At 42.2% G+C, this 115,254-nt stretch overlaps 7 protein-coding genes across 14 annotated transcripts; 3 read left to right on the top strand and 4 right to left on the bottom strand.

Annotated features, from left to right (window-relative positions):
- The first annotated feature begins 2,340 nt into the window (after positions 1 to 2,340).
- rbp4l (retinol binding protein 4, like) lies at positions 2,341 to 4,212 on the top strand. The gene is made up of 5 exons (XM_076757331.1): positions 2,341 to 2,457; positions 2,594 to 2,716; positions 2,801 to 2,937; positions 3,462 to 3,574; positions 3,660 to 4,212. Exons 2-5 carry the CDS (start codon positions 2,600 to 2,602, stop codon positions 3,881 to 3,883), a joined length of 591 nt encoding a protein of 196 aa, XP_076613446.1. The 5' UTR covers positions 2,341 to 2,457; positions 2,594 to 2,599; the 3' UTR covers positions 3,884 to 4,212.
- A 5,076-nt stretch (positions 4,213 to 9,288) lies between these two features.
- On the bottom strand, positions 9,289 to 18,197 carry LOC143338153 (keratin, type I cytoskeletal 18). The gene is made up of 10 exons (XM_076758357.1): positions 18,133 to 18,197; positions 16,432 to 16,704; positions 16,140 to 16,265; positions 15,564 to 15,646; positions 15,224 to 15,380; positions 14,019 to 14,186; positions 13,684 to 13,809; positions 12,336 to 12,553; positions 10,885 to 10,913; positions 9,289 to 9,823 (listed from the first exon to the last, which is right to left on the bottom strand). The coding sequence occupies exons 2-10, from the start codon at positions 16,693 to 16,695 to the stop codon at positions 9,708 to 9,710; spliced, it is 1,287 nt and encodes a 428-aa protein (XP_076614472.1). The 5' UTR covers positions 16,696 to 16,704; positions 18,133 to 18,197; the 3' UTR covers positions 9,289 to 9,707.
- Positions 18,198 to 47,640: 29,443 nt separating this feature from the next.
- ndufa8 (NADH:ubiquinone oxidoreductase subunit A8) lies at positions 47,641 to 52,767 on the bottom strand. Its single transcript, XM_076757275.1, has 4 exons — positions 52,560 to 52,767; positions 51,223 to 51,386; positions 49,222 to 49,387; positions 47,641 to 48,145 (listed from the first exon to the last, which is right to left on the bottom strand). Exons 1-4 carry the CDS (start codon positions 52,608 to 52,610, stop codon positions 48,008 to 48,010), a joined length of 519 nt encoding a protein of 172 aa, XP_076613390.1. The 5' UTR covers positions 52,611 to 52,767; the 3' UTR covers positions 47,641 to 48,007.
- A 3-nt stretch (positions 52,768 to 52,770) lies between these two features.
- Positions 52,771 to 64,550, top strand: morn5 (MORN repeat containing 5). The gene is made up of 5 exons (XM_076757274.1): positions 52,771 to 53,140; positions 53,284 to 53,431; positions 55,264 to 55,375; positions 55,621 to 55,752; positions 64,113 to 64,550. Exons 1-5 carry the CDS (start codon positions 53,094 to 53,096, stop codon positions 64,214 to 64,216), a joined length of 543 nt encoding a protein of 180 aa, XP_076613389.1. The 5' UTR covers positions 52,771 to 53,093; the 3' UTR covers positions 64,217 to 64,550.
- A 974-nt stretch (positions 64,551 to 65,524) lies between these two features.
- lhx6a (LIM homeobox 6a) lies at positions 65,525 to 80,937 on the bottom strand. 3 transcript variants are annotated; one of them, XR_013079187.1, is made up of 10 exons: positions 80,545 to 80,937; positions 79,598 to 79,669; positions 79,162 to 79,344; positions 76,787 to 76,908; positions 68,726 to 68,946; positions 68,187 to 68,287; positions 67,920 to 68,015; positions 67,526 to 67,700; positions 65,912 to 67,379; positions 65,525 to 65,865 (listed from the first exon to the last, which is right to left on the bottom strand). XR_013079187.1 is itself a non-coding variant. In XM_076757299.1 (9 exons), the coding sequence occupies exons 1-9, from the start codon at positions 80,620 to 80,622 to the stop codon at positions 67,300 to 67,302; spliced, it is 1,128 nt and encodes a 375-aa protein (XP_076613414.1). In that variant the 5' UTR covers positions 80,623 to 80,937; the 3' UTR covers positions 65,525 to 67,299. The 3 variants fall into 3 exon arrangements, 2 of the variants coding, with proteins under 2 accessions (XP_076613414.1, XP_076613415.1); XM_076757299.1 differs by having other exon boundaries at positions 65,525 to 67,379; XM_076757300.1 differs by having other exon boundaries at positions 65,525 to 67,379; positions 68,726 to 68,943.
- Positions 80,938 to 81,266: 329 nt separating this feature from the next.
- Positions 81,267 to 95,710, bottom strand: rbm18 (RNA binding motif protein 18). Of its 4 annotated transcripts, none has more exons than XM_076758430.1 (6): positions 95,470 to 95,710; positions 94,418 to 94,531; positions 89,453 to 89,579; positions 88,598 to 88,684; positions 85,254 to 85,354; positions 81,267 to 84,056 (listed from the first exon to the last, which is right to left on the bottom strand). In XM_076758430.1, exons 2-6 carry the CDS (start codon positions 94,522 to 94,524, stop codon positions 83,873 to 83,875), a joined length of 606 nt encoding a protein of 201 aa, XP_076614545.1. In that variant the 5' UTR covers positions 94,525 to 94,531; positions 95,470 to 95,710; the 3' UTR covers positions 81,267 to 83,872. The 4 variants fall into 4 exon arrangements, 2 of the variants coding, with proteins under 2 accessions (XP_076614545.1, XP_076614546.1); XM_076758431.1 differs by having other exon boundaries at positions 88,604 to 88,684; positions 95,470 to 95,687; XR_013079227.1 differs by having other exon boundaries at positions 84,010 to 84,056; positions 85,254 to 86,168; positions 95,470 to 95,687.
- A 152-nt stretch (positions 95,711 to 95,862) lies between these two features.
- Positions 95,863 to 110,776, top strand: mrrf (mitochondrial ribosome recycling factor). 3 transcript variants are annotated; one of them, XM_076758690.1, is made up of 7 exons: positions 95,863 to 95,948; positions 99,068 to 99,241; positions 99,364 to 99,516; positions 103,121 to 103,239; positions 107,711 to 107,802; positions 109,452 to 109,611; positions 110,044 to 110,776. In XM_076758690.1, exons 2-7 carry the CDS (start codon positions 99,070 to 99,072, stop codon positions 110,119 to 110,121), a joined length of 774 nt encoding a protein of 257 aa, XP_076614805.1. In that variant the 5' UTR covers positions 95,863 to 95,948; positions 99,068 to 99,069; the 3' UTR covers positions 110,122 to 110,776. The 3 variants fall into 3 exon arrangements, with proteins under 3 accessions (XP_076614805.1, XP_076614806.1, XP_076614807.1); XM_076758691.1 differs by lacking the exon at positions 95,863 to 95,948 and adding an exon at positions 96,034 to 96,154; XM_076758692.1 differs by lacking the exon at positions 95,863 to 95,948 and adding an exon at positions 96,846 to 97,114.
- The last annotated feature ends 4,478 nt before the right edge of the window (positions 110,777 to 115,254 follow it).

Below are 115,254 nucleotides of genomic sequence, written 5' to 3'. Positions count from 1 at the left end.
ACCCATCCAAAACTGTGGAGACATTCAAATCAGACTCATGATGGCGCTGTAGGAAAGTCACCATGATTCATCCTCTCAGAACCATGAAAGTCTGTTCAGAAATTTGTGGTTATCTGTCCAGTACATGTAGTGAAAACTGTTTTCAATTACAACCATTCAACTCAGTGCTCACTGGCATTCATCACTTGCTGTCTGTTACTCTCCTGCATGCAGTTAATGACATATGGGCATTGAAAGGATCTCGTCAGGGCTAGTATGGACAAATGGAACATATACAATGACAAATACATTAATGACAACATACACTGAGGCCAGCTAACTTGGATTTATTGCTCCCCATCACTATTATACTGAATGCTTACTGGTTACAATGCTGGCATTAACCATAAGATGGCAGCAGACATCTAGTGGTTAATGTCTTAGCACCTGTGCTCATAGTCCACCCATCAGTGTGGATATTATTAAATATAGCAGACATAGTTATGAAAATGTGCGAAGAATCAATGCAGAAGGAGGCCGCGTTTGTGGCTGAGGGTCAACAAGAAGTGCAAATGCACATTTTTTTTGTTGTCAGATCTTCCCAAACCTTTCTATCCTAAAAAAGTCTATATTTTTCACATCACAATATACCAAACATAGGGCCACAACCCAAAATACCTGGAAATGTCTCCATGTTTTGTGAATGGGACATTCAGTACAAGCTTAAGGGTTTAGCTGACGGATGTTTGCACAGTCCCTGAACGTGACACTACTTAAATAGATGTAAATACAGCAGTTGTGATGGTCAGCAGAGGATGTAACAGTGGTGTCAGCCCTGCCCTACGCCCATCCGGGTTATCAGCCAATCAAAAGCAGCTGATGATCATGACCTGAGGGTTGGAGCATGCTCTGTGAATGAAGCCACCACATTTAGAAATCTAGATATAAAAAAGCGTATAGTCAGTCTATTTTTGTCGATGATCCATTTTAGACCATGCAAGTAGGATTATAGTACTGAGACGCACAGTTGGTGGAAAAAATAGATCCGATTGGCTTGTCTGTCTGTATCCTCACTGAAGGGAGACAGTTTACTATCAGTGTGGGACGAGTCTGCAGGCAATAACTTACTCTTTTATTCAGTGGGTAAAAGCTAAAGATCTTTAGGTAAGCAAAGAAAAATGCATGGCAGAAGAATAAAGCCGCACATGAAGAAGACTTTGGATGTTATTACATGATACATTATGCCAGCAGTAATCTCAGGTGACCGAGGTTAATCCATGAAATGAGAGTTCACTAGTTCACGGCAGTGTGTGACAGAGTATTTGTGTGTCTGTGTGTATGCGCATGTCTGCATTCATGCATGCAAAGTTATCGTGACTCTCTCAAATTTGATTTATTTTATTAGGCCCTTATCTAACTTCATTATCAGTGTTGATGTTATTATAAGCATTCCATTATTTAGAAATTTTGGACACGCTTACAGGCTACCTCTTAAAGATCACACACTGATTGCTCAATCAAAAGACGACACAATAACTAGGCAGTCCAATTCTATTTACTCTTATCAAGTGGTTATCTCATCCAGTATTAACTTCAGCAGTAACTGTGTATGTTTTTTTTTTTTTTTTTATGTGTGCAAACATGTAAGAACAAAATTGCAGTATTAGTGATGATAGTGATAAAACAAAGTTTGAACCAGTCCTGGAGGGTTTTAGCTTGTCTGAGCATTTCTGGAGTATTTATTTCTCATTAAGTGAATGTTTTTCTTCATACGCTGGACATCAGGGAACAAAGGTCAAAAGAGTCTGTTTTCTGCCCCATAGGCCATTAATAGGACATGCATCCGATGGCATGACAGAGTTTGGTTGGGTTCTAATTATTCTTTTTTGTCCTAATAGGTGTTAAAATAATACAAACCCTCAATTTTCAGAAAATCTCTTAAGAAATGTTTTGCTTTCTTTCACAGATTCTTTGTCTAAGATGAGGAATGAGACTGCTCCAAATTCAGAGAAAACATAAATTACCATGCATTCATGTACAGTATATTACAATTATTAGCACCTTTTGGCCAGTTGAGTAAACTCAAACACTTTGTGTTTGTATGGTCTATATATTCAAATTGTATTTATGTGTGTGCACCTGCATCTGTTTAGATATGCATGTGCCTGTTTAATTGCACTTCCAGTCAGTTACATAAAGGACTAATTGTTTTTATAGTAACTCTTGGGCAGGTTTGAAAACAGAAGACAGATTACGGTAACTTCAACCCAACAGGATTACGATTAAGTTACGGATTTCAAGCCAACAGGATTACCTCTAGATTTAAGCACCTTATTTAGTTCCAAGCAATGAAAATCAGCCATAAGCTTGTCTGTGGAGTGTGTATATAAAGGCTGCCTCGAACACAAAACACAGTCTGGTGGATAACCACATACAGAACTAGAATCTTATTCACTGTCGCTCCTTGACCCAAAACAGGTAAGATGCCGAAATCTGGCCAATTTTGAGACAGTTCACCTTTTAGTTACTTGTTGAGAGACCTAATAATCACTGCACTGTTTAATTTGAGGGGTTGTTTTTTTTTCGGTCCTAATGTTCTGTTTCATATGTTCAGTCCAGAATGGGATCCTCTAAGCTGGCCCTGCTGCTGGTCTTGCTGTCCTGCGTAGAGCGCTGTCTGTCAGCCTCCTGCGTTGTCGACAGCTTCACAGTCAAAGAGGACTTTGACCCCAAGAGGGTGAGTGAAGAGAAACGCACAAACAGCATGCGTGTTGGAAAAAGTAAGTAAAACAACTTCTGACTGTCTTCCTCCTCGTTGCAGTATGCAGGGAAGTGGTATGCACTGCAGAAGAAAGATCCGGAGGGCCTGTTCCTGCAGGACAACATCTCAGCTGAGTACACCATTGATGATGACGGCTCCATGACCGCCTCCTCCAAGGGACGCGTCACTCTGTTCGGGTAAGCCAGAGGACCAGCCAGGGAGTTTTTGCACTCACAGGGATGATAGACTTTTTTCCATTACCTAAAGTTATATAATTAATTTAAACAAAAGCAAAACCAGCTGGCTTCACGTCTCTTTAAGCCCCCTCTGATTATGCCAAAGGGTCAGTTTGGTCACAAAGACCCTCTTGGTTCTCTAAGACCTGGGTAGACGAGCTCAAATATTCAGTTTCCAGGGTCAGCAGTTAAGAGAGGTGCTCCGGTTCTGCTTGGGTCCACTGAAAGATTTAAGACGGGTGTAATTTTCCCAAAGCACATTCTGAACAGCATTAGCTACAAGCCGGGTTTTCTCTGGATCATGGGGGGATTAGGACGAAATGCAGGTTGGAGACGTGGGTTTTTACACAGACAGCAAATTTAACGATTTAAAAGTTACTTAAAAGTTTCTGTAATTGCAAGAAGAGGATAATTAGGCAAAGACTGGTGATTTTGACATTTTTCATTTTGATGCTGACATATGCGTTCATATCATCACGTTGCAGATTCTGGGTTGTGTGTGCCGACATGGCTGCCCAGTACTCCGTCCCCGACCCCAACACCCCCGGCAAGATGTTCATGAACTACCAGGGACTGGCCAGCTACCTGTCCAGTGGAGGTCAGCCAGGCACACATATCACCCTCACAGCCCTCTTTTATCACCTGATGCCGCTTCGCTAACCTCTCCCTGTCTGTCCCACCAGGTGACAACTACTGGGTGATCGACACCGACTACGACAACTACGCCATCACCTACGCCTGCCGTACCGTCAAGGACGACGGCAGCTGCGAGGACGGCTACGCCCTCGTCTTCTCCAGAAACCCCCGGGGCCTGCCTCCCGCCATCCAGCGCGTCGTCCGTCAGAAGCAGGATGACATCTGCATGGCCGGACAGTTTCAACCTGTCCTGCAGTCTGGAGCCTGCTAAAGAGAAAGAGGGAAGAGAGCAGGGGAGCTGAGAGAGCCAGCTGGTTGCAGTCTGGGAGAGCAAGAAGAGGGAGAATAGGAGGGCACATGTGACAGAAGGCATGTGTGTCGTGTATGAGAGAGATAATGTGCAGTTCATGGACAGATGCAAAAAGCATGAAAAAGAATGAGAGGAGGAAAAATATTAGAAAAAACGACAGTGGAAAACCTTTTCACTTTCTCCTCTATCACTCAGTGTTCATCCATTGTTTGTTCAAGGAAAATGTTACTGTTGCTGTGGTGCGTGGAGTGAATGTGAATGCGAAATTAAAAAAATATTTTTCTAAACAACTATGGAGTTTTGTCCCCTTTGTGCTCGGAAAAAACATGTGTCTGTGTATGTTTGCAAAGTATTTTTTTTTTTTTTTTGCAGCTAAGAAATAAAGCAGAAAGCTTTTTGAAGCATAAAAACACAAAAACAGCTCGAGCAGTTCAGGCTTGGAAACATGTTGCACTTTGGCCGCGTAATGGGCCGTGATCCCTCCTGAGCTCAACAGAATGCCGCCAAACCCAACACAATGCGCACTGAGCAGTAATGGGCTTATTGGTGGTCTGATGCTCAGAGACTTTAGTCCTATTATACTAACTCGACTGTTAGGCCACTCAGCGTGCTGCAGGGGCCAAGGATCATATGAGGAGCTTTCTGAAGCCACGTTTTTTTTGGATTTCAGAGATGACTGGCTGGCTATGCTCACAGGTCAGAAAAAGCAGCACTTTGATGCACAAGAGGTTTACTTCCTCCTTTTTTTGTGACATTTTATCACCAATATTACAACTACAGTCACAATTTTTGTTGGTTTTAGTGTGTTCCGCGTCTCCTTGTCTGTGTTTATATAGTTTTCTTTATGCAGATTGGAGTGTGTCATTGCTGAGAGGTGATTGGTCAATTGTTTTCGATCCTAGCTGGCGGATTGACTGTTTCTGGAGGTACCTGCTAACTGCTACAAAAGGGTCCAAGATGGCGGTCGGCGGCTGGACAGCAAGCAAAACGTTGGCAATTTAGAGAAAGGAAATGAAAAGCAAGATGGCCGGAGACTGAGAGAGAGGCAGAGGGGGTAGATTGAAGCTGTTTGTTTCTATAGCTGGTGTGTAATCCTGTTCATGTTATGCAACAAGCTGCAAAGCAACAACAGTGGAGCGTGACTGTAGATCAATACACCTGATGACCCGTAATTGTATTATGTTGGTCTTGGCCTCCCATCTTGGCGACCCCGCCCACACTACATTATTGAATACACGTACCACACTAACTTCTGTGTCACTGCTGGTTTTCCAGGTTGGGGTTTAGTCAGTCCTGATCTGAGTCTTGGCATGAGTCAGTTTTGAAAAGAGCGGCTCATGGTAGCAGGTTGCTGCTTTGCAGCTAAATGATTTCACGCTCTTGGTTGTCAGACACATCAGCTGATTCCACATTAAACGTAGCAAATATGTTCATTTTTTTTTTATTTTAATTTTTTTTTTAGCTCGTTTGTAGCTGTAATGACTCTTGAGATTAACCTTTTTCAGCACTGTGAGTTCATGCACTCAAAGTAACTTAGACACACTGATTTACCTTTAATTTTAACAACAACAACAACAGAAAATTGCTGGGCCATTCCTCTTGGAAAGCGGACACTTGTATCTACTTACGTTTTGTTGACAGCCACCACGATGCGTTGACATTGCGTTGCATTCAGTGACAACTCGGAAAAACGAAGCACTCTACTATTTTATGTTAATTCTTTATTACTGAAAAAATAAAATAATAAAAATAATAATATTCATGAATTGCTTCGTGGGTTGGATCAAACGGCCATACACAGCCTGCAAGATCCCTGGTGTTGTAACACGGAAGCACTGATTTTGCTTTTTGTGTACATCTTTTCCTCAGCAGTGCGCCATCAAAATGATGAAAACACCTGATGGGCAGCAGCGTCAGAGCCTAACCCTTCCTCTTCTATGTACTGCACTGTGATAAAAGTTCTTCTAGCTTACTGGGTTTTGCTCATTTTATGTGGAGAGGCATCACAGTAGTAAAATGGGAACGTGTGACAGGGGATCATGGGTAATGACACTAGTTGGCGGGACAGTGTGTAAGTGGCATCAGGCCAAAGCTTTAGTTATTCTGCCTGTAAACTAGCTTAACTCTGATGGGATCAACTGTTCGCTCTTACTGGAAATGAGACCATCACTAAGATGCAATTAAAAACAGCTAAAACCGAGCAATGTTTTATATTTCTGTCATGATTGAGACACTGTAGCAGGTTTTTTTCCGCCCGAGGGGGTGATAGGATTTAGGACAAGATGAACAGTAAAGGAAACTAATATCACATAGGCATAACTTAAGGTTTTGGCACCAAGTTGGCCTTTATGCTATATTTGTCTTTTGATTCTGACTCTTTCTGTCACAATACACAATGATCCACCATGATTTTTTTTATACATGCAGTCCGAAAGTTATCCTGTGTCTAAACCCCTGCTTACTATTTCTAATGGATCTCCAAACTGTTGGCTACTGAAATTGTAAAAAACGTCCATTAGTTTTGACTTTTTTATTTTATCTAATATATCTCTTGAGCTTCATGCTGAGATCTTACAAATAAAGGCAAGTTTTGTTCTATTATTGCACTAAATTGAGGACAGAAATTGTGTTTTTAAAAGTTTCACAAGAGGACACTATAGCAGTGTAACAGAGGGTTTACTTTGCTTCATCAAGCAGCCAGTCAGTCAAACAGAAACAGAAGTTCTGCTTCTGTGTCACTCAAAGATAAGTGCTGCTATTGTGTTTGTGATTGTGGGTTCAGGGCGGGGATGAGACTTGATCTGACTGAGGGGATTTCTGTAGAACCTTTAAAATGTCAGCCTGTTGTTGTGCACATAACCCATGAAGGAACAAAACAAGAAAGCAGTTAAGGGAAAACATGACTCTGACTCAGCATAGTTTATATTAAGAGGACAAGTAGCTCTTTTGGGCAGATAACTGAAGGCAAAGAACTCCAGATATACTCAGGTATTGTGATTAAAAAAAAGGTGCCTGAACGCAGCGTCTGGAGTCTGGAGGCGTGCTTGTTTTTGAAACATGGCCAGACCGCTTAATCCAATGATCTGTCTGGCTCCATTAATGTGCTCTACACGGGAAAAACCACAAAACAAGACTGAACACAAACACAGCTTATTACATACTGCAGCCTCACACACACTGAAAATTTACAATGCACTACACTGATGTCTTAGTTTGCTTACTATTTTCTGTAAAGACTCTAACCCTACACAATGGAGAAAGCACCTCAGCTAAGGTCTAGCTAACCTAAAAAGGGTTTTACTCGGTGGTCAGGTCTGCTGAGCCTGCAAATATGTCTTCCTGTGTGGTTGTCAATAACACATAAGTGAGCAATTCAACAAATATTGAGGGATTTCTTTTCTACTCTAAATAAACATTTACTTGCATTAGCAGAAAGATGTCTGTGACTGTTTCCAGTCATTACTGTAAGACTTGCAGCTCTTTCTAGGGATTCCTGCCCTAAACCTGTTGTTTAGGAAACAAAGTCCCAAAAATGCTGGAACAAACTGTTGTTGCTCGGTATTGCCGGAAACACGTCTTATTGCTGTCTCAATATGTTCCAAGGTCTCTAAAGCTGAATCTCTAAAGTGATTATGTGTACAAATCTTGTTTTCAGTCTCAGCCTTCGAGACTTGTGTTTCTTACGAATAAGAAAAGGTAATTGGATGCTCAGTGAAGGAATGATTGAGTCTGTTCCCAGTGCAGCTGTCGTCGTGTCAAGAACATTAATGAGGCCGGCCTCAGTAATGTTTCAGGGTTCACATTTAGTCCCTCCATTCAGACTCAGGCACCATTTTCAGTACAACTCTGTAAATTTAATCAGTTTTAAAAAGCCGCTCTCACTTTGTTTTGTTGGGTTTTAAACACTTTTTGAAAACACTCATGTGCTGTGTTGTATATTTGTCATGTGATCTCAGGTAAGGTCTCATTGTTGTGTGTTTCAATGTGGACGATGAACTGTCGGCAGCAACCTGAAAATGTTTGCACAGTTGAAAGATTTAACACGTAAAAGCCATTATTAATAGTATTAATTAAGTGGTGTTGGTCTCAGATACAGTGGAGTTGTGTATTTGAGGCCATTGCAGATAAAATCTAACTTAAAATTCTTCCTTTTGGCTTTTTTGCATGAGGATTTCTGGAGCACGGTGAGCCCGGTTTAAAAGGTCATGACCTGAAATCATAGGGTTGATGGAGGGGGCTGTTATCAGTGTTCAGGTAGGATGAACTCGTTAAGTCACATAAGAGTCACATCTTTTATCTGAAGTGAAGCTGAGAGGGAAAAATCATAAAGGAGTTGGAGCTCTCACCTATTTTACAACTGTGTCTCATTATAGTCATTTTCTCTGTATTTACGTCATTATTACAGGAGTTGCCTCTGAAGAGTCTTTGATGAAAGACCTGCAGTCCGTTCTCTGGCCAATGATGAGATTACTCCACACCTGACCTCAATGACAACAGATGTGTCCACCCCTGTAATAACTGTGGGGAATTACTAACGATACTAATTATAAAGCAAATGTTTCTCTCCTTTCCATCTGTTTTCTTTTGATATCATTTTTTTTTTTTAATCTCTTTAGGTACATTGATCTTAAAACTTTCTGCAGTCCCTTTAAAAGGGAAAACTTTAACCATTGAAAGTTTCCATCAGTCGTTACAGGAAATCTTAATGATATATGTGATAAACAAGCAACAAAGCGTTTCTTTTTTAATTTATAATTTTATCTCACTCTGAGACAGCTAAACATCCCAAACCTTAAGAAGATGTAAAGAAATAATGTGTGATTTTACTTGTGTATAACTTATGTCGATTACTGCAGCATTGCAAAATAAAAAAAAAGAAATATTGTAAATAGTTGTAAACAAAGTGAAGTTGGTTGTGAAAAACTAACTCATCCACAACTTTTACATTTAATGTGAGTTTATTTATTAATTTAATTTCCCGGGCGTGGGATTAATAAAGTTTTATCTGAAAATTCTCATCTTAGTGCGACCTCACATTCAGTGTTCATGTTTTCTATGTGTGACATTAAGAATAAAATCATGAGACTGTCGTTGAAAAACACACCAAAATCAACAATATAGCAAAATCAAGTGGAATAATTTTTAATGTTATGTTTTATTTTTCAGTGCCAATACAGTTTTTGTTTTCTAATACAGGTTCTAACACCATATAGGAGTGACATAAGAATATTAACACATCCAATGGATTAAACTTTATTTACGCAGAGTACAAACACAAAACCAGCAAATAAAGTTAAATGATATTTTTGTAAAAGGAGTAAAAGTATGTATTGCATTTACTAAAGTAAACATAGCCACACTAGCAAATAAATATCTTGTTTAACTACAAAATGTTTTATTAGTAAAACAGTATGACGATGGTTAGTCTGTTGGTCTCACACATGCACACACACACACGCACTCACACACATCTCTTTTCAGAATAAGCATGCACAGCTGAAGCAGCACTGGACGTATGTTTGCTGCATGTTCTCCAGAAACAAACGGCTGATCACAGCAGGACTGATGGGTCAGCTGTGGGGAAACGTTTCTCTAAAAACACAAAACATTCATAGTTGAGCAGCGACCCCCCCAAAAAACGCCCAATTCAAAACAATATCTCCTTTGTTTTAAGAATAAATGATACCCAAAATGAAATGAAAACATCCTGACACTCTTTTAATTTCTTCTCTCTCTCTGCAAATCCTTGTGTCACTTTCTGCCACTTTCTGTTTTCTTATTTTTTTTATTTCTTGGTCTCCTCGATCTGCTCCACCTCACTGGACTCGTCCACCACTTTGCCGTTGACCATCGTCTGAGTCACCACCTTCACAATCTTCCTGGTGCGAATGTCAGGCTCCTCTGCACAGAAAGAGATGGGGATAAATGAAATGGGATGAGAAGGGATGGGGTGGAGGAGGAGGAGGAGAGATGAGTAAAGAGGAGATGAATTTGAATGGGATCACATGAGATTTACACTGGTGAGAAAGTAAGCTGCGATGAAAAGAGATGAGACAGGATGAGATGGAAGAGAAGAGTGAGAGGGTCAGGTGAGATATCATATTGATTAAAATGTGAATGGAAGAGATGAGATGACATGAGGTGGAAGAAATGAGAGGAGGAGGAGAGAAAACATTAGAAACCGTGAGATTAAAAAAAGGGAAACAAGATTATCTGAGTCATTTTAATGCTGTCTCTGCACTTTCTGTGCTATTTCCCCTGATGCAGTTTGAAATGCTTGAACACTGAGCGTCTGTGGTGAGCTGCACTCATGTCTCAACAGCTTCTCGATGATGGACTTTGTGCAATTCTCTCTAAAATGGCTTGTTTTGTAAAAGCTGGATTCAAAGGACCTCACCGTCTGGGATTCTGTGTTGTCTTCAGGCTTTTGACGCCGTGAGAACAAGATGAACATTTTTACAAACCGCTTGCAGCTCGTTGATCCGGCAGCGTGACTCAGCGTGTTGCATTAAGACACGGTTACAACATTGAGGATAAATGTTTTCACACCCACATTTGTTGCTGTAGGAGCTGAGTTGTTAGCGGTGCTTGCATTGTTTTGAGGCTCGTAAAACAGTGATTAGTCCTGGGCCTCTTGGGTGTGTGTGAAAGCATATGTGTCTGTCTGTCTGCCTGCCTCACTACGATGCTGTCTCAGCTTCACATCCAAACCCATTTAAGGTTAAATAAACATTTGTGAACAGTTTGCTCAACTTATCTCCCTCATGGTTACAGCTTTAGTCACTCCTTACCTCCCTGGTGCGTACCTCAGGTTGGGATAAGAGGTATTCAAAATGAATGAATCACTCTTTGCTAATGAGCTATTAGATAATTATGTGCTTGGATGCCGTTCTGTTATCCTGACATTTAAGTCGTGACTTCACATCTTCTTATCAGCTACAAATCAAAAGCCAAGCACTCACTTTTTGGTGGAGGAGGCACTTCCTTGACTCTGAGGGGCAGAAAGGAAACATGTTACACTTCATTCCAACACATTTAAAGGAACAGTTCAGCATTTTGGTAAATATGCCTATTTGTTGTCTTATTCATTCATTTATTCACTCATTCATGCATGAGGCTGGGGTCAGCAGCAGGTTAGCTTAGCATAGCTTAGCATAAGCAGGGGGAAACAGCAAGGTTGGCTAAGTCCAAAGGTAGCAAAATTCACCTCCCAGCACCTTTAGAGCTCATGACTTAACAAGTTCTGTCTAATTTGTTTAATCTGTACACAAAGCAAGGCGAAACATGACAAGTTGCGGTTTTACGTAAGTTTTGATTGATCCAAGTTGCTGTTTCTCCCTGCTTCTAGTCTGCATGCCAAGCTAAACGAATAGGCTATGAGAGGAGTACTGATTCCGTCATCTGAATCTCATCTAAGTTTAAATAATGAAAGGGGATAAAAACAAAGCTGAAACCTGAAGTAAAAGTATGGTTCAAGGCCATCTGGGTCTTATTTTTATAGTGTTACCCATCATTTCTCTCAGCTATGGCAATAACACAATGCTATTCCAACAGCGAATCACGTTGGGGGAATAGTGTACTTAATTTGCATAAATAAACTCATAGCTGGATTTATCTGCCCTTTTGTGTTTTCATTTATATGATGCAGCATTTCACCTTCAACCAGGCATCTGACTCTGACCACCCAACTGCTTTCATTTACTTAATGTAGGAACTACATTTTAAGGCAGGTGGTTGCCTATTGGTGATTTTAGGTTGCACTATGTGTAGCCTTGTCTAAATGTAAGGGGTGTGTGAACGGTGGTAAGGGTGGTGTGAAAGCCCAGGGCAGGACGCTGGAAAATTTCCCTTATTTTCAAATCCCAGAGTTGACAGGTATAGTTTTGGCCCACCCCTGCTGTGGTGGATGCACTGCTGACAGCCATGCAGAGCTGTTGCAACACACATCACAGTTCCGGAGGAGGCATGCACCAAAGCTGTTTTTCCATGAAAACGCCAACACACCTTAAGAAACATACCAGCAGTTTAACCAGAGCGTCTAAACCGGAGGTGTGTGCTCATGCCTCACTGCCAAAGAGAACTGATAAGCATCTAACCAGAAAGTTGGTCTGTAAACTGTGATGGATGTTTACAATATACTGTTTAGTTAATAATTTAACATTCTGCCTGTTTTCCCTTACAAATGAGTTTGAAAAACATGGGGTTTGTTTAAAACCTGTATGATTGTCTGTCATGGTTCTTGCTCAGTCAAACTTCTTTTTGGTGGCGTTGCAGTATTCCCAGATATCTTAACTTAGTGAGTATGTTATTATTACCAATAGGAAATATGGTCAAAATAAGGACCATATTGTAATAAGCCATAATTTTCCTTCCACTTTTGCATTAATTCTCCCATTTCTTCATGAAAACTCACGTTTCCTCTCCCTCCAGCAGACGCCTGTAGGTGGCGATCTCCATTTCCAGGTTCTGCTTGATTCGGAGGAGCTGCTCGTAGTCGGTCTTGGTGCGCTGCATGTCCAGCCTGAGCTGGGACAGGTCGTCCTCGAGCTGACTCAGGATGGCCTGCAGCCGCTCCATCTCAGCAGAGTATTTCTGACCCGTCTCGCCCAGGTTACCTTCCAGCGCCGCTATCTGAGGAGATGAAAGGAAAATAATAAGAGAGCTAACGTTCTTCATTGGCATACCTGGGTTTAAAGTTACCGCGGTGTGCTTTGAATGTTGCCCATGATCATGTCAGTTTGTCATTTTAAAGACTGCTGAGCTGGAACATGTGAATACTTGTTCCCCAATTGAAGAAAAGGCCCAAAATTATTCCTAATTCTTTGATTCCAAACAATCACCCATCATCACAGCGTCTGTGCTGACTGTAACCTGCACGCAGTAATACGATGCTTCAGGTCGGCTGGTTTTAGAAGTTCTGGCTTTTCAACCTCCTCATGTTTCCTCAGAATTTGTTGGCCAGCAGAAATCAAACCTCATTGTCTCCTGATTCTGAAATTACTTCCCAAACCATTATTACCAAATACCTGAGAACTGATGACAAGGCCCTGGCATCCAAAGCAAACATTCAGTGCTCAGACAGGATTACACATCTAACCCCCACGCAATTTAGCAACTGAATCCTGTAAGATCTTGCATGACTTATCAGCATGGGAAAACGTATTTACTGTCAACACAGGATGAGACAAAGAGAGAAAAACAAAATGATTTTTCCCCAGCTCTTTATCAGATGTATGATACAATACCACGGGCGTGCACAAATCAATAAAGTGAGACTGAATCTGAAGCTCTGTGAGGATTTTCTATGTGGTCATTCGATAAGTCCCCGATAAAACCAGCCTGTCGTAAACACAATACCATAACTCACTGTGGCTTTGTGAAAAGGTAATACTCATAACATATTTTAAAATCATGGCTGTGGTGTTTGCACTGCTTTAGGTGCATTAAGTTTTGTTTGCACAGCTCCAAATGCAGAAATAGGACTTGCATATTTATTTTTAAACCAAAACACAATCATGTCAGGCTTAGTTAGTAGTGAAGTAAGTCCCTCCTGGAACCACAAGTACATTTGTCTACTTTCATTCTTATGTAGCCAAAAGGTATGAAACCTCACGATGTGGACGTGGAAACACCTCTGATGATCTCTTTCACCAAATGTAATCTCACCGCATGTAGAATAAAGTCTCTCTCTTACGTCTCTTTCTGTGTTCATGTGATCGTTTCGCTCCGCGTCACCTCGCTCCTCAGGTGTAGCAGCTCACCTGCTTGTGCAGACTCTCCAGCTCCACCTCCAGGGTCTGCAGGAAGCGCTGCCTCTCAGTCAGCTCGCCCTGAGCTCCTCTCAGAGCCTCATTGCTCTCCTTCACCTCAGTCTGCACCGTCTCCAGCTGGAGGAAAATCACAAGAGTGCACACGATGAAATTAATTCCATAATTGTTAGTTTCCCCTCAATTACTCTGTTATTTCTCTGCTCAATGTAGCATTTCTTTCTAACTTTGTATGGGCTATTGGACGACTTTGATACAGTAGGATCAGCCTGACGGGAGTAACTGGCACCATATTTTAATGTAGACACGATTGTATTAAATCCCTGCACCTTCTTGCGGTACCACTGCTCTGCTTGGTCCTTGTTCTTCTTGACGATGCCCTCATACTGTGAACGCAGGTCAGACAGAATGCTGCCCAGCTCCGGCCCGCTGGCACCAGAGTCCACCTCCACATTCACCTCATCTCGGGCAATACGAGACTTCATCTGCTCCAGTTCCTGCAGGGGCAGAAGTACTAAATAATTATGGTGGCGCTGTGTTGTCTCTAAATGAACTTGACTTAAACTTGCATGTTTGCGTGACTAGACTTGTGTGTACGTGCGACAATAAGACACTGCAGGCCGGCAGAGAAGATGCGAGGCCATCTTCATTATTTAGATGTTCTCCATCAATAATTGATGGCACAGCTCACCTTACCTGAGGCTTTTCAGTGACATCCCCCCCCCCCCCACACACACACACACACCCACACCATGCACCTGCTCTCCACTCATGCGTGCTCAATGAATCTCTTTCACTCTCGTTTCTTCATATATATTCATACACAATTTCTCAGCCTTTGTAGCACAATAAAGTTTAAATATATTCTTGATTTTATGCACAGGAGTTGTATCCTTGGAAATGGACACATGAGAGAAAAAGTGTTTCCCAGCAAACCCTGAGAGACGCTGCAAACAGGCAAATGTAAGATAGGTCATGCAGGTCATGATTACAGTGTAAAATTGTGGGCCTGAAACCTTGTTGTTTTCTGTGAGTGGCCTCAAACATCTTAAATGAATTGGATCCATGGATCCTTATTCACATCTTGTTTCAGTAAGTAGGAGATCAATCCTTCCTTTGATGAGAGACCATTAGTTTATCTCAGTTTCTCATCCCCCCAGAGGACAGTAGTCCGGATGCCTCAGATCAGCTGATTGGGCAGAAAGAGCAGGTTTGGGAAACCAGATCTACCTGCTCCTTTTGTCTCTTGTAACCAGAGGACCACCTCTGTCTCCCTTCCCTCCTCCCTACCTGGACCTCTTGAGTCCACCAAATTGGGTCAGTCCGATATCAAACAACTTGTTGTTTGTGAGGGCAGGTTGGAGAAGAGGAGAGAGGGCCAAAATGAAAACGAGACGAAGCAAATGTCAAGTAATGGAGAAGGCAAAGTGAATGTGATAAAACGGTGTTAAAAGACTCGCATACCAACACGAATGTGGGCGAAGAAGAGAAGGGATGAAGAAGGAGTGCAAACAGAGTTAACAAACAGGCTTACCTCCTCATGGTTTTTCTTCAGGAAGTAAAGTTCCTCTTTCAGGCTGTCCAGATCTCCCCTCAGAGAGGCGATGATCTGCTCGTGGTCGGTCTTGGCCTTTTTCAGAGCAACACAGTCCCGCTCCACAGACTGACACATCACCAGCTCAGTCTCCCACCTGGTAAAGTCCAGTAAAAAAGTGGAAATGTGAAGTGGCTGTTATTGCAGGAAGCTGATGTAATAAAACCTTTGTCAAAGACCTGGATTAAACTCTGAAGGGCTCAATAAATCATATCAAGAAAGAGAGACAACAACACTAGTTTCGGTTTTTTATCTCATACTGTAATCATTAATCACTCACTTGATTCTGAAGTCGTCAGCAGCCAGTTTGGCGTTATCGATCTCCAACATGAGACGAGCATTTTCCAAGGTCTTCTTCCTCACCTGACAAATATTAACATTCTTCCTTACAGCCAGTCTTCACAGTGCAGTCTACTACATGAACACATTCTTCAACATTTGGTGCTTTATGTGTCATGTTCACTCGTTTACAGAGTATTTGTACTTTAGAGTGGCATAATTAATGGTTACAAAAGACAAAATTTGAATCCCTAATGAGATAACACATTCCAGCTTCATTAAACTGTAACTTTTTCTCTTTGGTAAAAACAGCCAAAATAATCATTAACTTCACTCGGGGCTCCGTTTGCTACAAGTTAACTCAAAGATCAAGTGTGAGTCAAATTCTGGCCCTGATGAATCTACTGATGTAGACGTGACACGTCGACGTTTGCATGAATGTTTTGTCTATGTAAAATGACTAAAGCCCTCATAGCCTTGAGCTTTGTTGATTGACATATGCAGTGCAAAACTCCAAATGTTTGAGTGTGCCTGTGTGTATAACATATGTGTGGTGTGGCTGTCCCGTCGTGTCTACCTCTTGCTCAACAGCATGAGCTTGGGCCATCATGGAGTCAAGGTCATGACCTTTGGGAATGCGGTCGAGCATCAGCTGCTTGATCTTCATCTCCAGGTCTGCGTTGGAGCGCTCCAGTGATCGCACCTGGAGGAGGAAAAAAGAAAAGAAGCAGTTTCATGATACAAGTGTTTCAGTTTGCTGCTAATACAACCATGTCTTTGTCTGCATGGCGCCAAACGGAGTAACGCTCATCACCCATTTGGCTGCCGACCAGCAGCTTAAGAGAGTGGCATTATTTTATCTATCAGACCTTGTCCAGGTAGTTGGCCAGACGGTTGTTGAGATTCTGCATAGCTTCCTTATCGTTGGTGCTGTTGCCGTGCAGTCCATTAAGCTGCAGGCTCATTGGCCCGTTGAGATCCTGGCTGATAGAGGCTGAGCGGCTCAGCGGGCTGGTGGCGGCGAAAGACACCGAAGCACGGGAGCGAGCGCGGCTGGTGTCCATCAAGGAATGACTGGAAAAGGACGGCTGACGGCTCATGGAGTAACTCCTCACTGACATGCTGGAGGCCATGATGGGTGGCTGTTAGAGGACACAAAGAACAACGAGACTAGGAATTAGACGATGGCTGCATTGGTGAACTTAAAGACAAAATGGAGGCCGGACATGAAGAGAGAAACAGAACAGTCACGTGCGTAACATCTATCACAGCTCCTCAGGGTTCATCTCTCTGAAGACAGAGTGGATGGATGCTCAAACTACAGATGTCATACAGAAAATACATCACTTCAAATGCTCCTGTTTGACCTGTTGCAGCCATTTAAAGCCAGTGTTACTTGAGATCTGGCTGTAGAAAAGCTCTTTGTGACGCTTAAGCAAATGTGTTTTATTCTAGCATTTGGTCAGACTTAAATACAAGTAGGGCCTTATATTGAAGACCACTGGACGCCCACTGAAAATGATAAAAGGAGTATTTAAATGAGTGTACGTACAGCTGGCTAGTGGCTTTTCAAACTATCTGTCTGCGTCGAAGAGACGAGTGACTTTATGGTCAGAGCCACTTCAGTCTGTCCATCTCGGCTCCATTCAAATACAACCACCTCAAGTCAGCGTAAAATCAAAATGTAAATGAGCAGAGCTCAAGCTCAACCCTGGGAGGAAGAAGAGCCTCTCACTGGGATGGAGAACACTCTCCTGTAGTCTATTACTATGGTAATAAGATGCATTTTGAATTCAAGGAGAAAGAAGACAAAAAAAACTCAGCTGGCTCCAAAAAACAGAAGCCTTCCCAAAGGTTTAGATGACTGAAAATGTGGTTAAATGTTATTAAATTATTTTGCAAACATTTTTCAGTGAAGCTACTTCTCTTCTTTATTAACCTCATTTAATACTAAGTTTAACAGGTGTGCTCACATCACATCCTGGACTTCAAGCTTGACTAGTTGGTGTATGGATGTCAAACATACAGGACAGTGTGTCTTTGTCTATGTGTGTGTGTGTGTGTGTGCGTGTGTGTGTGTGTGAGAGAGAGAGGTCTTGCTTTTGTGGATTAGCAGCCAAGGGAACCTCTCTGTCCCCCTGTCACTTGATCCTTGCAACACCGTTCCCACAACACTACAAAGGGCCCAGCAGGACACAGACGGTCCTTGTTCAGATGAAAGATAGAGGTTGGGAAAATGATGGTGAAAATATTCCGAATGAATTCCAGTGACACAAGGAGACACTTTGTTCAGCAGGAAATGGACTTTCATCTCTCTCTTTTTTTATGTGCGTGTGATGACAACTTTGAATGAAGGTGAATAATAAGATTGATTCGTTTGAGTAAAGAGGTAGAAGTTTTTTCTTCCAATTAGAATCAGAATTTAGATCAGCGCTTAATTTTTTTCGTAGTCTCAACAATTAAACTTAACAAAAGAACAAAGTAGAATCACTGGAAATAATTTAAACAGTCAAATGTTATCAATTTAGTTGCTAAAAAGGTAAGAATTTCTTAAAAAGCATCCTACTCACCAGGGTTTTCTTCAGATGGAAGTGCAGTGGGATCCAGAGGAATACAGCAGGCTCTGTGCTGCTGATGCTACAGGTGTGCTTATATGCAGGTGTGCAGGAAGTGGGAGGAGCTCGCTCTGAGCACGAGGTGTGTTTACTGCACCTGGAGGTTTTGAGAAAGGCAGATAAGACAGAAAACTACTGCACTGCCTCTTGAATAACTCACTTTAATCTTAATACACTCCTTCTTGTGAGAATGGCTTCAGACTGTCCAGATAAAGATGAGATCTCTCAGAGGAACCATGCACACTTATTTACATACTTAAAGATCACCTCCAGATATGTTTTAAAACACACAAAAAATACAGGACTAGTAATATATGTATGATATGATCATTCTACACTGTGAAGGTCAGACATTGAAGTAAAGTAACAACAAGCAAAACATGTTTTTTTTATGAAAATGTGGACTTTAAACACTGGGGACAGAGCACCAGATGTTAAGAGAACAATGACATACATGAAGCTGACATGGTAAACACGGTTACACATCCAGCAGACATGGAGCAACATTATCATTTATTTAGAGTTGTGTTCCAGCCACCTGGCGAATGTAAGGTCAATAATCACCCCTTTCGGCTCTTTAGCTGCTCATTGCTCCTCTATGTTTACCAGCTAATCGCTCTGCCGTTCGGTGCTGAGCAGGTAGTGAACAGTGGATTTTTAGAACTTTTTAACTTAAAGCCGCCTGCTTTAGTTGAAAGAAACAGTCACAGTTTGTTTGGTCGTAGCCAACAAAACCAAAACAAGTATGCTAATGTTACACATGTGGTGTAACTTAAATAAGTCAGTGCTGAGTTTCGGTGTCACACAGGTCAAGAACAGTGGCCTCCTGAGTGAAAGTCCTGTGTTTGTTTGACCATCCATACACCCCATCTTCCTCCATATGCAGACTTTCTTGCTCTTTACGCTACACCACCTGCAGACGTGGACAGTACTCAGCTTCCACCCAGCAGCATCACTGATCACAATAAAACCTGCCCCCTCATGTATCTCATTACCATTACTATCACTACCATCCCTTTACTGTGTGCATGTGGATGGGTGCCTGCCTGCAGTCCTCTGGAGCCCTCCTGTCCTGCAGTCAGTCATCTTGCCGTAACTCGACCCCCCTTCTACCTGCCGGAGATAAAATATTCAACGAGTCACTTGGACAAAGAAAACCTGCTGCGAAACAAACACGGAGCGGAGTATAAAGGCTCTATTCAAACAGGTCAGGATGGCCAGAATATCAGGACCGACTGTGTTCTACTCACGATTGTTTACATGCAGGCACAAAATGTATTAAAGCTTATATTGTACATCCTGAGACACACACAAAAAAATGTGCCACTGTTAATAAAGTTGTGACTCTAAAGATGTGGCTACAGGGGCAACATTTATTTACTCTGTCTCTGTCTGTCTCTGTGTAGAATATCTCATAAAGGTGTGTAACTCACAGATGTTGCTCTGGTCAATATTGACTCCCATTTATTGACTACACATACACACACATACGCTCTCATGCTTACACAGCGCACACACACAGGAGAACTGAAAGTGTAGTTCCTCTCATTTGCCCTCTAACTCTCTAACTGTAACTCGGGTGAACTTTGTCCATGCAAACTCTGAGAGGAACATAGAGGGATGTGTGATGTCAAAAAGGTGCAGGTCAGCCACGTGTTTTTCCCGTATATCATCATATTCAAATCCAAGTGAGATGAAAGTATTTCTTTGTGTCTTTCCGCATTGCAAATTTCTCTATTTGCATTTGGCTCCTGCAAGTTGTATTTGAGCAGAAAGTGAACAGCTGGATCACTGTTACAGCAGTTTTTGGCTTTTATTTGTCTTGTTTACTCCAGAGTCACTTATAAATCGGTCACTGCACTTCTCTGCAACATCACTGACATCTCAGCTAAAAATCCTCTCAATATTCAGCTGACATTTTATGTTTCAGAGCATCACCATCATGTTCATGCACTGATCATAGTTCATCAATGTAATGATACCGCTTGTGTGGTGCTCTGCTGACGGCTGCTTTAGCTCATATATCGCTGAGACTAACAATAAATTCAACTATGTACTGCACATAGAAAATGAGACGTCAAGCATAAAAGACATTCAAATTTCTGAGGGGATAATTGTAAAAAAAAATGTTTGCAGTAGTGATTTAGATGTAATAATTTAAAAGAAAATCATGATCTTAAGTAGCATCCATTGTCTTAACCAGTGATGAAAAAAGCAACAGAGCACAGTTAAAGAGGGTCACATAAAGGACAGACAAAAAGAGAAAAACACCAACATTTGTATTTAGTTACTGCAAATTTATCCAATCTTCACTGGTTGCCTGTGCTCCTGCTTTTTCCCATCAGCCCTCACGTCAGCTGCCAGTCAATGATCTCAAGTGTTCCAGCTGTAATTTATCTCCGCGATGTGGTGAAGGCTGGTAAATACAAGTGAAGTGCACAACACGGCAGATACCAGCACTTACCAAAAGATGGCAGCAACAAGCTGTACTAATACAGTGTTGCTGCCGTCCAGTCATGCTGACCAGACTCTCCGAATGGGCGTTTGGCAAATTAAAATGTTATTTCAAATGGGTTTTGATTTGAGCAAGAAGTAAAAAAAAAAAACAAAACAAAAAAAAAAACTTTACGCCCCTTAATATATGGTGTTAATGTTTTAACCTCTATGTTTAACATTTGTTAATATACATTATCCATGCAAATATCTTCTGCAATATTACATATTTTTTTAACTGAGCTTATTTATTCTTTTTTTTTTTTTTTTTTTTTTTTTTTTTACTGTGGAATAGTAAACACTGGATTTTATTGTCTATATCTTACCATGTGCAATTCAAGTCTCCTTTTTATTCTTGCTAGTATTGTCTGTAACATCTTAATTTCCCCGGTATGGGCTCAATAAAGTTAGACCTTATGTTATCTTATCTTAATTTCCACTTTAAGTAGCTTTAAGATTGGAAATCATCTTAATCTACACTTTCAGACACTATAGTATATACAGTGTAGTGAGGCTAATTCATGTTTACACAGAGCCCAGACTCCATGTTTCCTAGCTTTGGGGTCTCCACCAGACTTTTAAAGTTTTGTAAATTTGGCTACACAGCACAAGTTTGTGAGATCCAGCCTTGATAGTCTGCTGCCTACCAAGGGGTTAAATAAACTAAATATGAGAAGCACATCCCTACGTGAGATCAATCACGATCATCAAGCTGAACCTTAATCAACCTCTCCTCTTACTTTCACTTTCTTTCTCGCTCTCCCTCCGTCCGGTCAGTGTGGATCCGAGTTTGGTTGTTAAAAAAATAAACAGGTGATTAGACTGGCAGGATGTCAGGATGCTCCTCGTGACCCCACTTGATCCCTCGTGACCCCTGTCACAAGTGATCATGTGACCACACCAGCAAAATGCACACACGCAGCACGGAAGAGCGCTGACGGCATCCAGATCAGGTCATCACATTTACAATATCAGGAGACATGAAACCCCACAGACAGAGCATTTTCTGGTTTATCAGGATGATGAAAAGTAGGTGTGACTATGAAATCAGCCTGACAGCTTCAGACATGACCGCAGCATAAACAATAAATCCCGTTTGTGATTTTTCAAATAAATGGGGGAAACTGTAATTTAAGTTGACACAAACCAAACCTCCTTCAGAAACTGCATTTTAAAAAGTCCTCATCAGTTGGCTCAGGTTAAGTCCTGAAAAAGGACTTCTTGGAGAAACAAACTTCAGATGATTTCAGCATCAGGCTGTGCAGCATCCTCGCTGCTCCGGCCGTGACTGACCCCTCTCAGTCATGTTTGCCTCCTGTGGCAATTCTGGTGTTGGCAGGATTCACTTGCATTCATGTTAAATATGTGACAGACAAACAGACGAACACAGACAGACAGACTGAGCCGAGGATGACAAGTTTTCACTGTATCTTTATTTTCATCAGCAACATTACTATCAGGAGAGTTTTGTATGAAAACGGGTGAAAATCGTTACTACCCAAATAAAAAGGGAGCTGCATTTGGAGTTTATCAGGGAAAAAAATGGCCTCCTTCTCCAATACAAAGCAAAAATATGTTTGAGCACAAAGTTCAATCACAGATTTTTGGTGCTGATCAAAGTGATGTAAGTGAGACAGCAGAAACAAAGCATCGCTGTCCTGTGGAGGATTTATCACCAAAACGTCAACTTTTCATGAGAAAGGCAGCTCTGTATTCAGCTGTGCGATGGAGAGTTTTCACATAATCAAATAGGATTTTAAATGCTTCAGTACGATTAATCCACAGGAACACTTAATCCTTCAGTTTTTCTCGGAAGCCACGATGGACAACACTAGAAACAGCAGTTTAGAGAATGTAAAACCTTTCAATACTTCAGTTAGCTGGAAGACAGTTTGGGTAAATGTGTCTATGTTTTGGAAAGTGGTGAGAAAAGGTCTATGTAATGTTATCAGGTAAGGATCTTCCTTGTTTCCCAGCTTTTCTACTCCTGAATGATGATTCTGTGTTTAATTTATCATGGTTACAACAAAGAGTGGACCTCCCTGGTCTGACATCAGCAGAAAAGTGCTTCCTCTTCGGCACAAGAACCATCATGTTATCTCAAAGACATTTATAACTTTCATGGTGAGACAGTATGAAACATGGACAGCATCCAAACTGTTCCGTCTAAAATACTGCAGAGGGAGAAGTGAAAGCTCTAGTTTGTCTGTGCAAGTGGGTTATTACGAGCCATATTTATGTTAATTGTTAGGTGCCGGCCTCTCGTGGTTGTAGTAATTGTGATGGGAGCAAAGAAGGAAGTCAGGTAACGTAGCGCAAAGAGCAAGAAAGTCTGCATGTGTGTTGAAGGTGCGGTGGATGGATCGTCAGACCAACAGAAAGTCAACTTGGACTTATTTTACTGACCTAACATACTTAAGTTACATCAACAAGTAGTTTTGTTGCCTAAACCAAAGCAAAATGTGACTGTTTTACAGTGTTAACATCATGAAGTCGAAGGTCAGTTATGCCTGCTCCTGGTACTCTCAGACGAATGTATACGTCTTTTTGGGAACCATAATATATTCAATTTTGTGAGTCATTGACAATCGACTTGTTTATATATGTACATGCAATTATACGCATTTACTGAAGGAAGTGCAGTGCAGCCACTTTGTCTTTATGTGTGTTTGTTTCTAGTCTTGTGTTGTTTGTATTACTTTGAATTAGAAAAATCAAAGTCACCATCATTTTGGAGATACAAAGTTTTCACTGGACAGCGATGATGGGTAACAATGGAGGTTATTGTGGAAATAAAATGTGGAAATGTGTTATGATTGACTGCTGTCGGTGAGCCAAATTCGCCTTCAGGGACATTAAAGCTTCATCAGCTCCACTGTAACTGATTTATGCAAACATTTGCATTTTACTAATCTGAATCAAATCATGTTTCCAATCACTTATATAATTGAGAAAATCTTACTGTAAATTCTTTAAGATAGCAAAAAGTTGCACATGCCAAACAGGCCATGGTCTTAACTGTAGGCTGTTTTTCCACCGTCGCTGCTTCGTTTCTCACAGTTTCCCATCAAAAGTTTAAATCTAAGGTATCGAATGGAAGTAGATTTGTTATTCCACCAATTTAAGGGACTCAAAGCACCGCTCCACTCCAGAGCCTGATTGGTGCAATTTGGGCCGCGAGTCACTGTTTGATGGGGCGGACGTCAGCGCACCAGCCACTCTCTGATAAGATGATAAGAATCTGCAGCGGAGTAATTACACACAGATAACAACATATGTGAGCAACTCTGGAGGTCAGCACCTGCACTCGCTCTTTCTTTTCTTTTGCTTAAACTATCATTTTTTTTCTCCCTCCTGCGTTTCGGTTTTCCTCCCACCCGCCTCAGTGCAGGTTGCTTTTGTGTGATGGAAACACGTCAGACCGCTCAGTGTGTGTGTGGAGATTGTTATCAGAAGGGTTGGTAATATTTAAGATATGGATCTATATGCATAGCTTGTGAGTGTATGAAAAGTTGAAAGGGAAAGAGGTCTGTGCGTGTGTGTGTGTGTGTGTGTGTGTGTGTGTTATTTAAAAAGGGGAAATGTCGCAAAGGGGAACACACTCTTATCCTGTTCATGGGGAAGTAGCAGCAGGAGGAGGGGGGGGGCAGCACCTCTGGGAGCTGCTTAGTGGTTCAGCCACAGTCCCGCTGACAGCTGAGCCACTCTAAGTTCTGAGAGTTTGGTGTCTTGCTCAGCGGCACCTCAGCTGTAGTTGTAGAGGACGGTTTCTAACAAACTTCCAGCTGTGAGGGTTTAAGCTGCAGAGGCTCCAGAGACTTCAGCTCATTCAAATCTCTGCAGCTCGGCTATTAACCAGAACCAAGAGGAGAGAGCACATTAGTCCAGTTGTAGCTGCTCTGCACTGGCTTCCTGTAACATTCAGGATTGATTTCAAGGTCCTCCTCCTTGTATACAAAGCCCTTAATGAGCGAGGGCCAAGCTACACTGCTAACTCCCTTTCTTCACTATTTGCCTTTAAGAACGCTGTGATCATCTGCTGCTGGTTTACTGGAGGTTTCCAGCAACAGCCAATAGAAAATCGAGGATGCAGCCTTTGTCAATTACGCCCCAAAGCTGTGGAACACACGACCTTTAGATATCAGGGAAGTCAGCTCGCTAAATGTCTTTAAAAGAAAGCTAAAAACTTATCTCTTCACTTTAGCCTTTAACTAGCTCTGACTTCCTGATACACGTCTGAAACTTTTGTGCTATTTTCATCCTTTTTTTTTTTTTTTTTTTTTTATCTTATTTTCACTATTACTAGAAAATCGGTTTTATTGTCCATCAAATTTTCCATAAATTTTCTACCCCTATGCTATTCTATTGGGGATCCCAGGAGCCCTCAAAGTACCCTGCTCTCTGTGTGTCAGTTCATTTTTTTATTTGGTTTATTTGAAATTTGTTTGGAAATTTGCACCAGTCAAGTATCAACGAACACATGTCCGGCATTATTGACCAGTTCTGTGGCCCTGTATTGTGTTTCAAAATCTAATTTTAAAGGCCCAAAAAACCTATTTTCTCATTCAACCCTCTTAGTGCTGTACGTGTGGTGGGGTCCCATGTGAGCATTAAAATTTCTACCAAAGAACAGTTTAAATGAGAGATTTCTGTATTTTATCTTGTTGGCCTTGTTCTTGTCACTGGCTTGAAGTGATGATGAGGGCAGAGTTTGGAAAAGGGTGATGTCACATTTATATTTGCACCAATCTGCATTAAACAATATTAAACTAAGAATGTTTTTTCTCCCTAAGATTGGACTTTGATTATTAGTCATAACTATGTAAGCTTATAGAGACATACTAAGTTTTCAGGAGCTTTAAGATCTTTATTATACTCATTTACTATATTGTGCTCACGTTAAACATTTCTAAATAAAGTTGCATAGTGTGCCAGAGTTAGCATTAAGCTAATGCTCATAGCACTCGTTGGTCCATAGGTCATATAATGAAGCTCGTGTAGTTTGTAGTTTGCACTCAAACTGAGGTCACAGCTGCTCCTTATGTGTTTGACGTGTGATATTTGAGTGGAAGAATGAAAAGGAAAAACAGCAAAACAGACTTTTTTCAGCGTGAAGAATACTAAAAATCATATACTGTGAGCATTAGTCAACAGTGGATCACTATTTTCCACCAGTAAACACAAAAATGAGGCTAGGACAAAAATGAAAATCGTTCTGAATATTTGACTCTGCGGAGAGGAAGTTTTTATTGTTTCAAATCTCTTTTCAAACGTGAAAATGAGTGAGGATGAGACTCTGAACCAGACAGGACACACAAGACAGTAATGACACAGCTCTGTGATCCGTCGCTAATGTGATCATTGGATGTTTGTTTTGAGGGAGAGAGCTCAAAATCTGATGTTGCTCAGCTTTCCTTCATTTGGTCCCATTAACCGCTGGCAGCACTCTTGTTTTTCCGTTGTTGTTGAAAGAAGCCCTTTCATATTCATATTCCACGTTCTGAAGTCTGCACTGCGTGTGCGTGTGTGTGTGTGTGTGTGTGTGTGTGTGTGTGTGTGTGTGTGAGAGAGAGTGTGTGTGTTTTCAGGAATGATTCCATAAAAAGTAGGCTCTCCAAAACACGAGTTAAATGCATAAAACATTTACTAAAAGAGGAAAACTTCAATTGTCAGTGCTGAGGGTTAAATACTGATCGGGTAAGTGTAGGTGCTTATTAGCAGCATGAAAACAGGAAAAATGCTTGTCATTTTAACACAGACCCTAATGAATAGCTATTAGTATAATGACATAATTCTGACTTACAAAGACTAGTGATTCATGTTAAAACTAAATGAATGAACTGATCTTTATTGGGTATCTGTGGTCAGTTAAATTAGGAAAAAACACCTGATTTTGTCCACTGTAAATCAAACAACAGAGGCCTGGCAAACACAATTCATTTTCAAGTATTTTTCAAGATAAAGACAAAACTTACAGCTGCATGTCCTCACTGGGGGCAGTGAACTTTAAGTGCGATTAATTAAGTCAAGTACAAGCAGAAAATAATATTTAAATCAAGACTATTTTCCAATGACTGACATGTTTTGTCACTTCTTCTCGAATGTGGCATATTAGCAATTAGCCTACCTGAGCCTGATTAAAATAAATACTCCTTAGATAGTCAAAGGGCTTGTCCTACTACATGTTACTATGCCAGTTCTGGCAAAAAGAAAGAGTATTTTTATATAGCACTGACTGAGTGACATGATACATTTCAGTGCTTCTTGCTTGAAAGTAAGTTGTTGATCAATATGCCCAGCGGGTGCGATGAATATGCACGAGGCGTCCGCCGCGGCGGCCCGGTAATTGCCGGTCGTCAGGGGTGGCAGGCACAGTAATTTGCATCTTGGGGATCCTGCAATCAGCGTTCTATTCATTAGCGCGCCAGCCGCTTCATCTGCTGGCCACTCAGAGCTGCCAATCTCCCCTCGGCAGCCAAAGCATTTGAAAAAAACAGAATGGAAAAGTTTCAATTACAAGCCTGTGGTAGTGGTGTAACAAGTCTTAAACCCTATATTTAGGCTGTTTTATGCAGGTGATTGACTGTTACTGCATTGTGAAAGAGAATTGGGGGAAAAGCTCAATGAAACACCCATAATCTCATGTATTTTATACCACCTTTATCTTGGGGTGCATTCACAGGGGGAGAGGACAGTGGCTACGACGTCTTTGCCCGTCTGAAGTGGGCCTTCAGCGTTTCCGTTGAAACAGAGGGGGGAAGGGTTACATGAAAGAAAGCTTATTATACCTCTGTGAGTGAACACTTGCACTCAAGGCTATTGTCTCATGAAGATTACACACAGTTGGCACCCTATAGGCTAAGCCTGGAAATCGATCATTTTCTGTGCAACAATAATGGAGTGATTTCCAGTCTGATGCCAACGTATGACTGCATATGACACAGTTAACCAAAGCAGGAAAGGACAGTTAGCTGATATAGGACACACACACACACACACACACACACACACACACACACACACACACACAAACACACACACACACACACAAAATACTTTTCTATAATCCCATAAATAAATCTGACAGCTCGTACGTGGACGTACAAGATTTCTCACTTCTATTTCCTGTATCCTGCTGTCTCTGCTGTTTCCCATGTGCTTTATTTCTTTTCTTTCTTTTTTTTTTTTGGCCTTACTTTTGAGAAGAGGATGCATGACTGTTGGAAGCTTTATCCTGATGACTTGTGAGCCCAGGGGATGTGTCACTCAGTGTGTGTGTGTGTGTGTGTGTGTGTGTACCCCCACTGCAGCTGAAGGGAGTTCCTTGTGGTAGAGGTGGAGGGGTCTCAGGAGAAGTGTGTGTGTGTATGTGTGTGCTTGCAGTAGCACTGTGAATCTTCTATTGTTTTACAGTGACACAGTCTCTGTTTCCTGCTTCATAAATCTACATGCGCACGTGCGCGCACACACACACACACACACACACACACACACACACACACAAACCATAATATATGTAATTTATATACAAAAACACACACTTATACTGAAAACCTTCAAACATGCACAGATACAAAATACCGGGACAATACATATACACTTGCTGCTAATAAGCACTAATGCACCTACACACTGTTGCACTGGCAAACAAACAGGCACACACAGCTATGCACACACAGCTCTTTTGCACTGCCATTGTCTTACAGAGGAAGCCTGCAAGTGGAGGAGATGGTCCGATCTCGTCCTCAGCTGAAGGAGGACTCAGGGCAGAGGGGCCAGGATGGAGAGAAAGCACCAGCATGGAAAGACGAGGCGAAGGAGGAAGAGGAAGAGGAGAAAAGAGGAGGAGGCAAGATGTTATTTCCAAAGATTTGGATCTTTTACTGGCAGGGAGTTTGAGCAGCGATGAATCCCGGGGTTTGAATCTGAGGTTATAAATGTAAATTAACATAAACCAGGGGTCAAGAACCAGGAGAGGGTCCCCTCAGGTCTCTGATTAAATACTTCAATTTCACTCAACTTCAATTAAAATTTTGACCATGTGGTTCAAGCAAAACATCTGTGTCTTGCGGTCTTTCGTGCATTTATTTGAAGATCATTAAAATGAAAACAATTGATAACCTTGAATGTCAATCTGTATCTGACTCAGTCAAGTCTCTCCCACACACACAAACACACACACTCATGAAGCGTGTAAAACTCTGATAGCTTTATAATAGCGTCTGCTAACTGAATAGAAATACTTTTCATTGGCACGGAGCTATTAAACTGATTAAAACCACCACAGCAATCTATGGGTGTATAAACGCTCGTGTGATTGACTCATCATTTATATGGTCGTACAGAGCTGACAGCTTCCATGCTTTATATGTGAAGACTGAAACCAAAGCAGACAGTAGTCTAATTAAAAGAATATTTTTGTTGAAGGCTTTAGTGACTTTCGGGGAAACAAACTTGATTGAATTTTTAGATTTTTCCTGTAGTGGCTCCTTGAAGTTGACATTTGTGATTTTATGTGATTATATACGTCTCAACAACAACAGTTGCTTGCAGTGAAGTTTGGTATAAAGATTAATCTCCCCCGAGGATGAATTGTAATAACTTTTCATGTGGCGCCATCACACCTGCAAAAACAAATGATGTTTCCATGAGCCTCAGCTGTTCTTTGTTTAGTGATGATTAATATCACCATGCTAACACGCTAGACATAGATGGTGAACGTGGTTAACAGTATACCTGCTTATTATTTGTGCATGTAACCATGCTGACATTAGCATTTAGCTCAAAGCACAGCTGTGTATATTTCAACACAGCTACTAGAATGGCTGTAAATGGTGAGTCTGTACCACAGGTTTTTGTACTCAGGTCCTGCATAGACTACCATTAAATCTGTTTGTGTGATGACCAGTTATCTTTAAACTTTACATTTCTTTACGTTTCAGTTTTCAGCTTTATGTCGTGACAGCGCTGTGGTTCAGGTCTGGTTAGGTTTAGACACAAAAACTGCTTGGTTAAGGGAAGGAAAACATCATGTTCCGGCTTAAAATACCTGGTTTTGCCACCACAAACACAGCTGTAACAGTGGTCTGCTTGGCAGCTGCTTCTCCTTGATGTAACGCCACCACTATCCCCACCTCCCGATGAGAAACATAAACATGCACCAGTAATCTCAACTTGAATGTCACCTAATGTAGAAACATTGATATGATACATACAAATTCAACATATCCTTGGTTTACAGCAATGTACAATGCCAACATTTATTCTGACGACTGGGTTGGTGTAACACCTGAAATGACCCAAGATGGATAGCGAATTACCTTTTTGACTGCTACTGCACGCTACAAGGAGACAGATTTCTGCCATTCATTCAGAAAAGTAACAGCTGCCTCTATGTTGTCTTTGCACCACACCCCTATACTGTATCACTGAAACTCAAACTAAAAGCAGTCTATTTTTATAATCACTTAAACAACATCATTGATTTGACATGTCCCTGTCAGATCATTATGCAGCACGTCCTCTCCCAATTCTGCTTCGATGCATATCTTTGCTGCGCTATTGCAACTGGACTCTGTCTCTCCTTCTATCGCACACATGCACACGGTAACTCCCTTTCTCCAAATGACTGAAATAACACTATTACTCTTGCCATCATCATGTCAAAACCCTTTTCAGTGTCAGTCTGTCTCGGCCGGCGTGGATGACCAGACCTGCAGCTGTCAAAATTCCACACACAGAAAAAGAGAAAAATAATAAAGACTCCTCGTGACACAAGGAGACGAGAGGAGCGGTTGAAAGGCAAGGTGAATTCCAGGGAGGTAAAACGCTGGGAATTTGAGGACACTCCTGGTTTAAAACAACAAACCCTTTTCTGTTTTTTTGCTGAGAGGTGTGAGCAGTACGCCAGCACCGTCGCGCCCTCCTGGACCTGAAAAGAAAGAAAGCCGGAGGTGCCCTCTGGAAGCACGGCAACCTCGCGGCCCCGCCCACAGAGGCACCTTGACACGCACCTGTCGGAGACGTCAGCATGGTCTGCGTGCACGTGTTCGAGGGGGATACTGAGGGGGAGACAGATTGGGAGTGAGGGGAGTGTGCACTGCAGCTCTGTGGGTGGCAAAGGAGAGGGATCACTGGGTCTGACAGGAGCTATTTGACTAATCCAAAACAACAGCTGTAAGGTAGGGATGAGGGGATGAAGGGGAGGAGGAGGGGAAGGAGTGGGGGAGAGGGCTGTCAGTAGAAAAGGATTTAGGGAAAAAGAGAATTATAGAAAGGGAATATGAAAATTAATTCCGCATGGAAGCCCTGAGGGGGGAGGAGACCCCAAAAACACTGCAAATAAAAAAAGAAAGGGGGAGGTGATGTAAGATCTGCAGTGTTGTGACTGGCAGGGGGACACATAAAGGGGGGAGAGAGACAAGGGGAGACGGGCAGAAACTGTTTGGTTGAACCTAGAGCGGGATCGCCGGGTTGCATCCGTTCGCCTCCACACAGGGGGATTATAGCAGCACACACAGGTGAAAATGATTACGCTCACACATACACACACCATCCTCACACATATACTGGCCTTCATTATGCATCTGGTTGAGTTTTGCTGAGGGAAGCTGTGTAGGGGTGGTCTTCCCTCCTCTAACAGGTCTGTCCTGTTAACACGGCGGGCCAAGGAGAGTTGCTTAGCCTGCGGGGCAGCATCTTAACATCTTAACTTCTCCTCTCCGCGCTGTTCAGCCACACTCACAGCTCAGCGCCGCAGTGCAGACAACCAAAACAGTTCAATTCAAACAGGGTGGCTGCAGGAAAGATGCTGTTTTGCCTTTTTTGCATCAAAAAGAAGGAAAACAAAGGTCATGATTTAAAGTGATTGTTCCATATTTTGGGACATGTGCTTATTTTCTTTGTTGCTCTCTGTGCTCAGGCTAGCTGTTTCCCCCACGCAAAGTTTTTATGCTAAGCTAAACTAGCATCCTGCTGGCTCCAGCTTTGAATGGTGTGCACAGGTACGAGAGTGGTATCGATCCTCTCGTGTCACTCTCGGCAAGAAAGCAACCATCAATATTTTCCAACATGTCAAACTACTATTTCTTTAAAGTAGAAATTATATCTTCTTTGACTGATACATTGATATGGCACTAAACTATGTTTCCCCTCTCCGTTATGTGTGTAAAGTAGGTTGATATGTCAGTCACGTATACACTGAATATATTATCTAACGGATGGAACGTGAGAACCAAATCAGCTTCCCACACTGTTCTGGCCCTCCCCATCATTTGTTTTTGCTTTATTGGCTTGTTAACAGTAGACCCTGAGAGGAAACCTGAGGTGCGATACAAAGAGAGAACAACAAGAGAAAGTAGTAGACGTTCCCCGCTGGAACAAAAGTTCCAGTTATAATGTGCAGAGGCTGAAGTAATGCTACGTGACCACACTGATATTTGATATTAAAGGCTGATATATCATGTTTGCCTGCTGACACACAACATAGAATTCTGAATTTACATTGACTTTTTGCTTCTTTGTGCATTTTCAAAGAAAATATCTCAGGAATTCAAGCCCCAGAAATAAAATACTGGCAGGTGCCAGATAAAACAGCTGGGTGCTGTCATTTTTACTAAACTTTACTCAAACAGGAGTAAATAGTACATTTGTAGGGGACTATTTTCAGCTGTGAAATCGCTGTGGTGGTGAGTATTTACAGCAGCAGGATGGTATATGTGGGTTTGACTCAAAATAAACCACAGACAAGTCACCCAGATCAGTGGTGTGTAATGTGATTTTAATAGATTTTAGACAACAATGGAGGTCTTTGGCATAGAGGAATAAGGTATATCAGGTCTTGGCACTATTGTTAGAAGGCTTAGTTCATTGTTGCTTGTTGTTTTTCTTGTGGGATATGTACTAGGAACACAGATAAACAGTGCTTTAATTGCCCTTTTTCACACTGTTAAATATGAGAAAATGCAATCAACAACATGGCGTCATGGACAAAGACTGTTCTATAACCATTATCAAGTAAAATCACTTCATTTGATTTATATGTTTTAATCTTTGCATCTCTTCAAGGCATAAATGTGAAAAAAGTGAACATGAGGTTTAACTGGAATTCAGACTCCTCTGCATACCGAGACAGCGGTCTGAAATCTGCGGTTCTGGGTTCTATTTAACCTGCTGAGGTTACGTCAGTTCTGCTCAGGGACTTGGCTGTGAAGCGCAGCTCCTGTGGCTTCAGACCAAACCAAGAGCACAGGCCCCTTTCCTCACAGATCCTTTATGATGTCTGGCTTCTCTCATCTTTCTGCTGGGTGTCTCCTCCATCCTGTTCCAGAAACCATGAGAGTAAAATGGGCTTCTTCTTCTTCTCTGCTTCCATCTCTGTGGTATCACTGAAGTATCTGAGGGCTTCACTGAGGTATTCTGAGGCATCACTTTGATGGGATCAGGCCATGTTTGGTCATGAATGTGGTTTGGGCAATGAGACGTGAATGAAAAGGAATGAAAACTGACAGAATAAAACACATGAGGGTGAAGGGACAGTTTTATCCGGACCAATGCAGCCAGATGTAACTATTCAGGTATACTGTTCTGACTTTGGCCAGAGATCTTAGAAATGAACAAGTGTCTGCATGTCAGTAATCTCATACACACAGAGGATACACACACATACTGTTCATACACATGCTAAGAAGAATATAAGACAGCATGAAGTCATTTTTGAAGTCTGAATCCAGTAAAGTCACTTTGGGAACTTAACACACACCTTCACGTCTGACTGATGTCAGTTCTTCACTAACTTCTATAAAACAGCTCCTGCACTATGCACGTGTGTGTAGTGCTGAATCAACTGAATATGACAGAATCTTCCCTCTTTGACAGTATAAAGGAACAAACCAGATGTTCTGCACACATTTCCACATCACATCTCCACAAGTTTTCTTCAGGTTATTACTATCAATCCAATCCCAATTCCACGCCACGAGGAGTAAAAGGTTTGCTCGAGCGTATGTCCGGAGCAACAGTCCCAGCACAGCCAGATTTCTGTCTGTGCATGTGGATGAAATGACACGTTTGAGGGTTGAAGAAGCAACAGATACAAAGGAGGTCGGCTTCCACAAGCACTTGCCCTCATTCAACACATTCTGTCCATGTCATTAGATACAGGTGTGTGCAACTACAGCGCAGTGACCTTCAGCCTCACTCTGCTTGTTTCGTGGGCGCAGGGAAAATGAATGAAAATGCCATTGCTAGTTTCCGACTCACGCACCTGTCATTTTCATTCATTTTCCCTGCGCCCACGTTGTGGAAGTATCAAACGTGCTTGCGCTCATCTGTGCGCCCGTGGGCGGGTTAAAATGAGGTGTGGTCAGGCGCGTCATCTAAAACCAGTCTGAAGTCAATGGCGCATTATTTTTCTGCACATTAAAGCGCGCATTATGCAGATAGTACGGACCTCCAACGTTGCGTCACTTCAGGGAGCTTTGGTGGATTCCTGCTGCCCCGACAGATCGTCTGCTGCGCGCGCTTTCACTTCGCGCACGAGCAGACAACCGCTTCTCCACACTTACGAATCCGTTTTTTGATTAGCAGTGCGCCAGGTGCAGGCGCACCTGGTTTTAATGGGAATGGCAGATGACCCTGATTGGTTTAATTCAGCACAGTGCGCCTTGCGCTTCACCAGATTATGCGCCGTTTAACTCGCTGAAGTGGAACTGGACACGCCCGAAATACACCTTCAACATCATTTAAATAGGGCAGTCTTTCTTTATTAATGGCAAACAAAAGAGTTTTCTATGAAACTGTGTTATAAATGTATTACTTACTTACAGATTATTTTACAGATAAAGTAATAGGCAGTGCCCTGAGAATATGTCTAAACACATGAAGTGCTTCTTTATATGGCGGATGTTCATTCATTCATTATTTCACAGTTTCCTGTAGGATATAACACGAGCAAATCAGCTCACGTTCGTGTAGTAACTCACTCATTATGTTCAGGTAATCTCAATCTGTTTTCAAGAGTACTGAGTGTTAGAAATGTTCTTTGACAGTAATGTCTTCAGATCATTGATGACCATTGAGTGATGCACCTCCATCTGGCTTGCCAGACCGCACACAGTGTCACACAGGTGCGTAGCTGCTTTCCAGGTTCCCACAGAGGTTTGAAGGTGATTCAAAGTGCAGAGAATCCTGCAACAGCACTCATAACTTTTCGAGATCGGACTGTAAAACCTGTGTTACACAGGTGCACTGGTCGATCACAGGTTGCCATACAGTCCAAGCCATAAGTACAGTTTTGCATCGCCTCCTCAGAAATTGCAGAACAAGTGCCTCAGATGCCACACTGCGCACGTTGGCCACCTTGCAGTCATACTTTGTATTGTAGCAGGCACTGGCATCACATACTAGGAAAACTCCTGTAGGATTCATGGAAAACCTTTTCCACAAACAATGGTGATGGGGCCAGGCCGGTGCAAGCCAGTGGTTCAGGCTAGAGCTCCAGGCCTCAGGGACCAGAGCCTGCAGGTATTGAGGCACCTCCTGCCTGTAGAGGGAGCTGTGGCCCACTCGTTCTGTCACCTACAAGTGTCCACAGAAGCCTTGTGGCTGGTCTGGAAGTGTTTCCTTTAGCCAGAAATTAGTGTGTCTATGTGTTTATTTTCCCTGATGTGTGGAGGAAGTGGACATGCAGCACTGCAGGAGTTCTCCCATCACACAAGGCCCTGCATGTATTTTAAAATGCTTTTTGAAAATCTGCACTGATTTGCATTATAATGACATTCCAAAGGCAATGAAACTGTATCGGCAAAGACAAACAGTGACCACAAGTTTACACTCACAGAAACTGATTGAAAGACCAACAAAAATCAAAAAATGAATACATCTTTAATCAATACAAATTAATACAAATAAGTCACTGATTCAGCATGAACGGACACATTCAAACAAACACTGTCTGCAAATATGACATCTATTCACATCTAAAGACGTTATGTGATCTAACCATTCACTGTAATTCATGCACCTGCAGAACAGCTGGAAACAGATGCTATATTACAGGGGTGGTATCAGTCATGGCCAATCAAAGAGAGGTCAGAGAATGCAGTTATATAATGCAGATCAGCTTCTCCAGAGAGGAAACATATTCTTTTTTTATGGACAACTAAGTTGTAAAAATAGAACACCTTTATCTCTGCTGCTGAGGGACATTTTGAGGTGATTTCACATGCTTAGTAATATTTTTTGTCACCATATTGTGGATGCGTAGTATGTGCTTCCATTCTTTTGCTGCTTGCCTGTAGTTTGTTTTGCTTAACAGATTACAGTTTCATTCTTGTAGACCTATTTGCTGCACATATGTCCAATAACACATCCACTGCAAATCCTGTGTGTGTGTGTGTGTGTGTGTGTGTGTGTGTGTGTGTGTGTGTGTGTGTGTGTGTGTGTGCAAGTACTCATGACTGCATCTTGGACCTAAGTAGCAACAGATGCTGCGCTGACCTCAGAGGCTTCCTGGAAACGCAAATTTGTCAAAATGAAGCAGGAAAAAGAGAGAGCAGCAGTTTAGGTAAATGTAACATATAGGACACACACACACACACACACACACACACAAATACAGCATGGGCACACCCGCACATATGCCCCTTCAGATACTGGACACACACGCACATGTGCACACACACACTCACATACACACAGCAAGCATAGGGTAGTGTTACATGGGATGCACATAATGAATAATCACAAAAACACACACAGCATCAAAAAGAGAGAGAAACGTATTACTAAATATCCAAGTGGTTCACACACACACACACACACACACACACACACACACACACACACACACACACACACACACAGCCTCCTGTGAATAATCTGCTCATGTGGGCTACTTCAGTTTACTATTTTTTCACACAATCACTATTAATGTTTCCAGTAAATAATATCGTCGTAATATTAGACTTAATATTGAAAAAAAAAAAGATCTCCTGATCAAACTCTTCATCGGGTTTTAGTGTTTCAGGAGTGAAAAAAAAACAAAAATAATAAATCTTTGCAGCTGAAAAATGTTATCTCCACAAGATATGTTTGAGAGGTAAAAATTGAGCTGCTTAGTTTAGCTTCTGATAACGGACAATTTCCTGCCGATGTAATGACATGCAGGCAAGCATTTGAAACACAGCTTGTAAAACAAATCATGTTCTTTCTTTGGCCTTGTTCCGGATGGGGGGCAGTTTTTGCACTCGCTGGCCTTTGAGCGATAACACCAAATGATTTGATGTGTGATTTCATGCCGCAGTGCCTCACTGAGAACCACATTACCCTCTGATCCATTTCTCCATTTTCGTTCTTGGTCTTTCTTTGGCACCGGAAGCAATCACGCTATCTCGGTGACGAACAAGCAGCCTGACCGCAAGATATCACCTCTTTAGGAAAGCAAGAGGAAACGCGTGCCAGTTGCTCTCACATGTGATCAATTATTTTACGGTGAAGTCGGGCTGGGGGGAAATTTTCAGCCATTAGCCCTTTAGTGCAGGGATCATACTGAGGGTAATAGTGACTAAACACTGAATAAACACATTTGGCTAATAGGTCATTCGAACCTGAAGGGTAGAGGTGGGCCTGTTGATTGGCCACAGAGTTGTTGCATTTTAGCATCAGCAGTATGTGCATACACACACACACTCAGAGAGGCACTACTGCACGCTCAGCAATGGATAAAACTTCACAAAAACTGTAGAATACAGCAGCTGATAGTGTTTGTTTTCTGTCAAGTCTGTCACATGTGGTTAAAGCAACTACTGTAAATCACGATTTGAAAGGAAACAAGTCACACAAGTGAGCCATGGAGCTGACTCTCAATTAGCAGTGAGTGTGTCAGCTCTCATAGAGCTTTCAGAACAACGCAAGGACATTTAGGACTGAGGTTATGGTATGTTAGTCGAATGCTTAAAAATGATGCAATGATGAAAAGGGAGTCACTCTCCAAAGCTAGGTCATTTGCTGGGAATTTGTCAATCGGTGCGTCATTTTGGTTTAATACACATGGGCATCCATGCTTATTAAAGTCAAATCAAAAGTCCATACATGCATTATCAAATGCAACACATATCACATCAGAGTGGTGGAAGAAGTATTCAGAGCAATTACTAAAGTAAAGGTCAAATTACAAGTTAATATCCTGTATTCAAAGCTTACTGAAGTAAAAGTAACAAGTATAAGAAGCAAATTGTATTAAATGTATCAAAAGCATCCAAAGTAAAAGTACTCATAGGGCAGAATTATTATTAGTATTATTGTTGTATCATCATTACTGATGCATGTAAGAAATACTTAAACACTATAGATGGTTGAAGTAGATCTATAACTGCTTTATGTACAATATATCATAAGCTGATCAAATGTTTTATGCGAGATGTTCATCTGAAAAGTAAGTATGGCTGTGAAATAAATGTAGTGGCATTAAAACTATAATATTTCTGAGTTGTATATTGTAGCAGTATAAAGTGGAAATATTCAAGTACTATATACTTTACAAATACTTAAAAACAGTTCTAAAATAGACACACTTTCAATCACTGACATACACGTGAACATCATAATACAATCCAGCACCTGAGTCATCAAATCTCCACATACTGATGTCAGCACATTTATAGTCGAATTAGCCTGAATCGATTAATGAAAACTGAATATAGTGATTTTAAACTAGATTTATTTTCAGTGTTGTTTAACTCTATTTTACAGTCTTTCCATTATTTTGTCCACCCTGTATGTGCACACACACAACCACACACACACACACACACGCTTCAGGCGCTGCATGAGCAGAGTGAAACTTAACTACTCACCTAATTAACACAGGCTGAAGGTCCCCCCCCCCCCCCCATTCCAGCACCTTTAACCTCAACATAAGAACCAGGTACCCGCCAGAAAAGCCTCGACCTCAGAGCTCACTGCAGCAAATACAGTTCAACCATTTTCATCCACTTGATGTGCTCTCTGTACAGGGGACAATAGTGTATGAGGAGGATTTAGTCCCTTGTGTTAAATGCTGACTTCTTTCTACATGGATTGATTCATCCTCAAACGCATGAGACTGTCATTTTATTATTTTTTTTAAACTTATTTTCTTACTGCACAAGTTGAGGAACACACTGGCCATGCTCCCTCTCTCTCTTCCCATCACCCTCTCTTGTCTCTATCCGCCCCTCTCTCTCTCTTCCCCTCCCTCTGTTTATTCTTCTGGCGGTGCAGCAGGCCCAAGAGCCCAAAGGCAAGTCATGTTCTCAGGGAAACGGCAACTCTCCACAGAGCTGATATCAAAATAGTTTAAAATGTGAATTGTCTGATAGTTCCCAGTGAGCGCGGAGGCGAGCCAAACACTTCCAGATCCCCCTGCCAGCAGAATGTAAACAGAGCCGGGGGCTGGGAGAGAGCGCGGCTCAACCTGTTGTGTTCGAAGCGGTCTGGTTGGCTGAGACCGAGCTTTCCAAAAACCTTTTTTTTTTTAGTCAAGTTAAAAGTAGTGTGTTGTTTTTGCTCAAGAAGTCAAGGGTGTGCAGGTGGTGACTCTTGATGAGGAAATATTTTGTCAGAGCTGGAATACTGAGATGAACCAGACATGAGCAGAGTTATTTCTTCATGTCCAACATTAACAACAGTGAGAAAACAGTGTTATATTTTACTCTGAATTATATTTAAAAAAAAAAATGCTTAGTCTGGAGTAGACGATGCTGACCATGTAATTTCAGTGTCTGAAATGTCATATACAATTTTTTCCCCTTTCCATTCCCTGCCTGCTCTCTACTATCTGTCTATCTAATACAGTGAAACGTCCCCCTCCACCTCCAGAAAACCACACACAAATCAACTCTTCCACTTCATATAAACCAAATGGTAAAGATAAATTTTGCGGCAGCTGCGGTTGGGCGCTCGTTTCTGAGATCATGTGTATGAATAAGATTTTAATTTTGATTTCAGCTGCGCAATAATTCCTGTATGTTATTGTCCAACTGGGAAACACTTCACATTAAATCCCTTTATTTCGCATTTATAAGCAGTATACTGTACACCCATCTCATAAATGGTTGAAAACACACTATAATGCAGCTGTGCTCAGGTATAAGGACATTTTTCTGTGTATTAATGAACAGTGTTTGTTGGCAATTAACTCCTCCAATGAAGATCAATGTAATATAACCATCACTGTTGTCACTCAGTATCTGTTTATGCAAAAGCCTCCACTTACAGGTGTCCACAGGAGGAGTTACAGCTATTGACCAATAACACTTATATCTGTCTACAACTACATTAGTGTGTAATAAACTTTATTAAGTGTTTATATACTGCTTACAAATGCTAAATAGGGAATATTTGCCCAAACTAGTGATGATGACTAAGTGTAATTTACTGTGATCATGAATCGAACAGTGAAGTTCAGCTCTATATAAATTTATAACAGAAGAATTCTGCACATAAAACAAACAGAAGATTTATGTCAAATGCAAAAGTTGCTTTTGTGTCTGAAGTTAAAGAGGTAAAATTTGAAAGCTCAGATCAACGTCCCATTTTTAATACATGACAATAATGTATACATTACATCAATCATTTTACATAACAAACATATTTGGCAACTTTCTTTGTCCGTTTTCTTTAACTACTCTTCAAACAGTGGGTAATATCAGCTGGCGTCAAATAAAAACCACTGAAGTGTTGATTTAAAGATTTCTTCTAAAATCCATATTGCCTCTCAGAGCATATTAAAGTTATTATAAATGATTGCTCCCCACAGCTCTCAAAAGGTGCTCTGAACTACTTATGTAATAGTGTGCTGGACGTCTGGCGAGGGGAAATGTAGGGAAACACCTCAGTTAGGTGTTTCCTTTAGAGAAACACCAAACAGAGAAACCATTATAGAGCAGGAAAAAAGACGCTGGCGTTTTATCAAATGTGAAAAAATGTGTATGTGTGGAAAAAATTCAAATGAAATTTACAAATGAGTTTGATGACAGGCGCGCTCCGGAGGAAAAGTCACGACCTCCAGATGTAAATATTAAATCCTGTGTGTGTGTAAAATCTCAACCACTGCATCTAACACACACTAAAAACTCCTCTGAACATGGAAAATTCAATTATCTTCGAGTTTGCTGAAGAAAAACGCCTTGAAAAATAATTTTATTCATTCCATGTGTTTGTGTGCGGAAAATATCTAAATGTCTGTGTATTTTCAGCGCATTTGTGATTTGAGGGGTTTTATTGATGTCCTGGAAGATTTAATATTTCTGTGTATTTATGCAAGCAGGCCTGCACGCTGAAAGGAAAACAAATCTTGCATAATGCTTGATTTGCACCTTCATTTGTTTGCCTGCGTGTTTGTTTGCACTGGCCTTCAGTTCATGTTTGTCAGGTAGCCGGAGATGCCAGCATGTAGTTACACAATGTATGAAATAAATTATCATCATCATGTCCAGGACAATGATGTGTGTGTGTGAGGCAGAAGAAGACTTTTCTCAGCTTTGTTTAACAAGCATTTTTTGATTTCTTTATAAGCACTCTCACAGGGATTTGAATCTTTTTATTTATTGATTCTCCTCCTTTCACTCTTTTATTAAAATTTGCTCTTATCATTAAAAACTTCATTTCACTCCTCTCTTCCTGTGTCACTGTCCGCTAACAGATTTTCCGTTTTATTGACCAAGAAAAATGGTGCTCACTCTTCCTCAGCTGTTTGTTGGGGATCCAAATATTGAGATGTATGCCATTCATCTTTGCAATTACACTTAAATGCTTAAAGTGTCAAACACACATGTACTGTTTACATGGATGCAACATCTCTAATGTTTGACTCTCGCCATGACTAAATGAAGATTAAATTAAAAAAATACAAATAAAAAAAATGTTCATGAGCATGTCTGCTCGTTGGGGGGGGGGGGTTGTGGGCTTTGCCTGAATAAGCACTGGAACTTTCCAGCATTTCGTTTCCTTTTTATTTATTTTTTGTCTGTGTTGTTTTCTCAGTATTGCAATGCATCACTTGACATTACCCAAGCAAGTTTGAGCTGCAGCGCATCAGCTGAAAGCAATTTGGTCCGGAGCGCAGCTGCCAGGCGGATAAGACTTTCCTTCTTTCGTTTACTTTGAAATGTTCCTTTTTTTTTTTTTTTCAACATCCAAAATACACAAGGCAGCCAAATTGCTGACATGTGTGAGGGGGGCAGCGAGACTCCTGCATTCTTTCATGCCCCGCTATGCAAAACTTCACATTGTTTATTTAAAGAACACTGAACACTTTAGCACTATTAAGAAACATGTCATATAGTAAACTAAAGGTTTCCTCTCAGGAAAAATCCCTGTCAGTTTATTTTTCTTTTGCAAAAAGTTATTTTAGTTTTGACTCACAAACTGCCTGCATTCACAATTAAGCAACAGTGTAGTAACACGGCTTGTGTGGTGCAGGATGCTAACGGGCTCGGTAAACCTGGAAGTGGTGTGATTATTTATGTGTTGAGGCGTGAACGTGTGAGATGGGAGGACTGGTCTGTCTCTTTCTCACCAGCTCGCAGTCACCCAAACAAGACAACACTGCAAAGACAACCGAGAGCTGAGAATGGGAGTGTTTCCTTTTAGCTGCTTTTTCTGCCTTGACTCGTCTACCTAAAAATATATAAAAGACATATATATATGTAGAAAAAAACACATTGTGATTAACTCTGTCTGAAAAAATATGTTTGGGCTGTAAATGCAAGATGTTTCCAGGAAAAAAACAAAATAAGATTCAATATAGCCTCAACACCTCCGGCAATGAAATGTAGCTCTCCCTGTGGCTTATTGTGGACTGCAGACAGTTCGAGAGCAGCAGTTCGCTTTAGTGCGTGATAGGTTTGAGAGAAAAATTAAAGAAGACAAGTGAGGGCCGTGCTCTGACACACCATGATCGGGGCGGAAAAAAGAAAAGAGCAAGACGGAGGGGATGTAAGGTCTGAGAGACGCAGACAAGGAAAAGGGCAAAACCTGACAAGTAAAGCAGGGATGACGGCAAGAAGACAGCCTGTGCGTCAGTGCAGGCGAGGTGGTGGGTGGGAGGAAGGCATGGAGGGAGGGAAAGAGGCTTCCAGAGAGAGCGAGAGAGACGGGAGGGCCCGGCTGTGAGTGATAGCCCACCAGGGCCTCAGACCGGCCCGACACTGGGAACAGCTAACCTACCTTGACATGCGTAAGAAACCCAAAACTCTCTGAGCCCTCTGTCAGATAGGAGCCACCCAGAGGAGCCCCGCCACAACTGTGTAGCCCGAGCCCCTGTGCGTCCTTTTTAACTAGCTTTGTTTAGATGAGCGCACAGTGGAGGAATGCTTCAGTATACCTTGCAGAAACCACAAGCACAACAGCATTACAGCGACATCAGCTTCCCAGCGCATGGGAATAAGTCAACTCTGGCTACTGGCAGGGTTCTAACTGCTGGGCTGGAGTTCAGTGTGTGCGTGTGTGTGTGTGTGTGTGTGTGTGTGCAGTAAAAGTCCCTTTGATGCTGTAATACTGTCAGGAAAATAAGGGTTCAAGGGTAAAGTGACTCTGAGGTGGGTTTGGGTCACGTTAGATTTGAGTAAAGTAGTAGTCGTGACATGACGTTAAAGGAAAGTGTTGTACTTTGGGGACAAGGAGCAACGATCCGACCGTCATCCTTCTGTTAGAAACCTGAAGTAAAAGCACAGAAGCGGCTCCGCACTGTAAGACCCCTCACTCCTCAGCAGAGACCTGACAGATGAAGACTCGAGCTGGATTTTGTCAAACACGGAACTTACAGAAAGACTTGATTTGACTCAAGCAACACAGTGTGAATATTCAGTTATTGGGCGAATGCATTGAAAGGACTTGTGTGTAATAAAATGTCGTATCATTTGTGAATAACAGAAAAGGGATTTTATGTTATCTAATTCTATATTGATGACAAACAAAGACCAGTTAACATCACACATGCAACATGCTTAAGCAGAGCTTTCCTGAAGATAATATAGAAATAAATCTGAGAAAAAAAAAAAACCTTGATTGATTCTTTTAATACCCCTTTTTTCCTAGTGGATGATGGACGCTAACAGTAATACAAAATCTAAAAACATACTCACCTCATTAACATCTATCCACACAGAAGAATGACATTAGTTCACGTTATATGTAAATACTTATATTTTTTGTGTCTACGAGGAGCACAGTAAAAAAAAAAAACAAGCCAAAGGAGAGAATGAGTAAACGGTGGAGGGGCATATTCTATACAGTATGTTCCAGTTTGGCTAGGTTCAATCTGTTTGGCTGAGAGGAAGAAGAGGGAGATGGTGAAGGGTTTTTTTTTTTTTTTTGAGGGAGAGCGCTGAAACACAGTCTGAGATAAAGCAAATGACGACAGTGTGAAAGCAAAAAGAGGAGAGGAGAGGACGGGAAGAAAAAAGGATTGGATGTTGGCACGCAGGGAAAGGCAGTCTGCGGTAGTCTTGTAAATAGCCGGAGGGACAGAGGGATGGAGGAATGGAGCTATCAGCAGAGAAGTGATGAAGGTCTGGGATCAGGCCAAGATAAACACAGGCCAGCCCAGAAGGAGCTGCAGCACCACACACACACGCACACACGCACACACACATATGAACTTTACCCACACAAACATGTACGAATGCACAAACATACAAACACTTAAGGCTGCAGGCACTTTATATTCATCATACAGTCACAGTGAACACACACACACACAGACAGACAGACTCACACACAGACAAATAAACAGCGCACTGTATGGCTCCCAGACCACAACTTCTCGAGTGTTAAGCCGTGTGACAACAGCCTGAGCTGTCATTTAGACATCTCATTTCATCACGTACTTCACATTAGTCCATTTGCTGAGATACCATAAACACGCAGTGAAAAGAAATGGCTGGAGTTTTAGTTTTAAACATGTGGAATAAACAGACCGACGAGCGAGCTGAGCCCTCTGAAAATCACTCTTGGTGTAATGAAGAGTGGAGCCATTTAATATAGGCGACTCCATCCAAGCAAAGACAAATATGTGTTAATGCGCTTGCTTGAGTGTGTCTTTTTTGCATGTGTGTTCATGTGTGTTTGTATGCATGCATCAGTCATTGTGTGCCGGTGACTGGGTGACTGGGCTTCATTAGCGTGCTATGAAGCGAGAGCTCTCCTGCTCTGTCTTGTCTTTAACCAGCTAACACCTTGGGTGAAACCCTAAAAGTTGCTAAATGTTATCTTAAGCGCTGCATTCAGAGGCGTTTGGCAAAACTGCAGCATGAAAGAGCGTCCGTGAAGCATGTCTGACTGGAATGCAAAACACAAGTCATGGTCATCACTCTGTCACCGTGCAGGTTTAGACTTTGAGGACCTGTCGTCTGTGTGCGTGCGTGTTTAACTTTACTGTATTGGTACAGCTGCTTTCAGAGAAAAAGCCCAAAAAGAAGACTGTACGCTACCTGCCCAGTGCCAAACAGCAGACCGCTAAAGTTAGCCGTGTGCTAGTAAACATAGTTGAGCATTTAGCAGCCAAGGAGCCAGATGTTTCCCCCAGTTGTGGCAGTAAACCCAGCAAGTCCACATGAAATCTTACTCTGCTGAGATGCTCTGTCTCATGTAAATGTGCCTGCATAGCTCTTCTCAGAAAACACAAAGATTAAAAACAACAACGTCTGCTGTGTAAGTGAGCACATGTGCACGCGTGTGTGTGAGTGTGTTTCTGAGGCCCTCAAATTATTAATCTCGATGAGTGGCGGTCGTGTGTGTGTGTGTGTGTAGTGGTGGCACTTGTGGCCTGTGGGTGTGTGTTTTATACATAGAGCAACCTGCATGGCAGTTCAAAGCCACCCTGTGCAGGGTGAGGGGAAGAGAGGAGACATGAAAGCAGCACTCAACAACATGTACAGTCTAAAGATCACAGAGCAAAATGGCAAGGAAGGTGCACCAACATAAACAAATCAAACACACCTACGTTTTAGAGTTTGTCAAATCAAGTGCACCCATATTTTGCGGGCTCTTAATGGCATGGATGCAGCAGATGTCTCATGGAAGAGAAGAGCAGCGCAGTGTTACTGATACAGAAGTAATGCACTGGTAAGAAATATTCCAGAAAGAGGTCGTTTAATGCAAATTTTCTGCAGAAGCTCGGCTCATAAAACCAGAGTGAACATTAGAAATTTGTTTTCCGTCTCCTTGAACTCCACCTTCAGTCTCACACACAGGTGAATTGATGGAAAAACACCACCTACCAGCTATGACTGCTGGTGCTCATCACCACTTCAAACATTCATTTTATTATGTCGAGCCTGACGGTGAACAATGGGAATATTGACAGTCACGTGTTCTGAACAAGCCGGGTTGTTTGAGTATTTTAGCGCGTCGGGCTCCCAGGCGGGCTGTAGCTTTGTGAAAGCCCTGTATTGTATTTCTTTCCTGTGCCAGAGCCCGTTTCCTGTGGCGGTGTCGTGTCAAATGATGACCCTCTGCTTCCTGCAAGTCGCATGGAGACTGGCCTGCCACGAGCCCTGGGGCCTCACCGCCAGCCACCGAACAACCTCCGAGCCCCCCTCCCCACTCTGTGTGCTTTCAAGTCATACCCCACCTTGCCCTTTCTGAATCTCACTTTTCCCTAACCTCCCTTTCACTTATCATCTTTTTTATTTTACTCTCATTTCCTTTATCCCTCTTCTATCTACCTCTTTCTTCCATTACTTCTATATAATCTTATTTGCCACCTCCCACGTGTCCACACCTCCTTTGCATCCCTTCTTCCCTCCTCCCTTTGTCCCACTGTCCAGGTCAGAAGAGGGTCTGTCAGGCGTTTCCTGCACAAGCTGCAGGTCCAGAGTCAGACCACACCTTGTGAGGGGATTTCTGTAACTACAGTCAGTGACGCCCTATAGAAACACGGAGACATGCATGCTCATGTCTGCATATAGACACAGAGCTACTGTTCACACTGGAAACATATGGCTGTTTTTGGTAATAAGCTGCAACTATGAACTGCTGAACTGTCTGGCTGTAGGATAAAAACAAACTTGTGGGAAAAATGTTGAAAGCATACAGTATTGAAAACACATTCAATTGGATTATATAATCATTGCTCCATGTAGAAAAAGAAAAAACAAGCTCAAAGTATTTTTTACATATTCTGAATAAAATCCCAGTGACTGTAAGCAGACAGCTGTTGGCCTCCCTCATAAGTCAAGTCCCTGTGTTTTTGTACACTGAAACATCATATTTTTGCATCATATGCAAACACCCTAGGGCCACATCTCCGCTTTTGAGTATGAGAAAGCTGTCAAACTATGCATTACTATTGCTCCCCAAAGAAATCAACCACATGGCAGGGGTTAAAGACTCAATCTGCCTGACATCTGCATCTGCAGTCAAATCACGACTGCTACTACGAGTACAGTTTTTTAACAGCTGATAAGTGAAACAGAATCTGAGCTTTTATGGTAACTTATATGCATCAGAGCTCCCTTATCACATGAGAGCAACTTTGATCTCCCACAATGTCCCGGTGCGACGTGTGTGTGTGTGTGTGTGTGTGTGCATTGGCACGGTCCGCTATGTTCCACACGTCAGCGTGTCTTTGAATGTGCTTCTCATCTCCTTCCATTCAAGGTCATGAGTGTGCATGCACACGTGTGGCGGCAGCAATAACATACTTTACTGTGAATCTTCGACGTGACTCCTCCAGCCGTCTCCCAGTCCAGGTCAGAGGCAGGAAGTGAGCTGGGAGAAAAGGAGGAAGCAGAAGCAGCTCTCTCTGGCTGCAGGTAGTGACCCTCAACCTTGACCTCCAACCTCATGCTCCATCAGCCTGACAATACACACTGTGACAAAACACAGATGTGCACACATGGTGGTGCTGCCTAAAATTTGCACATATTGAAGGAGCTGCGTTTTAATTCTGTCTCGAGACATAAATAAAGGCATTCAAATCCAAAATTATAATTTATCTCTTTATTATATGACAGAAATAACAGCATGTTGCATTTGTTAAATCGTTACATTTACACACGTGGTCAGGAAAGCTGCATGGATTCATGGACTTTGTTCACACAGACCTTCCTTTCTCAAACGTTTGACAATGCTGGAGGTACAACTGATGAGGAGACTGTCAGGACATGAGCCCTGTCCAAAACCAACCCTCAGACCACAAAGGTGCCAAAACCAGCATCCTAAATGCTCGTGTCTGCACCTGAGAGATTTAAACCTTTTATAGTACCACTGACGTGTCACTGGTGACAAGCGGTCTAGCTGTTTTTGGACAGAGCGCATGGCTTTGGGAAGTGACTGACTTTCTGGAGCTGCCTCACCAGTTCCAGAAGAAGTACCTGCTGCCATGTTTGGCAGGCTCCAGCTTGCCATCCATGACGGGGTTGGGCTCAGGACGTGGTCTAGAATGGTATGGGTTCTCGGGGAAGGGCCGAGTGGTCGACACTTTGGTCACCTATGAAAGAAAAGGAACATGCAGGCAACTTTAAAGGGCCTGGTTCTTCTTGAAGCTGCAATTAATACAACTGACTCGTCACACAACAAATACATTATGTGCCAACACAGTATCTGAAGAGACAATAAAATGTATTGCTTGAAGTCTGGTAAAGCCTGTGACAGATCACTGTAGAGCAGGGTTTGAAAACCAATAAATGGCTCAATGCACAGAGATGTATGCACATGGACTGACAGTCCTCCTATGGGTGAGGGTTGGGGGTAATGTTTCAAGACACAGACTTTTTTTTTTAATCTTTTAATATTGATGACTCCAGGGGGCCCGCTGATGAATCTTGATTTACTTTCTTCCTCCTCTGCCGAAAAAGTTTTGAGGTTTGTCTCGTCTGACCACACCACATTCTCCCAATAATCTACAGGCTTCTCCGAATGTTGTGTAGCAAACTGCCTTCTCCACATGTCTTTTCTTCAGTAATGGAGTAATGGATTTCTTTAAGTTTAGTTTATTGAGTTAGTACCAATGTCTGGACTCAATTTCATGTGAAACGCTGCATTGGAAAAAAGGTTCATGGAAACTTTATAGCTAAGCCACCAGAGAAACTCAGCGGCGTGTGAACAGTCAACCTGGACGTTTCAACAGTAATGGGAGGTCAGATTGCTTTTGTTTGCCTGCTTATGTTATTTGACTCCATTAACAACTGCTCTGCCTGGCGAGTGCAAAATAGCCTGAAAGTTGATTGCAGCCATTCACATACACTAGTTTGCATAGGTATCTTTTCAAAGACCACAAAAAATAAAATGTCCAAAAAGCTACTGTCAAGATCAGTTTTTGGTCTGATTGCTGCTACCCAATTAATGCTTGCGGGCAAGTTATGCATGCCCCTTAAAAATGGCACTTTTCTGAAAAGAAAAGCACAACAGAAAATACATGATTTGCATTCTCAAAACTGTAGCTGAATGAGACTACTACGCACACGCAATCAGAGCCTCTTGCACAGCCCACAATCAGCAAGAATAGAGCCTATCAACCAAGCTGTTCACACTGTGAATGCACAGTCAATCCCTCAAAGGTCTCACCTTAGACAGTTCCCCCAGCTCAGGTCTCTCCCACCCCAGTTTATCAAGGACGCAGCTGTCGAAGGCCTGCTGCTGCGTACGGCAACGGCGTAGTTCCACCAAGTTTGAATAATCCAGACAGGTCCAGTACTCCGTGAAGGACTCGGCACAGTTCCCCTTGATCTGCCTACAAGGACCAGGGCAAACAGAGATCTGAATCAGAATTAAATATGTAAAAGAAGGGTTGGAGGGATGACAGTATATAGCATACACCGTGACAGAAGATGTCAAGAAGTTATATTATGGTGTGGATTAAGATTATCAGTTCCTCAAAAGATTTCTGAGGTTTCTAAGAACTATCTGAATGAAACGCTCCTCTAGGTGGCTGGCAGTTGCCAGAAGCGCCTAAGAATCAAACCAGGTCCCTGGTGCAATTACAACTGCTCTCAAATCTTTCCTCATTATAATAATTACAGGTATTGCTCTTTCACAGTAACTCTCAGTTTAACTTTGGGTCAGAGTGTCGCTTGTTTGTCTCGACTTAAGAATCAGGTTAGAGGTCACCTGTTTTATTGAGCACCAGGAACACAAGCTGTTTGAGACATGCACACACACACACACACACACACACACACACACACATACAAAAGCATGCATGGGCATCAAGGTATAACCAAAACCCTGTCCAAAACTTGCAGTAAACACAGCCGCAGCAGTTAGGAGTGAAGAACCCCAGACCACCTCCTCAAACAGGCCCCATGGGCACTTTTATAGACACAATAAACTCTGTGATTAAGTTATTTGTGGTTTTAAAATTAACAGCTTTTTTTCTACTGGTTCTTGTTTTAGAAAAAATAGCAGAGAAAAATGACAGATAACGACTGTGTTCTCTACATCATTGTTCAGTGATCACTCGTGATTTATTTCTATTTATTTCAAGATAACAAGTGTTTATTGAGAATTTGGAGTCTGAGCTCTTATTCAATAGTCAGCAAAAAAACAATCAGTTTTAGACTATTATGAAATGAAAATGAGCATAAAGTAAAGTATACTTTAAGAAGCTGTACAAGAATAAATACTGACTCAACAAGATAATACAAATTATCCAAAAATGCAGTCAGCTGTAAGATAAGCACTCTGGCAAAGTACACATCCACAATGGAAAATAACTTCTAAGACATTTGACACTATGCCAGGAAAGTTGAAGTGATTGAAAGTTTGACCAAAGATCTGTTGTGGGTATTTTGGAGCTTTCTTCCAGCACTGACATTCACAAAAACATTAAAGCTGTCTGCAATATCTTTTATGATGTTTTGGAATATTAAATTGTACCTTTGGTGTTTTTCAACTTGGACCCTATCTTCCCATGTTTTTGTGTCTCAGTGCTTCATGGAAACAACAATTTTTGAAATGTGTCTTACATTGGAGATGCTGACTGTGTATCTGCATCCCGACGGTCCTCCCTGGAAATTTACTACTGTTGTTGTCACTCGGTGAAAATGTAGTGGCTCTAGTCTAACTCTGCCTCGTGTTTGGTGGAAGAATGCAACAACAGCACACTTCTTCATCTTGGGGGATTATAACAGCCGCAGACTGGACAATGTTTTGCCATCATTTCAACAGGAAGTGTGACACAAGAAGGGAAAACATGTTGGATTTGTGCTTCGGTAACATTACTGACGCATTCTGTGCCCGTTCATACCCACTCACAATGGTCAGAGGTGCCATCACACAGCTCAAAAACTCCCTGGCACGCTTACATTTTGCTCTCATTTCATGCAGTTGTATTGTTTTATACTGAAATTTCAATCACACACAGCAAACTCTTCAGTTTAACACATGACACCGTCTCCAAAAGTGTCCATATTCTGCCTAATTACTAGGTTTAAAGTCATATTTAACTCTTTTTTGTACTGAATCTCTGGACAAAACACAATGTGTAATCCTTCGTAGATGATTGCTTTGCACATTACATCCATGTATTTGGAACCAAAGAGATCGAAAACTCTGGGTGTGAGTTACCTGAAGAAGTTGAGTGCACATTCATTGACTTTCCTCCCTTCTGCAAGACACTTCCTGGGGTCCTTCTCCTCCCAGCGGCAGAGCATGAACTCTTTGTTGGGTTTGTCACACTGGGAGCCATAATGGTGCGCAGCAGCCTTCAGCACCGCAGATGACACATTGACCTGGAAAGAAACAGGGACAGACACATGGAAAACAAGAAGACTGGGTCAGAATGCTTTCCACATTACAGATACAGAAGGACATAATTTCACTTTTTGAGGAACAGGATTACTTTTGCGTAGCTTGACACGTGTTGATATTTGTGACCTTGTTAAAAGAGCTGAAAGAATGTGTTTGATTAGAGATCACAGATCCATTTAATATTCACCCAGTATACAGACAGAATAACTACATATGTTAATGTGCCAAACTGGTAGCTAGCTCCAATAGTGAAAAGTACAACTTCAAATGCCTCTAAAGTGTTGCATTTAGGCCACATGTTGTATATCATCAACTAAATTTACAACAATGAAAAACAGATTTGTGATTTAAGGTTAAGCTAAGAGACCCAACATTTACTCTTCTGCCCAGCACATCTTTAAATTATCTCCAACAAAAGAGGTTTTGCCAGATGCTGATGTTGATCTCTGATGGTCTTTTCACCACAAAACTATCTTTCTGATTTCTCCTTTGAAGAAATTAAAAACAAGTCGTGAGGTCCTTGGCAATGCAACAACCTGTTACACTTCAAGTATAACACCAGTATGAAGTTGGTAGTGGGGAGGTAAAGGCATTGTGCATTACAGTGCAATTCTAAAAATATGTCAAAGCTACTCAGTTTAAAAGAAACTTGTACCTGCACACGTTATGTTTATTTGACCCTTGATGCTGACGTATTATTGTTGGAAAGACACAAGCTGCCGCCAACTAACACCTGACCTCCAAGGACAAGTTCAACGAACCAAATATCACTGCTGCTGCTAAGCCGGTCAGAGATCTGTTTTGGCGCAGCAAAAGTGTAAAATCACTGTGACCAATGGGGTAAACTGAAAAGGTACATTAATGCAAATACAACAGTGAAGAATCCCTGAATAAATTACTGTGATTTCTCTTACGCTATTTAACATTGCCATGGCAGATATCACAGAGATGCCAGAATATTCACCAGCCTCATTTGCTTTTATCAGTGTAGGATATTTAACTAACTTCCATCACTGTGAAGGCAGGTAAGTAACGGAAAAAGTGCTGAACTACTGAGCAGATCTCGAACCACACGGCTAACGTTAGCTCGCTAGTTAGCTAGCATGTTCTGTGTTCCTAATTTTCATTCCAGATAAACAGTAACCGCTGCTCACCTCATCCACATTCAGCTCCTGCGCTGTGGGCAGTTCCACCGTTGTGGGCATGGCTGTGTGTCCGTACAATAAAACAAAAGCACAAGATCAAATACTACTGCTGGAAAAACATTCAAGGTCCTCGTCTGGCTCCAGGACGAGGCCGCGGAGAAGGTCAGTTTGTGTTACTGCGCCTGCTGCTGCTGTCAGCTGGGAGGCGCGTGATGATGACGCAGGGAGAGCGCGACGGAGGTCGGAGCCGTATGCGCATGCGCAACTGAGGAGTTGTAAAAGCTTTAGCTTGGATGAATTAGTTACTTGTTTTGTCAGATTTCATTTAGAAATTGTTAAAAATGCCAGAGCTGTGAAAAGGCATCCATTGCTCTTCACACTGAGCAGTTTAATCCGTAGCTTTCCACTTTGGCGCTCTGTTGCCATGTTGCCATGGTAACGCTACGGCCGTTGTGCAGTCTTGCCCAGTCGATGTGAAATCCATGTTCTGCATGCTCGTCTGTTTATTTTGAAAAGAAAGGGCGCTTGCAATTCAGTGTATTCATGGAGTTCATTGGAAGCAGTTACAAAGGAAATGCAAAAAATGGAAGGTACACGAATGTTCCTGTTTCCTGACCCTAAAGACAGCAGGATAAACAACCAAATTCACCAAATGACACTGCTGATGCAAGTTATCAGGCTTACAATGAAGAACAAAAGCTGACAAAGCTGTGGGGCTTCTTCTCTCCTTCAGGATGGATGGAAAAGGGGAGTACACCTTTCCTACAGAGACCAAATATGTGGGAGAAATGAAGGATGGGATGTTTCATGGCAAAGGAGTGCTGCACTTTCCAAATGGAAGTAAATATGAGGCCACCTGGGAAAACGGCAGAGCGAAACAGGTGAGGAGGTGTGTGTGTCCCTGCATGCATGTCAGAATATATGCCTCCACATGCATGACTGTGTGTTTCACATTGGTTATAGTTGATATTACATCTGGTCCCTTTTAGCAATTACTCACCGTTATTGTCGTAGTTATTGGGTTTCTCTCCTTTTTCCCTGCTTGAAGCTTCAGTCTGTCCTTCTCTGGTGCAGTCTTTCATGGGCTTTGGCCACAACAGCGATCACGCCAATTATTATCATCATTTCAGTTGCGGGTCATTTGAAATGATAGCAGCTCTAAACCATGACTAACTAGCCCAGACTGCCCTGCACCTGCATCCATGCCATCCCAAGGAAATCTCCTTCCATTTAAAACAGACCTAAACCATCCAATGAACTCAGAAATTCAACACCTGGAAATTATATCTGATACTTGTACGTCTCCCTTCAAACAATGATTGTCAGCCTGGGGACTGAAAACCCACAGCATACAGTTAAAACCAAATTAAACAAGCATTTTTAAGGGTTGTGATCCCAAAAGGTTGTGTATGTTAATGTAGGCATAAAAGAAACTGTAAAATTCTAGTAATGTAAATATTTTATTACAAACGTTAGAATTCGAAACTTTATTGAAAAGTGCTTTGAGGTAAACGGCACAGCAATGACAAAGATAACTATCTTCTAACTGCTGCAGGTTAACAGAACTTTTTGACACAGCAGGAAAAGCACAGGTGTAATTAATAACATTAATCAAGGCTGCGTTCCATGCTGCCTCGCTGATTAATGGGTTAATGGGAAACTTGCCTGGAGCCAAGGCCTTGACCGCAAGCATACAGATATTTTCCCTTGCCTTAAAAGCTTAGCTGTGAACTTCATGGAGGCAGGCTCTGCCAAGATGGCGATGCCCAGGGTCATTGTCACTGAGCTTCAGGAGCCTCCAGACTACGTCCATGTTTTATACAGGTGATGACATCATCGTTGTACACACGGATGCAAACAAAGTTGTAGTTTTTGAAGAATGCAGCATCATTAATGTTATTAATTAAACCTGTAATGACCAGTTTATGTATGTCTACTCCAAAAGGGACTAATGAGAAGACAAAACCAGTCATTACAAATTTAGATAGAAAATCCGGATTAATGCCATTCTCATGATTACGAGCGATGCTGTTCACATTGAAGTGAAAATGTTGTTATGTGGCCAAATTTTGCAAAATTGCTCAACAGTGTATGTTTATTTTTCATTCCCAGGAACAGCTGTATCATTCCTCAAAAAAGCATGCACACACACACACACACACACACACACACACACACACACTCACACAGTGTGTCGGTTCATCCAAAGCACCAAAAGTCATATTTTTCCACTTTTCCCCTTGTGGCACATATCTGAGCTGACAGCTCTGCTTTTATCTGCTGAGGTTTGGAGATATCTATCTCTAAGATTTCCGCCTTAACCCAAAAGACAATGGAAGACAATTTAAATTCTTTTGCGACGTTTAAAGCACTGAAAACTTTCCAGGAACCATGTCTGAGGTACATACTGTAGGATAAGTCCTGGGCCCAGGGAAACCTGTCAACAGTGAGCTTGTGGATTATCTTGTGTGACATTATTCCTGCTGTTGAGTTTTTAAAGTGTAATTTTCTACTTTTTCGGGGAGCACAAATGAAACTCTGTTGTATGGAGATGACATAAGATAAAATTAAATCAAAGCTATCTGCAAGGCCAGACACAAGAGGTCAGTGGAAAAGTCATTTGGTTTGATTTTGTTTTAATTTGGATTAATTGATCAATTGCAATGTATAACGAATGAACGAGGATGATTTCATCATTGTGCTTCCTCACAAGGGCTCATTCACCTTTGCTGATGGTCTGCAGTACCAGGAGAGAGACTGGGACTACTGCAATGGTTACGACAGGCGCTTCTACAGTGAGAGGTGCCATGGACTCAGACCTGCAGGTTGGAATTCATCTATTTGCTCTTGTATTACCAGACAAGCACACCCACAGCATTTACATTGAATATACAGTATAACTGAATTTATAATGAACTTTTACCCAGAATTAAAACACACACTATAGCATACTTTTTACTGACCAGAATACCAAGACTAAGAAAACCAGCTCATTGTCATGCACTGAATGCCTGTCTCATAAAGCCTATGTGAGTTGTAAGTCACAGGAAGAACTGCTTTGTTCATACAGGAGAATCTCAGCTGACTGATCTGCATCCACCACACATCATTCCTGATGGATGTTACGATTGTGGAGATGGTTTTTATGACCCCAGTACAAGAGTCGTCACTTCCTACACTGGCAGATTCCTCAGGAATGCAGGTGAGACTGAAAATATCCGGTTATTTTCACTGTTCTAGCCCTGCGACACCCCAATGACTGGCCTATTCAAGATGTGGCCCCTTACCTTCATTCATAATAATAATAATCCTTTGCTACTGAATAATGGATACCTTCCAACCTTTACATGTTTTGTGAACCATGTATCTGCTGGGAGGTGAACAAACATGGGCATTATTTGCTGTAGCCTACAATCCAGATATGATTCAGGATGACTGACATTTCTATCTTAATCAAAATCTTACCTCCATTTCTCGCTCCTTGTTTCCCTATAGTTTGTGCAAGGTTATTTCTACTGAGTTGCTGCCAAATTGGCTCCATCTGAGTGTTTAGTAATATCCCGGCATCTTTATGCCTGTTGTGCTCAGAAGAATTAGAAAGATTAAAGTCAAGAGCAAACACAATTTCCATTTCGAATTCAGTACACAAAGTTTTATGTCCAATGAAGCACCATGTCAGTCTGTTATGTTAAATCTTATATAGTAATTTCCTAAATCAGAGCTGCTTGTTTGTAATTGATCAAAATTCAAGTAATCATGCCGCTATTGATTTAACGTAAGTGTGTGTGCTTTGTTGCGCACCCATGGTCAAGCCAGTGACAGATACTTGAACAAACTGTTCCTGTTCCAACACCTCGATAAGATTCACGTGTTAAAAGCCATACAATCAGCCGAATTAGCACCGGGGGAGCCATCGTTGCTGCTTTGTCATGCAAGATAGTAGCTCTGTGTAAAATCATGTCTACTTTTCAACAACATTTCTGAGAACAAGCCACAGGAAAAACCTTATGCAAAGCTCTTGTATTGAATTTGTCTCAGGCAGGACCCCTTGTCTTTACCCATTTTTTCATAACGGCATCTCTGAAAGCATACAGCGTGGCCATATGGGAAGGATTTGATAACAATGAACCTATGGAGTGATGTTAAATGGATTATCCCTGGATTCTCTGATGGAAGATTATTGCTGCAAGTCATCTGATAAGCATGCTTCCATACGCTATTGCAGTCATTTCAAGTTTTTTTTTTTTTTTCTTTTGTTATTTGTCAAAAGTGGAAAATCCAAGACACATTTTTCCACTGAACCGGTGCCCAGTTTTGGAACTCCTGATTTGAAGTGAATGCGGTCTGTCAGGTGTCCAGATAGGAATTCCCAAATTCTGACATCCTCTGCTCATCATGTCTCCCATGATTTTACATCACTAGACAATGTTGTGAATTAGACAGCGGGTTATGAATGCAGTTTCTAAATCGATAGCTTTTGGCTCGCTACGGTTTAGCCCGGTTTTGTTGCTGTGCATCAAAGGCGTTTGCCAGTACCATGTTTAGTGGACATGTGCTGCACATACATGCATGGGGATGGTATACAATCTTACAGTACTCTTGTAACTTTGCTGACACTGTTCTGTTTTTATGTGAATTTGATTGCTTTTAAGCTTGCAAACAAGTGTCAAGATATGATTCCTGGCAGAAGCTGAAGTATGACTCACAAGCTCCCCATGGTCGACATTTATTTTTGGGCAGAATAGTTGTATTCAGATGAGCTACTTGCAACATAATACAGATTAGTTCCACAAGCACATACATCTCATTTACATATGTGAAGAGGCAGAAGGAAACAGAGGAGAAGATCCACATCCTCGCCAGATGACATCAGCATGTGTAAGATGACAAAAATATGTTTTGCGATTCTTTCCTTGATGCGGGTTGTTCATCATCATTATAGCTCTGGTATTGATCAGTGGAGTGAGGGAGAGAGAGAGAAGAATGAGAGAGGATGAGAAGGAAAGAATTTTTGGAGATGAAAAAAAGAGGAAGTGAACAACACTTTCCAACAATCCTCTGACTCTGTTTTGATTTAAAGATCCCCTCTGGACATGTTTTAAGACGTATATAAAACAATGTACTTTGACTAATAATGTGTTTCTGATATGGTTTTTCCACAAAAAGGTTCCATTATCTTGTTAAAATACTTAAAATTACATCCTTCTCTGTCATTAAAAAAATCCTGAATCTATAATTATGCAAATATGTGACATTTGAAAAGTCTCCCATTTCACTGACGAGTCCATTCTCAGTGCACGTTTCTGCATCACACCTGTGTAAGCTGAAGATTGGGCCAGGATTGGCTGACAAACTCTTTGTGATGTCACACATCATGCACATAGGCCCGCCTCTTTAAAACTGGATTTTCAATGGACGCAAACTTTCCACTTTCAGCAGATGAATGTGAAAACAGCCCTCTGTTGTCAAACTCTGCACATACATCATTCTATACAGTGTAGTTCAAACATTCTGCTGTAGGAACAAGATGAAAAAACATATTTCTGAGTGAAGGGGACTTAGAGTAAATATAGAATCAAACAGGAACCGTTAAATTGATGTGCGCCTTTTTATGGCAGTGTTTATGTGCAGGCGTGTGGAGGGATGTGTTGTGTACATATAGCTTGTGCGATACATCACATACACCACTTACGCCTCTGTGTGCTCCTCCTCTCGTCTTGGTATACAATTCTTGAGAAGAATGCCTCTGTATCCTGTATGGATTTATTTTCCAACCCTGGGAGGTGAAGGCACATTTGTCAGAGTGGGTGTGAAGACAAAATTTATTGCCTCATGGCTTCCGTCCAGGATGAGGACTGCAAGGATGATGGGACGCAGGGAAGGCCCACCCTCCCTGAAGGGACGTTTGGGCAGCAAGGAAAAAGGAAGGAGCTCCCCATGTAGCAGTGACAACTGGTGGATGTAGAACGAGGAGGAACTGAGCGGGTGAAGACAAAGCCTCGTATCTCCAAAAGCTGCATATTATGCATATGGTACGGGTTTAAAATGCAGATGATTTGGTCCCTTGAACTGAACATTGTTGTCTGGCCAAAACCACCCAAAACCTACCTATTGCAAAACCCTGCCCTCCCTAGTTACTGTTGCTAACTTGGACAAACATTCATTCCTGGCATCGTGCCAACTTAGCAAAACAATAGGATCTGTTGCTAATTTTCCCCAAGAGGTTAAAGATTATTTTTGGAGTTGGACCGATTTCTTGTCATCAAGAAGCTGCCGATACGCCTGCATGTATGGAGGGACATGTCCAGAACGCCGGCGCATCATGTAGAAATGTAGGATGATAGAGGAAGGACGAAGGCTGGTGAGCGTAAATGTGTAATCAAGTGGGGGCTTTCCATCACAGATGTGTCCAGAGGGCTCAAAAGAAAGCTCAGACACTAACTCTCAACAGTGATCTGTACTATACTGATCCTTTTTTACATTACCTTGTAAAAGAAAAAAAAAAAAAAAACCTAATAATTTGTGATTTCACAAGAGGTGGTTGTAGCTCAGGTGTTCGAGCAGGCCGGCCTGAGGGTCGCTGGTTTGTTCCACATGTCGAGGTATCCTTTAGCAAGACACTGAACCCCAAACTGTGTCCCAAATGAAAGTCAGCTCGAATGAAAGTATTTGCCAAATAGATGTAAGGCTAACAACACTAACAATAATGCAATGGGCAACCCTCTTTATGACCTGCTTAGCACTTTAGAAACCAGTGTACATTAAAAAACACTCAGCAAGTCCTGCAAAAACACCTCACAAATATCACTTCGCTCACTGGTTTTGGGCACCAACCAGCAAGCATTTACGTCGATTAGAGGATTCACCAATGAGTGTTGAGCAAAATGACTCTACAAAAAATCTTTTTAACCGACAGATGACACCAAATGTCTTCCTGTACTGACACATGAACCCACCGGGCGGACACTGGTTGATGCTTCCTGTCTTCTTGTCTTGAAAAACAATTCCCTCCTAAATCATCCTTTAAATTTCTTTTCCAATTGAATTCAAGAAAGGAAATACCGTTCACTCACAGAATCATGCTTTGTTTCACGTCTACAATTCCAAGTCTAAGTAGTTGCTCATTAGAGTTTACGGTCTTTGAGAGGCAGGGAGTCACGTCCATCACATTCATCATCGTCCAAACCAGCACTGCAGTGATTGGTTTGGATGATCTTTGTAGTTTTTATGAAGCATCTATTGGAAAGTCGTCATGCCAGGAGTAAGACAGGTCATTTGGATACAAAATCACCTGCAGTACACTAGATGGAAAGAAAGGAAAGTCTGTGTGTGACTGTACAGTATGTGTGTGTGTGTGTGTGTGTGTCAGTGATGAGTGATTGCAGGTGGTGAAAGATGAACATTCAGGGATCACAGACTTTGTTTCTGGCTGCTCTTCTTCATGAGCGTCCAACCTCTGCTTCACTACCACAGAAATTAGTCATTAAGGGTTTCACTGCAGTTTCTCATCTGCTTCAGCTCATCTCTCACTAGGTGTATAAACCCAGGAAGAACCAGACAACATGTCAGTGCACTTCACACTGCTTATTCAGTCCCATAGCAGCTGGCATGAGCTTGCAAACTAATCCATCATTTTAAAGATTAACTGTGCAGCTGATGGTAATTTGGATGTTGGTTTTTTTGTCGCGTGGCGCGCTGAACTGTATTTTACAGCAAAACCTCAGTGCTGCCAGACATCAGGTGTCTTTTCATCTCTGAATTAAACTGAATTAAGATGAATAATTGGCATGGCTTCCAGGGGCGAAGTTTGACGCATTTGTGTGTTTATACGTGATAAACACAATAAACCAAACCGCATTTCACTTCCATACATTTTAAAGCACAAAACACTGCTGGTTAAGCAACTCATGTTAAATAAGTGAGATTTGAATTGTGATTTGATTTATTTTTAATTTGCACAAACACGTGCTTCCACTTCTGTCACCTCACTGTCATAGTTAACCAGCCAAACGTAAATAAAACCAACAGACTGCAACACAAAGAAATGATTACTGTTAGATCGGAAACATAAATCACAGCAACAAACAACTCTAAAAAGCCTATTTTTACCCGCTTTGTCCTAAACCTCCACAGACACATAATTGGACTTAATTTGTCATTGCTGATGAAGATTGTTACTTAAGTTTGGAGGTAAAATGTAAAGCATTTGCATTACAACATAAAGCTGTAATTAAAGAAGAATGAGGGGAAAGATGCACAGACCACATCTGTCCAATCAAATCTCCACCACTGACTGATTGAGAGTGTTCAGTTATTACAAACAAGCATGCACACACACACACACACACACACACACACACACGCACGCACATACACACACACACGGTCAGTTGTGTATATTCTCTCTTGGCAACAGACAGCAACACTGGGCAGCGGTGCAGGAGGCGGCAGCAGCTCCAGCAGGGACCATGTGTTGCCATATTGTTTGTAGGACTTTCCTGTTTCTGGAATAGCCGCTTCCCTTTGAAACCCTGCACAGAAAGAGTTCCACACCGAAAACATTCCACTGCCAAGGAAAGCACCTCTGGTGACCAAACTGCAGCCCCTCCCTTTGTCCCCGTCCAGCCGAGGTGTTTCACAGACAGATAAAATCAGCTGGGGCCCTGGGGACTGGAACATATCCTCACGCTGCCTTTCCTGAAACTCTCATTTTTCATACAACTTTGGGACAAAAACTCACCATAAAACAGGATTCACATGTTAATCCTGTGAGCTGTGACAGATGGATTAGTAATTTTAAGATCACTATCTCTCCTTCAAAGCTGAAAAACGGAAAACCGCCGCAGTTTTCTGTGATGTCACCAGGACTCAAAGCCGAGGGGCTGCTCCGTTTGCAGTGAATTGGAGACAGATGACTTGTGCATGTACATTTGAATGTTTATTTGAGCTTTCACATTTAGGTAAGTTTGATTTCACTGTGGTGCCTCCACTTGGAAACCACAAAATGTGCTTATATTAGCACATATGACCTTGAATAAGCCCGCTAAGGCCCTGTTTACACCTGGCATTAACATGCATCTTGGGTGATCTGAGCACAAGTGGACGGCTCTCAGTACCTCACTTCACACCAGGCATTAGAACGCATCTCCACAAAGTCTCCAATGACCACTTGTGATTGAATCTCATCATGCAAATAAGCACGAATATTGCTGGGACAAACATGTTTTTTACTCATAGCTAAAAAAACAAACTAACAAAAACAAATTGTACTTTTTTAAAGGGAGTCTGGGGACTTTGACATGTTTGTCGTCAATAAAATGTTCTCATTCATAAATTTAGTGTAAATGGTGAAATCATTTGAAACTGTGTTTAAACAGCTGTTGTATATTAGAGAAGGAGTAGCCGACAGGCTCGTACAGTGATGCTGCAGCAAACTGACATAGTGTGTTTTTACGAGGAAAGAAACAACTTCATGTCTTGCATTTAATGCAAAATTTACAAGAAGGCATGAATGATTAAGAATTTCACGAAGTTTAAATTTCTCCTCACTTAACTCTCAAAGTTGGTCTGTTTTTAGGGGGTTCTGGAGATACTGCAGTTCCTAGTTCAGTGGTGAAATCAGCTGAAACAGACAGTGTCCATTGTGCCCATTGTTGTGGTTTTGTCATTTCGTTTCGTCAGGACATCCATTGAGTGGACACATTCACGTACACACTGCTAAAAGAATATTGTCATATGTGGCTCAGACCATTTCCAAATGTGGCTGCAGCGATGTCAGTGTGGCTTGACTGTGTTCACACCTGTACTAGAGATGTCCACTTGCAGTCGAATCACCCAATATGCCATGTGTTAATAGGGCCACAGTCGAGCTCCCCGTCACTGTCAGTGGACCAGGGTCAGTTTGTCTCTTGATGACATCACAGAAAGTCATAACGCTCTTGTTTCTGTGAATACTACACTATCTCTCAATATCACCATCAAATCCAGCAGAATGCAATCATCTCTGATGCAAATCACTGTAGTACAAGGAAGCTGATTTTTGCTTTTGCTAATTAAGCCAGTGTGTCTGTGTGTTTATGTGTGTGCATGCATGTGTGCGTGTGTGTGCTCACAGCCATTAGGCTGGAAGGAAACACTTTTCCCTCTGAGTGTATTTTAAGGATTAAGATCAACAGACTTTAACAAGGTGCCATTATCGCTTCCACACACTCTCTCTCCTGTGTACACTGCAGAAAGGTCATCCACGCAGGTTGATACAGTCGAGATGTTGTCAACCAAAAAGTGCATGTAGTGTGCTGCACCTCAATGAAGATTAAAGTGATGATGCAGGCTTACAAATTTGAGCCTTACTTCCCTGAGAAAACCATATAGATTTATTTGTTTTTATTAGTCTGCCTGCAATATCCCAAATCACACACAATTAAAAGATTAATTAGCTAGGTCTCTAAGTTAAATGCACTGGCTCACAAAAACTGGCAAATCACAAAAATGTCCTGCTGTCCTCAGATTGCAGGAAATTGCCTAAATATACCAGCCACCTGTACCAATTACATATGACTTAAATCCTGAGATAAACGCTGCTATACAATCTCAAGAGGGCAGAATTACAGCAAATATGAAAATGCCCCAATATAATCATCATTAAGGCAGGTTGTGGTTTGTGGCTAATTGAGGTCAGTTTAAACGTAACGACGTATAGGCCGCAATAATTACCTTCTCCACTGACAAACGCGTCACAAAGACTGCTGGAAGTGTTTGCGTGGCAGCTGCCCGCGTGTACGATACGTTCAATTGACCTCCCGATCAGAACAGGTAGAAAGGAGCGACAGACAGAGGGGAGAGAAAGAGAGGAGGAGGCTGTTTTATACTTGAAGTGGCTGTTAGTGTTGACGCCCATCGCTGGCAATTACACACAATCAGTCCACGCGCCGCAGACCTGCTCCTCTGTACAATGGAGCCCCGCGCGCCGTGGAACCTGCGGGTGAGGCCCGCGAGCTGCTCAAGTGCGTGCAGCTGCGGGCGCTCCAGAGACAGCTCACTTCCCCTGCAATTAGCTACTCGTTTCAGTTGTAACAATGAAAAACTGGTTTATTTTCAGCTCCCCTGGCAGTCGTTTAGGTTTTAAAAAAAAAAATTGGCGTCCATTTTTTTTTTTTTTTGGAAGGGGTGGGGTCGGGGTGGGGGGGTTATTATTTATTGGTGTCTGAAGTGGCTCTGAGAAGTTATTTTCTCCTAATTGTCAGGCTTATCTTGATTTGACAAATTTACCCGAGACTTGAATGGCACTTCACTGTCGCAGCCTCACATACAAAATGACCTGTGGTTTGATTATGCAGGCTACTGCCTATTAGAGATTTGATTTGAGCGCTTTAAATGAGTTCAGCTAAATGAATGCAGCTCCTCACTGTGCAGCCTTTAATCTGCGGTTTGTATTTTTTTTTTTTTTCCTGATTGAATCAAAGGTTAAACGGTCGTGAAAAACAATTTACTTTTACTCCAGACGTTGTTTCTAACACTATAAAGAAAAAGTCTGAATAATTTCAACCGAAATCTTTCCAACAGATGACTCCGAACATGAGTGGATTGTGCGGACTTGTCGGAAATCTTGGGATGAGGTTGAGACTTCCGTTGCAAGCAGGCCTGCAGAGACCAGCAACACCGACTGACACATTTCTTTGAAACTCCTCTTTTAAGCATTTTATTTGCAGCTGTTGAAACTATAAGAAATGTTGTTGTTGTTTTGTCTTGTATTATATATCTAATGAATGAAAATCCAAAAAAAGGTTTATGTTGTATCTTCTTTTGTTTTGATTTATCTTCCCTTCAAACCCTCCTTGCTGTTTGCTTTGTGGGGAGTTAACACTGCATTTCAGCACATGCTTCTTCATGTCCTTGTACTGTGTGCGTGCGTGCGTGCGTGTTTGTTTGTTTTAGAGATGTTTTAAAAGGGAAAGAGTCTCGGAATTGACAGTTAGATGAAATAAACCTCAGTCCTCCATCTGATGTCGAGTCCACCAGTTTCTACTCTGTCACTGAATATCACATTTTACAGGGTCTAATACAGGTTATGCATTTAAAATTGTTTTTGTTTTAACGTCATCATGTACAACACATGAAATGCATTTTATTTGGCAAAACAATTATCTGAAACACACACACACACACACACACACACACACACACCTTTCAGAGTATGGGCATTAGGACAGTTCTGATGCAGTGTTTAAGATTACTGGGCTAAATCTCTTACATGCACATTCAAATCCTCACAATGACTGTTCCTGCATGCAAGTTATAGATAATATTTAAAATAGATGACATTCATAGCCTGCATGTCAGTGAATAAGATAATCTATACTGTATATTTAGGCTTCAATGAAAGGTGCAATAATCAGTCATATTTTAGGACTAAGTGTATGAGATTAGCAAGATGTGACCTTTGCATGGTCTCAGAAACAGTATATTCTAAATTACATCTATTGCTAATGTTCAGGTAATGTTAACAGGGCACAGTTCTGCTGTGTGAGGGCCACATACTCGTTAAACACCCACCTACTCTAAGGCATAATCACTATAAACTGCCTTTAGCAGGTAATATGTTGGGGTACAACAGACCGTCAATTACTTAAGTAATTTAAGAAGATAAGGATAAATAAAATTATTGAGATTCAAGTCTTTTAAAGGCAGCAGTCCTTTGAGCAAACTTTCCCATGATGCACCCTTCCTGCTTCATGGCAAATACTCAAAAAAAAAAATCACAAAAAAATGCAGTCACACACCAGGATGTACACATGATCCACAAAAATAGCAAATATGTGCACCCACAACCAAAGAACTAAAGATGTACCAAACCACAAGCACAAGAAAAGATGAGACAGTGAAGCACGCAATATTTAAAAAATAAAAAAAAATAGAAGATACAATTACTTCATATTTATTTATTTTATTTATGTTTGTCCAAATGTGCCTGATTTTCTTGCTTTATGCCACACACACACATTGTTTAGGAAAATAAAAGTGAGTTATTGCTTCATTAGTTTATTCTCAAAAATGATGCAAACCCACAAAAATATCACATTCTATTTTATTGCATTTTAGTACACAAAACATTTATGATGCACAGTCTGTCAAATAAAATTTTTTGTTTCATTTTATTTCAGGTTTTTTAGCGAAACAAAACAATTTCAGAGGGGGAAAAAAAAGTGCTTTACAGGGATTTACCATCTCAATAAATACAAGGACATTGAGGTCTTGTTGGATCCTGTTCTTCACACAATGGCCATGGCACTAAAATACAAATGCACACTCTCTACCCCTGCCAGTACACACAGACACACACACAGACACAGACACACACACACACACACACACACACACACACACACACACACACAGAAACACCCACATATACAACCCCAGTCGGTTTCGTATTGTCCATATTGTACCAATGCCCCAACACTCCACCTTTTCCCTCCTCTTGCAAAAGAAACACACACACACACACACACACACACACACACACACAGACATACACACAGAGGCTGAACAAGCAACCTTCGAAATCATAAATTAGTGACAATACATTTGTTTTGAAATATGAAAATATGTAACTTGTAACATGTCAGATTTTGTAGGAATGTGTAGTTGGACGAGTGTGCTCATCTCAGACTTCCCTCTGTTTCTCTGTCAGTTTAAAGAAATGTAACAGCATTGTGGCGTCTTAAAATCTGTCAGCTCCTGCCTCTAATGTTACAGCCATAATTCAATAACACACAGGCCCAGACATTGTGCTTAATGGTTTCCTTCATGATAAACAGTCAAGATGCTGCCTGTGGACATATATTGTGATTTTCCTCAAATCTTCCTAATTTGTTCTACACAATTAAATAAAAAAAAAAACACTCAAATCTTTGTAAGTGATGAATGACAGGCTGGAATTTTAATTAGCTGATTCACCGCTGTGAATAACTACAGTTATTGATATCAATGGGAAAGATAAGGCACACAATATTTAAAATTTTTCAACAAAAAAAATCTAATTCTACATCTAATTTCAGTGGAAAATTGACCAAAAATGTAACTGGGAAGTTTCTGTTTTTTTTGTTTTGTTTTTTTTTAGATGTCATAAAGTCACAAAGTCATTCCTAAAGAGAATATTTGAACAGTCAACATATTTCATTTACATGTAGGTTTCCTTCATGGTTGCTTAGAGAAAAAGAGGGAGGTGTCTTACCTCTAATGTGGTCTACTGTGTGTGCCTGGCCTTTGGGCCACAATGACAGTTCCCCCTTAAATTCCCCCCTTTGTTAATCTTCAGTATTCTGACATCACTCAAGAGACTTCAGTCCTGCTTCGTTGGTCAGTTTCATCCCTTGAAAACTCCCACCACCTTCGAGTGGAAGATGCTGTACATGTGAAGCAAAATTGGTCCTTTAGGTGGTGTAAAATACAGTCAGCGAGTTCCTGCTAATGATAAATGCTTCACGTTGGTTTTTGACAGAGTGGCTGCAGGTGGGATATTCCCGTCCTCATAAAGAAAAAAAAAAAAAACATAAGGACGGATGTGTCTTAATTTTTCCTCTTCCTTCCGTTTTTCTGTTTCCGAGTGGGCGGGGCTCCTGCAAGATGTGTCGTTTCTCCAAGCTGACTCCTGCGTGACCTCCGGGTCAGGTCTGCAGACGTCAGCGATGAGAGATCAAGGGTTGGGATCCGGAGGTTTGGGGGTCATAAGGGTCGGAGTGGTGGAGCGCTAGCGGCTGAGGGGGAGCTGGGGCAGTGACATGGCCTGGTGAGGGAGACTCTGAGAGGTCAGCACGGAGAAGGGATGACCTGGAGAGCACACAAAAAACACGCAAAAAGGATTTTAAGATGAAGAATAATCTGCTTTAGAAAAATACCGTAACAGTTACAGTATTTAAATGTACTAACAGTAAGATGGGAGATTTGTACGACTATTTTAGTAGTAAACAACTTACTGTCGATGTACCCGTGAAGGGCCACCATGCGTGCTCGCTCAGGACTGCCAAAGGGGGAGTAATGCAGCTCATCAGGCAGGGACGAGGGTATCCTGGACTGGGGATGACCTTGGGGAGCCCCACTGTGCTGGGGCGTGTGCTTTTTGTGTCTTGCTCTGCAGTTTTGAAACCACACCTATGAAGACGCAATGTACATCATGTAGCTATATTCTTGAAATAGGAGATGTCGATTTATTTCAGAAAGAACGCAAAAGACAAAACTGTGAAAGTATATTTATATGACTGTTTATATGACTACGCACATCTGCCCATTTTACTACTGTTATTTCAATGCATGCAGCTACAACTGCACCATAAGATAAGAGCAGAAGAGTGTGGACGTCTGTGCACTGACCTGTATAACTCTTCTGCTTAGGCCTGTCATGTCGGCTAGTTTCTGTAGCGTCTGGGCATCTGGATTGTTGTCCTGGGCGAACTGAGCCTGCATGATCTGCATATTGAGACGAAACATTAGCATGAAATCAGATGTTGCTGAAATCAGTTTATTACACAGACCACAGATTAAGGGTTAAAATGTGGTGAGAGGGCTGCATAGTTTCAAAAATAAGATGCAAATTGTCTGGGAGACATTCAGCTGGGATTGTGTGTGTGTGTGTCTGACCTGTAGCTGTTCTGCAGTGAATGATGTGCGTGCCCTTTTGGCTGGTTTGGGTTGACTGTCTTGTTCTGTTGGAACCGCTCCTTCTAACGTGATACCGTTTCCTGAAAAAAAACAAAACAAAACAGCAGACACGTGAGATGACAGACAAATGTATTGAATAACAATTTTAAATGACCAAAACCAAGGGATGTATTTGAACCAGAAGACTTGGACACTGTATCATAAAAGGACTTTTTTTTAGTTTTTCCTCAGCTGAGACCCAATTTTGAGCTCTTGCAACATGACCTACAAATCCACTCATTATGTTGGCATCCATCAGAACCACTGAGAAATCAGAGAGAGGCAGGCCAGACATATTAAATCACAGATAATGTAAAAATAAATGATAAAAGACATAGTAAAAGGCAAATTATGCAGGCACTATGAAATATATTAAAATTCACAAATTCAGATAACCTCTCATTTGGGAGGACTGCTGAGCAAACATCTGCACAGCCGCAGAGACACATTTCAGCAAATATGCCAGAACCACTACTCACCACTCTCAGCCGCTCGTTTGAGGTTCTCCACCATGGTGTCGTAGTGGATCCTACACAGGACCTTCTCCTCCACCAAGCCAAACTCCTCTCCTGTGGACAACTGCCTCTTACACGAGTAGCACGCAAAACATGCCAAGTGGTACGCGTTTCCCCTTGCACGGCGCACCCAGTCGCTGGCGTATATCTGCCGCCCACAGCGGGCACACTTAGTACCAAACCTACTGCGAGGGAGAGAAAAAGGAGAACAGAGGCAGAGGAGGAGAAGCAGGAGAGGGAGAAACAGGACTAGGAATTAGAGAGACGTAGATGGGGTAAAAGCAACATTGCAGTAGAGGAAATTACATTTTAAATCGGACCTGATGGCCACTTCCAGATAGTACGCACATAGAAATAAACACGCACAGACGACCTTTTCTTTGAGCATATTTTGAGAGAGCAGAAGTTGAAAATAAGTGTTTTTTAACTTTAAGTTTGGGCAGAACTCAAAGGATTTAAGGAAGAAACCTTGGAGGAGGATATGGCCTTCAGAAAAGACTCCTGACTGCGGCTGCAAGCTGAGCCTTGAATGCAAACAAACCAACACCTGCAATTTCCTGGCTGATGCATGAAGGCCCTGACATGTACACACGCACACACACATACACCAGAGAACGCACCAACACACATGTAGACCGGGGTGGTTTTACACACGGTGGAGGATGAAGAAAGACTTGGATGACATCACTTCTGATCGCCCCGCTGTAACTGATAGCAACAGTGAGGTCAGGCGGCATATAAACCGAAACCACCTGACTTACTGTTCTCTATGGGTGGGTGGCGCTGAGGGTTGAGGGGCGCAGAGGCAGACGATGAAAGATAAACAGGGAGAAAGTTACGGACAGAGAGAGAGGAAAAGAGTCAGCAAACGCTTTGAGACAACTCCCCCTGAGCTCCAACCAAGATATTAATGTCTGAAATAAACACGCTCTCTTCATTTGAAATATCTGAACGTGTAAAATGTGACTGAGGGCAGAAAGAGACAAATAAAAGGGTGAAAGAGCAGAAGGGCAAAGACTGCCATAGATTTACATTCATTATCTCAGAGATACGTGTGTGAGGTGTGTGAAAGTTGTTTTATTCTTGAAGGATAAGGCTGGTGTCATTCTATATTTTCCTGACTGGCAACAAATCCCATGAAAAGACCAAAACCAACAAGGCGTTATTCCCCTCTCAATAGTTTTTGACTTCCCCGATCCCATTTAATCCCTGTGTGAAGATGTAAATCTTTTAAACTGGCTCACAAAGACGTGGTTTCAACATCCTGGCACTGTAACTCTTCACACATATTATTCATAGAGTGAACAATGCATTTGATGGGGGACTATTTTCAGCTGCGGATTAAGACACATTTGGTGTTTTAGTGAGTATTTACAGCAGCAGGATGGTGCAGAAGTGACTCAAAATAAACTAGAGTGCCCATGGCCATCATCATGCAAAAAACATGCCGCCTCATGTGACAGTGTGGCCCATTTCTGTGTTTTTAATAGTTAAAGTACAACAATGGAGGGCTGTGGTAGAGAGGAATAAGATACATCAGAATTTGTCCACACAGACAAGACTTGGTTAGTTTTGGTCTTTAAATGGGATTTGTTAAAAATACGCAAAATCTGAAATATCACCAGCCGTATCCTTCAACTGCGCAGCTGGCACTGTGGAGTATCCAGAAAACAAAAACAAAAGCTCTATTTTAATACAACCGAAATATAATACAAATTTCCTGTTTACACCCGAATCAAAAGAGATTAAGCTCCTTGTTTAAGGAGCACATTATGCATTTAATGGGTATAAAACACTTTAGGTTTGAGAAGGTTATGGTTAGGTTAAGAGCCATTGTTGGGGTCAGCAGCTGGCAATTCTGCTGAGAGAGGCAGCCCGCCTCAAGGGTGAAGCTGGGGGAGCAAGAAGAAGCCAAACGTACAGCCTGGATTCAGCTCAAATTCGAAACATGGTGGGACTGTTCAGTAAAACAGGCTCCGACATAAATATTAAGAAGTGCTTTGTCTTCTTTCAGCAGAGATGAAGATTAACTCACACGAGCACAGCATCACAGACAGGAGCCAAATTCAAAGAGCAGCCAGCAGTTGAAAGGTATGAAGGAGGCGAGAACTGGTGAGGGCAGGATGAAAAGAAGAGACATGGAGAGAGGAAGTAAGTGGCTGAGGGAAATGGCAAAGTAAAGAGCGTCGATGGCAGGGAGAGAGAGAGCGGGGGGGGGGGGGGGACGGAGAGCACGAGGGTTGCCAAGTGAGTGGGTTTGGCAGAGCATCAGTGCACTCAAGTCCACTCTATCTGGGATGAAAGCATACTATCGCCCTGACATCTCACAAACTCGTACCCCTCCTCATGTATATGAGGCTTGTTGGCCAGAAGCTTCATTTTCCTGCATGTCGTCTGGTAAAGAATATTTACAGGTCATCTTTAAATGCCTACTGTTTGAGGATCTGCATCCTGTCTATCTGTCTGTCTGCCTTTTGCTTTTCTTTATTGTCACTGTCAAGTGACTATAATTCATTAACACAGCGATGCCCAAATAAAAAACAGCACGTCTACACTTCAGCAGGCCTGGCATTCCTCATAACACACACATTCGGTTCAGCGTCAGAGCAGTGAAACCAGGGGGGAAAAGTCTCTGTGGTGACCTTGAAATAAAATTAGCTGGCATAGCACTTACAGAGGACTTAAGTTGTCACAGATATGTGCAACTTGACCAAAAAACCTCTTATAACCCAATAAAGCCATTCCGGAGACAAATGGACTCCAGGGCTTACTGTACTGTATGTGCGTATCATTTCAGATTGTTATGGAGAATTCCAGCCTGTTTCTACAGTAAAGAGGAAAACATTGTGGAACACTGCAGCTAATCTAGCATGACAGCTTGTCAGTTTCATGCTCCGAGACAGAACCCAGAAAAGCTGCAAATCATCCCTTGTTTTAACCCCCTCCTCCTCCTCCATCTTCATCTCCCCTGACCTCTCCCTCCCTCTACTCCTGTCTTTTTTTTTTTTGCATCTCGTTTTGTCTTTGTACCAAAAAACCTGGTGTTTATTTTGGAGCAATGTCACTCCTCACGGCCTCCTATATCACTCACAAGAGGGGAAAATCCTACACCACAAAACTCCCCTTTCCCCTAGACGTCTCCTATTTGCTCCCCTTCTTTCGTCTAATCTTGACTTTTTTTTAACGCTAATTCACCTGCTGCTGAAAGAGCAGCTTGAGGAGGTGCACGTTTTTTGGATTATTTCTGATGTTCTGTGAGGATACTCTAATGTCTGTTAGATTTGTCCTTGGAGATTTCTTGCTCGACTGTGTGGTTTTCAGATGTGAGGTTCCCCTTTGAATGAGAATCTAAGATGCCATAAAATACTTAACATCTTCTTTTAACAGATTTGTTATCAGGCTTTAACACATTAACCGCACAAAAGAAACCTTGACGTGTGTACGCTCTGTTCCTCGAGGCTGCAGGCAGTTTCCTTTATAATAACCGATCTGCTTTATGAAATGAATAATCTATTTCAGTGCTTTGACAGAGCGGGCTTTATCTAAATGTGTAGCATTGTGTGACAGATGTCTTATTATAATTTTGATTCGTTCAGTTCTTAATAAAGCTGAAATCACTCCGTACCGCTTGCTCGTCTTTGTTGCTATGGAGACCTAATCAGCTAACCAGAGGTGGGTTGATGAATAATTATTAATACAATACACAAACATGCACACACACACACACACACACATTCAGAAAGAGATGCACACACATGCACACATCTCGCCCACAAAGTTTCCTACATACATGGACTCTGGTTACGCTGTCAGTATCCCAGGGTGCCCCTGATTAGTGCAGCAATGCAACTTCCTGTGTGGCCTGCAGCTCACGGACAAGGATGATGTTTCTACGGAGCGAGGCGAGGGAGGGGTGCAGAGAGGCGAGGGGGGTCAGAGGGGGGGAGGCTGATAAAGAAATGGCTTGCGTGTGTGTGTGTGTGTGTGTGTGTGTGTGTGTGTGTGTGTGTGTGTGAGCAAGCCCCTGAGGCCTGACACAGGTTTAAGAGCACAGCGTGGGCTCTGTCCTGCGCCCCCTATGCTGACATGTACGCACCACCTTCCTCCCCCATACACACACACACACACACACACACACACACACACATATATGGAGGGGAACCCACTCTGATTTCCTGCTATTACGCCCCATTAAAGCAGCCGTCAGTCCAAAGCCAGATGAGAGGCTGACACAGATGAGGAAATATCTCCAGAGGTTTGAAACCAGCCCAGAGGATCTGGACTCGCATTGGTGTTTAGCCGAGTTTAAATCTGGCCTAAACCCAGATTACAGTTTATATTTACAGAGGTAACCATTGTACAGACCCCAGTCCTGCAGCAAAGCTTCACTGTTACTGCAAGATTTTCTCAATAATTTCTCACTTTCCACTGTGATTTACAAGGTAATCAAATCTAAACCTACAAGTGTTATTATGCAAATGTGGCTTTTTCTCCAGAGATTGTGACCAAACTGAGGAGAAAATGTTTTCTTCAGTGACCTTCAGTGAATCCAGACCATCAAATTAGAGCTACAACTATTAATCAATGAGTTGTCAACTATTCTTTTGATTTTGATCATCAATTAATCCATTTTTTAAGGAAAAAAAAGTGGAATTCTCTGACTCCAGCTTCTTAAATGTGAATATTTTCTGGTTTCTTTACTCCTCTGTTACAGTAAACTGAATATCTTTGGGTTGTGGACAAAACAAGACATTATATAGACCAAACAACAAATCTATTAATCAAGAAAATAATTAACAGATTAATCAACAATGAAAATAATCATTAGTTGCAGCCCTACATGAAATCAAGTTTATTATTTATTTCAACTTTGCTATGTTTAGAGTCTCTCTACACAGCAAATAGTGTAGTTACTCCACTGACAGGAAGGAAACAGAGAGCATCATGTTAAGGTGATTGCTTTGATGTGCAGTTTATGCACAGAAAAACCACTGTTGTCCAAACCATCAGACAGCAGTCACTGCTTCTCTGCAAAAGTTAGATTTAGCAGGGCTAATATGTCTGCTCTTATTTTTTTTTTTTCCTACATTTTGATTAGATTTACTTTAGTTAGTGCCTTATTTATGTGGTATAACAAATTCAATTACTATGATGTTTACACATTAAGATAGATTTTTCAGTTACAGGAAACTAGTTAACAGAGTGAGGAGAAATTAGCTTCAGCCAAGGCTAACTGTGGCTCACCAGCTCGTCACTGCAGCTTGGTTCTGCATGTAGTCCCTGCAAATTCTACATGTTCTGTTTAGAAAATTAAACATTTCAATGGCATAAGAATTTTCAGATCGTAAAACATTTGTTCAATATGTTCATACGTTCAAAAGCAGAGATTCACAAAGGTCATGACACTAAGTCTGAACTATAAGAGTTTGAATGTGCAGCTGTTCAAGTTTTTTTTAGGGTTTATTTTCTTTATTAACATGAGACGCAATGGTCCCATAATTTGAGCTTTAGACCCTGTCTTATTTATTTCTTTAAGTCTACTCATTGTAGCTCACTGCTGCACACTAGTTGACATGAAGCTGCTGTATAAATGTCTGTAATCTGTGGTGTCTTTAATGCACAGTTTTCCTTTAGAAATTCATGGTGACACTTCTAATTCTGATCCTGGTTGGTCAACAACTAGTATGAACACATATATCACTTCTATGTTCAGGCATGCTTTTTAATCACAATTACTGTATTTCATATCATTACATGGTAAGTGTGCGTTAGGCATATAATGAGTGACCCAGTGACCGCTACATCTGTGCTGCTCGTTACCATTCTCTGATGCTCGGACATGTTTTAATCCATTGTGCATGTTTCGTACTTCCTCGGGGAGCAGCATTGAGGGTGAGAGGGGTGAATGGTGAAAGAGCATTTAAATGGAGACGGGTCAGGTAAAAATATTATTATGATGTGGCAGAGCAAACACAAAAATCTCCATTTTGTGAAAAAATGAGCAAAATGATTGGCAGCTGCTGGACATACATAAATAAACACAGATCTCGGTGTATGTTTATGTGTGTGGCTGTGTCAGCAAGTGTGCGTACGTTCTTTTGAGTTGTAAAAGGAGGCAATGTGTACGGTGCATTCTTGCTAATTTATGCATGGAAATGTTTCATATTCATGCTTTAATATTTAGGTGTGTGTCCATGCGTAAGCGTGCACGTATCTGTCTCGATGTGTGTGTTTTTAGTTTGGATAGGAGTCGCATTCAGATCAGAAACATGCTGACCGGGCACTCGGGGCGGTCTAATTGCTGGTCTGGAGGCCTGAGGGTCTGGGGTGGAGGACGACTAATTGCTGGTGATTATAAACCTCAGTGCGGTGGCTCGGTGTCAGGTTTCGATCAGACAAACACCAAAGCTGACTTACAGGTCCAAGCACTCACACACAAGCTCACACACACATACAGTGTGCACAAATGTGCATGTGTGCCCATTCAATGGTTACACTAGCCTCAGGCTACAGCACAGAATTTTACTATATGCTGTTGCTGCTGTGAACCCCATTTAACCTCAGATACCACACACACACACAAATATACTCTCTCTCTCTCTCTCTCTCTCTCTCAGTCACACTCTCTCTTTCTCACACAAAAAGTGAAAAAGTGTAAAAAATCTATATGTAAAACCATCAATCAGCCAAGACTTATTCCTCCTCTGCTGCATAGACACATGGACGGTATTTGTTGAATGAATACAACAGATAGCAAATTCATCCTTGAATCACAATAACTCAACGTAGTCTCTCTCTCCCTCTCTCTCTCTCTCTCTCTCTCTCCCTCAACACACTACACTTTCTCCAAAGTGTGTGTCTGTCTGTCTGTCTGTGTGCATATCTCCTACTATCTCTTTGTTTATTGTGTCGCTGCCTTTTGATCTTGCATGAAAATAATGAAATTGTCGACCACAACGTAGATAGATTGTCTTATGACTCCACTCTTGAACTAGACTCTGAAGACTGAAATAATTCTATCATTTTCATTTTGTTTTAATTTACTTTTGTTTGGAAATTAATAACAATGATGTGCCATGTTTTATAATTATAACACAGTTTTCATTTGGGGACACTTCTTTCTATTTTCACATTTCATGGATGATGATGGTCATTCATGCACAGTACAAATAGAATAGAACAGACTTTTCTTCCCGTTTTATGAGTTTCCATTGCGTTTAATGCTTTGTTTGCCAATAGGGACCGACTAAACAGCTACACGCTCGATCGAGCATTTCTGTCCATTTCCACTAATTTCACGTGTCCCTCTCATGAGGATAAAACAGCCACTTCACACTTGCCGTGCTCTAACTGTGTGATGATACGTTTAATACTGCCATAGCTGCTGTGTGTGCACTGAGGGTGTGAGTTCACCATTTATTTAGCTCAGAGAAACCGGAAAATATATCATGTAGCCAGTGGCCCAATAAAAACAGGTCCAAGCCAGTCTGATTTGCCATGGTCCAGAGAAATTAACCACTAAAATAATGCAATGTTTTTTCACTTTGCCACTCAAAATCTGATAGGATCTTAGTTTATGACACGTAGATCAAAACATCCCCCCAAAAAACAGGCCTATATAACCCTCAAGAGCTACAATAATCCCATTTAAACGTTTCATCATAAAGCACTGAATTTTAAAAAATGACATCCTGCTACGCTGGATATTCTTTATATCCTCTCTGTAGCGAGTGGAAATGTTGTGCTTTGGATAGCCATAACAAAACCGTGGCTCTTTCAGCGATGCACTAAGACTTTTATGTTGTTACAGACTTTGAGAGTTTTTGAAAAGGTCTTTCAAGAACGCATGAGGCAACCCGCATCCATCTCAGAGGAGGTGTGTGTGTGTGTATGTGTGTGTGTGTGTGTGTGTGTGTGTGAGAGAGAGAGAGAGAGAGAGAGAGAGAGACGCAGACGAGGGGAGGGAGGCCTGTGTTGGCAGAGTAGACGTGGTATTTTGAAAACACGGTCTTAAACTTACCCTACCTGAAATAATCCATTTTACAGAAGATCTCTTTGTTTTTGATGTAGCAGCTGCTGTGCTGACGCAGCGACGTCCTGCAGACAGAACACTCCAGACAGCGCACGTGCCAGATCAGGTTGTTCACCTGCAACCAGACAACATCCATGTCAAACACACACCAATGATAAATCACTACAGCGGGGACTTACAGTGTGTGTGTGTGTGTGTGTGTGTGTGTGTGTGTGTGTGTGTGTGTGTGTTGCTCAGTAATGTATCTGCATACGTATGGCTATGATATTCATTATTCCTAGAGAGCTACTGTGCAATGCTCGATTATCAGCTTAATAATATTCAACATAATAATTATCATCTAAGACAACACAAAAATATTTCTTTATCATTTTCATATCTAAGCGTGATGTTTAATAATGAGCTTACAGTCATTTAGGCATAATTTATCTACAACTGTATAACTTTAATCAATATATTATGGCTTTTTAGTGAGTCTGTGTTTCTTAACTGTGACTGTACAGAGATCCCTTTGGGCTTTGTTGCATCAAATGTTTTCTAACACTATACTTTAGTCCTAATATTCCTGAATGGACTTGATTAAATCATTTAATTCAGGTCGACTAATATTGCAGCTGACATACATGCACACTGAGAAATTTCAAAGCCTGAAGAATCTGACTGTATGGGCCTATGTAACAACAATGACTTAACTTTTATTCCAAAAATATTCTAATAATTGTCAGACATAGAAAAAGGTGATCAATCTGAAATTTTGATTTAGATCCCTTTGAAGGTTTACAGATAACAAAGTCACCTAATTTCTGAGTATTTAACATGATGGTTAAATTTGGCCTCATTATTTATGCTGGGAGATGGTGAAGGCTGTAAGATGAACAGTTTGAAAAGATCTCATCACAATACAAAAATCACAGTACACTTATGTGCTCTGTTCATTTTAGGTATTAGTTCACATGAGTTTGTTTATGATTTCGCTCAAAGCGGAGCTTATGGCCTTATGCTGCTCAATGAACTGTTTATAAAGGCATTCATAATGTCGCTTTTTAAATTGCGATTTCATCCAGGCCTACCGAATTCATTTATTGTAAGTGTCCTATTTTAGGAATCGGTAGGTGTTGATTAATTTACGTGCATTTATTTACAGCAGCGGCCAGCGTGAAAGACGTAGCCACAAAAAATAAAATAAAGTAAAATAAAAAAGACGGCTAATTCTTTTTTTTTAAACAGGCCAAATGAAAAAAGATCCAAAAAAAAAAAAAAAAGTGCTGCACACAGGAGATTTTAATGTATTATGTAAGAGCAGGAATGATTAATTTTCTTTATTTCTTTTATTTATTTATAGTTTGGAAATTGTTTAATCATTTTTTTCAGTCACTTGTAAAAGATATTTGAAACGATTACAGTTTCAGATAATATCCTAATAGGCCTTGACTTTGATACAACAACAAAAATAACCTGTTCTCAGTCTTAAATTAATCTTGAGAAGAAAGATCGTTTAAGAGAATAAATATTTAATAAGACTAAAATTAAATCTTTGCGAATAAAACCACCGTGGCGTTATTTCTTGCCCAAACATTGTTTCCCAAGACGCTGTCTGTCCTGCACACTGAGATCAAATCAGAGTCAGATAAAACACTAATGATCTTCACACTTCCTGACACACACACACACACACACACACACACACACACACACACACACACACACACACTCATCTGCGCGCGACTAAAGACCGCTTTGGCTGGAAGCACGCGAGCGCACGCGACAAGACAGGGCGTACTGACAGCGAGGCTGAAAAACAGTCCAAACCAAAACATCCCTGTTGTGTCTGCGGTCTCCAAACACCGTCTCCTGCGTGAGTTTTGTCGCCTAAAATCGCCGTTTAAATTTAGAAACAGTCACTGGAGAGAGTATTTTGTATTGAGAGTATTTTTCTGTATTTTGTAGGTTCATAAAATAATTATAAACATATAAAAATGAAGGCTTGTTAAATATGCGTTTCTTGGATATCATAGCTACAGTTAGTGATGGGTGACATATTTCTTCCCTCGTCTGTTTTGGAGTTTTGTCTCTGGCTCGTGGTTCTTTATTCGCGAAGAGTGTAAATGCAACAGCAAGAACAGCTAAAGTTCAGGCCTTCAGCGCAAACACACAGCAGAGCCGTCCAAACCAAAACCAGGGTCAACATGGCACCCTCCTCCTCTCGCCTCTGCTGGGCTTGTGTAGACAAGCTATTTGTTGCCTGTCTATGTTGATGCCAAAGTAAAAAAAAAAAAAATTCAAAAAAAAAAGGTAAACAATTCAAAAAGGCGCCCCCAGCAGAAAATATTTTTTAGTCTGAGTGTTTAAGTCAGGGTCGGCCTCTCACCTTCAGCAGGTATCTGTCCAGGATCTCCTGACCGCAGCTGGCGCACATGTTCTTCCCGGTGGACGGCACCGAGCTGGCGGTGGAGGTCGGCGAGCACACGGACGGGGTGGACGGAGTGCTGGGGGACGAGCGAGTGTCCTCCCGCTCCATGTTGGACCGCTGGGACTCTCCGTCCGAGTGAGACTGCAAGAGGGCATCAGCACAGCTCAGAAACACACAGAATAATCCTCATCCCCACCAGTGCCAGTTTGAAGCTGTCGCCATTTTCATGATGCGTGCATATAGTCACACATATAAAATAAAGATTTGCATGAACCCCAACTAGATTTCCGCATGCACTGGATGCGCACGGGGCCGAGCGGTCAGCTACTGCGCGCAATGGGCGCACCGAACGATCCAGACATTTTCAAAGCATAAATAGTGAAAAAGCTCTCACCATTGGCGTGTGTTTAGAGTCCACGCTGCGGCGCGAGGCTCCCGGTGTGCTCTGATGCTCGGTGGAGATCACCTATAAGACAACGTTCAGTAAACGGCAAGTCTTCATCACTTTTCTCGTCTCATCTTCAGCTGAGAAATCCTCGTGAGTCATTTGCAGACAGCTCTTCAAGGCTACTCCTATATAACGCAGTCCTGACAATAAACCCCGGTTAAAACTGTTAAAAGGGCTCCGGCAACAAAAGGCACATTTTAATGAAGCTATTTCAATTTGGATTGATTTTTCCCTTCCCCTTAACCCATGCCTCTCAGAATAATAGTATTTTCTTCGCAATCCAGGACACGAGAGTGGAGGGGGAAAAAACTACCTGTAATTACAAATAGCTTGAAACGCTGTGGATAAGAGGGACCCGGAGTGTCAATTTCAACTGTCAATCAGAAAAAGGCAACGGGTCACCCAAAGAATTGCAAATTTGATTTTTAATGGCTGTAATTAAAATCCAATTCTTCTCGGGCGAATTGGCAGCGCTCGAGAGGCTCGCGGACCGCAAATCACGCTATTCATAACAGAGAGGCGCGTGCCTCTTCACAGCGGCTGGCGCGTGCAGCTGATCTCAGTACACAAGCAGTGATTCTTATGACATCACAGAGAGACACAAACAAAACTCACACACGATGCTGCGGGCTGCAAATAAAGCGCGTTTTTTTGCAGCAGCGGACAGACAGATCGACTGAATGTCCACGAAAGAGGAGAAACAATTCGGTGAATCGAAATGAGTCCACAGTGAAGCTGCTTGTTGCGGCGTTATTAGTTGTACGTCATCGCATAAAAAGCTAATTCAATCTATGGTAAACAGTGAAGGCCCAAACAGTGCATAAGTGGGGTACATCTCCAATTTGAACCTTTTACGCACAAAGTTGAAGCTCAGCCATTTCCAGTGTTAGTACCTGTTTCGTGGGAATTCCTTCGGACAGAATCTTATTTCCCCCTGAAAGAGGGGACAAAACTTCATTTTTCCAGTACATGAACCCCCTGGAGTCTCACAGCGTACAATGTCCTCAAACTCGGTGCGTGGAATCAGGAGTAGACTCGGCGATGGGCGTCAGAACTTGTACCATCCGTACCATGCATGGACTCGAGTGTAACTGCAGCTTTGTTTTGAACGCGAAATGCTTATTTTCTCTGTAAAACGCTGCTGTGCGCGACGACCTGACCGTCACTGACACAAGCTACAGACGTTATGAAGCTATGCAGAGGCGAGGAGTTCCTTGCTGCTCCGCAGAGAGCCTTATTTAGGATAGAAAAATTCCTTCCTTTCCCTTGTCCCCCCTCTCTTCACTTTTGGGAAGGAGTCTGACTACAGGAAGTGAATCAAATTGAGGGGTTGGCAGCTTTTACTCCGAGGCTTCATAGGTGCAGGGAGACTGCAAAGTCGACGAGTGCGCAACAAGCAGAGAACCAGAGCGTCCCTGCAGAGCTGCAGTGAAAGTTTGCGCGGCTCTCTGGCCTGCCTTATAGTTAAAGAAGGGGGAGGGTGAAGAAAGAGTTTCATGTGCGTGAGAAGGGTGGACACACTTTGGAACACTTATGACAGAAACTTACTCAAGCTCTGGTGCTGTATCAGGCACTTATATCGGCTGCCAGAGAAAAAAAAAGTACCCAATGTAAATTATAGCTATTTATATAATTACCATTTATTTGCTACCAGAAATATACAAGCTGACATATAGGCTGTAGCGCAGTAATTAACCTACATACTCGGCATATAAATAGAGCTATTTATACACAGCATCATCATACATATGTTGGTTTCTACTGTAAATTCAGGCTGAACAGTGTTTGCATTAGGACAGAAAAAATAACGATGCCTCAAAATACAGGAGAAGATAAGCATAATACATTTATTCAAATTCGACAGAGAAAAATAGAATGTGATTAACTTCAGTGGTGTAATCGTGTATTCTCCTCGCTCCCTCGTATTTTAACGTCCTTTGTTCTCAGAATTTAAGGCTTTGTTTAATTTTATACTTAAAAAAAAATCCGTTTTCGTTATTGCAATAATATTTAAAATATTTAAATTACGTGTGTTGTGTACAATAAAGGAGAAAGACGTGATAAACGTATAAACGTTGACAAATGCATGTTAGGGATTTGCATGCAGGAAAAACAAATGTAAAAACTAACCACACAGGATTTACGCATGAAAAAAAAAAAAAAAAGTTAGGCTCGTATTTTAATCCAGTCTTTTATTTTGATAATAACCCCAAAACAAACAAAACAATACGGAAAAAAGGAAGAGCAGCTATTTTTTCTTATTTATGTCTGCAAACAGTTGAGGAGCTGATGCAGATGAAAGGCCGATAATAATCACAAAGGCCGATAATTAGAGGATTTCTATCAGCCCACACGCCGGTTTAAATCGACGCGCCCTCAATTATCTGTAAATGTATAGATCAGAAATGGTCAAATAAAAAAAGAGGAGGAATGAACGTTAAATGTCTAAGCAATTGAAAATATATTTGAACGAATAAGCATTTTATTGAAAACAGATAAATACACACATTTGGAAGATGTCAAATTTGATCTAATGGAAAGCAGAAATGTTCTGCAGTCGGATGATCGGTTTCACAACGACGACGACATTAAAAAGGGCTGCGTGATGCATGTCAAGAGGTAGGATTTGATTTCTTCCGCGCACACAAAACGATGCTCCTTCTTTCATCCTGTACAACTAGTGTATCGATCTCTATCCCTGCTGCACGTCATCCAGCCTGAATGCGCGTTAAATATTCTTGGTAAACTCTCAAAAACATTGGCTCTGTAAAGGACCTTTGGTTGGTAAACACTCTCCACGCAAACATATTCAGGCTATAATTTCACCAACGTATTGTGTGTCGTTTTGCCTCAAAAAAGGGGTTTTTGTAACCTCATGTCACACCTGCAGGAAAACACAACTCATCACGTAAAAATAATTTTGCTCCATTGACAGCACATAGAAACCAATAACAACCTTTACATTTTAAAATAGTTTCCACATTAAACCCATATGCAAAAGGTCTACAAAATATCAAACTGATTTACAGCAAGTTTTCCAAGAGCGCACAAAAGGGAATAAAACTGCCTGCCCGACAGACAAGAGAGAAAACTGGGCCTCCAACATATCAGGATTATCACATTACGGAAAAGATTTGTGACATTAGGTCAGTGCTGATTGTGGTAACAAAAAAAAGGGGTTTAAAAAATTCTGAGACATTTCAGGACTGTTTTTTTTTTAACCCAGATAATAACAGTGGATTTGCTTTTAGTGCGTAGTCCTTTAAATCTCCATTTGAGACACAGATGATTTCCTAAATTTCTTGCAAAACAATACCATTATATCAGCAAAACCCATGTGGACTGAGAGTATTTAAATGTTGGGAACTGAAATGAGTGACAAACCGTAACAGTGAATGTTGAAGTTGTGGAGAATCTACAACAACACGCTGCAGATGTGATACTGAGTTGCCTTTAATTGAAAAATTTAAATAAAGAGACTGTGGCAGGGGAAATACCAAAACTCCACACACAACAAAAAAAGTCAGAAAAAAAGAGATTGACCGCTGCCGTATAAAAATCAAAGCAAAAAAAAAAAAGGCAAACTATTAGGAAAAGTAAGGAACGTCACACAAAAATACTGCAAATTACAGTATGTGTCGTTGTGGCTTTTCATCTGAACTCTATCAATACAAACCTGCTACAAATCCATGTATTTCTTCCTCTTCACTCAAGTCTTGAATAAAGACACAAACATGTGTATTTCACCTTTAAATAACATGAGATCTGAAAGTAAAAAAACACATCAAAAACAATAAGAGAATCAGCATTTCGACTCCTCAATAAGAACATTTCTCGAGCAGCTGTGCGTCATGTGACTCCCAGCTGTTATGATTCACCTGCATTAAATCTCTGCAAAAGTGAGAAAGCAGACTGATAAGGGATCCAACCTGCACGGCAGTCAGGTATGGGGCATATGTTAAGACTGAATAACTGATGCTGGAACCCAAAATAACTACAAACCACTTTAGGTACTTGTCCGCGATTGCTGTGATTAGTCCCAAAGAGTTCGGCTTCTCAAAGTATTACGAACAACTTCAAAACCTTTTATTCCCAGATAGGATGTGTATAGTCTTTATAGTATCTAGTGTAGAGTCTGTCTGTGTGTGGGTGGGTGGGGGCTGAGATGTGTAGGTGGGTGGGGGGGGTGGGGGGGATCTCCAGAATGAGTGGGAGGATGGGTCATCTCCTAAACTTGCGGAAGGGCCTGCTCTGGTTATTGTGGTGTGATTTAGAGTAGGGCTCCCAGCGTTTCCTCTCTGGCGGTTTGTTGTAAACGTAGGCCGACGGGCCTGAGTAGTCATCATCTGGATTCTCCTCCATCATCTGGAGCTTGGCCTCAATGGCGCGGATCTTAGCACTCGTGCTAGAGGTGGAGGGGAATAAAAGAGAGATGTTAGCAGCGAGGCTGAGGGCGGGAAATACCACTGTCGATGCTGAGGGCGACGCACGGACTGAGTGATGGACAGATCTGGGCTGTGGCTGAAGGGGAAAAGAAGAGGCACTATTAGCACTCTTATTAACATGGAGGGAAAGATGCAGGAGGAAAAAACTGGAGCACGAGGAATGAAAAATGGCAGAAAAACTTGCATTTAAATGGTGAAACTGAATTTAAAGGAGCAAGTGAGAGAACTTTGTAGGAGAAATTACAGTGCAGGTGGGAAGAAGAGCGACTGAGGGAAGTGTTTAAGAAGTGTCTAAAAAGCAGGAGAGAGAGAGTCTAGAGGGGGAATCAGGGAAAAAAGGGGGAAAAGAGTGTTTATATTTCCTCTCTTGTGCTGTGTGGAGAGTGATTTTGAAGTTTACACTAGAACCAAAGTGTGGAGCGTTTCCTGAGAAGAATCCAGATAGCTGATAACTTGCTCCGTGCGCTGGATTGTCTCGGTAAGAGTTGAAACTGTGCGCACAAGAGGCCTTTCACCGACTTAACAGTGCTTCATTTGATTGGTGTACTTACAAGTGTGTGTATGTGTGTACATGTGAACGCGGGCTGCAAAGTGCAGCCGCAATGATGGAGCATGTTAGAACTTCAACACTTACACAGATGTTTTTTGAACCAAAGTGTTAGTCCAGTTGCACTCAGATGAACTCGACTTGAACTGCGGTTTGTAGTGAAAGCAACGAACCCACAAGCTCAACGATGATACCTTCAAGACCGAACGCTTTCTCGATAAATCAAGTAGTCGTTTGATCAATACGCAAATGTCAGAAAATGGTGAAAAACATTGATCAGTGTTTCCCAAAGCCCAAGATGACGTCCTCAAAGGTCTCGTTTCGTCACAACCCGAAGACATTCAGTTTACTGACACAGAGGAGCAAAGAAACCAGAAAATCTTCACATTTAAGAAGCTGGAATCAGAAAAAAACAAATGATTATAGTTGGTGACTAATTTATAGGATGGGTGTCGGAGGAGGGGGTTTAAGACTCGACCACCACACAAACACTTCGGCTGAAGTAAACCAACAACTTTACAACTTCCTTATTTTGTAACCGGCTAAACTGACGAAAAAAACATCTGGATAAAAACAATGAACCAAGGCGCTGTGTGTGTCTGGTACCAACCTGAGGTGGTTGGTAGTTATGGGTCCTTCCTCTGTCACGCCGCTGCACGACGGTTCCAGGCTCGGAGGCATCGTCTTCTCGTTACGGAAACCCTCAAACCTCTGTGGACGAGACACGTGGCCCAAACAAAATGACCCACACAAACAGTGATGGAAACATGGGTGGACAGACAGATGGAGAGAGACAAAGGGGTAAAATAACAAGTAGAAGCCAGAAGAGACCCTCGGAAAGGGAGACAGAGACCGTCACAGGATACACAAGTTAAAGAGAATCAGATGAAGATAAAATGTCTTCCTTGTTCAGACGTGGTGCCTCAATGCAAAATATGTGCAAAGATGTCGAATATAGAGATTACAGCTCACAGAATCAAATTGCATCTAAAATGTGTGCAGTGACCAGTAAGTTTGGAATTTCCCTTCCTGCTGAAAAACAGACTTGTGTTCCTCTAAACGAGGGCTTGCGTCAAACTCAAGACAATGCTGTCAGAGGGATCACACAGTAACGTGTTCTCAGTGCATTTTGGGTACAGCCCCACCTGCATTTAGAGACATTTTAGTCAAGAGTTTGAACAGGACCACATAACGAGTAGAGGAAGAGAAGAAGACAGAGAAGAAGAAACCACACATTCAGAAACCATCAGACCTCCTAATGCACACCGACAGATCTCCTCTGGAGAGCCAACCCCAGCTTCCTCCCACAAGCATTAACATTATTAAACTGAGGTATTGATTGTGTTTGCATCTGGTCAAACAGACAGTAACCAAGCAGGACGGTGTCCAGCTCATAATCACACCCTAAGGCACGAGGGAGGGTAAAAAGGGAGCAGCTGGAGAGCAACAACCAACGTCTGCACTCATTCCTTTCAAAAACCACCTTCCAAACATCTCCACCAGCCCAACACAGAACTCTTGAAACCTGTGAATGAAAAACAAGAGAAAAAAAACAAAAGAACAGTCACATACATGATTGATGGGCACGAGAAACCCCAGCACTTGGTGCAGCAGCAGGTATTTGCAGGAATATGAGGATTGGTGCAGCACTGGATAAAGTTAAGTTACACAAATGCACAAAAGCACACAGACATTCTTCCATACTGTCCCAAGAAATAAATACACATATGGCCAAGAATAGGTCTAAAACAATGACCATTCCACCAGCCAGGACCCTTCCCTTCCACCTATTCCTAAAGGCATGTAGCTGGAATGCATATAGATCCAGGCCACACTGAATCTGTACACGATCCACAGCTTAAGTTGTGGCAAAGTTAAGTTTAAATGTGTGTAGTTGTTCGGTTGTTACTTCAGCACGGAGAGCTTCATTAAGGATCAAAATAAGTAGAATTTGTTCTAGGTCTGAGGATGCATTTAGGGCTAAATTATGGACGCAGTCACAGGGAGGTGTAGAGTTGTTAGTGGTGACAAGGGTCACACCAACCTGCAGAACATACACAATAAATGCAGAATAATACAGTAATGAATAAGCACACAAGTGTTCAGCTGTTGAAAATGTTGATGTGGAGAGCCGTGGATGTTTATAAAGGGTTTCGGGGGAAACTGTTCAATAAACTTTCATCAAAGTGATTTCCTCTCTTTCAAAGCTATATAATACAGTCAAGATGTAAGCCTGGAAATGAGACAATAACTTCATCGCTGACTGTCTCTGACTCATCTGTCCGAGCACGTCGCTTCTTTTGCGAATAGAGGGTCGCTTAAAAAAAAAAAAAAAAAAATAGAAGTCACACTCAACTGGACCTGAGCTGGCTCCATTGGTGTAATCAAGGTTACGCTATTAAAGCTGGTGACAGTATCGGCTTTACATGGCGTGCATTTTCTCTCAGGACGGCGCTTGTGGCTGGAGAGAAACCCAACCTTTGGATGTGGTACCATCTTCTACAGCAAGGTTTTTGGAATATAGACATTTTCTGTTTTGTCTGGTGGCTGCGAGGCAGGATTCTGCACCACACCTGGCACAGATTGAAGAGGTATGAACTCTGTTTAAGATGGCATAATTCCTCTGCATTATCTTCGCCCAGATCTAACTCCCAGTCCGCTTTAAGGAGGTGTGAGTGACATTCATCCTTGTTTAAGCATGTCATGGGATGAAATTATGCATCCTCGCTGTTCATCTTTGCCGGCTGGGACACTGACCAGAGATGCTGGTCCGCAGTGAGCAGCTTGACGGCAGGCAGGGTGGAAGAAACTGAATCCTGTGGGGCAGCTTTGCTCCCACCTGGCCCACTTGGTTGCAACATCATATTAACCACGCATAACCCCCAACCAGACCTGAGCTACATGTCGTGGTCGGCTATAAAACCAAATATCCACTCCAGTGTTTCCTTCCACTCACTTTGCTTCCTCACTCAGCAGCTAGAAAACACACAGCGAAACACTTTCTCCCGGACAGCGTTGTTGATCGGCTGCCACGTGCTTAAAATTTCATGGATGGAGGTCTACTTCCAGTATGTCACGTACTTGCGCAAACAGGAAGACATTAAAATGCATTTTAACACTGACACACCTGAACATGTAAACAGAACAAGCAGAATACATCAAACCTGCTGCTCAGAGTGAAACTTGCTAACTTGCTAATAAAAGCGTATGAAATCCTGATGATGGTGAACACATCACAAAAGAAATGAACTGAGGCCACTGGCCGGCGTAAGGGAAGGGCACGCAGACGGTGCTCACAGACACCTTCTGCAGTTCAAACTTATCTGCCTGATGACACGGACAGACTGGTGTTAATCGAACATGTGGGATATAAACAGCTGCAGTTTTAGGTTTATAACAGCATCATCATTTTTTTGTCAGAATAGTGGATTGAGCGCAGTTACAATGAACCTGTGAGCAGATTTATCCTACAACGTGTTGTCTCAGAGGCAGCAGCATTGACCTTGACCTCCCTCTACTACGCGTTTGTGTGTGCGTGTGTAGGGCGTGATTCGTCTCTATACAGGATATCCCTTCACCCATTGCCAGTAGGCTCTCTATTGTTAAGAAGAGACAAGCATGGGTTCTGCTGGGATCCCACTGCTCTCTGTAAACTGACTGCTGCAGTGGTAATGTGAAAATTAAGCAAATGGCAATCATCAGAATGCCCTCACTGATTATTTCTCTCATCTTTTTCTGCCTTGTTTCTATCCACAGCAACAGGGACACTGGTTCCCGGGCTATTTTGTATCTCTGAGAGTCAGTGATATTATTTTTCTAACGCACAGATGTATATTTAGTCTGTCAACCTTTGCAGGAGACCGCAAACTGCAGCCACAATCACAGCGTCATACATAAACATGATGTGCCTTAAGATTTTGATCGTCATAAAATGGCGCCGAGTTTGACACTTACCCTCACCTGTGCGTGCGCCCAGCGCACAACCAGCTTCTTGGACAAAGCTAGCTTCCCATTTAAACACTGTATGGCCCTCTCTGCCTCCTGCAGACAGACAGTCACGCACATACACGGAGGGAAAGAGGAAGAGGAAGAGATTTTTTACAATTATGATTAAAAATCAGCCTTGATGATTGCACCCGAGTCATTAAATAATTAGTCTTCACAATAGAGAGATGGCAGAAACAATAATGGATGATGATGTGCCACTCTGCCTCCAGGCAGACCATAAGGAACATGTGTGTGTGCGTGCGTGTGTGTCCGTTGTGTGTTTGAGAGGCAGTGAGAAAATGTACTTTTGTCTAATCAAATGAGTAAGAGGCTTTGATGCTAAATTATATTAATGAAGTACTTTTTCTGTGTGTGTGTGAGTGTCTAAGTGTGTGTGAGTGTGTAAGATAAACACACACTTCCTCTGTATAATCCTTTTGGGAGGGCTTCATATCCCACTGATAGACACTAGCTGTGAAACGAGATGCTTATCACGATCCCCAGGCTCACTCCAAAACAAATACTGCCTGCTGAACCTGTGAAGCTGAGCGGGCGCCTTTTAACTCCCATTTATTTTTGTTAAGAAATATGGTCCACTTCAGCAAGACACACGATCGGGTCCTGACAGCTCGAAGATGCCACATAAAGCTTTCTTGCATACTAATGGTCATTGACTGATATCATCTTTAAAACGCAACATGTCACTTTATCCAACACTGACTTTGCTGCCAAAGATTTTCTGTTATCTTTTTCAACAACAGTACATGAACAAAACTGTTTAGACAAGTAAGAAATAAGAAATTGAGACAAATCAAAATGTACCTCTCTGGTGTTGAAGTTGACGAAGCAGTAGCCCCGTGGCTGTCCCTCCAAAGGCCCAGACTTATGAAACAGGAAGTCAAACTGTTTCACATTGCCAAACTTCTCCAGCAACTTCACCAGGTGATACCTGCCGAGAGACAAATCACGTGAGAGGGAGCACATGAGAGGGTAAAATGAAGAGGAATACAGTATCTATTCTAAATACTTATGCTGTGAAGGATTCTTAAATAAGGACAGAAATCAACTTTTATTTAAGACCTGCTCTTATCATACTTTTCCATCACGGTCAACCAAATGCACCACACACTACGCTGCAGCTCGACTCTATGAAGCAGCCACATACATCTGCTCCACGCTGTATTTGCCACCCTGAAGTCTGTGAATCTGTCAAGTGGGGCTAATGAGAATGACAGCTTTCTCTCCCTGACACCTTTTTAGCAGCAGGCCAGCTGGTATGGCAGCGCAGTGACAGTAAATCTCTCATTGAGACAATGCTGAGGATACAGTAGCAGGACAATGAGGGAATAAAAGAGAGGAAGCCTCAAATCCCCCCTGAGCACCGGGCTCAAACAACATCCACTCACTATTTGGAGCTTGCCTGGGACTGCTGGGCTACCAGTGAACACACGTGGAAATGTGGTCATGAAAGAGCCATGCAGTGTTGTGAGGATTTGGGGTTTGCGTGTTACTGACCACTTGCAGTCATGGGAAAAATACTTCTGGCAGAGTTCAGGGTCACCTGTAGACCACATTCACTGCTGTTAGTGTAAATGCTGCAGTGTAAAAGCAGGTGTTGACTGAATGTTTCCAACGCGTGCCGAGCAGCAGGTGCTTTCCACCTCTTTCTTCTTCTTGCTTTCATAGAATAGTAAGAAACTCAGCAAATGTTCACATTTGAGAAGCCAATTTATTTCCTGTGTATCGATTCATTGATGCATCAAGTTTGGTGCCCCTCTGTGACTGATCAGGACAGCTGTGTCCTGACTGATCAGTCACTGAAACCACCTGTGAAGCACCTCGTTACGTTCCTGAATGAGAGGCAGTGAGACTAAGCCTCGTGACAAAAGGTGTTCTCCAAATACAGATTCCACCACTCCTGTTTGCAAACCAATTAACTCACTACTTTGCACAAAACATCTCATTTTTAGTACAAAAAATAAAGTTGGATACATCCTGGAGACAAAATAACTTTACACAAAAGCAAGAACAGATAACTGGAAAAAAATTCATTGCTGTACAATTTGCCCACATATGACTTTATGAAATGTCCTCTAATTAATTCATAAAACTGCTGGACATAATTTGTTTGATGCCAACAGGCCTTTTTCACAGCAGACATTCTGACTTGTCGTAGCAGGAAAAGCACAGGTGTCACTAATAACCTTAACAATGGCTCTGTTCTATTGAAGCGTCCCAGTAAGTCCTGACAGTGTGACAGTGAGCCAGCATGAACAATAGCAGGTCCCTGAAATCAGAGCAACTAACTGGAATGGAAACTGGAAAACTCATCATTAATTTGGTCATTTAAACCTGTGCTTTAAAGTCTATTAAACCGAAAATGCTCAAACAAAAGAAATCAGCTTCCTGTGTTTTTGTCTTGGAGCCTGTACCTGTACGTGTGACAGTCCAGGCCTCACAGTGACCTCAGGTGTTTTGTATAACTGTTCAACAGGCATTAACGCTTCAGCCTTTATTGTTTAGTTTCTTGTTGATTTAATGCTGAAGTCAATTGTGTATATGTCACCACAAAGATGGTTGTATGACGTTAGTGTGCAAGCATGCATTTATGTGTTTGAATGGCAGTCAACACGAGATGCGGAGGGAGAGGTGTGTGTTTAAGCTACAGTTGTACTAATGTCTTCCACCCTTTGATGACTCCCTGGGGGGCTTTAGGCCAAAGAGAATTTCTGCTTTTCCCAGACAACACCCTGCAAGGCTCCCATGTGATGGTGGCTCCTCCAGCACTAGGCTCATTTAAAGAGAAAAGTCTCCGTTGAAAAAAGAGTTTATCATATTACATAAAACACTTTTCTGCACTCTTATACTTAAATTAGTTTGCCTTTGCACTTCATGCACCTCCAGACCACCCGGCACTGATCAGGAAATGAGAAAGGCATTTAAGTAATGCAAAAACTGTAAAAAGTTGCAATGCACTCCATATTAGCTTTTCATGCGGCTATATATTCAAATAAATGTACACAGCATGTTTGCACATATGTGTAAATGTGTGACAGATTTAATGGCTGACACTCTAAGAACATTTTTGGATGCTAGCAGGCAGAACCACAATGGACCGCTCCTCCGGGGGGCTGTAAAAACCACCGGAGGAAGAGGAGGAGAGGGGGGGAGGAAAGGGAGGGAAAGGTGGGGAGAGGGAGAGTAAAGTTCAGAGAGGGGATGTTGACGGCAAGGTGAAAGGTGGAGGAAGAGCCAAAAGAAGAGAGGAGGTGAGAAGCCAGGTAGGAAAGATACAAGTGCTAGGAAGTGAAGAAGAGGAAGGAAGGAAGAGGGGGATGTGAGCCCGGTCCACAAAAAGATAAGACAAAAGATTCGGGCCAGAAAAGTGCAGGTCAGAGGGGAAAAACTTTTAGAGAGGAGGAGGGGGTAGGTGACAAGGCAGCTATCTGCAATATCTTTTCCAAAAAAAAAAAAAAAATCAAGGCCTACAGTATGAGTAAGATGATGGTTGTAAGTTCTTTAAAAAAAAAAAAAAACATGACAACTTCCAGGTACACAACATAAAATGTAACAAGGCCAGAGAGACAACAAAGAGGGAGACGGTGATGGATTACCACGAGTGAAGAATTCCCCTCTCTGAGCAGCCAAAAGCACAAAAACATGAATATGTGGTGAAAGCTCCAGTTACACCTGCTGTTTCTCTGCTCTTTGTGCAGAGCACGGAAAGAGGAAAAAATCTGAAGACGTACTATACGGACTGCTCGTCTGAGTGCTGAGAAGATCGTTTCAATGGTGAAGAGTGAAAAGGGTGACTGCTGAGCCATCGTTTGACAGGGAGGGCAACAGCTTTAGTGAGCATTTAAGGGGGTACTCGCAAAGAGGATTACAGTTTCCTCATAACAGAGTTTCTACCTGGACAGAAATACAAGAAAAAGAGAGCATTTGCAAGACAGAGATGGAAAAGAAAGTTCAGTTTTCCAAAGTCACGTGCTCGGAATAGATTTTCGTCCAGGTTTGTAAACTACGAGTCCAGCTGGAATCGATTTTCCTTCTACAAAAACTTGAGATAAGTCATAAACATATCTACACACACAAACACACACTCCAAAGTTCACCTTTCTGACAGAGGACACACTACACAAAATGAAACAGCAGCCTACATACTAATTGTAGTATGCAGGCTAATATTTCATATTGACCAACCAGAGCAAAACTGGATGCCTCGAAAATACTCTGATCAGCAAAAAACCTGTCTGGAACCTTCCACAGGTAAACAGGTTCATTGGTAACAGGTAATAGTATCATGATTGAGTATGAAAGGGGCATCCTGGAAAGGCTCAGTCCTTTGAGCGAAGTTCACCACTTTGTGAACACATGACTGTATGAAGGATATTACGACATGGGCTCAGGAACACGCTGTGAACCTATTGATGGTGAACACAGTTTGTTTGTAAATGATTGCATTCTGTTTTTCTTTACGTTTTACACAGCGTCCCAACTTTTTTGGAACGGGGATTGTACTCTAAGACTTTCAACTCTGCTATATGGAAAGAAATGATCTTCAGAATAAACTATCATATTACAATTAATTTAACATTTTGAAAGAAGTGCGTAACATTCAGGGATCTGGCCTCCACACTCATAATCACCACCTTGCATTTCAGGTCTGCAACCCTCCTCTGAATTTTGACTTGGCTTACCGGGACAAACAGGGAGTACTGCGTACGCTACCCAGGGGCTAATTAATCTTCCCAATCAGCACCAGGGGCCGCGGGCATTTCTCTTGTTTTCCCTCCATGCTGTTAAGCAGTGGGCTATTTAAGGAGAGGGAGAGCAGAGCAGGGAAAGGGGAAGGAAACGCCTGTCTAGACGCCCACCAGAGCTGCGGACCATACATTCTCCAGCAGCCCCCACAGATACGCAAACACACCCCTCACCCCAAAAAGCTACCTTCTCTCCTTCATAATATATGTAGGAGCATATAATCTCAAAATAACTCAATATTTAGAGTTTTGCACATTCAGACACTCATCTTCACACAAGTCGTTAGAACACACAAATGCAACAATGGAAAGCTTGTGTGTACATATGATGTTGTGTAAAGTGAGACACGCTAATAGTGTACACAGACACCTCAGTGTGTTGAAGCCTGCACCACTACCAGCTGCCGCCCCAACATCAACTGTGTACTTGAACATCTTTACACACACACACACACACACACACACACACACACACACACACACACACACACACACACAGCTCCAGGTTGACACAGAGAGAGTAAACAGGGCAGGTGAGTGAGGAATGATGGCTGCTCCTTAGCAGAGCAGGTCTCCATGCCTCGCTGGCTCTCTTTCACACACCCAGCCCTGTCTGCTCAGTCTCAGCCTGACACACACACACACACACACACACACACACACACACACACACACACTATGCACATACTTAATCAATCATATATGCACACACAATGCATTGCCTCTTTATGAGGCGGAGTGAGGCAAGCTAAAAAGCATTGCCTCAGGTTCACAATACAGACAACCTTACAGCAACACAGAGTGAACACTGAAGACTAACCTTGTTTTTCACTCTGCTGGCTGGTTTGATTTGTATCTTTGTGGTGAAATATATATTTGTCTTTAGTTCCAATAACATTTAATCCCTTAAAATGTGGTGACTAGATTGCGGGGCACAGTAATTCTACTGTCTCCGGGGTGCTTTCACATCTAATCTGAAACATAAATGTTTAAAGATGCTGACTGGGACCTCATTTTCACTCACTCTGTGATTTTGGGATCGATGTTGCCTATCCACAAGCGGTTTCCGTCATGGGCCACGCTCTCGGAAATGATGGAGGCATTTTCCACTGTCTCTGCTGCAGACGACATGTGTACTCTGTGGGAGGCGGGCATGGAAGACAGAAAAATTAGGTTTAATGAAAAAGTCGAAGTAAGTTAGACATGATGATCAGTAGGCATCTGGAAAATGAAGAGAACTGATCACAACTTACCACCCCTCTGACCTATTGTACATTCAACCACACAGAGACAATCAACCATCAGGCCACGCTGGGACCCTTAATCTGTGCTTTATAATGCATAAATGCCCTGAATAGGTCAAACAGTTAAACCTACATAGAAACACAGTACTTAATTATACTGGGAAAATGGTTTAGGGCTTTCTAATTTGATAAGGAAATTTCAATTCATTAAAACGTCACACTCATTTCTCAGCTCACTTCAGTTTAAATTCCTTTCTCATTTTTTGGTCTATACACAGCACACTGGTTGAGGATGGACCAGAGAGTTCTGCCACAGTGTGAACATCAAACAGTGCGCCCATTGTAAATATGAGCTTTATGTACATCCCTGTATAAAGCAGAGAGAAGAGTGAGCAGTCTACGCAGTATCCTCCTGTCAATGTACCTTCTCTTGAGTTTTCATTTACATTTTAGATATGAAGCTTCTCCACTTCATCATTTTGAACAAAACAGTGAAATTCTGAATAGTGAGTTATTTTGTTCACAGTGTGAAGCAAACACTTGGTTCTTGTAAAACCAGAGAAAATAAGAACTCTTAAGTTTTCTCTTGGGAACGCTGACTTGCTACGAGCTAACGTTAGCTTAGCTAACCGCAAGTTGATCGATTGGCCATCCGCGTGCAGATAGAGTTTAGTGGTTAAAATCGGTGTCAGTTAAACCAATGTCAGTTATCCAGGTGGTGACACGTTCGGTTAAGATTAGCCAAATCTATCCACTAAACGGTTAATAGTCCGTTTTAGACAAGCAGAGATAGATTGCTTGCAGTTAGCTAGCTTAGATAGTATCACTTTACCTCCTCGATCTGTCAAACTTCCTCTTTGATGGCGTCTGGCTTCCTCGATTTAATTTGCTACAAATCCCACTTTCGGGACGACCCAGTTACGTCAAAAAGTAATACTAATCATTTCAAGCTATTTTTATATTTTCCTCCAATAAAAACTGACCCTATAAGCTAGCTCGAAGGATAACAGTCGCCTTGCTACCGTCTGACAACAAAGGCGCAGGATGATGTTGTAAATTGTTGAACCGTCTGTGGAGACGAGAGGAAGCACTCGGTTTAAAATTTGGCATCCACCGTATATCTCTCCGCGCGACTTCGATTCCATCGCTCTGCACCTTCAGACAGAAACCCGCTCATTCGGTATACGCCGTACAAAGTTTCAAGCATTTAACCGGACGTTAGCGTATGTCGGCGCGTGATGATGACGACAGAGACGTCAACTACGGCTATCTCCTAGCTAACACGCTTCTATGAAGACTGTACTCTTGAAAGTAAGTATGTTGTCTGGGTTAATGACCACTTGAAGGCTGTGGTTTGAGGGGTTGGCACTGAAATTAACAGCAGTGTTTTATTCAGCAACCACGCGGCTGATGTTGAAGAAGGAGGAAGCGCTATAAGCACCCCCCCTCGTCACACCGACCTTCACACAGCTAAACTTACATAAAGTGATAGCATCTGTCCCTTATATGTAGTCTGTGTAAGTACGTCTTCTTGTTATTGAGCATCTATGTAGTGTCTGCCTCGACAGGTTGCTACTTGCAGGACTGAATGGCATTAAGAAAATAGTAATTATAAAAAGTACTTACTGGTGTCTACATAACAGAATAACATGTTCAGCAGCTCATCTGAGGTTCGTCGCAGTCGCCTGCATGATTAAAAAAAAAAAAGTCAAACTGAGCTGTCATTTTCATTTTCCAGGGATATTTTAGATAGAAATTAGACACATTAATGATGCACTGGGGTCCAGTCAGTCAAGTCAGATGACTACATATATTGTGTTTTAAATATGTATAACCAGGCACTGAAAAGGTCAGGTGACATCTTAAATGAATCAACAACAATCATGATAATCAATTAAAAAGTCATTTATTAAGCAAAAATGTTCAATACACTGTATTTTTATAGCACTGAAATTAACATCTCTGGAATTTGGACCAAAAAAGCAATTTGAAAATGTGACCTTGGGTATTAGGAAGCTGAGACCATCATTTTTCACCTTTTTTCTGGCATTTTTTTCTAGATGAAACAGTGAATCGATTGAGCAAAAAATAATCGAGCAGTTAATTGATACCTAAAATAATTGTTACATGCAGCCTGAACAGTTAGTTCAGCGAGGCAGAGCGTCATTGCATACTCTGCTGTGTTATTGTTTGCTGATATTGTCAAATATGCAGAGGAAAGATCGTGCGGGCTCTCCAGCTGGCTTCTGCCACTGGAGGAAGGAGAGGTGTGTCTGCAGCTGCTGCTGTGTGTGAAATCTACAAGATACGAGGCTACAGTATCCCACTGAACACCTGCGCTTCACTTTTTCTGCTTGGCTTCCGCTCCAAAGAGATCCGTCACCGTCCCACATCTGAGCCTATCTGCTCTGCCACAGTGCGGCGTGTCATATCAGCTTGTCAGGAAACGTGCCAGCCAGTGGATGGGTTTGTCATGGGTTTGTATTGTAGCTGCTGGTCCACACTCTAGCCTAAATATTGTCATTGGAATATGTTTGGATTTCAGTTGGTATCTGGAGCCATTGTTGGAACACCATGGACTTGTGGCGTGGCAGTAGCAAAACAGTTGTATCAGAGAGTTTTGGGCTTTAAATGACCTGAGGAGGAGTTTACAATCTATAGTCACACATACAGGACACGTAGTTTAATCCTCTTCAATGAGCGGAGAAACACCCTCAGCTTTTCAGTTCATCAACAACTATTAAAGCAGTCGTTGTCAATGATCAATGTTTTGGTCTCAGTTGTCAAATGGTTTTTGTTTGACATTTTGCTTGAAACTGAAAATAATTCCAAATGATCACTTCACAGAAAAATATGATGCATTTGGGACCAACTTCATGCAGCAGTGGGATTTTCTTTCTCTTCACAGCTTCCAGTTCTGAATGCAAAGCAGTCAACAGAGGATGTCAGTCAGGCTGCAGTCCGCTGCAGGCTGTTCACAGCCACTGACTGTGAAAGACGGCCCTCAGTGTGTGTTTGTGTCTGTGGGCTTCCATATCTCAGAGTTTGCCTGTGCTTGTGTGTTCACCGAGGTTCAGTGCCACAGTTCACACTCCAGAGCCAGTTTGCGAGGTGGGAGGTGGTTAGTCCAAAGAAAAGGAGTGGTTGCTCTCATATTGTTGTGAATTGAATGGTTCCCCTTCAGGAATGCCCCAACAACTGTGCGTAGGCTGAGAGCAGACTTTGTTTTGGCCTATAGGTTTGTGTGCACAAGAGGAAGAGAAAGAGAAAGAGCGTGTTTTGGACTAAGTTTAATTGTGTATGATGTAGTCTGTAGAGTTAAGTGCAGGAAGTTCTCCAACAGCAGCGATGAGTCCAGTGATATGATTTAGAGCCTCTTTTCCTCCTCTGTACTTTGTATTGTCAGAGAAATTGTAAAGGCACAGGTCTGTGATCCAGGCGGTGAAAGCTTTACTCAGTGAATCAGTTTAATATCCAGTGAAAATGCCAAACATTTCCCAGTTTCAGCTTCTCAGTTGTGAGGATTTGTGGGTTCAGTTTGCCTCATGTGATAGGAAACGGATTTTTCTGAAGTGGAGAGTTGGTGGGACATCTGAAGACGTCACCGTTTGGCCCTAAGGAATTGTGGCGGACAGTTTTCACCATTTTCTAGCAATTTCTAAACAAAATGATTCACTGATTACTGATGAACGTAACAGACTTTATTCCCAGTAGACATTTTCACTTGTCGTCATAGCAGGAAAAGCAATGGCTCAGTTCCATTATGTTCCCCACTAAGTCAGCTCTGTGAGTCAGTGATACCAGGACCTGGGAACCACGGCTCTGCTTTCCTGCCATGACCTGCAAAAATGTCTGCTGGGAAAAAGCTCTATTGGTAGATTAATCAATAGTCAGATTAATTGCAAGCCTCGATTGAAGTGTAAACTAAAGGGCCGCTCTGCCACCAGAGTTCAAAACACAGAACTGGAAGTTGCTGTCATAAATGGATCGACAGGTCTTTAATACATACATTAAAAAAAGGATTTCCTGAAATGATTAATCAAGTTCCACTGCAGTTTTAATCAAAGACAGCATGTACTGTGACCATCACTGTGGCGTCTCTGTGATGAGCCTCTGTGTTGCAAATGAATGAGCAGGGCAGCTTTGTGGCAGTGCTGGGATTTTTCTGGGATTTTTGCATCAATGTGAGGACGTATCTTCACTCATCATTGTTAGTTGTCAAGAGAAAAAAGTCCGTGGTTCTCTGATACTTTAGAATAAGATGTAGGCCTACCTCCTGCTGGCTGATACGAGCTATTACTTCATCATGATCAGTATTACCAGCTGTGTCTTCAGCCAGTCTGTGAACAAAATAATCAACTGTTCCAAATCCAACAAATACCTCATCTAACATTTTATTGACTCTTTCATATTCCCTTTTCTCTTGACAGTTATGGCTTTGAATCACTTGAACCTGCTGCGACCGCTGCTGTGTCAGTCCCTGGTGCGACAGCTCAGGACACCCCTCGTGGCCACCTCCAGGGTCGCTGCACCACCTCTGTACCCCAGCAGCACCTGCTACCCCGCTGCATGCGCCAGGCTCTATGCCACCAAGAAAGCAAAAGGTCAGTGAGTAGACCGGAGTTCAGTGGTTCAGCTGGCATGAACGTGGTTTACTTGATTAGACGTTATTTGTCTCCACTCTTCCCTCACTGCCTTTCTTCTTTCCCTCTCTTCGTCTTCCAAGCCAAGGCAAAGAGCCAGTCAGCTAAGGTGAATATTAATGCGACTCTGGTGGAAGACATCATCAGTCTGGAAGAAGTGGAGGAGGAAATGACGGCTGTTCTCAGTGCGCTCAAAGACGACTTCACACGCAACCTCAGCATCCGAACCTCGCCAGGTATTCAGCTTATCTCTGCTTCTTTCCTGGACTCCCTCACATGTCGTCTGTCTGCCTGCGTCTCCTTACATCTCTCGTCTATTTGTTTCTCAAACTTAACGCCCTTTTGCACAAAGGCCAAAAAATGCATGAATACTTTGACTCTCAAGTGCAAAGTTTGAGTCTCCTTACAGACGACAGAAAGAAGCCATGAAAGTTAATGTGAGTAGTTGTCCAGTAGTGACAGGCATTCATTTGATGCAACACCAAGTGGAAATAAATGGCACTGTAATGAGAGTGTACGGCTTTAAATTGGTTGCTGAGCTTGCTGTCTTCTTTTAGCGTTGGCTGGGTTAAAGAGGAGAAACATACTCGAATAATAGAATATCGCACAACATACTTCCTCTGATTTGATCTGATTCTCTCTTGTATCACCAGTATTTGGGTCTATTTTCCAACAGCAGGTTCAGTCTGCAAAGGTACGTCTGTGATCTCACTGATGTCTGCAGTCCAACCAGAAGGATCAAATGTTTACGTCTGATTGAACCCGATGTTTGAGTCCAGGTTTTCCAAAGAATGTTTTTCAGTAACATCTCTACAAACATGGCTCTCCACTTCCTCCGTCCAGGGTTAACATTTCATCATTCTGCATCTGGCTGCACAGACAAATTTACTTTAGTTACAAATTAACAGCACATTACAGGCACATTTTTACTTTGAGGTAAAACTCAGTAAGTCTTCCTCTTTGTGTGACCCCCCCCAGTGTGACCTTACCTTGACTCCAGTTTGACCTCTCTTTCCCCAACTATATCCAGGTCTTGACCCTTTGCCTCTGGGTTCTAACATATGGGAGCTGGGCTCGGGGGAGTCAGCCGTGGGGTGTATAATGGACGCTCCTGAGGGAGGAGGCGGCTGCTGGAATCAGACTTCAAACTTAAAGTGTCTGAGCTTTTTTTTTTTTTTTTTACTCCTTTTCCTCCTCAGATGAAAAGTTCTCTGACATTTGATCTTGCAGCATGTGCAGACCTTTTTGCTTTCACACACGACATGCACAATCTTGATTTTTATGGCAGCTTTTTTCTTTCTCCACTCATTCAGTAATTTCTAGGTCTGAGTCACTTTCTATCTTCGGTCCCTCCCTTTATCCTTCCATCACTGACACTTTTCTTTTGTTTATCCAACAATTCCCAGCTTTATATTTTGGCCTCCACTCGCGCCATATTTTCAATCTCTGTCTCCTACTTGTGAATTCAAATTTGTTATTGACCCACCGGGAAAAATTTGTTCACAGGTCAAGAATTTTTAAGAGTTCCCCACTTCACTCCCACCAACTCTTCAGTCCGCCTCCTCTCTCTCTCGTCAGTTCTGTCTCTTTCCCTCCATCCTGTCGTCCTCTCCGTCTCCTCCCTCCATCTCTCTCTATCCCTCGCTGCTCTCCTCCAGTCCCTCCGTCCTCCTCTCTTCTGTCCAGCTGCACAGTAATCCAGGGAGGCAGCAGGACTTAGAGCTGACAGGAGAGATGAGATGGTGGAATGGAATGACGTCAGTTGTCCAAGTGTGTGTATGTGTGTGTCTCATGCATGTATGTGCGTGTGTGTGTGTGTGTTTGTTCCATGAACCTCTCATCTGGCTCTCATTAAGCTTATGAGAATGTGTGTGTGTGGATATGACTGCATGTACTGATGTGTGTTGTCTTACTGTATGTGTGCATGTGTTTGTTTGTGTGTTTGAGCTGAATCAGACAGATAGATGCACAGACAAGGGATCAATGCTATGACCGCCATATTGTGGTCAGTCACAGATGGGTACTGTGGCCCAAAAACAAGCTCATTTTCCATGGAAACTTTGTGAAGACAGAGTGGACTGAGACACAAAAACAGCGCTTCTGTAAAAATACCCAGAAATACCTTCAGGGACCAACAGGTCTTCCCAGGTAAAGATAAGAGCTGCTGGAGCTTAAAGGAATAGTTCAACATTTTGGGAAATACACTTACTCACTTTGACAACTCTAAAAACAGCTGTGTGTTATCTATTAGTGTTAGCAAACATGGGGACCATAGTTGAGCATTTAGCTGCTAAAAAGCCAGATATTTGACTTAGGAAACAGGCAAAAGCAGAGTTAGAAAGTGACTCCATATAAATACTAATGTTGCTTCATAACTGTTCGATTTGTAAACGTTAAAGCATAAAAGTAAAGCAGTTGTTTGCTAACAAGTTCAACATCTCAACGTAAAAGCTGATGATATGTCAGTGCTGTATTTTACAGCCTGTTAGGCTATCAGTCAAGCTGTGGTGCAGAGCAAACAACTGCACACCTTGGTGTTAGTCACAGCTAGCTGAAGCTGGCTCGTTTGTGTCGTTGTGGCTGTGTGTGGTGAATGCAACATGGACCAACCGACCGCATCACGATGACACATTTATGAATGGTAACCCACATTTCTGCTCGACAGGGCATCTGCTCGCTGCGGAATGATGGATTATGATGTGTGGCCTGGTTAGTGTTAGTGTCTTAAACTCAAAAACAAACCATTTTCAGATGAAAAGCAAAAGAAAGTGAAGTATACTTTTATATCAGAGGTATTATGAGCATAATGTTTTGATGAAGAACACTTTGGCACGTGCTTTCTAAGCCATCCTCCTCTGCCCTGCCTCTTCCCTCTCCACCCCGTACCCCTCCTCACCCTCCACCTCTGCAGTTAAAGAAATGACCGTCTGTCCGTCTGTTCATCCTCCTAAAGCACTTGCAGATGTGTAGGTACTCACTGTCAAGGCACAGATAACAAAGATGGACAGGCAGAAGGTCGCAGATATGGACATGAACGGTCTGCATACACACAGACGGCAGGACAGGCAGGTTTCGAGCTGCACACAAATGGATGTTTGAAGTCAAAGAGGGAGACAGAACAATTGGCAGACAGGTAGACGGTAACTGAGTGTGTCTGCTGCCTTTAAATGAAAGATATCCATTTCATCACATCATACCAACCTTTTCTTTTTAATTTCTTCTTCTGCATCTAATCTCTGTAGTTTTTGGGCCCTCAAAATATGATAAATTGGTCGTATAGAGAAAATTACACCATTGGCTCACCTCCCCTTCACCCCTCCCTTTTCCACACACGCCACCAGCACAGCCCCCCAGTGGGTAAGCAGGGAGCGGGTGATGTAAGGCAGAGGCGGAGAAGAAGGAAACAACCGCGTCTGAGGTTAGCCAGATGGAGGAGAGGGAGAGGGGCGAATGGATGGAGTGAGGGTGGAGAGGAGGAGAGGGAGGGGAAAGAAGTCAACTCCTGTGGGCAAATTTACCTTTGCTCCTCTCAGCGCTGACAGTGAGGAGAGACTATAGAAACTTCATCTGGAAAAAGTGTCATCAAACCAAAAAACCTCCACTTTTCTAAATTATATTCCACTTGAATTTAGAAAAAACAGTCAAATACACAGAATGCACCAATATTAATTGCTGTAAATGCTGCTATATTCAATATTGGCTGATGAAATTGGCCTGCAGATGTGCGGATGCCTAGAATCACCGCATTGCTCATGGAAACAGGAAAACGATGCCTTAAATCGTCAATGTAGGTAAATAAATTGGGTAAATAAACACCTGGATTTGTGTATATTTGTTTAGGAGCTCTGGATCACATTGTGGTGACGACTCAAGATGGGAAGTTTCCTCTCAACCAGCTGGGTCAGGTCTCCATGAAATCACCTCAGCTCATTATAGTCAACATGAGCAGCTTCCCAGAGGTAAGATGATCACACACATACAACACACACGTACGCACGCACAGCCAAGCAGAAGAACACACAGATTCATGGTTGCGGTATCTGTTTGTCTCACGCGGACAAGCGCACAGCAACTGAAAGCTTTATGAAAATAATCCAAGCACAGACAGATAGACGGTCCTCGCAGAGGGAGAAGTGAGCCAGACCAGAACTCTAAGCCCACATCTCCGCATAAATGAAACCCGACCTGCCTCTCTCTCCAACTGTGTCTCAGATGTTAATTGATTGATCACTGTAGAAGCCCTTTGTTCTGGGGTGAAAGATAGCAACAAGAGCCTAAACTGCGTGTGTGCGTGCATTGAAATGTGGTTATGTCTGCGTGTGAGTTGTCACAGAATAGGAAATGACCTCATTTTACCCCCGGGTTAGGAAGGAATGGATTATTTTTCTTTTTTTTTTTTTTTAAACTCTCTTTTCTCTCCCTCTTTTCCTTCTTAGATGATACAACACTGAGCTAATCAGAGCTCCAGAAAGACATTTTGTCCATGAGGGCAACTCACGCTTTTAGTGGCCAGGCTTTCTGGTGGTCTGGAAAATCTAAATGTGCTTTTTTTTTTTCAGCATTTAACTCGACATTATACAATCATGTATCTGCAGACAGTCGTGACTGATGAGTTAGATCTCATCAGCCATTGAGCACATATACAGGCACATGGTGCGTCGCTCTTCTTCTCTGTTAGCAAAGTTCAGGTATTTAAGAGTTGAGGTGATAAATTCCACCCAATAAGCATACATTTAACCTGTTTGTATGCATAGTTTGGATGGTGGTGATATGATGGTACATACCATGTGATGTTAGAAAGGTAGAGATTTGGCAATACTGTTTCCACGGATCCTATAGTGTCTCTGCTATATATTCAGGCAGGCTATGTAGTAAATTAGGCCTGGTCACATGACATCACACTTCCAGCTGTCTCGTCAGAGCAACCTTTTCACAGAAGCTCTCTGTGTTACAAAAAAATGAAATTTAAGTGCACTCAGAACATGCGCTAACACAGACAGCAGAGCACGTTCTCACTGGAACACACTTTTGTATGCACGATGCAAGGAAGTAAAACATGCTATCACGACTCATACGTGTGAAGTCGGCACATTTCATTGAATTTACAGAACTATAACTGTGTCTGATACACACCATCACCGTGATATAAAGATACGTATACCATGATAGAAGATTTCTGCCATATTGCCCAGCCCAAATGCATTTTATGATAAAAGCATGACAAACACACTCGCATAACTTTAGGATGAATCTAAAAAATCTAAGATGAGGAATCATGGACATGAAGATAAGAAAACATATGTATAATCCAGCGGATGTTGAGATATTTCACAGGATAAATTTGAATTTAAAACTTTGACCTGCTAGTGGCGCTAGAAGAAAACTCAGTCAGCCATTGTCACATGATGTCCTGCTCCAGAGTTCAGAGACCTGCGTGTCCAGGAATCATCAAGAATTCAAACACACTGACTAGTTTTAAGAAACACGAATGACTTTCAAAAGCAGTTTGTTCTTTTGGAGAACCACCTGTCAGTCACTACAAAAACCTTCCACCACCTCCTGTTTTTCCCCCCCCGGCCACCTTTTGTTAACATGAGACGTGTGGTTTCACCTCTTTGTTCTGTTTTGTACCAATATGACAAAACAACATGTGAATCTAAGTATGTATCAGCCCCTCAGATCTGGAAATCAACCTGAATCGGACTGAATGGTCTCTCGGTGAGTCTGTTTCCTTCCCAGAAACTCCGACCACAGACCACACACACTCTGACACACACACACGCACGCACACACACACACACACACACACACGCACACGCTACCCTGTCGTGCCCTGTGTTACCCATGTCCCACACAGAGGTGAGTCCTCAGTACCCAGAGCTAATAGGCTTATAATGATGCCTATCCATTACCAGGCACTCCAGAGGCCCGACCATTGTTTTCCACTCATTCATTAAGAGCAGCCTGTGAAGGGCACAGTGGAACTAACAACAACTACCAGCATGCTTAGATCAGGAGGTAATTTGGTGTGTGCACGTGCATGTTGAAGCATCCCACCGCTTCGTTCGCAAAGTGTTTTCTTCGGGTCTTTTTCTCTTTTTTTTCCAAACACGCGGACTCTCGTTCACATTCCTCTCCGCTCGCCTCTTTGCTTTGAACCGGGCCGTCAAGCGTTTGATGTGAAACTTCAGTGTAATTTCTCTTCCTCTCCAACATATTAACCAGAAACTGCACAGCTTTTCCAGAGAAATTCCGCTCCGTTTCTTTCTTTCTTTTTTTTTTTTTCCCCCCATAACCACCGGAGTGGTCGTCAGAGAGGGGAAACGCTGATGAATTTGATGCTGAGAACAATCAAACATAGGTATGGGCTGAATCTATCACCCCGCGCTCAAAGAGAGCAACCAGAGGGCCTGTACTCCGGATGACTTTAACAAAGGAAGAGAAACCTTATGAATTCGTTTAATGCGCACAAATAAATGCCTTTAATCTCGTTGCCATTTCTTTCTCCCAGTGGAAAAGGCCTGAAAGGGGAGTCGGGTAGAAAGGAGTAAAAAAAAAAAAAAAAAAAGAGGAAATGTTATGCTCTTTTTTTCTCGAATTGCACATTTGCACACTTTGGTGAAGCTCAGCTGAGGGAGTTGTCATGCGGTTGCAGAACTGGTTTGAGGAGTGTGACTTTGTTTTGAGTAATTCAAAGGATTTGGCGTCCTCCCCGTTTGTCTGTATGCGCTGTTTAACTGTGGCTCTCTGGTTCTAATGTAGTGTTTGCTGGACTGGGAGGATTGTATATGGTGGATCAAGTTTTTATGTCTCGCATATGTGAATGCTGTTTTAGTATTTGCCATTGAGTCAACATGTGGGCTCCTTCCTCTGCCTGCCTGCTGGCCTGCCAGACAAAAAAAAAAACAACTTTTAAGCAAATTTCCAAAGAAGCCACTATGTCAATTAACTGATATTATCAACACTTCTCAGACCCTCTCAAACACGTCTTTGTCTGATCATGTGTCGTGTCGCGATATCATTTAGCATTTACAAGCACAGCTGCATCTCCAGCCAGTGTCCACATTGACACTGGACCACTTGTTCCACGCACTCTTCTTCTTTTCATTTCCCTCTGATTATCATCGTCCTTTAAAAATATGACAGATGGTGTTTGGGAAATATTAGTCTTTTTTTTTTTTTTTTCCCCGACTCTCTCAGTAAGCAGACAACAGCTGAGGAGAGGGACATTTTCTGCAGATGTTTTCATTTCTAGTCATATCTGCAGGAGATATTCTGGGTCCCAAATCCATGATGATCCTCACTGTTTATCTCTGTTGATGTAGTTGCTCAGTGCAGATCAGAAAGACACATTTGTGCTTTTGCTCTTAATGTGGACAAACGTTTTTTTTCTAATTTCTCAAGAAAATGCTTTGGATCAGATCGGCTGCTGTCCTAGTTTGCATTTAGACCGAGATTTTTAACAATTAACAATGGCTCCGCTCTATTCAGGCCTCCCAGTAAGTCAAGACAGTGAGGTAACGTGAACAACACCAGGACCATGAAACTGAAGCAGCTAGATTAAGTTCAACCATCAGTCATTTTGTGATTTACACCTGTGACCCCATAAGGAATTAACATGGATAACATCCCTTCATCCATTATGTCAGAAGTCCTCGTAATGCTACTGTTAGCACAGCTGAATGCATGTGTTGTTTATACAGAGACAAGTGCAGCAGTTAAGTGTTTTATTGCCCCAAAATAATAACCATAATGTGAATAAGTGTTCAGGTGTTTCGACCTCTTTCTCAGACACTCAACTGGCCCCATGAAAAATCTGACTGCAACACAAGAAAAGTGTTTCTCTTCAAATCAAACATGTCTTGTATTTTCATCAAAGCCATCACCTAAAGATGATTTCCCCTTTCCCACCTTCAGAAACAAACAAAGAGATGCTTTTATATCTGAAAATATATTAAACATAAAGAAGATCAGAGAATCAGCACATACAAACTCTCGTGTGTGTTGTGTGTTTGTGTGTGTGTCCACGTCTCATACACAAGCACGAGCAGACTCTCCTGTGAGGTCACCGCGGGTCAACGCCCTGCCCTGCAACCCCTCAGTCCTGTCCCACAGGGCCGAGTGCTGACAGTGGCCCAAGGCACTTCCACGCTGCATGGGCTTCCCCTGACAAACACACACCACACCCAAACACACACACACACACACACACACACACTACATCACACTACATACACTCTACAACACCTTAATGATTGCCAGCTGGAGCTCAGCCACTACCTGCAGTTGTAGCTGTGCAGCTTTTCCATCTACACCAGCGCTCAAAGCAAACACACATTTATGTGTGTGTGTGTGTGTGTGTGTGTGTGTGTGTGTGTGTGTGTGTGTGTGTGTGTGTGTGTGTGTGTGTGTGTGTGTTCACGCCCCCAGGCTACAGCGGCTGCTGCCCGTGCCCTGAGAGAGAATAGCATGAACCTTAACCCAGAGGTGGACGGGACGATCATCAGGGTGCCCGTTCCCAAGTGAGTTTCTTTCAAACACACACACTCTCTCTCTCTCTCACACACACACACACACACACCCAAGGCCAGAACGCTATCCTTCTTTTCAGTCTTTTCTTTACACTTTTGCATTTCTTCCGTCGTTCCTGTTTTCCCACTGCTACTATTTAGCATCAAGATATATTTTAAGTTCTACGAGTCCTGAAGTGATCAGCTGATGAAGACCGAGTCACTCTCTCACCCCAACAACAAAATGTTAATCGATAATAATTTTTGGATCCTTAAGTTTTTCATTTCAACAATATCAATAAGTTTGAGACATCTTTTTTTAATCCTCTGTTAACCTGTGACAAACACTGATTTTTGAGTTTTCATAGACTAAATAATTAACCGAAAGCCAATGAAATAATCAATGCATGGTGTAATTGATCATAGCTAAGCCTTAATCAGTCAAATTCATGCTTTTGAATTTCTCCCCATTAATAAATCGCCTCATCTGAGCTGTAACTGACAGATTTATTGACTTTTGTCTGTAGATGTATAGAGACCCCCAGTGTGTTGATGTGAGGGTCGGGTCACTCTCTCGCTTTATTCTGTCTAGACCTCTCTCGCTCACTCACTCTCCCTCTTTTTCTGTCTGCCAAGTCAAACAACCTCACAGAAAACTATCCGTCACTCACTCACTAAAGCACTCTATGTGTATATAGAGTAAGGTTTTTTTTTTTGTTTTTTTTTTACATATACACACATGTGCATGTAAGTATACATGCATAAACGCCGGCCTGTGTTTATGTGCATGTGTGTGTGCATGTGTGTGTGCGCATTGGAGCAGCAGGTGTTAGTCTGGCAGAGGAGGGAGACAAGAGTCAGACTGCTTTCCCCCTGCAATCAGTCTCGGCACGCTCCGAGCCTCCATTTGCATTTCCAAAGAGAAGGCGCTCCTTGATTGGCCCTGGAATCAGTAATTAGGCCGTATTGTTTGCGGTAAATAGACGCTGCACTTGGATTGTTTGCAAATAGTCCCCGAGGGAAAAACAACGAAAAAAAGCCAATTAAGGACAAAGATGGCGAGTGAAATGGGAAGTAGGATTTTCTGAGTGATTAACAAATGCAAAGTGAATACAAAGTTGTTGGGATGACGGATGTTTCAGTTCTGGTATGAGACCTCGGCAAGTGATTGTCGTTTGATGTTTGCAACGAGTCAGAACTAGAATGATTAGACGTGATGCCTACAGGCACTCAACATTCTCATTTGCACGTGAGGACATTTTTTTTTTTTTTTTCACAACTTCATCTCTGCACAGTTATGTGTTGTCTTTTCTGTACAGTTTTGACCAAGAGCCTGACTAACCCTTCCTTCGTAGGTTTCTGTGTGCAGCTTGAAGATATGTTGACTGTTAAGCCCAGTTGATCTTTCCTAGATGTCTGGTATCACGTGCACGTCCTCTCAAAAGGATCTTTTAACAAGAAGTTTCTTATTGTGCATAGAGGAGTGTCACGCTAAGCTAAGCTAAGCTAATACCACCCTTCATCATATCGTCAAACTGCATACAAAGACATGAAAAGAGGATGGATGAGTTGGTGAGTTGGACCAGGTGTTCTTATCTTCTCTGTTGTTCTCCTCCGTCTTACTCATTGGTCTTCTCTCGTTCCCCTTGTCTCCCCTTCAGAGTCACGCGGGAACACAGGGAGAACCTCACCAAGCTGGCCAAACAGATGGGCAACAAGGCGAAAGACTCGCTTAGGAGGGTGCGAGCTAACGCTGTCACACAGCTCAAAAAGGCAAAGGAAGGACACTCGGAGGACACCATACGGCTTGTAGAAAAACAGGTAGGAGACAGAGAGGAGAAAAGTGACAATGGTGCTATTACAGATAGAGACAGAGGCCCTCATTGGGCTTCATGAAGCTTCTTAGGTCAGACTGAGGAGGGGAAGTTCAAAGGAAGGTAGAGATGAGTGAGTAGATGTGACAGATGAGTCACAAAACTGAATGCAAGAGGTAACCGATAACCAGAGCGTAGAATACCTGAAAGTGCTGTGACCACAGTCCAAACCGTGCAGCTTTCTCTGAAGGGAAATTATAGTTAAAGCATCAAGTAATTTCCTAATTATTCATTTCCAATGGTAGAATTTTACCAATGTGAGAGATTAATCATCAGCCCTGTTTTGTCACATCGCAGCTTCATAATGTCATCTTTTGTGAACCCAGAATGTGCGTTCAGATAATGTTACCCTCTTCCATCTTTCCCTCTGCCTTGACAGATTCAGCAAATGTCAGACAACATCGCAGTGGACATCGACAAACAGCTCGCAGCCAAGACCAAGGAGCTGTTAGGCTGACTGTGACGAGGAGAAGAAACGGACCGGTCTTTGTTTTTTTGTATCATTAAGTTAGAGCTGAACCTGCAGATGGACACACATAACAGAAGCAACATGTCATCCTTTGCACGTTCATAATATACATGGACTCGATCACGTTGAGGAGGGAGTTTGAAAAGCACACGTCCTGTTGTACATGTTTTGATGCTCCTGGCAGAAACTGGGCTTTGGTTCCTGCCCACATCACTGGCAAAGATCTGCTCATCGCTGCTGGGTGATATCTGTGTTTAACCGTCGGCGCATAAACAGAAATTGGCGCGGAAACAACAACGACGACAGACTGCCAGTCTCCTCCCTCCTCCCTTGTTACTCTTCCTGTCTTCAAACAAACAGCGAGCGAGGGACGAATGGACTTTTAATGGGATTTGCGGGCCTCCTCCTAATCAAACCCCTTGCCACAAGGGCCGTCTGTTTATATAAAACAAGCGCACCCATCTGAATGTAAACTGGCTGCGGGTTTGTCTTGGTGGCGAGAGTGAGAGAGGAAGGGAGCGAGAGTTTGTTCCAGAGACGCAGGATATCATTAGCGTGTTGCCAAACATTTGTTTCACATTGATTCGCAGCCTGTTAAAAAATGCACTTGAGAAAAAAAAAAAAAGGCCTTTAATTTCTGCCCCTGTCTAGGATTGATAATACGACGGCTCTCTCGACAATAAAGTCGGGAAAGTAACATTATTGATGGACTCCATTAAAGAAACGCTGCTTTGTACCATGTGCGTCATCTTTCTTGCTCTTGTTTTCTTTTCTTTTTCTCCACTTTTAGTTTGAAGTCACCCCCCCCCCCCCCCATTAGTCAGAGTGATAATGGACTTTTCCTGTGTACAGATCTCCAGGTCTGGCTGCTGGCAACACAATTGTCCATTAGGAAAAGGGGCTGTTTTAATGCTGTGCGCTTGGCCTTTAAATAGCTGCACTCTTAAAGCCCCGGTCAGGAATTGTAGTATGTGTGAGTCAATGACAAGAAATATTCGAATGGGAAACAAACGACATACACATGGCTCTGCTTTCATCTCTCTGCTGTTTACACCAGCTGGAGGTTTTTTCCGTACCATTACGTGATTGGTGTCTTCATTTGATCGTGATTTGTTTTGCTTCCCCTGCTACTGGTCACAGTCGACACATGCTAATTTAAAAGTCTGTCCTCACACTCTTATAGTCACCCAGTCATATGATGACTACAGTGCTGCAACAATTACATTTTTCAGAATGCCATTCTTTTAAATGGAGAAAATAAATTGAGGAATAATGACGATGCAGCTTCCACAGTCTTTTTTCCTCATCTTTGGTGTTAGCTGGTAGCAGCGCTAAGTTGCACGCTGCAGATTGCGGCTTTACTGCATTTGCCTTGGCCCTGTGTCTCCCTGAATGGCTTTGCTTTAATGGCCTAAACAGACCAGAGTCATTGGATAAACAAGAGTTTAGCAGAGGAGTGGCTGGGTCGGGACAGAGGAGGGGTGGGGTGGAAATGGCAGGTTTTTGTGGTGATTCTGGGTCCATATGTCAGCAATTTGAGGGCATTGTGTACCTTGGCCTAAAACAGAGGCTTCATGATCGATGGAGGGGTGAAAATCTCCCAAGTCCCTGGCGCAGAACACAGGCAAGCACAAGGAAATTGCTTTCAGCTGATAGCTTCATTTTGGTTGACATTTATCAAGTGAATTACCCCTGTTCCTTTCAAATGTTTACTACTACTAGCACCGCCTTTTGACGCAAGTGTGTGTGCGCGCGCATGCATGCATGTGCAAGCGAGAGAGAGAGAGCAACAGTCTTTGTGGAAGTCGTGCTGTGTCCTTTGGCGATTCCTCACAAAAATATACAAGTCTTAATTAGTACAGTAAACATTTGATTTGATTGTCTCGCCTTTTATTCACTGCTGGTGCATTTAAGGAAAGATAACCGCTTACACATTTTGAACTTACAGCTTCAACTCACAACAAGCTCTGGAAGCTGTGTTTTTACTAAAAAGCATCAGTGTCTGATTCTTGCATGACAGAGATGCAAATGGGAATCTGTTTATCTCAAGATTTCTGTAGCTAATTAACATTTGCTAATTAGCTGCAAAGGTGACATTATGGGATAATGGTGAATGCTAAAATGTAATGGAACAGTTGTACGAGTAGAGAAGTAGTCAAGTATCAGCCAGTTTACGCAGTCATACAGCAGTATTAAGCTAAAGTTTGCTAACACTAGCTCACATAAACTACTGGTCATACTAGACCAAGTGGGGCTGAAGCAGCAAAACTCCTGCTTGTATTAAACTGAGCAAGAGCGTGTTTTAGTTTTCATTTGTCAAAAGAACAATCTGTTGTTTCTCGCAGTGTGCCGACTGAATCCAATCTCACCCCTTCACTGTGTTCAGACAGCACAAACATCAGATGCAGCCATGGAAGAGCACAATTTCAACTCGGATTGGAAAAAAATAATCAAAATCCTTCGAGTGTTGCTCTCTATCTCACCCTCTCCATCCTCTCTCACTTCATTCTGCCCCATATCCCTCTTAGCATTGTTCTACTTCTCATTATCTCTGCTTTTCATGTAGATTTCTGTATTGCATTATTCATATCTTTTGAGAGAAGCTCGCAACCGAGGTCTAATACTAGTTTGACAAAAACACCTATTGTATAAGTGTGTGTGTGTGCATGTGTGTGTGATGTAAGAGAAATGATGTATATATATGATTCCCCTCTGCTTCATGTCTTCCCTTTGTGCCGCCTGTGATTACACTGTGAACATCAAGCCGCGGTGCTCCTGCAGCAGCTGAACCGCTGAGGAGGCCGCAGAGCCGGGGCGACGACAGAGCCGACCACTTCAGTGTACACAGAATTGGATCGATCTCACACACACACACACACACACACACACACACACACACACACCTCTCATTCCCTCCTCCTCTCTCTCTCTCTTCTCATCACCTCTGGAGTGTTAAGAGCGTCAGAGTGCGAGAAGCCACCCTGAAGATCTCATCAAGGATCCAATCAGCGCCTGAATACGAAATGCGCTCTCCTCTTGTGATGTGATGATGGGGGGAAAAGACATCGAGAGAGCCCGTCTGGAGCGAAAATCTCTGCATATGCAAATGAAACTAAAGATTTAAATGGATTGGATGTTCATAAGAGTATCTCTGACCTGATGTAGTAACCAGCGCGCGGGAAAAGAATATGTGCAGATTAGCCTATTAATATTTATAGGTGTAATTGGCTGAGCTGTGTGGCATGAGGCCTTGTTGTGCCTGGTGTAATGCAGACCACGTTCAGGCCTAATCCAGGTGGGTGCCCTTACTGCCTCTAACAGGGAAATGGCCGGCCATTTTAGGAGGAAGCTGGATATCCTAATAATCAGGTAAACTAATACCGGGCGGTGAGAGTGTTTCCTTCCGGAGCTCTTGGCACGTCAGTCATTCACAGAATTGCTCCTGTCTGGTCTGCGAGCCATTTTAACTCAATGGAACGTGCGCTCTTTCCCCCCCACGTGTATTTGGAAAGGACCACACGGGCCCCTTTGGATAGCTTCTACACCCACAAGGAGGCTCCCCAACCGTCGTAGGGACCAACCAGACGCTGCAGCACACACACCTCCTGCTTCTCAAATCTGAACAAAGCGTTCCTCAGTCTAAAGTGGTTAAACTGTCATTTCAAATCGTCTGGACATCGTGATTACCGGCATGGGAGGAATTATATATTTAGCTTTATGTCCGTCGACATTTCCTCCCCCCGCCCTGATCTGAAGTGACTAGCCAGTAGTGCCCTCGATATTACTATCTCTGAGGAGTTTAAACCTTCCCCCAGGAGACAAGTGTAATCAAGGGCTGCCAGCAGAGGAGAGGGAGAAGGAGGGAGGTGTGGGGAGGGTGGTGTTGGTGACCTGTAGTGATGGGATGGTGGTGGGAATGACAATGGACCCAATTTACAAATACATCCCTACATCTAAATCCTTAGATAATACTGAAGTACTCAGCCAAGTCTTTTTTCAAGAGAAAAATGACAGAAAATAAGTGAAAATCAGTCTGGCAGGACCTGCTGTTTTCTTGAAAGCTTAAACATTTTTTGCATAGGATTTTGTCTTTATATCTGGAGAGTATTTTCAGAGGATAAGATCCTCTCCTTTTGTTGTTAAAAAACATTTTTTGGTTCATGTTGAAATGACCAAATACTGGTTGAAAACCATTGCTGCAGCAGGTGAAATTTTTAGCAAATTTGATTAGATATAAAATAGTTTTCTGACATTGCAAAAAAAAAAATCTTTTATTGAGTTGTTTTCTCCAGTAAAACTAATTGTAAAAATCTGCTATTGCAGAGGGATTATTTCAACTTTTACAATACAAATCCAAGTGAGTTTATTGAGACTGAGTTAGGCAGATTGGCTGCATGAAGATCAAGAAAAGTGACTCTTGTTTCTGGAAAATTCCTTCATCAAATTAATCTGCACTGTAATATCTCCCCACGCTGACAGTTTTTCCTCTTGTTTTGAGAAAATAAGACTTTAAGGGCTCAAAAATAGACAAAGATCACTCGGTCTGAAGGAGATTTTTGCAGTGCAGTAATAGAAAAAGAAAAAAAAAAACTCCCATGTGCTACAGTTCAGCAAGAGAAAACGTCCAGTGCACAGATAACGAGGAGTGGAAGCTGCTGAATGTAAGGAAAAGCATGCACGTGAACGTACACAGACATACTGTTCTTTTGCATTTGTTTATTGGATCATTGTTCAGAAATATTTTTCCTAAATTCTTTCCACGATGCACAACTAAAAACAATTGTCCCTGGGTAAATCCCCCCCCACGCACACACTCACACACACAAGCCTCCAGGATCTCGTCCATCCTGAAGAAACTCATTCATCCTCAATAACGTCACCACTCGCTCGTAAATAAAAGTGACCGTTAGGAAAGCAGATGAACGCAGCCACCGGATTGGACAGGAAGCCAGTTAATCTGCAATCCAATCCAGCCCGAGTCTAGTGAAACTCGGCTCAGCTTGGCTCACCGAGGCCTGGGAGGAAGGAAGTGAAGGACTCAGGAAACAGTGTTCAGAGCTTTCACCAGTCATATCCATCACAGTGCACGGTGATGGAAGCATGTGTGTGTGTGTGTGTGTG

Source organism: Chaetodon auriga, chromosome 19, assembly GCF_051107435.1.
Source record: "Chaetodon auriga isolate fChaAug3 chromosome 19, fChaAug3.hap1, whole genome shotgun sequence".
NCBI classification, from domain to species: Eukaryota; Metazoa; Chordata; class Actinopteri; order Chaetodontiformes; family Chaetodontidae; genus Chaetodon; species Chaetodon auriga.
Note: the sequence above shows the minus strand (reverse complement) of the source record. Positions and strands in the feature narration are given on the sequence as shown.

Excerpts from the sequence above, each read along its gene's own strand:
- rbp4l (XM_076757331.1), top strand. The coding sequence starts at position 2,600 with ATGGGATCCTCTAAGCTGGCCCTGCTGCTGGTCTTGCTGTCCTGCGTA. Across the intron at positions 2,717-2,800 it reads AGGACTTTGACCCCAAGAGG|TATGCAGGGAAGTGGTATGC; the intron begins GTGAGTGAAGAG and ends TCCTCGTTGCAG. Across the intron at positions 3,575-3,659 it reads CAGCTACCTGTCCAGTGGAG|GTGACAACTACTGGGTGATC; the intron begins GTCAGCCAGGCA and ends CTGTCCCACCAG.
- LOC143338153 (XM_076758357.1), bottom strand. The coding sequence starts at position 16,695 with ATGGCCTCCAGCATGTCAGTGAGGAGTTACTCCATGAGCCGTCAGCCG. Across the intron at positions 15,647-16,139 it reads CTCATGCTGTTGAGCAAGAG|GTGAGGAAGAAGACCTTGGA; the intron begins GTAGACACGACG and ends AATATTTGTCAG. Across the intron at positions 12,554-13,683 it reads TGGAGAGTCTGCACAAGCAG|ATAGCGGCGCTGGAAGGTAA; the intron begins GTGAGCTGCTAC and ends TCATCTCCTCAG.
- ndufa8 (XM_076757275.1), bottom strand. The coding sequence starts at position 52,610 with ATGCCCACAACGGTGGAACTGCCCACAGCGCAGGAGCTGAATGTGGAT. Across the intron at positions 49,388-51,222 it reads TGTGCACTCAACTTCTTCAG|GCAGATCAAGGGGAACTGTG; the intron begins GTAACTCACACC and ends TGGTCCTTGTAG. Across the intron at positions 48,146-49,221 it reads AGCTGGGGGAACTGTCTAAG|GTGACCAAAGTGTCGACCAC; the intron begins GTGAGACCTTTG and ends TTTCTTTCATAG.
- morn5 (XM_076757274.1), top strand. The coding sequence starts at position 53,094 with ATGGAGTTCATTGGAAGCAGTTACAAAGGAAATGCAAAAAATGGAAG. Across the intron at positions 55,376-55,620 it reads CCATGGACTCAGACCTGCAG|GAGAATCTCAGCTGACTGAT; the intron begins GTTGGAATTCAT and ends TTGTTCATACAG. Across the intron at positions 55,753-64,112 it reads CAGATTCCTCAGGAATGCAG|ATGACTCCGAACATGAGTGG; the intron begins GTGAGACTGAAA and ends TCTTTCCAACAG.
- lhx6a (XM_076757299.1), bottom strand. The coding sequence starts at position 80,622 with ATGTACTGGAAAAATGAAGTTTTGTCCCCTCTTTCAGGGGGAAATAAG. Across the intron at positions 67,701-67,919 it reads TAAGCAGAAGAGTTATACAG|GTGTGGTTTCAAAACTGCAG; the intron begins GTCAGTGCACAG and ends GCGTCTTCATAG. Across the intron at positions 67,380-67,525 it reads CCTTCACGGGTACATCGACA|GTCATCCCTTCTCCGTGCTG; the intron begins GTAAGTTGTTTA and ends TGTGCTCTCCAG.
- rbm18 (XM_076758430.1), bottom strand. The coding sequence starts at position 94,524 with ATGTCGTCTGCAGCAGAGACAGTGGAAAATGCCTCCATCATTTCCGAG. Across the intron at positions 89,580-94,417 it reads ATCGATCCCAAAATCACAGA|GTATCACCTGGTGAAGTTGC; the intron begins GTGAGTGAAAAT and ends GTCTCTCGGCAG. Across the intron at positions 88,685-89,452 it reads TCAACTTCAACACCAGAGAG|GAGGCAGAGAGGGCCATACA; the intron begins GTACATTTTGAT and ends GTCTGTCTGCAG.
- mrrf (XM_076758692.1), top strand. Across the intron at positions 99,242-99,363 it reads TGCCACCAAGAAAGCAAAAG|CCAAGGCAAAGAGCCAGTCA; the intron begins GTCAGTGAGTAG and ends TCGTCTTCCAAG. Across the intron at positions 107,803-109,451 it reads ATCAGGGTGCCCGTTCCCAA|AGTCACGCGGGAACACAGGG; the intron begins GTGAGTTTCTTT and ends TCTCCCCTTCAG.